This window comes from Cydia fagiglandana, chromosome 20 (genome assembly GCF_963556715.1).
Source record: "Cydia fagiglandana chromosome 20, ilCydFagi1.1, whole genome shotgun sequence".
In the NCBI taxonomy this organism is placed as follows: Eukaryota; Metazoa; Arthropoda; class Insecta; order Lepidoptera; family Tortricidae; genus Cydia; species Cydia fagiglandana.
Window position 1 is genome coordinate 10238938 of NC_085951.1, and position 144179 is coordinate 10383116.

General features: G+C 38.2%; 10 protein-coding genes across 14 annotated transcripts; 4 read left to right on the forward strand and 6 right to left on the reverse strand.

The window, feature by feature from the left end:
* Nucleotides 1–2523: 2523 nt before the first annotated feature.
* On the reverse strand, nucleotides 2524–3818 carry LOC134674734 (lysosomal acid lipase/cholesteryl ester hydrolase-like). Its single transcript, XM_063532860.1, has one exon. The coding sequence runs from the start codon at nucleotides 3789–3791 to the stop codon at nucleotides 2529–2531; it is 1263 nt and encodes a 420-aa protein (XP_063388930.1). The 5' UTR covers nucleotides 3792–3818; the 3' UTR covers nucleotides 2524–2528.
* A 3449-nt stretch (nucleotides 3819–7267) lies between these two features.
* On the reverse strand, nucleotides 7268–21007 carry LOC134674801 (luciferin 4-monooxygenase-like). Its single transcript, XM_063532941.1, has 10 exons — nucleotides 20852–21007; nucleotides 18739–18946; nucleotides 17902–18097; nucleotides 17040–17162; nucleotides 16399–16573; nucleotides 15464–15601; nucleotides 10351–10491; nucleotides 9268–9498; nucleotides 8381–8543; nucleotides 7268–7471 (listed from the first exon to the last, which is right to left on the reverse strand). The coding sequence occupies exons 1-10, from the start codon at nucleotides 21005–21007 to the stop codon at nucleotides 7314–7316; spliced, it is 1689 nt and encodes a 562-aa protein (XP_063389011.1). The 3' UTR covers nucleotides 7268–7313.
* A 4358-nt stretch (nucleotides 21008–25365) lies between these two features.
* On the forward strand, nucleotides 25366–39145 carry LOC134674431 (luciferin 4-monooxygenase-like). Of its 2 annotated transcripts, none has more exons than XM_063532501.1 (11): nucleotides 25366–25438; nucleotides 29963–30119; nucleotides 33242–33449; nucleotides 33611–33806; nucleotides 34052–34174; nucleotides 34270–34444; nucleotides 34944–35084; nucleotides 35173–35304; nucleotides 36044–36274; nucleotides 38694–38856; nucleotides 38958–39145. In XM_063532501.1, the coding sequence occupies exons 2-11, from the start codon at nucleotides 29964–29966 to the stop codon at nucleotides 39083–39085; spliced, it is 1653 nt and encodes a 550-aa protein (XP_063388571.1). In that variant the 5' UTR covers nucleotides 25366–25438; nucleotide 29963; the 3' UTR covers nucleotides 39086–39145. The 2 variants fall into 2 exon arrangements, with proteins under 2 accessions (XP_063388571.1, XP_063388570.1); XM_063532500.1 differs by lacking the exons at nucleotides 38694–38856; nucleotides 38958–39145 and adding exons at nucleotides 36617–36779; nucleotides 36881–37037.
* A 315-nt stretch (nucleotides 39146–39460) lies between these two features.
* LOC134674430 (uncharacterized) lies at nucleotides 39461–51674 on the reverse strand. Of its 4 annotated transcripts, none has more exons than XM_063532497.1 (7): nucleotides 51242–51674; nucleotides 50652–50766; nucleotides 47300–49870; nucleotides 44332–47224; nucleotides 41446–41561; nucleotides 40636–40787; nucleotides 39461–39684 (listed from the first exon to the last, which is right to left on the reverse strand). In XM_063532497.1, exons 1-7 carry the CDS (start codon nucleotides 51554–51556, stop codon nucleotides 39616–39618), a joined length of 6231 nt encoding a protein of 2076 aa, XP_063388567.1. In that variant the 5' UTR covers nucleotides 51557–51674; the 3' UTR covers nucleotides 39461–39615. The 4 variants fall into 4 exon arrangements, 3 of the variants coding, with proteins under 3 accessions (XP_063388567.1, XP_063388568.1, XP_063388566.1); XM_063532498.1 differs by having other exon boundaries at nucleotides 44332–44606; nucleotides 44784–49870; XM_063532496.1 differs by having other exon boundaries at nucleotides 44332–49870.
* Nucleotides 51675–54836: 3162 nt separating this feature from the next.
* On the forward strand, nucleotides 54837–59500 carry LOC134674779 (trafficking protein particle complex subunit 3). The gene is made up of 4 exons (XM_063532911.1): nucleotides 54837–55002; nucleotides 55078–55283; nucleotides 57453–57651; nucleotides 58172–59500. Exons 1-4 carry the CDS (start codon nucleotides 54964–54966, stop codon nucleotides 58256–58258), a joined length of 531 nt encoding a protein of 176 aa, XP_063388981.1. The 5' UTR covers nucleotides 54837–54963; the 3' UTR covers nucleotides 58259–59500.
* A 2624-nt stretch (nucleotides 59501–62124) lies between these two features.
* Nucleotides 62125–63723, reverse strand: LOC134674777 (adenosine deaminase 2-like). The gene has a single exon (XM_063532908.1). The coding sequence runs from the start codon at nucleotides 63655–63657 to the stop codon at nucleotides 62149–62151; it is 1509 nt and encodes a 502-aa protein (XP_063388978.1). The 5' UTR covers nucleotides 63658–63723; the 3' UTR covers nucleotides 62125–62148.
* Nucleotides 63724–70310: 6587 nt separating this feature from the next.
* Nucleotides 70311–71871, forward strand: LOC134674432 (adenosine deaminase 2-like). Its single transcript, XM_063532502.1, has one exon. The coding sequence runs from the start codon at nucleotides 70349–70351 to the stop codon at nucleotides 71858–71860; it is 1512 nt and encodes a 503-aa protein (XP_063388572.1). The 5' UTR covers nucleotides 70311–70348; the 3' UTR covers nucleotides 71861–71871.
* Nucleotides 71872–79482: 7611 nt separating this feature from the next.
* On the forward strand, nucleotides 79483–81117 carry LOC134674451 (adenosine deaminase 2-like). The gene has a single exon (XM_063532523.1). The coding sequence runs from the start codon at nucleotides 79583–79585 to the stop codon at nucleotides 81092–81094; it is 1512 nt and encodes a 503-aa protein (XP_063388593.1). The 5' UTR covers nucleotides 79483–79582; the 3' UTR covers nucleotides 81095–81117.
* A 5911-nt stretch (nucleotides 81118–87028) lies between these two features.
* LOC134674316 (adenosine deaminase 2-like) lies at nucleotides 87029–89353 on the reverse strand. Its single transcript, XM_063532341.1, has one exon. The coding sequence runs from the start codon at nucleotides 89198–89200 to the stop codon at nucleotides 87653–87655; it is 1548 nt and encodes a 515-aa protein (XP_063388411.1). The 5' UTR covers nucleotides 89201–89353; the 3' UTR covers nucleotides 87029–87652.
* A 36930-nt stretch (nucleotides 89354–126283) lies between these two features.
* On the reverse strand, nucleotides 126284–139258 carry LOC134674826 (uncharacterized). The gene is made up of 3 exons (XM_063532977.1): nucleotides 138209–139258; nucleotides 134045–137750; nucleotides 126284–126679 (listed from the first exon to the last, which is right to left on the reverse strand). Exons 2-3 carry the CDS (start codon nucleotides 137741–137743, stop codon nucleotides 126284–126286), a joined length of 4095 nt encoding a protein of 1364 aa, XP_063389047.1. The 5' UTR covers nucleotides 137744–137750; nucleotides 138209–139258.
* Between the last annotated feature and the right edge of the window lie 4921 nt (nucleotides 139259–144179).

Sequence of the window (144179 nt, forward strand, 5' to 3'; positions counted from 1 at the left end):
AGTTTTTTTTATAGAAATAACTAAAAGTAAACTACACGCAAAATATAACCAACACGTACCTATATCATTATCACGCGTATGTTTTACACGAGTCGTGTATTTTTACTACCCGTATATTTTCATGTATCTTTGATTATTTCGCCTTGTATCCGTCTGACTGTCGTTTTTGTCACATAAGTTTACATAGTCTTTCATGTTGATATCATGTTTCACATACATCGCTGTTTTATGCATGGAGTAAATAAGTATAATTTCCACAGTGTTGACGAATTTGTAGTTACATTCATTGAAAATATTGCCACAAAACTGTTTCTAATAAACTGTAAGCCATTTTTCTTAGTTTCTTAAATAATAAAATTGCCATAAGCAACCATATACATACTTCGTCTTTGACTTGGCGGCAGAGGCAGCAAGTTATTTAAAATCAATTCTGCTTACGCTGCCAATACCAACACCTACGATTACAATTAATATTAATTTCATTATTTCGTCGGAACTCATATTAAAGTCAAAAAATCAACAACGCACCATAAATCCAATAAAACAGAATGAATATTTTTCAACTTTACCTCCATAACAATTTAAAAAAAATAGCGTAGTTACGCGTGTTTGAGTAGACCTTTTTACCGCTAACGTTTAGATGAAATATTTTAAATGTTTTTATTTGTGTAGTTAAATTTATAATTTAAAATTATAGAACGTATTATTTATTAAGTTCGTGATGATTTTATACAAATAAAAGTGCAAATTATAGCAAACATTGTTTTTTGTTTTTTTTATAGGCGTAGTGGCAGAGTGTCATTACGAACCATAAAGCAAATACTGCCTCTAGTTTTTTTTAATGGATGAATGCCACGATGCTGTGTCACAAATATCTGTGAAATGAAAATTAAAAAAGAGGACTTTGCCGGCCTAGGCCTGCAAGATGTGTATGAAATTCCATTAACGACCTTTTGTCCTAGCCGCACCTGAAACGTCATACTTCGCAGCCTATTATAAGGAACATAACATCAATATTTCATTGCATGTTTGAGAAAAATATATTTTTATAATGAGTCTGATCTGATTCTAATTACATACATTAATTAATAAATACCAGGTATTATAATTTTATTACAAAATGAAATGTAAATAGATACAGAAATTTACAAACTTATAACTAGGTAAATATAAAAATTAAGGGTATTATATGCTATTAGGCCATAGGTACCCGGCTAAATGTACCTAGCACGCTGCTGGCGTTTCCCCTTTGCACGGCTAGCGAAATACGCTGGATTAAAAATGCGCCGGACCTGGGGTCGCCACTTTTCTCTCGTATATATCTTAGCAAACGTTGTGCTATGTTGGCGAACAGTTTTCATAATAATTGTGACACAAAATATTTGCATGTCATGCCGAATATTCGGTATTCGGCCGAGAGGGGCCGAATATTCGGTATTCGGTATTCGGCCAAATTCACTATTCGGGGCATCTCAGTATTTAACCATGTTATAATTTTTAATTTTTATGCATTCAGCGGTAGGTACAGGATCGCAATTCGTGAATTTAAAGAGCAAGTACTTGCATATAGGTAATCGTAGCTAAAAAGTCAACAAGTTAAATGTAAGTTCCTACAGATACACAGTAGACAGTATCTACTAGATACCTACATCATTCATAAGTTTAATCTTAAGTTATTTCGTTCTACAAAACGGTAGGTGGAAAACACAGAAAACCGCGTTAAGTTATATAACAACGAAATTACGAAAGAGAGCATTGAATACCTATTTAAAATTTCAAGTTTGGGCCAGGCTATGTCAGCCGTGCCCGCCATCATAGGTAATCATAACTACAAATCGTTATGTACATAACTTTGCATGAAAATCTATTTCAGGCGTAGGTATTAAAATACATAAATTTATTAATTTTGTACATGATTTGCCTTGAGCTTATAGGACGATAGTGGACGATAACTTCGTAGCGCAAGCGATTGTCAACTTGACTTGGCCGGCTGGATAGCTGTGTGTTTTTTGGCCTTTTTTTTTACTTTTGGAAAATTTTAAAAGAACCTCACAACCTTAGACGTAAAACGCCAGTTATTATGAAAAGAAAGACTGATGCCCTCTCCTACGTATATACGTTACACGTGGCTGGCTTGGCTGCAACTTTATTAGCCGGTCATAAAAGGGCTCACGATAGACCTCGTCAATAATGTATTTAGGGTCGCCGTACGCTGCCTACGAAGCAGGAGGTCCCGGGTTCAAATACTTCAAATCAAATCACCATCATCTCGTACCCACAACAAGCCTTACTGAGGTGCTTGATCGATTTGTGTCAGATGCTCCCTTATATAAGTACCTACTACATTTTTTCTCGAAGAACGATATCGAAGACTGTGTCAATAAAATACGTACTGAAAATGTTAATACAGGGAAGGTGAATACAAATATACTAGCAAATCTGAAAATAATATATTAGGTAATCATTTAGGTAGTTTGTAGGTTAGGTACACACATTTAGCACACATACCTAAGTTTATCACTGTCAAACTAATCATAATTCTGAAGAAGGCTAAAGATAGATGGAAATATATATTTAACCGCTTCTCCACTTAGAACGAAATCGATGTGATTTGTTTCTGCAATCACCTCCAAATGTACCACATTCGGCAAATTCTCTTGCAATAATTTCAGATTATTTACTAGAATAAGTGTATCATTCTTTCCAGCCATCAGGGCTACATTTGCTGTTACTTTGCTCAAGTCATAATCTGGTGGATTTAAAGACCCGTATTTACTCAAATTTTCAAGAACGCCATAGTCAAACTGGCTAAATTTCTTACGCAAATAAAGCTGATCGAAATGCTTTAAACATTTTCTTGAGAACCCACTGGGAGCGTGACCAAATAATGTTCGTAAGAAGCTTAACTCGAAGCCTTCTGGATTATACCCGAAGAAAGGAAAAATTACACCTTTGACGCACACTTCGTAGCTGATAATACCTTTAGTACAAATTGTTTGAATCAGGGTGAGAAGCGCACCGCGATCCTTACATAGTTCCTCAATTCCAAGCGTTTCAAGAAGTTGTAAGAGTAAGGGACCAGCGCCAGCGATTACTTTGAACAGAGTCGGCATATTAAAGAAGTATACACCAGGTGCTAATGCAAGAAACAATTTTACCTTCTCATTGTATTCTGGTCTCAGTGACGTGAGGGCGAAAAATTGTGATGCTCCTTGAGAATGCCCGATAGCCAAAATCTTCTCCTCGCCGGTTTGATTGAGAACAAAATCTATTGTAGCGGCGAGGTCGTAGTAGCCCATCTTGTCAAAACTGAAATCCCAGAATTTCTTGTCCTTGTCAGGGTCCAGTTCACTGTGACGTCTGCTGAACTTCGTACCTCTATTGTTGAGGAGCCATACGTCGTATCCTTTATCCGCAAGAGCAATGCCTAATGAGCCATGTCCTCTGATGACGTAAAGATCTGCATCACCTCCGAGTCCATGGGTCAAAAGAACTGAAGATATATTCCCAGGGATGTGAAAAACCTTGAGAAGGTATCCGTCTTCAGTGGCAACTTCGTATTGTTCGGCAGTATGTCCATATTTAGTCACTAGTTGTATAAAGTTAAGTTTTCCGTCTTCAGAGAGTGTGAGATCAGTAATCTCTGACAAAAGTAAGTTAATATCGGACTCGGATGCACAGTATGATAACTGTATAATCGCTGCTATCAAGAAAATTGCCGTCTTCATGATTTGAGACTTTCTTTTAGAATGTAACCGTCTGATTCTGCCGTATGTTTTATACGGTGACATGACGCGATGCCTTTATTTGCCAAAGGGTTAACATGTTCAATGCGGGTGCCGAGAAATTCGCATATTCAACAAGTAAGTAGGTAAGTAAGATCTATATATTTTTCGATCAATTTTGTGAAGAAATAACTTAGCGCAAAGAGGTATTGACAAATTCCAGTTAGGTTCTTAGCTCGATTCCCGCCAATTGTGTGATCAATCTTGCATTTTAGTAAAAAATGGGGTAAAAACTAAGGAAATAGAAAATTGTTCTAATCGACTGTAATTTTAATCTACAATAGGAAAATTGAGATTAGGAGTTCAGAATCTTTGCAGCTACGAGATTTTTATTTTATAGTATATATTTATCGTTTTAGCGGCACTTAGAAATTAGGTAAACTTCCTAATGCCCGACATGCTAATATTCTCGGTGGAAAGTGAGAAACTCTATTTTAATTTTAGTTGACCCTTATAAATTATTAGTGACCCCCCCAGCTTCTCAGTAGCACCACATCTGTTAATTCAATATGTAACAATGGAAAAATTTTGCGTGTCAAAAATAGCACACCACTTGTGTAATTAGCTTCATTTGAGATATTATGAATGTTTTTTCATCACACATGCTATTATGTCATTATTCATTAATTCATACGAACCATGTAAGTGAAAAGTTTTTTTTTAATCTTTATTTAAAGAGCTTAGTCACTTTTGTGACGATGTCGCTCTGTAAGTACGTATACAAAATTAAATGTAACATTATCTTCTACGTAATCCTAACGCTTGTTGCTGGTTTATATACACATTTTGCATCCAAAAGTAAAATACTTTGTTTAAAGTCAAGGTAAAATAGACTTTCACTTATAAAATACCGACATTTATTATTTGATATTTTTGTTTAATACTACCCAGTAAGTTATTATAATTACCTAAACATATTATTTAGTACTAGATACCTATTAGAAAACCAAAACTTCAACGTAGGATTTAATTCAAATTAGTATTGTTTTCAATCTGACTCCACAAAACATGCATAGCTTAGACTTAGAGTGTGGTAGTCATAGGTTAACAAAAACTTGAACACATTTTAGCATTTTTTTTTATGTCTCATAATTAATTATGTATCTCATACAAAACCTATTTAAATGTTAAAGTTGGCATTGTTAAGAACAGTGAAAATACTACCTAAAATAAATTGAAAAACAATTTATTAATCATGCAGAAACTTAGTACTTATTAGGATTCTGGGATCACCAATTAGTTTCTTCAAGGGTCCGGTTTTCGAAATAAAATGACCATAAAATTTTACGTTATCTCTATTGTTTACTTTAGGTGTCCTTATTATTTATTATTACAATAGTATTATCATTGTCCAGCTAATTATATTTCTGTAAAAGCCTGAAGATTGACGGAAATAGATACTTAGATGCCTCTCCACTTAGAACGAAATCATTGTGTGTCGTGGCTTCAATTACCTCAAAATGTACCACATTAGGTAACTTCGTTTTTAATACTTTTGCATTCTGTACCAGAGAAAGGGTATCAAGCTTTCCAGCCATCACGGCTACATCTGTTGTTACTTTGCTCAAAGCATAATCTGGTGGATTCGAACGCCCATATTTAACCAAATTTCCATTAACACCATAGTCGAACTGGGCAAATTTCTTACGCAAATAAAGCTGATCGTAATGCTCCAAACATTTTCTTGAGAACCCGCTGGGAAGATGACCAAATAAGGTACCTAAGAAACATAACTCGAAGCCTGCTGGGTTATACCCGACCAAATGAAAAATTGCACCTTTGACGCACACTTCGTAGCTGATAATACCTTTGGTACAAATTGTTTTAATCAGGGTGAGAAGTGCACCGCGATCCCTACAAAGTTCCTCAATTCCATGCGTTTTTCCGAGCTCTAAGAGTAAAGGACCAGCAGTAGCGATTACTTGGAACAGAGTCGGCATATTAAAGAAGTATGCACCAGGTGCTAATGCAAGAAACAATTTTATCTTCTCATTGTATTCTGGTCTCAGCGACGTCAGTGCTAAAAATTGTGAGGCTCCTTGAGAATGCCCGATAGCCAACATTTTCTCCTCGCCGGTTTGATCGAGAACAAAATCTATGGTAGCGGCGAGGTCGTAATAGCCCATCTCGTGGAAACTGAAATCCCAGAATTCCTTATCCTTGTCAGGGTCCAGATTAATGTGACGTCTGCTGAACTTCGTACCTCTGTTGTTGAGAAGCCACACGTTGTAGGTATCCTTCATCCGCAAGAGCAATGCCTAATGAGTCATGTCCTCTGATGACGTAAGGGTCCGCATCAGATACGAGTCCATGAGCCAATAGTATTGAAGATCTATTTCCAGCGATGTGAAAAACCTTGAGGAGGTATCCGTCTTTAGTGGCAACTTCGTATTGTTTGGCTGTGTGTCCATATTTAGTCACTAGTTGTGTAAAATTAAGCTTCCCGTCTTCAGAGAGTGTAAGTTTGGAAATCTCTGACAGAAGTAATTCAATATCGGGTTCGGAAGCACTGTGTGATAGCTGTATAATCGCTGCTATCAAGAAAATTGTAGACTTCATCATTGAGTCTTTCTTCTCGAATAGAACTGTCTATTAACTCTGATGCCTTATGTTTTATACCGTGACATAACGGCGCTTTTATATGACTAATATGACAATGCTTACAACCAAGTTTGCAACTTTAAATTTAAATCTATAACATTAATGTTAGCAATGCTAGCAGCATTGCTAACATTACCTGAAAAAATACCGATAGGAAATAATGAATTAACTTATTATAAATAATTTATAAAAATGCATATTCGTTATTAATAAAAACTTCAAGTACCTAAGTAGGTATGCTTCAAATCCGCATTTAAAAACTCACTGTTTTTTTAATCTAAATATATATTTTATTTATACATTATTTTTAATAAATATTTTTATTTTTAAATTAATATTTTTAAAAACCGTAAACCGTACCGTTTTTTGTAAATAACGTATTTAATAATGCATGCACTTTTATCAGAAACATAAACATAACTACAGTTGGATTGATGTCCAAATAATATGTTGCTTAATTCCTATTCGGACCTCCTAAAAAAATAATTATACCTACCTACATTACATTACATGGTCTGATCGCGATCGCATTTCCGTATATAAACGAATATACTTACTGTTATTATTATGTAACAAAATCATTTGCCAAATTACTGACCTTGATTTTAACGAGTTATTAATGAGTTCAAAGTTTTTATGAAAAATAAATTGGCCCCTTGTACGAAGTTCTAAAAATGCAACGCATCCAACAACATGCACTACATTTGCAGCGTGGACTAATGCGAAAGCGAATGTTTTGTTATTTCTTGATCCGCTATCATTTTCAAGGTCATATGTAGCGTGAACTAAGGCGAAAGCGAATGATTTGTTATTTCTTGATCCGCTATAATTTTCAAGGTCATATGTAGCGTGAACTAAGGTGAAAGCGAATGATTTGTTATTTCTTGATTCGCTATCATTTTCAAGGTCATCTGTAGCATGAACTAACTAATGCGAAAGAGAATGGTTTGTTATTTCTCGATCCGCCGTCATTTTCAAGGCAATCTCCTTGAGTTTTCTTCGGTGAATTTTTGTGGTTGCTGTTTGTGGAATCGTGTCCAAGAATATCACGCCTCCCCTTAGCTGTTTCGAGTCCGATAACTTTTCTGTAACATACATCCCACATTTAGTAAGTAAGCTATTTATTGTTGTTTTGATTAAAATATATTTATCAAAAACTACGCATGTATAACAAATTGAACAAATGGAAAAGAATTTGCCATTTCTTGTGTGGTCACTCTACGGTTACTGAGTGCAGGCGAGTCGAACGCTATAGAACCAGTCTAAAATGTATCATCGAGATGCGTAACAAAGGCGCGTTATCGGAGAGCGCACCTACACTGGTTTTTTGAGTGTTGGACTAGCCCGCGCTCAGGTGCCAATTCAACTCTTTTTTGCAAGTAGTGGCGTAGAGAATATAACCAACGGAGACGCCATGTCTATAATTTTCGCTACAAAATAGTCTGCCGTTTTTTGCGGGGGAGGGGCACATCAAATGTGTACGTAACGTAAACAGCCATGTCAGATAAACGTCAGGCCATACATGTGGTTGACATGTGGTTGACTATTGACGGCCTATTTTCGACAGAGGGGAACGCCTGTTAATGACAGCTCCGTTTGGTTATATTCTCTAAGGGCGCATCGGTTTTACTTAACAAAATACAAATGAAATTAGCCGTTCAGGGCCAGCTACAAATCGAACAACTATAGTACAATCAATGACTTTTTGGAACCTTAGTAAGCAACGCTAAGTCGCTAACTCATTGGATAATTAAAACTCATCCTCACTTGTTTTTGCTCGCGATCCGGAGGCCAATCGACTTACATTTTGATGTCAAATTAAAATCATAATTGTATCTTTTGTTAGCATTTACCCGTCAGGCCAATTCGAACTTACCTACAGTGACATCAGAATGATATTTGAATCATGTTATTCAGTTATCGTGCGTCATGACGAGCGCATGTTGGTACTTGTTGTAATGTAAATGAGTGTTGTTGTACTTCAGTTCCTTTACCTTTGACCAACTGTTTGATCTCCTCGGCACTGACGTCATGCCCGGGCCGCCGCACCACGCAAGCGACCGGTAAGTCCCCGCGCTTGTCCGGTATACTGGTCACGGCCACGTGCAATACCCCCGGGTGTTGACAGATGGTAGCCTCCAGTTCTAGTGGCGAGATCTATGACAAGAACGATTGGGTTGTAGGTACTTACTTAGACTAACTGCCGTATTCGAACTTCAAGATATTCACAAGAGACGACACGTACTAGATCCATTCTAGATACGTTATAGTTTAGATATCAACTAGTTCTCTTTTGCAGCGCAATTCGGGCAACTAATGTCACTTTTACGTTAGATAGTGTAAGATATCTATTAGATGTGAATTGGATCTCTAAGTCATATCCTGTGGAAATCGTTCAAGAGTTGCGCAAATGTCAAATTTGACAGATTAGATCTTAAACATATCGTTATCGTATCTTTGTGATGTCTAAAAGATAACTAATAGATGTCTATTTCAAAATCCGAATGACGGTTAGACGTTACTGAAACACGACTTAAGTACAAGTTAAAATAAAATTGCCTATAAACAAAAACTATGAGATATGGTGTTTACAGTGGCACTGATAGACTTTGGCACTGCCAAGTTGGAGCGGATTTAGATGGACTCTACGGCTAAAACTACTCGGTTGTGACCGTGTGCATAGGCATCACCTATTGTGGTGAGAGCACAAAGTCGGTCCTGAGCCTTGGACGTCATATGTTAGGTACATACTGAGTAGGTAGATATAAAAAAAATATTGTGTCAGCAAAAATATTAAGTAAGTCAGCAAAATTTTCAGAAATCGTGGGATAAGGTGGGATCACATAACATGGAAGAAGAAAGAGGTGATGAGTTTCCTTACCTGATGGTTCATATACTTCAGCAGCATTTTAATTCGTTCTACATAGAAGAAGTTGTAGTTTTCATCCCTGTATACCAAATCGCCTGTCTTGAACCAACCATCTTTGGTGAACGCCTCTGCCGTTGCCTCTGGGTTTTTATAGTAGCCTTTAACAATTCCAGGACCTTTCAGCCATAATTCTCCATTTTTGTTGGCATCGCTTATGTCTTCTTGGGTATGGACATCTATCAACTGAAAATTGAAAGGTGGAATGTTCGATGTGGATTTCGTATTTCTTATAACAGGGACTACATTAATGATTACAATAATAATTCATAATTTAATTGTGATAGATGTAACTACCCTGTTGACATCTTGCCTATTTGGCCCTCAGGGATCCAGGATACTAAGGTGCGCGAGCCAAGAGTAGCTAGATCAGTGCCCCGAACGTGGTAGTCCCGCGTAGCATTATTCCCGATCGCATTTTTCCCCACTCGCGTTAGTTCCGCGTAGCATTATTCCCGGTCGCATTTTTCCCCACTTTTCATGGACGTCACACTAAATTAATAGGTTAGGTAGGTTAGGTTCGTTAGGTAGCTTCAGACGCCCAGAAATAGAAAGCGGGGCTCCGTCTAACTAAGTTGTGTTGTGAATTAATGCTACGCGGAACGCGGAACTAACGCTAGTGGGGAAAAATGTGACCGGGAATAATGCTACTCGGAACTAACGCTAGTGGGGAAAAATGCGATCGGGAATAATGCCACGCGGAACTAACGCGTTTGGGGCACTGATCTAGCTACTCCGAGCCAATACCTACGACCTTCGAAAATGAGCAAATTCCATATAATTCACCGTCGAAAAGGAGTAAAGGACTGCCGTGGCCCTCAGATCAAATAGTTTGGAGACCCCTTATTGCCAAATCAGGTAGTGTTGAACCAAGAAAAGTCTGCAACGATTTTGATAGCACACGCAGTGCAAGTGTTATTTTAAACGTCAATCTTCTATGACATTATGACGTATAAATAACACTTTCACTGCGTATGCTATCAAAATCATTGCAGAATTATCTTAGTCTAACTCTAAGGCCTAAGGGAATAGGCTTACTCTGTACTGCCAGCACCCCATGGGTTTTCCAACGGTGCCAAGGGTAGGATCTCTGTCAGTCGTCGCGTCGTTTACAAACACTATTGTTGTTATCTCGCTGATTCCATACGCGATCAACACTTCTGTGTTTGGTGTTACTTTCTGAAACAAGATGAAATGCCCATTACAGTCTTGTTTAGTAAGTATGAAATTATACCGTTAGCGATTTAAGGATAACTACGCTAGACAGGGCAGTGCCGGGCCGAGGCATCTGACATGTCATTTCTATGACGGCTGATAGGTGGTCACGTGGCGTGTTCATAGAAAACGAAGCTCCGGAAGCTCCGGGCCGGTCATGGCCCGGTCTAACGTGAGTCATCCTTTAGTAGGACCGTACCGTATTATTAATTATATGGGATAGGCCAAATACTTTTAAGCACAATGTGGAGCATACTACTTATGAGGGAAGACCAATATTTTTCTACAAGCTGTTTTTAACATTTAACACTTGCGTCTGTACCTACACATACTCCTCTTACAGAAGGTCGATAGAGCAGAAGCAGTGATTCTTTTGTCTTCTTCTTCTTCACTCCTGTCGAGCAGTGGATGCCCAGAAAGCAGCGCTTTTGCCTTAAAGATTCCACCAGTGTGCGGCATTGTGCGACACAAGCATATTCAGTACAAAACTGTAGGCCTAGCACATGATTGGCGCGACAGTATGTCACCGCGAGATAGACTACCCGTCTTTTTTTTTATAACTGTATTATTGTTATGACATCTATATTTCAAAAATTGAAAGAATCCAAAAAAAGTTTATTCGTTTTCTGAGATTTAAATTCAAAATTCCAAAACAAAGTTATAATCAGCATTGTGCCAAACTTCATCTTCTACCTCTCTACATCCGGCGTAATATATCTGACGTAATTTATATTATGAAAATTGCTCAGAACTATGTAGACTGTCCTGATCTATTAGCGAAATTGATGCTCTCAGTCCCCTCACGCATATCTTGTCGCACCAAAAAAAACGTTCAATATTCCCTTTGTTCGTAGTAAATACAGGAAAAACTCCTTTCTTCTAAGAGCTTCTAGGTCTTTCAATCAGCTCTGCAAACATCATGATTTCATCGATCTGTTCTGTGATAGCTTTAGTTCTATACGCAAACTAATGAGCCAAGACTTCTCCCACTGTTAACACTTATGTACCTATTTCCATGTTTTTTTTTAATTATAACTATTTCTCTTTTGTTCTTCTCGTTCACTGTGTAAATCTATTCTCCCTGTCAAGCATGATAAGCAAAATATAATTGTAAGTAAGTATTATTTATTAAATTTGTAAGTTCGCACGCTCTATAGGTTATAGGTTATAGGTTTTCGCGGGCTTGGTTTCCGCAACTCGACGTCATAGTATTGCGCCTATTTTGCGTGATGGGTTGGCGGCACTATTCCTGCCAACCCAGCTCTACCAAGAAGCCTAGCAGACCCTTGACGTTGCCGACGACTTCTGGGAGAGACCCCGGTGAGCCGAGGTGTTGTGCCCGGTATTTTGCCACCCCTGGGCATTCAAGAATGACGTGGGCGGCTGTCTCCTCTGCCTCCATGCATGCTCTGCAGAGGGGGCTATCTGTAACACGTATGGTTAGTAGGTGTTTGTTAAATGAGGCGTGTCCAGTTATTGCCCCAGCTATAAGCCGGAGCTGTGGTCTCTTCAGCTGTCGAAGCCTCCGCGACAGATTGGGGTTGAGTGTCGGGAGGGCTTCCTTCGCCTGCCTGCAGGTGCCTAGGTTAGACCAGTATTGTTGGTGTTTTACCTTGGTGTTGTGTCGCAGCGTGTTCCGGAGCCAGGCATATGGCAGAGGTAGGATTGGCTCAGGTCCTGCCACCTTCAGTTCCGAGCCACCTCTCGCCAAGATGTCGGCTGCATCGTTACCTCGTGAGTTGCTGTGTCCTTTAATCCACTGCAGAGTTACACCATTGGTGGTACATATAGTGCGTCAAGCAAATCTTGTCAGTAGCAATGTAAAGCAAACTAAAGTAGGGCAACACTCAAAGAGTAGTATTGCGCTAAGAAAAGCAGCAATGTACAATGTACATCGAACCAAAACTTTTTTTTCCGCTGAGCGCGCCTTGTCACGTACGTCAATTCAAATTGTCACTCGCGGATTCTCTATTGAAAATGTTTGAAATGGTTATTAATTACGTATGGACGGACAATTTAAAAGCGGTGTGTGATGTTTATAAAAATGATTAACTAATTTGAAGATCTCAAAATAAAATTGTAAATGGACTATGCCGTTAAACAAGAATGTATGAATAAAATCATTGCTTCAGCAGGTAGATGTCATACTGGATTTTCATATTTTATTAGATTTCTCAGTTGGCACTGTAGGAATTATTGTAGGCACCTTAGCATTAATTAAGCACAGTCTTATTTAATATATTGGTATTTAATGGTGACACAGCAGAAATATCTCTTGAAATAGAATCGATTCAGAATGTAAACATTGTAAACCATTTGTAAACAAACAAGATGATGGCTGTCATTCGCGATCCACATTCCACAGATAAAACACAGAAGACACGCAATTTTCGAATTATTCGAACACAGTGTTGCTAACCCGCGATTTTTCAAATTTGCCGCCGTTTGCTACTGACAAGATTTGCTTGACCCAGTATACCTCTGACAGAGCTTTGTGACATTCGTAGATTAGCCCTGAAGTGAAAGTATAACTTTGTAGAGCTTGTAGTACTGATCGACTATCAGAGAGTATGCGGATGGGGTAGTCCATTACTTCCCTTGAGACGATTGCGTGTGCTGCCATTATAATGCCCATACATTCCGCCTGGAAGACTGTGTTATGGGCACCAAGTGGTGTCGAGATGTGTATGTTTAGGTCCTCTGAGAAAACCCCAGCGCCAGTGCCTGACCTTGTTTTTGATCCGTCCGTGAAGATTCTCAGCTCCCTTGGGTTGAGTCCTTCATGGGGTTCTTCGTGTAGTTGTATTTTGTATTTCTTGTCGAAGACGTACTGCTTGGGTATCCTGTCAGTCACCGCTTCTATAAGCGGTTCCTTACCTATGGCCTCGTAGAGGATTTCGGTGTGTGGCACCCTAGGCAGTCTCCAGAGATTAGATTTTTTGAGACGTACCGCCGCAGCCAGCGCTTCTTGTTGTATAAAGAGGTGCAGCGGCGGGAGGCCCAGTAAGGCTTCCAGGGCCGCGGTTGGTGTTGTCCTCATGCAGCCCGTTGTCGCCATACAGGCTAACCTCTGGAGTCGTTGTAGTCTAGCCTCCACTGTGGATAGTTTGGTGCGTGGCCACCATACTATCGCACCGTAGCTTATTATTGGTCTTATCACTGCCTGGTACAGCCATAGAGTTAGCCTGGGAGTTAATCCCCAGGTTCTACCCACCATTCTACGACACTGCCAGAACGCGACTGTAGCTTTATCAATTTTGCCATTTAGGTGATTACTCCAATTCAGTTTGTTGTCAAGTATTACCCCTAGATACTTTACCTCTGAAGATAGTTGGAGTTCTGTATTGAACAGTTTGGGAAGGTGGTAGTTTCCCAAATTGCGTTTGTTGGTGAACATTACCAGCTCCGTCTTGCGGGGATTGACTGTGAGTTCGTTGTTGACGCACCAGCGCTCCACGATGGCTAGTGCAGAGCGGGTGACATCGCATACCGTACCTGAGTGGTTGCCGCTCGTTAGTATCACTATGTCGTCAGCATAGCCGATTGTGTAGTAGTGATTGTTGTTTAATGTTGTTATGAGGTCGTTCACCACTAGGTTCCATAGAAGTGGCGATAGAACTCCCCCTTGGGGGCATCCCTTCGCCACTAGTGCCTGCTGTGTCTCGCCTGTCCCAAGTTTTATGACCCTCTGGCTCAACATGTTGTTTATCCATTTGGTCATAACTGCATTCGCACCGTGTCTTACCAGTGCTGCTGCAATGCTGCTGAACCTAGTCCTGTCGAAGGCTCCTTCTATGTCTATAAAGGTTCCTAAGCACATGGACCTGTTTTTAATAGCTACTTCAATTTTGCTTACCACTGCATGAAGCGCCGATTCTGTAGACTTGCCAGGGCTGTAGGCATGTTGGTTGGGATGCAGGGGCACGTTACTCAGCACCCTCTCCCTCAGATGCCTATCGCACAACCTCTCCAAGGTTTTAAGCATGAAGGAGGTCAGGCTTATGGGCCTGAAGGATTTGGGATCCGAGTAATCGCTTTTACCTGGTTTCGGTATGAAGATGACTTTGACCTCTCTCCACCGTTTCGGCACGTACCTGTGAGCCAGACAGGCGCGCAGAACGGTGGTCAGCTTCAAAGTGAGATTCCTCCCGCCCCATTTGAGTAGCGCAGGAAAGATCCCGTCCATTCCTGGAGATTTGAAGGAGTCAAAACTGTTTATGGCCCACTGCGTGCGCTGCGGGCTGATTACCTCATGTGTTTGCTGCCACTCGTCCTCCGACGGAGTGGTCTCCTCCTCCTCCCAACTTACTGGGTGCGATATCACGCAGTCCGGGAAGTGTGTTTGCACTAGGACCCGTTCCGCCTCCTCCGGTGAGTTGGTGAGAGAGTTGTCAGGCTTACGTAGGGATCCCAAGGTTAAGGTTGAGTTGTTGGAGAGAACCTTCCTTACCCTGTTAGCCTGCGTGGTGGTCTCAATGTCTGTACAGAATTTGCGCCAGGAGCTTGTGCTTCTGTACCTGAGACGTTTCTTGTACTTGGCCTTGGTGGACTTGTAGTTATCCCAGTCCTCGTCAGTGCCAGTGTTCATAGCTCTGTTTAGTTGTCTCCTCATCTTGCCCCTAAGTCTCTCCAGCTCGGGTCCCCACCAGTTGTTCTTCCTTCCACTTCTTGTTGGCACGCTCTATACTTTATACAGTTTCTACCTGTGGAAACTTGTTATTGGCTTACTGTTTCTATGTTATTACCTAACTTGTTACTTACGCTGTAAGTTTTCCTAATAAATAAAATAAAATAAAAAATAAAATTAATTAAAGACGGACGGGTAGTCTCTCTCGCGACGACATACTGTCGCGCCAATCATGTGCTAGCCCGGCTGGTCGAATCCCGCCTTAATAGTGATGTGGCGCACAAACTTTTCGGTTCTTACGATCTTTACCTTAACCTCTCTGACGAGCTCCGCTGACACTTTCGCTCCTCCCGTCATGATGGTCTCAATACAGCTGAAATCGCACTGTTCTACTTCTGGTGTCAGCAACGTGGTCATAAACATTGGACTAAATATAGCAAAGGTTGGCTGCAACAACGTAGGTTTATAATGGTTTTACACAGCAATTATCGATGCCCACTTCTCTGATATGGGTAAACACACAATTCGGAGTCATAGAGCATTTTTTAGGGTTCCGTACCCAAAGGGTAAAACGGGACCCTATTACTAAGACTTCGCTGTCCGTCCGTCCGTCCGTCCGCCCGTCCGTCCGTCCGTCTGTCACCAGGCTGTATCTCACGAACCGTGATAGCTAGACAGTTGAAATTTTCACAGATTATGTATTTCTGTTGCCGCTATAACAACAAATACTAAAAACAGAATAAAATAAAGATTTAAATGGGGCTCCCATACAACAAACGTGATTTTTGACCAAAGTTAAGCAACGTCGGGCGGGGTCAGTACTTGGATGGGTGACCGTTTTTTTTTGCTTTTTTTTGTTTTTTTTTTTGCATTGTGGTGCGGAACCCTTCGTGCGCGAGTCCGACTCGCACTTGCCCGGTTTTTTTCTGATTGAAGCCTTATGCGTATAAGGGTGTCCGCTAGCTGGCGTGGATGCACGGAGCGGGCGCACGCGCGCTGGTGACATTGTAGGTAAGTATGTAGGTAAAATCCGTCGCGCGCGTCCGAGCCAGTTAGTCGCTCATACTTAAGCGTCCAAGGGATTTTAGCAGGTCACTCGCATATTATAATGGCATTTATTAAATACGGACACCACACCGGTCGCCCCGCTGGACTGGCGCTGGTTGCCATGCGCTGGTTGCTGGTCCACTCAGCTATGGTTTGGAAAAAAATTGCAAGTATGTTCAGTATTTCATCGGGCATACCTTATAAGTGTTGATAAGATCATATGTGTGTTGCTGCGTCAAAGATTGGGACGATTGCAGCCTGGTAAAACGCATTACAGGAGACATGAGAATCATCACTTGCGCCGTCAACCATTGCAATGGAGATGCTATCAATGCCATCTTAATTGGAGTTGGGAACTTGGTGTACCGAGTCCTAAAAATATAACATACTAATAGGTAACAAGTAGTGAGTTACGTAAATTACATAAATAAGTCGACATAGCCGGTGTGGCCTAGCGGTAAGAGCGTGCGACTTGCAATCCGGAGGTTGCGGGTTCAAACCCCGGCTCGTCGGTACCAATGAGTTTTTCGGAACTTAATGTACGAAATATCATTTTGATATTTACCAGGCGTTGTTCGGTGAAGGAAAAAATCGTAATGAAACCGGACTAATCCCAATAAGGCCTAGTTTCCCCTCTGGGTTGGAAGGTCAGATGGCAGTCGCTTTCGTGCCTACGTCAATTCTACGCTTTCGTGACTAGTGCCTACGTCAATTCTTGGGATTAGTTGTCAAGCGGACCCCAGGCTCCCATGAGCCGTGGCAAAATGCCGGGATAGCGCGTGAAAGAAGAAGAAGAAGAGCCGGTGTGGCCTGGCCTTTAAGTGCTAAAAGTACTGACCATAGGTACGGTCCCGTGACAGCGAGATTCTTATGAGTTGCTGCAGCACTTTTGGGTAATCCGGTGGTCCCGCTGGTAGCGATCAGGATAGCGATCGTATCTTCAGGATCGAAGTCCGTTGGCCTATGAAAACAATACCGTACAACCTCCCAACTATAGTCCAATACTGCAACTATGGTCCACAAGTTCAAAAGGAAATTAAATGTCAATACTAATGTATTTTTGGTTTACTCTGAGTTTTTTCTTCCATTTATATACCAACCATTACCTCACCTTAGAATATTTACAAGTCACAGTAAAAGACATACCTACCTGAACGAAAACATACAGTAAAGTAATTTGGAACCATAGTTGGGAGCTTTGGACTATTAGTTAGACTATTAGTTGAGCGATTTGTTAACTTGCCAGTCAGGAACACTCTGCCGTATCAAACTTCAAGATATTCACAAGAGACGACACGTACTAGATCCATTCTAGATACGTTATAGTTTGGTTATAGTTTAGATATCAACTAGTTCTCTTTTGCAGCGCATTTCGGGCAACCAATGTCACTTTTACGTTAGATAGAGTAAGATATCTATTAGATGTGAATTGGATCTCTACGTCATATCATGTGGAAATCGTTCAAGAGTATCTCCAGCATCGCGCAAATGTCAAATTTGTCAGGTTAGATCTTAAACATATCGTTATCGTATCTTGGTGATGTCTAAAAGATATCTAATAGATGTCTATTTCAAAATCCAAATCGGGCCCAATGACACAGTTGGCTAATACAGTTATTCATTTGCATTTATTTATAAGTTACTGTTTTCTTAAAACATTTTGTACTTGTGATAACATCAATGGTAATCAAATAACTCACTTGAACTTTTCAACAGAACTTTGACCTCCATATTTCTCCAAAAATTCGATGAAACTGCAAGAACCACCTTTATCGAAGGTGACTATAAATGTATCCAACTCGATTTTTTTTACAGCTTGCTGCACATCTTGGGCCCGGTCACTCTGGCAGAACACCAGTTTAGGTCTGGATACTTTAAAGTTGCCTTGGAGTTCGTCTGGGAAAAGTGTTATTTGTTATTTATTTAATATTTTTTCGATATCATGGTTTATCGGCCTAGTCCATACTAACAATAAGCCAAAAATAATAACTTGGAAAATATTTGAGTCCATCTCACAATGCAATTACCGGGATCGAACCTGCCCAGGGCCACTATTAACTTCGAACCACCTACCAACAACACTAACAAGGCCAGGGTCGGCAAAATTGTGAATAGAGAAATTTAGAAGAGCCATCTATAGTAGAAATCATCAGTTTTAGCTATGTCAAAGAGCCATAGAAGTTGATGTGACTGGTCTAAACCCTGATGTAAGTTTTTGTATGATTGTTTTTACCGCATACGAAGCCATATATGGCCGATATGATATTTAACTCTATTGACAGCTATTAAAGTTCAAATTTCAACAAATATTTTTTATTATATGCAGTAAGGGGTTAAAGAGCCGCATGCAGCTCACCAGAAGCGGTATCATGGTCGCATTTGTATCATCTGTCGTGCCATGCGTCACATTCGCACTTACATATTTGTTAGAACGTGACATGATAATGATAAAGTGAAGTGAAGTGACAAATGATAAAGAGCAGACCATATTAGCCCTACAAGTTAGGGTAAAGTGGCAGTAAATTGGCAATACTCACTAACACCCAAGGTCATGTCAATAGGAGACACAATGACTCCCAGGTAGAGCGCCGCGTAGAACGGTATGGCCAGGTCGATGTGGTTCGGAGCCATGAGGGTGATGACGTCACCGCGCCGAAGACCTAGGCTCTTGAGGGCGATGGCGCAGCGAACTGTCCTCTCGAGGACTGAACCATTGGTTTCTGATACGCCGGTCGCACCGTCTAACTACATTAAACCTTTATTAATGCTTAAGAGCTTGTTACACCTTCCTTTTGGTGCATTATCTATGAAAAGGGACCTTATTGTCGATGGCGCTTACGCCGCACAGCGTCGCGCGGCATTGTATTTATATCGGAGCATCGCTCCTGATGGCGTAAGCGCCATCGGCAATAAGGTCCCATTTCATAGAATACGTTACATTTAATTACTGACAAGAGGGACGCCGCTATACGTGGGAAACGATAGGATATAACGATAACGATAGGATAGGCCTGTCAAAATACCACTAAAAATTACCACTAGGGGTGACGATTTTAATTTTTTTTGTAATTCCATAATAATTGAGATATATTTTTTTCTTTTTTTTTCCTCCAGCAGTCATGAGCAGGTCCATCTTCTGATGCCAGCTTATCGTTGAATTTTGGGACACGAGCCGCCATAAGGTACCTTTTGCAGTGGAACGTCACACATCTTTACTATTTCATATCTAGTGAGTCTCTAATTCATTTCCCGAATCGAGCCGTAAATCTGTATCGTGTTATGACTTGAATTTATTTGATTGCAAGCAAAACAAATGAACTCTTAATGAACGTCATCAAACATTATTATGATATCTATTTTCCTATAAAAAACATTTAGTAAAAAATACTATAAGTCTGTGGGTCAACGAAGCTGATAAAACTTTACGTAAAAAATAAAAATAAACTGGTTTTATCATCGCACTCGCAACCTGACAGCACTGAGTCACGCACCGATCGGCCGATGCTGCAAAGATTAGAATCTGACTACGTACTGGACAACGTTGAGACAAGTAAGTACGTAGTAGTTTTATTAACAACCTTATATCGAATAGTAATAGCAAAGAGAATAGATAGTATAGGGCTATTGCCAAAGTAAATTTTGTAGTCACGATACATTTACTGCCATCTATCGACACACGATTAAAACTTAAAATGAAAATTCAAAATGTCGAAATTAATAAAAATATGTTTACGGATAAATTATTTTTAATTTTTATTGTTCCATACTGACCCATGTTCTTTCACGAATATGTGTTAAAATTGTTAAATATCAAACGGTGTCGTCAACGTTCTCTAGCCGAGAATAGGCCAAGGGTGTGTGCGCCATCTATTCGAGAATGACTTTTTCTTAATTTCCGAGGCACGTTTTTTTCTTAGACTTTATTTATCATATACGGAGTTATATATATGTATATCTGGTAATAGTGATAACATGTGTAGAACTGCCGGCCTAGCCAAGGTTACAATCGCTATCGCTTCGACAACGAAAAGCATGATGTCTCTCTATCACTCTTCCATATTAGTGCGACAGTGACAGTTGCGTTTCGATCGCTACGGAGCGTTAGCGATTGGCATCTTGGCTACGCGGCCTGTATGGCGGGTAATATCGCCAGAGATGGGCAAAAATAAGAAATGCAAGGCAGGTGCGATCGATGTAGGATGTGTTAGGCTGGGTTTAGTGTCACGCGGACTGTCCGTGCGGATCGCTCCGCACCGGACCAACATGTATTAAGTTCAGGGAGCGTTACAGAGTAAAGCTGACGGGTCCGCGCGGACAGCTTTCTCATACAATTTGGAGTGCGAAGTGACATCCGTGATGGGCAATAACTTGTTTCTGATTTTAGTAAACGATATTACAACCGCTTGTCTCTACCCCGAGTATGTGATGTTCGCCGATGACAATGACACCTGCGGCAGCATGGTTGCATTTTTATCGCCTGGCACGTTCTAACAAGTATAACTAAGTACGAAAGTGACGGGCATAGTAACAGTTGATAAAAATTGAACCATGCTACGCCTGCTGCATCATAGTCAACGCCGATAATTTCGACTAAGTCAACCGTAATTAAATCTACTGACTGAATTCCTTTTTTTGTAAATATAAAATTACCTGCAAAACGAAATCCGGGTCATCATTCAGGCTTTGCAAAAGGATTTTCCCGAGATGGTGTATGTCGGAAGGTTTCCCCGACTCCGCGACCACCCTGGACGTTAGCTCGCCCATGAACCAGTGCACGGAGTCGTTCACTCTTCTTGACGGATACATTCTGCACGCAAAGGGTTAATATTACTCTTTATACGTGTCTGATAAGCCCTTAAAGCAAGTACGAGTATATAACCAAAAGCCCCCTCTATACGTGCATGTGGAATTAAGGCCCCTCGCCGACTTGAGTTGTTGGCGTTGGGGCTGCTTATGCTTAATGACATAGGCATGGCAACAATTTAGTATGGATCTTTTTTTGCATTTTATATAAATTTTACTATTTTATGTGGCAGTATAGGTAAAATCCGTCCCACGCGTCCGCGCTAATTAGCGTTGCTCGTAGGTAGGTACAATGCATGCATCCGTTCAAATCAGCGAAGGGCCATAGCGGTTGTGAAAGAACATTTGCAATGCGAGGAAATTAAAGATGGCCACTGACGAGCCTTCCTACAGTCCAAATAGTGTAGCTGCAATCCAAAATCGGTCTGTGAATGTCAAAAACGTACAATGTTTAATATTAAGATGCCGTCCATTTGGATGAATCCATTGTAACGGCATCCATTTGGAAGGCTCGTCAGTGGCCTGCTTTAGAATAAAACACGACCCCCTCCGGCGTCTTTTACATACCTTTAAAAACTTTCTTTGGCTTTAAAACTCTCGCTGGAGCTCGCCTTTTATTCACAGCCCTCGTGTGTTTGTCTTACACTTATTGTAGGATTATTTTTTAGGGTTCTGTAAGTACTTGACAGCTTGATCATTCAAATTATCTCAAGATAATTCACGAGACGTGAACAGGGCACAGTAAGTGTCAATGGATCTTTCACCGTCGTATTTAAGTAAAATAACGACAAGGTTTTCCTGTTTTTAACATTTTTTCTAAGGACAAATTTAATTAAATATAATCATGGTCACCCTACAACATCTAATTAATAATGATAAAGCATTTTTTTTAACTGTTACAGGACTTTGATTATGAAGAAATTAATTGTCATAATTTAAGTGCAATACGATGTTTCATTGCTGCCCCCTACAGTTCATGCACGTTCCCTAATAGTGTTAGTCATGCTCACGTCTCCAGTCTCGGATATGACGACGACCGTTCTTGTCTACGTGACAGCGTGATAAAACGGTAAGTATCCGTCACTTTCAATCGCGCTCTGTTAAAAAGTGATGGATAATTTGTCACGGGGATAAAACCATCCATAATAGGGCTACTGAACTAGACAGTTGACATTTTATGAGTGTGATAAAAAATGTCCAATTTAATTTTCAGGTTTTATTTTTCAAGATAAATAGTACAGTAGGCTCTATCACGTGGCCAAAAATATTTTTTTAAAGAAACCGGTTAAGAGGATGTTCACGTACAGTTCGGTTTCCGTAGCTACCCCTCCGTCAAAATAGATTTAAAAAAAACTCAACAACGGCTTAACCGATCGAATTCGCTATAGATTTTCTTGAAATTCTATACTTAGTATAGTACTAAGCTTTTTGGACCCATGATTCCAAAGTTAAAGAGGGGGGGAAACACATTTTTTTTACGAGTTTGTTGGCGTAACTGATATACATATATAGGTACATGTCGAATTTCAGTTTTCTATTAGCACTAACGATCTCGGAGCAAAGCCGCGGGTGGACAGACAGACAGACAGACAAACATGGCGAAACTATAAGGTTTCCTAGTTGACTACGGAACCCAACAAAAATGTTCTGCAAAATGGTCTCAAGATAAAATTGTGTTGATACTACGGAACTCTCGGGGCGTGAGACCGTCTCGCACTTGGCCGGTTTTCTATTAGGTAAATTAAATACTGGCGTGTGTTGTTATCTTATCATAGCAAACTCAGTATTATCTATATCACCGCGACTTAATTTTTAATTTGTTCACTAAACATTTATCTTCAAACAGTTGATAACAATAGTCCGTTTTTTATCAGATTAGAAATTTCATAACTTCAAAAGTAGTGGTAACTTTTTCCTCCTTCATTAAATCGGAGTTACTATGCACTGAATTATAGTGACGTTTACATAATTATTTTACCGCAAGTTTAGATATCTTAGTAACCCTACCATTTCGGAAGAAAACGTTAGTTAAAATATAGTCCATCTTTTTAGCATTAGAAAGAACTTCGCAGAAGTTCGCTTGTGGTTCTAAGTCTGGTACTTTTAGCGGTAACAATTTGAAGTAAATTATATGTTTGACCATGCTACATCTAATGCTAAAAAAACGAACTAGTCTGTGCGGAAAGAGAAGAGTCGTGACATGTAGGTATAGTTCGTAGGTTTCAAACAGAACCCGAGCTAATCCTATTGTCTATTGTTAAATAAAACCGCTCGTGCCACGTGCCACCACCACCTGCATAAAAACCTGCGTACTTCGGTTACTGAGTGCCGGCGAGTCGAACGCTACAGAACCAGTCTAAAATGTGTCATCGAGATGCGTAGCAAAGGCGTGTTATCGGAGAGCGCAACTACACTGGTTTTTTGAGCGTTGGACTAGCCTGCGCTCAGGTGCCAAATAGAATAAGTATGACCCTTTTTCGCAGGTAAGTAGCACGTGCGGTTTTACTTAACAATAGACAATAGGATTAGCCGCCGGGCTCAGTTACGAAGCTACGAACTACATATATGCATACATCCCATGGGATCCAATATATTCTACGATTCTTCTCTTTCCGCACAGACTCTATCACAAATTTTGAGGTTAGAAAATTTCTAATCTTAAAAAAGCGGGATACGCGGGATATATAAAGGTTGTCTAGAAGAGATTTCTCATCTTAAGCGATAAATTTGCCTGTCTAGATAACTAGAACAAGAAGGCAATCAATTGTTTTTCCTGAAGCTATATTTTTTACTGAGTTGTGCAATAAACAGTATTCGATCTGGTCTTTTTTATGCCACGTGGTTGGCAAACAAGGATACGGCTCGCCTGATGATTAGCAGTCACCGTAGCCTATGGACGCCTGCACCTCCAGATATGTTACAGGAGCATTTCATGAAATTATCTACCGTTGTCCCGTACAAACGCGAAGTTTCTGAAGATTTAAAGGTATAAGAGTTTCCTTTTCTATGACAAATGGTCAAAAATATGCACAGAAAAATAATCGCCTGCTTTAAATGCCGAGAAAAAAGTCGCAACACAGGAAATACAATGCGTTTGTACGGGACAGCCCGTGGAATGCTCCTACAATAGTTACATGCGCGTTGCCGACCCTTTAAAAACCTGTAGGTACACTCCTTTTTCCCATACTGTAGTCCCTCGGGAAACCCTCGGCAACTCATTCCACAGCTGTAGCGTACGAGGTAGGGAATGAATGGAATTACCGGTTGCAGTACTGTATTAGTAGGTATGGAAAACCAGTAGGGAGCACCTAGTCCGCGGGAGGAAATTCCTCTTAAGCCGCCTTTTCGTCGGCGAAGGGACGTACAGTCCCTATGGACAACAAAACAGAATGACACTACAAAAAAATGCAATCAACCAAATAACGCTGACCGTTTTATAGAATCATTAACGAAAGTAATTTAAATAATAGCGGCTTTAACGTATTAAGTAGTAGTCATTAAGGGCCGGTGGCACCTGTCAGTAACTGTAATACAATGTAGAATGAAGAGCTCTTCAAACCAGTCAAATATTATCAGAATCTAACGAAAACAATCATTAATAATGTAAAAATCTGCCCACTACACTTTGGAAACACTTAAGAAACTTACTATCGGTACACTTAAAAAAGCACTGATTAACATGAATTAATGTAAAATATAACTAGTATATTAACATGTAAACACTAACTGTAACAAAACAATATAATTTTACATATAGGTAATTAAGGCTAAGCTTAGTTAAAATAATCTCCAAATATAGAGATTGTAACTGAGATAGGTTGTAAAACTAACCTATGAATTGAAAATAAACAGATATTTTTTTTATTAATAGGGTCAAACAGATCACTGTGTTACGTTCTTTCCTGTAGACATACACAAGAGTTAAGGGCTATAAAGATTAATTTTCTTATTTAACCCTTATCCACGTAAAAAGGTCCTCCTTTTATTTACAGAACTATGATAAGAGAGAGAGGAGAGAAAACTAGCGTGTTCGCGCGAACTGTACATTTTTCTCTCCTGTGGGCAATAGTTAACAGCTTGTGGGCATGTAAGTAATGATTTTATCATAGTTCTGTAACTAAAAGGAGGACCTTTTTACGTGGGTAAGGGTTAAATAAGAAAATTAACCTTTATAGCCCTTAACTCTTGTGTATGTCTACAGGAAAGAACGTAACACAGTGATCTGTTTGACCCAATAATGTAATAATCGGCCCTACAACGTTTCCTACGTAGACATCTATGTTAAGCAGGTCGATTGGATAAGTAACCGGCCCTTAGAACACATTAAAATTAGTAGCACAGTTATAAACGAGAAAAGTCGGTATGACTAGTATACTGGGCGTGAGTGGGAAATGATGATTCGCAGTCGTTTTCCGAACATTCTACCGGATTAAGGTGTTTTTCTTTTTTTTTATAAATATATTTAAAAATACAAAAGAAATTCGGCACAATTTTTAAGTTATTTAGAACGGCGAAGTGGTTTTTCAACGTGTGGTTTATTCTGCGAGAAGTGGTGTGGTGGTTTTACTCTAGGGCTCTTTCAAAAGTCCATATTTAGGTTTTAAGTAGGCAGGTTAAGCCGGAAAAAAGGGTAATTAGAATGAAACGAAACATAATTATGGTGGATCATGTGAAACTTGCGACTAGAGTTTAAGTATAACCCCTAAGGCAGAAGGGCCTTCACAAACTCGCGCCACGATCTTCAGCAACCTACCTCATTCTTGACTGAACGTCCCAAAGAGTGTAGGTAGGTAGGTTCAGGACGCCCAGAGGGGCTGCCGCGAAAAACGAAATTCGCAAATTGCGGGGATCTTTCTCTTTTACTCCAATGAAGGCGTAATAAGAGTGGCAGAGAAAGATGCCCGCAATTTGCGAACTTAGATTTTCGCGGTTATAGCCCAGAGCCACGGCTAGTGTCCGGCGGTTTCCTACCGAAGGCGATGGTTGCATGATTCGTTTCCCCTCATCGAATCGTATGTATCGCTATCCCAGGTATCGCTGGTGCGACATGGTGGAGGCGGATCTGGTGCGAACTTTCAGTCAACTACAATATATGCGAGAGATCGCACAGGACTGAGAAAAGTGGCGCTTAGTGAGGATGTTAAGTGCAAACACCTTTTTTTTCTTGATTAAAGCATGAAACTTGGCACAGTTGTTCCTTATATCAAATAAAGCCGATTTCGATCGGTAGCCCGAAGGAGCCCCCCCTCTGGGGCCCGAGAGGGGGGGTCAAAGTACCGCTCCGCCCGGCTTCATTCTTAAAATTCTAACAGGCCCTGTTAAGCTAATAGGTCATATTTGGTATCAATTTCGGATAAATCAATAACGTAGAATTCATTTCTGATATAAAAAAATTGCAATTTGTAGAAAAAAAATTAAAAAAAATTAAAAAATCTAATTTTTCAAGTGTAATATTTATTTTTTATTTAGTATCAAAATTAAACTGCCTGGTTTTTCTACATATAAAAAATATGAAAATAAAGCCTATTTAATGCAGATTTTAAAAACGTAACTTGTCCTTACCTTTATTAAAAGAAAATTGCATAAAAAAAATCTTATATCGTCTCGCGCGGTGAATATCTTTTTACCGACATCGGCATCGTTATGGACAACATCCGAAGTACACACTCTGGAGACCGATTAAATGTATTGTTTGTTGTTGTAGATCCTTTATAGATCCTATTATAAAGATAGAAAAGTGTACAAATACTATTTTTTATGTGTCGTTCAGTAAAAAAAGGGACCTAGGAATAAATTATCATAGAGCCTCGCGTTTGTATAGAAGCATACTCGTATTTAATTAGTGTAAACCACTCCATGGACTCCATGGTCGCTATTCTCAATGAATAAGAAGTAAACTGTAAGTATTATTAAATATTTTTATTACATTATACCACACTTTAATTTTGCGACTTGTGTATTAAAAAAACAATTCCTTCCCCCGGCACATGAATGCGTACATTTCATCATTAACGTATATAATATATGTCAGTTTAAACCATATTCTGGCCACAGCAGGGTTGTCAGAACAGTTTGGAAACAGTCATCTGCTCCTTGCTTCCATTCCCAAGAAGACAGACTGAGCAAGTTTAAAGAGGAACTAACGTCTGCCCCCAAGCCCCAAACATATAATTCTATCCTGATAAGGCTGCTTCTGTTTCAATAGTCTATTCAAGTAAAGAATTATTTCAGGCATTTTTTTTATTATTTAGCAACGGCTTTATCAGTAAGGTATTCACTTTACAAGGCTATTTCACATATCATCATATGAAGTTATAATAAACTTTTGGCGAATGTTATTTATTAGATTTACTGATATTGCTCTATCCTGTAGGAGCTTGAATCCTTGTATCGGCTAAGCTAAAAAGGGTCTATGCTTAGATCTCACTTTTATACACCATATATTAAATGGGGAACCCGGTTCAAATCCTAGAAGTAGAAGGCATATATTTGTGTTTATCGTGAAAGCTTGTTCCTGAATTACCTATGGATGTTTTGAGTGTATTTATCAAATACATATTATCATATATATATATATATCATCTAGTCTTATTATCACAAGTCTTATTGAGCTTACAGTATTACAAGGTCGATCGAGAGAATGCTTGGAATACGAGTAAGACTCCTGGTGTTTCAGAGCCCGATAGATATATATAACTTATAACCACTGATATTTTAGTGAAACTCATTTCTTTAGCACTAGGTAAATCATTTTGAGACACTGTGTTGACAAAACTTCGAAGAGTTATAAGTCCTTATTTATGCCATCGCGAAATTGTGTAGAGAAACATGTTATAAGTAATGTTCCTCGTGAGATTCCGAATACTCCAAGAACCATGAAGAGTCCGATTCATTTCATATGATGGCCCTAGTTGCAGATGCTGTAAAACAGTCATTGCAAGGTATTGATAAGCACAGTAGACATAGACGATGTAGTTATAGCAGCTAGACTAGATTCATGCGTACGAATATTTCCCCAACTACAGGATTTGTGGGCTCACGTTGACACAGTGGAAAACTCAATTATATCACATGTCACTCCATTGCATCCACAATAGGCCAGGGAATTCTATTTTTAAGCCAATAAAATTATCTATTCTGTAAGCTACTTAAATAAACTCTTTTATTTACCCTAAAAGAGTTGAAGTCTTACCCCTGTTTCGAGCATTCAGCTGAAAGGGTAGAAAAAGTGAGTTCGAAACATGGAACCTGTTCAGAGTTCAGCCATGCTACTACAAGGATCCAAGCTCTTACAAGATGGAGCAATAGCGGTGGCTAAAAGCATTCCCCTAAAATACTAAAATGAGATATTATATGTTCGGTAATAAGTGCAATATTGAAGAAGACAAGTTACACCGGGATATTGAAATGAAGAGTTGTATAATGTTATACCTGTTCAAAAGGGAGCCGTATAAATGCCTCATTACGCGCAGTGTACCGTGTGGTTGATGTTTGGGATCAGACATTAGTTCGTCGTCAAACTTGCTCAGTCCGTCTTCTTGGGAATGGAAGCAAGGAGCAGATGACTGTTTCCAAACTGTTCTGACAACCCTGCTGTGGCCAGAATATGGTTGAAACTGACATATATACGTGAATTATGAAATGTATCCATTCATGTGTCGGGGGAAGGAATTGCATTAATACACAAGACGCAACATTAAAGTGTGGTATAATGTAATAAGTAAGCAGATTAAATAATACTTATAGTTTACTTCTTATTAATAGGGAATATTACGCAAAACTCTGCGTAGGTAGCGCCACTACCACTATCTGTCAATCACTAACAATCTGGGGGTCTGCCGCGAAACAAGAAAATCGAAGTTTCGTTGTCTAATCCCTCTATCACTCTTGCATATTCGATAAAGAGGCAGATAACTTAATTTCGATTTTCGCTTTTACCGATAGGCCCTGGTTAACAAACCGCCTTGATGCATCAATGTCATATTTTATTGTCTGTGAAAACTTGTCAAAAAACAGTTTAAGGTACAGTATGTATAAGTTAGTTTATGAATTTACTAGAGTCGGTAGTGCTGCACTTTGGCGGCAGAACATTGCAGTAATATCCCCTATTGAGAACAGCGACCATGGAGTCCATGGAGTGGTTGGCACTAACTAAATACCTACGAGTATGTTTCTATACAAACGCGAGGCTCTGTGATAATTTTTTCCAAGGTCCCTTTTTTCACTGAACGACACATAAGAAAATATTTGTACGCTTTTCTATCTTTATCTATCTACAACAATAAACAATACTTTTAATCGGTCTCCAGAGTGTGTACTTCGGATGTTGTCTATATCGATTCCGATGTCGGTAAAAAGATATTCACCGGCGCGAGACGATATAAGTTTTTTTTTATGCAATTTCCTCTTAATGAAGATATGTAAAAGTTATGTTTTTAAAATCTGCATTAAATAGGCTTTATCATAATATTTTTTCAATGTAGAAAAACCAGGCAGAGTAATTCTGACAATAAATAAGAAACAAAAATTAAACTTGAAAAATTAGATATTTTGAGTTTTTTTTTATTTTTTTCTACAAATTGCTAATTTTTTATACCAGAAATGAATTCTACGTTATTGATTTATCCGAAATTGATACCAAATATGACCTATTAGCTAAACGGGGCCTGTTAGAATTTTAAGAATGAAGCCGGGCGAGCGGTACTTTGACCCCCCCCCTCTCCGGCCCCAGAGGGGGGGCTCCTTCGGGCTACCGATCGAAATCGGCTTGGTTTGATATAAGGAACAACTGTGCCAAGTTTCATGCTTTAATCAAGAAAAAAAAGGTTCGACCTTTTTTTGTCACTTAGAACCCTAGCTACGCTGTCTTGTCTCTCATTTTGGACCGCTGAGCTAACGGAGTGAGTGAATAGTACCTATGTCCCATCCATCTCCAATAGAACAGTAATTTGTCCACAGAATGTATCCGTCAAGAAGAGTGAACGACTCCGTGCACTGGTTCATGTGCGAGCTGACGTCCAGGGTGGTCGCGGAGTCGGGGACACCCTCCGATGTACACCATCTCGGGAAAATCCTTCTGCGGAGCCTGAAGGATTATCCGGACTTCGTTTTACAGGTGAGAAGAATACACGCGCCCACATCCATGACACCCAACGCATCACACCCGCTCGGAATGTTTTCTTTATTTTTTGAAATTAGCGCCAGTGTTCATAATTCGCTTTTTAACCTCTAGTGTAGTCTTAATGCAAATTTGGAATTCTTCCTATTCGCGATTCTCATACAATATGGATTCCACACAACTGCAGTTTACTACATTCGTGATTCCATATGTGACGTCCCACGGGTAAAGGTACCTTATGGCGGTTGGCGCTTACGCTATTATTAACGCCGCTCAAATATTATTGCGGCGCTATGAGACGTAAGCGCCGGCCGCCATAAGGTACCTTTTTCCGTGGAAAGTCACATAAAGGCGTCATTTTAACTTAACGCAATGGGATTTTCCCTATTCGTGATTCAATTTATTTCTTTTTTGGGTTACAAAACACTTAAACAAAATTCAATATCTCTTCTGAATCATCTTCGTGCATTGGTCGCCATATTACATTCCCACTGTTAAATTGCACTAACCAGGCCCAGTCTTAGTCAAAGTGCGTTTCCAATTGGTTTCCGGCAATTTGCGTACATCAATAAGTATAACTGGAACTCCGAACTCCGACTGATAGTCTCTCTGGACTATAATTTTATTTTCATACGTTTGTCCGCATTTGTTGATGATTGTTTTTGATTCTCAGATAGAAGCCATGGTAATTTTGGTCTAAATCATCAATATTCTCATGCTACAAAAAAATATAATAACAAAAAAACTTAATCATGCACACAGTGCAGAACGCTGCGCGCTAAAATTAGACAGCGATCGTGTTTACCTTTAAACTTGTTTTGTATGCTTTTATAATCCTACCGGCAAATTGTAACTTTTATGGTTTTTTGATTGCATTAAGTAATGTTTACGCTTACTACTTCACTAGCTTATTAAGTAATATTATTTTTTAAGCATATATTAAGTATCATAGCTCAGTTATGCCTGTTGTTTTCTTTTCTCAACTAAATGGATTATTCTTGTTCTTTTGAGAAAAATAAAGATCTTAAAACCGAAACCGAAAATGTGATATTTTTATATCGACTAGTTTGAGGATATTGATGATTTTGACCAAAAAGTCCATGGTTGCTATCTGAGAATCAAAAACAATCATCATTTTCGACAAAGTGCACGGCACTTATATTCCAAACCAGTCATGAATTTCGAAACCGGCACCCCCTATGTACCTAAATACGTTAGTTAGTAGATACTGTGTATAAGAATATTATTTTGTCTGTCACGACACGTGTCTGGCATGCTTACCTAATGTCTGTAGATAGAAACGGCCCTTTAAAAAAACGGTAAATAAGCTTCATTGGCTATATGACATTCAGATATGCACGATCCCAATTCTATGTTGACCATAAAAATTTGACGAGTTTCCAAATGCACATACTTAATACGGTTGCTAATGCTAAGCGCGACATTTTTTCGAGTTTTCATCAGTTATCTTGTGAAATGTTACGAGTAAGTGTGTCAACGCATCTAAATTAAATCGACAAGATGGACTTTCTAGGAGTCGTTGACATCAAAATTTTTAAATAGATGTTTTGCTAAAGCTGCATAACCTGAGTGTCAGAGCGGCTACCGTGAAAACCGAAATTCGCAAATTGCGGGGATCTTTCTCTTTTACTGCAATGAAGGCGTAATTAGAGTGACTGAGAAATATCCCCGCAATTTGCGAACTTCGATTTTCGCGGTTATAGCCCAGGCCTCATCGCGAGCGTACAACGGCGCGTCCGTTGCGTCTGATAAGTAGTCTTTGCGTAAAGAGTCGTGGAATGTATGGGGCCCAATACATTCCACGACTCTTCTCTTTCCGAACAGACTCTAGGGTCCAAGGGATTTAAAACAGCGTGGCGTGCACACTTGCACAGAGGCGGCTTGCATAGGTGTGCGTTTATCAACGTGATTGCCATGCAATTTGCATCCACACAGTACCTAGGACATGGATTCCCATGGTATTCACCTGGGCCTAGGGAGTGCTCCCGGTACTGAGTTTGTATGGTAAGAACCGGGAATTCCCGGTTCCGGTACTGTATTTGTATAGAAAACCAGTACCGGGAGCACTCCCTACCTGGGCCCAATTCAAAATGTAAATTTTAAAGGCAACATTATTTAAGTAACAACTCGACAATACCATAACTGCGCCATGGCACTATTATAGAGCTGGACTAAGCTTAATCTACAGCTTGTACAGTGACAGAGTATGGAGATGCCACCACAGGCCGTCAAAGTTCTATAGATACCTATCTATATGATACAGGGTGGAAAGATAAGTCGGGCCCTGGAGGGAAACTACCTTAAATCCTTAAGCTGGCTCATTTTACTTAAAGGAGACATTCTTTATTTTTAAAAAGATACAAAACTGCATTCAAATTTCAAAGATTTTCTAAAACTCACTTGCCTCGCCCGGGACTCGACCCGGGACCAACTAAAAATTCAAAAAAATAAAAACTCGCAATTTTATTCTACTAGTCGATACAGTTCATGTTAATGATAATATTTCTCCAAGAAACATTAGGTCTTACACTCGTCTGTCGTACAAAATATCCATAAAATCTAATATTTAGTACTCAAGATTTTTTTAGACAAGCCAAATTGAAGAAAAACCGGGCAAGTGCGAGTCGGACTCGCGCACGAAGGGTTCCGTACCATAATGCAAAAAAAAACAAAAATAAGCAAAAAAAAACGGTCACCCATCCAAGTACTGACCACTCCCGACGTTGCTTAACTTTGGTCAAAAATCACGTTTGTTGTATGGGAGCCCCATTTAAATCTTTATTTTATTCTGTTTTTAGTATTTGTTGTTATAGCGGCAACAGAAATACATCATCTGTGAAAATTTCAACTGTCTAGCTATCACGGTTCGTGAGATACAGCCTGGTGACAGACGGACGGACGGACAGACGGACAGCGAAGTCTTAGTAATAGGATCCCGTTTTACCCTTTGGGTACGGAACCCTAAAAAAAGAAAAATTCTTTGAATGCAGTTTTGTTTCTTTTTAAAAATAAAGGAAAATGAGCCAGCTTAAGGATTTAAGGTAGTTTCCCTCCCTTATCTTTCCACACTGTATATTAATTGTCCAAGTTTCCTTTAGATAGACGGGGCGACGGGTGAATCTGAAACCAATGGTTCAGTCCTCGAGAGGACAGTTCGCTGCGCCATCGCCCTCAAGAGCCTGGGTCTTCGACGCGGTGACGTCATCACCCTCATGGCTCCGAACCACATCGACCTAGCCATACCATTCTACGCGGCGCTCTACCTGGGAGTCATTGTGTCACCTATTGACAGGACTTTGGGTGTTGGTGAGTATCCTGGATATGGTGGTTGCACTGTTGTTGTCCAGTGTGTCATGTAGTGCCAATCCCGTACTCCGGGCCTCGGCTAACATTGATGTTTTTATACAGCAATTGACCTCTTCTCACTGTATTGAATAAGGTAATAAAGTCCCGAATATTTTTTTTAGATGAACTCCAAAGAACTTTGGAAGTGACCAGACCCAAGGTGATCTTCTGCCAAAGTGACCGAGCCCCAGATGTGCAGCAAGCTCTGAACAGAATCGAGTCGGATGCCTCCATAGTCACCTTTGATACAGGCGACCGGCTTAGCTTCCCTGAATTCTTGGGGAAGTATGGGGGTAAAAGCCCTGTTGACGAGTTCAAGTAAGTTTCTATAAAAAATACCTGCCTAAGTATTTATATAAATATCAAAAGTCCAAATAAAATACGGTCTGAAGATAACTAGGGACAGATTTATAACAGTAAGTGAGACCCATTGCTCGTAGAAGCGGCAGAGAGGGCTCTGACAGAAAAGTTCTTAAGTATCTGACCATTCTGACCGCATATTGGATACAATTGGACGATGTGATTAGAATCAAGCTACGTTACTGAAAACTGTCTGTTTGTAGGCCAACAGATTTCGACCCAGAAGACACCATTGCCCTCCTATTAGCCACCAGCGGATCTACCGGACTGCCAAAAAGTGCTGCTGCCACTCATAAGAATTTAGCAACCACAGCACCATACGATTGGTAACCACTATGAAACAGTCAAGTTTCATTCAAGATATCAGAATATTTTAGTTAGAAATTTTTGAATTCGGTTCTAATTTGACTTTTTTGTCTAGGATCCGACACACGAAGTTCCCAAGCCCTACCAAGATGATATTCATCATATCACCCCTACAATGGCTCACTGCGATAGCAATGTTCCTGACGTCTCCGATCATGCGAATTACCCGACTGCAGTCATCGCAGACTTTAACGCAGAAGCACACTTATGAGCTTATCAACAATTATAAGGTACCTACTTAAAGGGGTCCACTGATGATTACCAGTTCGCCGGACGATGTCAGCCTGTGAGTTGTTCGGAACTGTCACCTTTTGCGTTTACCTAACTGATAGGCTGATATCGTCCGGCGAACTGATACTCTGTGGCCCCCTTTAGAGTGTACGCTCGAGCAGCGACGTCATTATAAACAAATGCAAATATAATATGTATGGGGCCTCAATGCACTCTGTTCAAATACCTGCACGCCCCGCCGAAAGCGCTGCTGGTCACACGCCACAGAAATAGATATGTAGTATTTTAAGCCCCTTCTTGGAGGATATACACTACCACTATGTAGCTGGTGTTCTCACGTGACCTCAATGTGCGCGGAGGTTCACCTCCAAGATCGGCTATGTCAGCCATATTCGGGCGCACAAGCGCCGAGTTAACTAGGAGTCGAAGTGGTCGCCATGGTCGAAATCGGCCGGAAGGATCATCATATTATTTGACCTTAACTACATTTTATTGCAGCCAACCTTCAAGATAGTGAGTCCGACATTTCTGACCACGCTTATAACACCGGAGGGTTTGAAAGAGTGCGACTTCAGCTGTTTTGAGACCATCGTTATAGGAGGCAGCGCTGTTACAGCTGACCTGATACAGGAGATTAAGGTACGAGTAGGTACTAACTGACCGACCCTCTAATGTGACCATCGATGAACCTACAGAGGAGCCATTACAGGATCTTACATTGTTTTAGAGAAAAGCGCCGCGCACAGAGGTGCTGAACGGGTATGGAATGAGCGAGGTCACGTCTTTGGTGTTTATAAATGAAGGTTTGGACCCCGGCTCTGCCACCGTTGGGAAGCCTATGGGCTGTTTGCAGTATAGGGTATGTTGATAAATCCACATACTTTATTATAATAGGTACCTGGCATAAGTGTTTAGAACAATCACATGTCATGTACAGTCGCCATCAGATATATCGGAGCGGCCGAGGTGCTCAAAAATATCTGAACACGTACTCTGACGCCTTGACAATAAAGGCGTGTTCAAATATTGGTGAGCTCCTTTGGCCGCTCCGATATACCTATCTGATGGCGACTGTACATACATGTTACTAAAACGTGCTTAAAACCTATAAGATGACTCGAGATACTACCCTAGCAGTAGACACTAGTAGACCCTAGTACCTAGGTATGAGTAATAGGTACTCATAGGCGCTTCCATACTCTAGTCTAGTACGAGAGAGCGCTGCTAATTTTAGTTGTAGTTGCAGAAGTAACTAAGCGGGCAAGGTGTTCAAAATGACCTTTACAGGCTCTTATTCCTTGTGTTCAGTGCATTGTTCCTGACACCTCGCCCTCTTAGAAGTAACTAAGCGGGCAAGGTGTTCAAAATGAGCTTTACAGGCTCTTATTCCTTATGTGTTCAGTGCATTGTTCCTGACACCTCGCCCTCTTAGCAACTTCTGCTGCTGACTGCACCTAAGTGATTGGTTTGAAAGTAGTATAAAGGAGAACGCCTATAGGCTACATAGTGGTCACTCACGCACGGCTTACGGTCTTCTTAAACGCTTCATACGAGTATGAGGAGGTCAACTCTCTTGTTTAAAAAAAATCCTATTACAGTTGATAGAGGTGGAGACTCATGAGGACATCTATGATCCATACAAGAACGGAGAGCTATGGGTCAAAGGCCCTGGTATAATAAGGGAGTACTACAGAAACCCTGAAGCGACAGCAGATGCGTTCGCCGAAGACCGTTGGTTCAAGACAGGAGACATGTTCTACAGGGATGATAATTATAACTTTTTCTATGTGGAACGAATTAAACTACTGCTTAAGTATATGAATCATCAAGTAAGTAACTAACCTACCTGTCCCAACAAAAACATTTCATGTAGTGTTGCCAAAACTGTCAAGCGCATAAAACTTTTAACTCTAAAAATTATCAAATCTCCTAGTACCTACCTTGCTTAGCCTTTTAACTCTATAAGACATACCTCTGTCATATCATAACACTATATCTTGTTCAATCAAAGGGTACCTTTATGACTTGGCCTTTGCCGGAGTATGTTAAACGCTTTCCTTGCATAGATTACGTGATCAGCTTTTTTCAACTCTCTTCTCCAGGTCTGTCCCTTTGGGTATGCACCCTAGGATAAAATGTACATTAAATACTTACTTTGTTCCGGTTAACAGATCTCCCCAGTAGAACTAGAGAGAACGATCCGACGGCACCCGGGAGTTCTAGACGTGGCCGTGACCGGTATACCGGACAAGCGCGGGGACTTACCGGTCGCTTGCGTGGTGCGGCGGCCAGGGCATGACGTCAGTGCCGAGGAGATCAAACAGCTGGTCAAAGGTGAGAACAATTTGCCTTCTCTCAGGGATCTTAGACATGGCCGTAACCGGTATACCCACGCTATACCATAAGTTGTCTGCTTACATTTTTGTTGTTTTCAGAAAATTTGGCAGAAACAAAACAACTAAGGGGAGGCGTGATATTCCTGGACGCAATACCACAAACTGCATCCACGAAGATCCATCGGAGAAAACTCAAGGAGATTGCTATACAAATGATATCAAATTAAAAATGTATAATACCCGCTAAAACGGCGGGAAGAAGTTGATAACTGGCGGGAAAAAAAATTATGAAATTTGAACCTTTGAAAATAATAGTACTATATACAGAAGGTTCACTCTCTAACAAAACGCGTCTATTACGACAGATATGACCAAGCAAAGCAAGCGCGAGCAGGCGTCCATTCCGTAGCGGTGCGCGGCAATTACTATGGTTAGACACCAAAATTAGTGTGGGGCGCATGTACTTGTAGCGACGCGACAAAATCGCGGAGTGAGCCACACCTGACCTTATGTAATTCTATAATAAGTTCAAATTTCTTCAATTATACATCTCGAGTTCAACTTCTTAAATTCGGAATTTAAGATATAATTCAAATGCAAGAGTATCATGGAATAAATTTATTTCATAAACATCAAAGATATAACCAATCTAACACGTTGTATAAAATACACGCCATAAAAACGTCAAATATATATTAATGTCGGCTTTAGTAGAATCATTGAAATATAGCAACAATCTTACTTTGTATGTGTCAAATTTTCACAACTTGGCTGTAGTTCGATATGTTTACATCACCGCTCAGTGCTTTCTTTTGCAGATTCTGAAATAAAGATATTTAAAAATACAATATACAGTGACATAACATAAATAAATATAAGATTACAAGTATCAGTTTCTGTTTTATTTCATGTTTGACAAATAATTAAGGGCCACCCCACATCTAGCGTCTTTCGAGCGTCGGCGTCTGGTCAGCGCTATGGAAAATGACGTCGCTGCGCAGTTGCGTCGACGTTGCGTCGACGTTGTGTCGAGCAGCGGCCATAGAGTTAAGAGTTCCCAGCAAGCTTGAGCAAATTTCACCTTCCCATACAAACGGAGTTTCGTACTCATTTTAACACTACGTGTTGGATTGTAATGAAACTTTGCACATACAATGGCATGAGGTATATCTAGTCCTGTAATTAGTTTATATAGCTCCAGTTTATAAAACAAACAAAATAGAGCAAAAACAAGTTTTTTTTATGAAAAACTCAAATGTATTTTTTAACTATGGTATCTGAAGCTACATAAACTGATTACAGGACTAGATATACCTTATCCCATTGTAAGTACAAAGTTTCAGAGCAAACTAGCTAGTTGTTTTAAAATGAGAGCGTAACTACTTTTGTTTGGAGAACCGAGCTTGCTGGGGGCACTTAAGTCCGCCATTTTTAACCCCCAACCACAGAATAAACAATAGTACTAGGTACAGAAGACTCACTCTCAAACAAAATGCGTCTGTTACGATCAGGACAGATATGACCGCTAGGTGGCGACAGCGCCACGCGCGGCTTATGGCTAGCCACCAAAATTGGTGTGGAACGGATGTACTTTTAGCTACCTGTAGCAAAGCGACGAAATCGCGCAGTGAGCCACGACTGCCCCAACCCCGACTATTGTGATTTTTTAATACTGAAGCGAAACGAGTATTTTAAACGACTACACGTTCATGCAGCATGAACTTTATTACTTGCAAAATATTTACCTTTTTAAAAACCTTTATGACTTGGCCTTTACCAGAGTATGTTAAACGCTTTCCTTGCATAGATTACGTGATCAGCTTTTTTCAACTCTCTTCTCCAGGTCTGTCCCTTTGGGTATGCACCCTAGGATAAAATGTACATTAAATACTTACTTTGTTCTGGTTAACAGATCTCCCCAGTAGAACTAGAGAGAACAATCCGACGGCACCCGGGAGTTCTAGACGTAGCCGTGACCGGTATACCGGACAAGCGCGGGGACTTACCGGTCGCTTGCGTGGTGCGGCGGCCTGGGCATGACGTCAGTGCCGAGGAGATCAAACAGCTGGTCAAAGGTGAGAACAATTTGCCTTCTCTCAGGGATGTTAGACATGGCCGTGACCGGTATACCCACGCTATACCATAAGTTGTCTGCTTACATTGTTGTTGTTTTCAGAAAATTTGGCAGAAACAAAACAACTAAGGGGAGGCGTGATATTCCTGGACGCAATACCACAAACTGCATCCACAAAGATCCATCGGAGAAAACTCAAGGAGATTGCTATACAAATGATATCACATTAAAAATGTATAATACCTAAAACGGCGGGAAAAAGTTGATAACTGGCGGGAAAAAAAATTAAGAAATTTGAACCTTTGAAAATAATAGTACTATATACAGAAGGTTCACTCTCTAACAAAACGCGTCTATTACGACAAATATGACCAAGCAAAGCAAGCGCGAGCAGGCGTCCATTCCGTAGCGGTGCGCGGCAACTACTATGGCTAGACACCAAAATTGGTGTGGGCCGCATGTACTTGTAGTGACGCGACGAAATCGCGGAGTGAGCCACACCTGACCTTATGTAATTCTATTTTAAGTTCAAATTTCTTCAATTATACATCTCGAGTTATCAACTTCTTAAATTCGGAATTTAAGATATAATTCAAATGCAAGAGTATCATGGAATAAATTTATTTCATAAACATCAAAGATATAACCAATCTAACACCTTGTATAAAATACGCGCCATAAAAACGTCAAATATATATTAATGTCCGCTTTAGTAGAATCATTGAAATAATAATATAGCAACAATCTTACTTTGTATGTGTCAAATTTTCACAACTTGGCTGTAGTTCGATATGTTTACATCACCGCTCAGTGCTTTCTTTTGCAGATTCTGAAATAAAGATATATAAACATACAATATACAGTGACATAACATAAATAAATATAAGATTACAAGTATAAGTTTCTGTTTTATTTCATGTTTGACAAATAATTAAGGGCCACCCCACATCTAGCGTCTTTCGAGCGTCGGCGTCTACAACTCTATGGCCGCTGCTCGACACAACGTCGACGCAACTGCGCAGCGACGTCATTTTCCATAGCGCTGACCAGACGCCGACGCTCGAAAGACGCTAGATGTGGGGTGACCCTAAGAGTTCCCAGCAAGCTTGAGCAAATTTCACCTTCCCATACAAACGGAGTTTCGTACTCATTTTAACACTACGTGTTGGATTGTAATGAAACTTTGCACATACAATGGCATGAGGTATATCTAGTCCTGTAATTAGTTTATATAGCTCCAGTTTATAAAACAAACAAAATAGAGCAAAAACAAGTAATTTTATGAAAAACTTAAATTAGCTGTATTTTTTTAACTATGGTATCTGAAGCTACATAAACTAGATATACCTTATCCCATTGTAAGTACAAAGTTTCACAGCAAACTAGCTAGTTGTTTTAAAATGAGAGCGTAACTACGTTAGTTTGGAGAACTGAGCTTGCTGGGGGCACTTAAGTCCGCCATTTGTAACCCTCAACCACGGAATAAACAATAGTACTAGGTACAGAAGACTCACTCTCAAACAAAACGCGTCTGTTACGATCAGGACAGATATGGCCGCTAGGTGGCGACAGCGCCACGCGCGGCTTATGGCTAGCCGCCAAAATTGGTGTGGAACGGATGTACTTTGTACTGTACCTGTAGCAAAGCGACGAAATCGCGCAGTGAGCCACGACTGCCCCAACCCCGACTATTGTGATTTTTTAATACTGAAGCGAAACGAGTGTTTTAAACGACTACACGTTCATGCAGCATGAACTTTATTACTTGCAAAATATTTACCTTTTTAAAAATATTCGCCATCAGCAAATTAGTTTTCTTAATATTCTCCTTTTTAGCCTCTTCTTTCTTTTGCACTACTTCAGGCAGCGATTTGTATATCTTCTCAGAATGTTTTTTCATTTCTCTTTCGGTCATAATTTTTTGTTGCAGTGCTGAAGGATATACACATCAAATTATTAACACTTCCAACGTTACTTAAAGCATCAAAATGAATAAAGTTTGTGCGGAAAGAGAAAAATCGTCGAATGTATGGGGTCCAATAGATTCCACGACTCTTCTCTTGCCGAAAAGACTTTAACTTTAAAACAAAACTCAGAAGATAACATTAAACGTGTTTTAAAGGCGGTTGGCCATAATTTCAAGTTACCGGATTTTGTTGTGATCTGATTCAAAGATCTTTATTAATGATCTGCTAAAACGACGTGTAAGTATTTCTTATTACACAGCTTTATATAAATAAATCAAGGCATCGATGTACAATTATTGATGAAATACGTAGTATTTTGGTCTATAAATTATAAAATATCCGTTATCACATGTATGTCAACAGCAAATATCAAATGTCAAAAAAAAAACTTAGAGCGTACTTATGCGGCGTAGAAGAAGCAGATGGATGTATGGATGTTTGCATCATGTATTGCTTGTAGAAGCTCTGTAGCTCTCTCAACAATTTTCTACATATTTATGCCGGACTTCATGTCAAAATTATTTTAATATCAAAAAAGTAGATATGGACTCTATGACCTTGAAATAAGGTTTGCAAATTGTCAGCAAACCATGGTAAAATATTAGTAAATAAGTTTAACTTACGTCGTTTACGTCTTGAGCCAAGTTGCTTCGCTAGATATATTAACTCTTCATCATTCAATGTTGGCAAGGACCCCAGTCCCACCAATTGTTCTCGCAGTTCTGAGCGTTCCTTGGCTCTGCAAAATATACAGATTATAATTAATTTATAGCATTTCATCATATTGAAGAGAACATTCAACAAGATGGCTCTTACCTAACGCTATTTTTGAAATACTTTTACAGATGGTTCACTGAAGTATCTTTTTTATTTCGTAAGATTTTTTAATAGCCATAAACAGTTTTGTGGCATTTTCGAAAGTAAAAAGCATAATGGTAGAGATAGACCAAGCTAAGTACGCAGCGATTTTGTCCCAGATGATGTAAGCTTTATTTAAACGTCAACAATCAGTCAACGAAAATCTGCTGGAATGTCTATAAAGACGTTTCTCAACTCTCATTTACCGTCAAATTGGAGTCTTTTTAGGGTTCCGTACCCAAAGGGTAAAACGGGACCCTATTACTAAGACTTCGCTGTCCGTCCGTCCGTCTGACACCAGACTGTATCTCACGAACCGTGATAGCTAGATAGTTGAAATTTTCACAGATGATGTATTTCTGTTGCCGCTATAACAACAAATACTAAAAACAGAATAAAATAAAGATTTAAATGGGGCTCCCATACAACAAACGTGATTTTTGACCAAAGTTAAGCAACGTCGGGAGGGGTCAGTACTTGGATGGGTGACCGTTTTTTTTTTTTGCTTTTTTTTGTTTTTTTTTTTTTGCATTATGGTACGGAACCCTTCGTGCGCGAGTCCGACTCGCACTTGCCCGGTTTTTTTAAATACTGAAGCAACAAAGTGACATGCTTATTTCAATATTAAGCACAATAATATGTTGATAGAATCATATATATAAAATTGAAAAACCAGAACGGGATAAAAAACGAGAGAAGAAGCGAGATGGCGCCTTACAAATTTCTAAAAAAGTTTTTGACACGTTTCTCGAATACGACGCACGTATGATAAGAAAAAACTGTTCCAATCTATTATCTAAATATGAGAATATAACTAGAACATAAAATTTATCGCTTTCGATGCGTATTTAATTTACAATAAGCAAATGAAATTTTCAAAATAACTTTATTCGGCCATCTCTCGGCAACTCTCGGTTGCTTTCGTTTGGCGGGGCTACAGATTAGACCAAAAAATCCCTAAGTTAAAGTAAACTAAATTATGTTTGTCATATTGGTATACAGGTATTTCTGAGTTTTTTTACATGAAGTAAAATAAAAAGTGCTGTCAACCTCAACCTTAGTCTACAGAGCCCATACGAGTGATTTATGTCATATATGACTTATCATTCTTATCAATCAAAGTAATTACTATATTATTGTTATCAATTTGTATTTTGTTGTTTTAAATTTATTTTTGAGTTATATTATTCAGATCGACTTTCACGGCTTCGGCAAACATTGCCATTCGTCCGGGGAACGGGCTAAGAATGCTGAGATGGGCCAAAAATACAAAGTTGATAGTAAGTTATGTAGGTAGATTAAAGTGCATGTTCAGATATTATTGAGCGACCTGATAAAAATAAGCAAATATACAGTCAACAGTCAGCCAAATATCGTAATATAATTTTGTTGCCATAGAAATAAGGATGTGGTCCGATATAGTGGCGAAATATTGAGAGACAAAAGCGGCTAAATTCAGTGGTGGCTCGGACACTTAGAGAGAATGGGAGAGGATCGTGCCGTGAAGAGAGCGCAGGTACTTGGGACAACAAAATGGGAGACGCCCGAGTGGACGTCCTAGGTACCGCTGAAACGACGTAGTTGCTCAAGACCTGCTCAACCTCGGCCATGGCGACTGGCGAGAGCTATCGCAAGACCGAGAGGACTAGACTACCTATGTTTGTATGAAAAGGCGATTTAAGGGCGGTGGTCGTCCATATTCGTCTTAAGGCGAAAATTAATCTAATGAACGTTTTTGCAACTAGGCTTCTAAGAACAAATAATAATTTTATCTTGAAACAAGTTTTAAATAAATACGTGTAGATGATAAAATACAATCTTGCCTTTTATCAAATCACATAATTTTTTGACAAATTTGCGAATTGAGTTATCCAAATAACGGCTACAAATAAGAAATCCCTATCACAGTTTTAAACCATGGCAGGGTTGAATACATAATAATGTCGGTATTTAACTAAACATAAGACGAACTCTTTATTTCATTTACGCGAGCGGAGCTGCGGGCCCGTCTAGTACAATATAATAAGTTAATAAGGAAAATAAGGTGCGAACTTACCAATACCTGTTACACAATTTCAAGCCCTCTAAAACAGAATCTTTATTTTTAATCACTGTTAAATTTCTATTTATGTAAATGGGATCAATAAATACTAACCAAAGGGTTATTAATAGTAGAAGAGGTACAGAGTTTAAGTTTAAATCGTGCCTTGAATTTTGCAGCTTACGTACCTAGATGTCACTGCACGCTTCGTACAGTTTGCGGTAACGCTGGTCTCAAAAAAATTACGTTTGATGATTCATGTACCACAATACAGTACTGGCGTATTACACCATCTAGTTTAGCTCTCAAACTCGGGGACATGATTTATCCTTAGACTTGACACCTATTCTATAATCAATTACTCTTTGAATCTAACTAATGTACTACTGTAATACATTATATTATTTTCAAAACTAGGTGCACGGAATTATGGAATCAAATACCTTCACAATACGTGCCTTTTTGTCTGGTGCAACCCGTGCAATTTGGGGTATGAACTATGACCATATTCATTCGAGGGGTGACAGGCTGGATTTCATTTCTGAAGTAAGAAATATTGGTAAGTTCTTGGGCTATTTACAATTTCAAAATACAGTACTCATGAACTTACCTAGACTCGCTTGTCATCCTGATGCAGTTTTGACGGGTTTCGCATCTGTCCACAAAGTCAGGACGATTTTTCTCCAAGTAATCCCTGACAGTACACGCATTTGCTATTTTGACGTCATCCGTACTAGAAATTCCGCACTCATTGGGCCAGCTTTGAGACCTGCCCTTAGGTTCAAAGCGTGTATCACAATAGGGCAATTTCTGTTCTATTTTAGAACAAGCTTCTTTGAAAGGCACGTTCGCTTGCTTGTATTTGGGGACTCTCACTATAACATTCTGCAATGGGCGATATCGTTCAAAAACTGCTTCCTCACTTATTAAACTATCTGACGTTTGAACAATTAAATTGTATGCGACACATTTCTTTTTAATGTTTTCCGTGGATTTACTTCTATGATATCTGCATCTATGGTGCCTGTGGGACTTTTCACGTCTACAATGATCGCAACTTACCGTTGTTGTGCTGGACGCTTGACATTTCTTACAAGCTTTGCAACGCTTTTGATATTTCTCGCATTCCTTCTTAATCTTATGTACAAGTTTAGACGTAGGAGAGTCAGTAGAACAACACGGTGGGTCTGTAGAAATCGCTATATCTGAAGAATCGTCACAGTGATGAGAGTATAAAGATTTTACTCGTCTTACGGTAGACTGCACGCATTTATTAACAAATTTCTTTGCGTCTTGTCTTTTGGTCCTTTCTCTGTCACACGTACCAGTTTTATGACTGCATTCCTTACATTCTGAAGTACCAACGCAGCCGCAGCTTCTATCGCACGTGGTTCGTAGTTTTTTGGGCGAGTTACATCTGCTTCGTTGTTTAGGCTTTGATAAATCTTCGCGCTCTGATAAACTACTATACATGCAACGTTTGTCAATGACTTCTGGTTTTCGAGGTGAAGTGCTTCTACTTTGTTTTTTAAACTGAGATTCTTTGATTTCAGATCTACATTTTAGAGGCTGGGATTCAACACATTCGTTGCAGTCTGATAACCCATCACATCCACACCCTTTGTCGCAAGTTTCCGTTTTCCTTGGTGAAGTGCATCTCTCTTGTTTTTTAGGCTTCACGGATACTTTTCTACATTTTCCAATCCCATATCTTGGGGATCGAGATTCAACACATTCGCTGCACTCTGATGAGTCATCACATCCACACCCTCTGTCACAGGTTTCTGTTTTCCTAGGGGATGTACATCTATCTACTTTTCTAGGTTTTCTGGATTCTTTTCCACATTCTCCAGTTGGTGACTTTGGAGAATGGCAATCAACACAGTCATTGCACTCTGGTGAAATATCACATCCACAACTTTTATCGCGGGTTCTCTTTGTTTTCTTTGGTGAACCGCATCGTGCTTGAGTATTTTTAGGTTTTTCCGACTCTCTGCGTGGGCTTTTTCGTTTTGGAGAAAGGGGCTCCATACAATCCTTACATTCCGAGGAACCATCGCAACCGCAACCTTTATCGCAAGTAGTTTTTGTTACCCTTGGTGAACTGCCCCTAGATTCCTGTGTATTACGTCTCGCAGATTCTATGTCACCTCTGCTGCCACCATGTTTATGAGAGTCAGGATCTTCACAATCTTTGCATTCTGAGGAGCCATCACACCCACATCCTATATCGCAAGTTTTTACATCATTTGGTGGAATGCCACTTTCTTTTGTGGATTTTAAAGAATCATATGCACAAGATTTCTTATCCTCAGATTTGTGTGTAGCCTCTTCTAATCTATAGGGGTCTTGAGCAGAATTATTTGGTTCGACTACTGTAGAGCAGGACGCACTTTTTTGGCTTGCTTCAATTTTTAAATTCCCTCCTGACCTCGGAGATATTCCACCACCGTTACCCGAATCAGTTTTCATAGATTGACCCATGCAGTCATTGCATTCAGAGGTACCATCACATCCACATCCTTTGTCGCAGGTAAACTTGACGGTTGCTTGCTCCATTTTTGGGTTGGCGACTCCGCTTGCCTCGCTAAAACGTCTACTTTGTCTACTCCCGCGACTTGAACAATCTGTTTTAATATTTCTCTCATATGTGTTGCTTTTTTGCGGATATACATTAGCGGCTAAAACCGGGATGGTACCACTTCTTTCCGTTTTTCTCTCTGCATCTTTAAGGAAATCGTTAGCAATCTCATACTGGGAACTTTTTTGCTTTGAACACTGAACTCCTTTAGAGCTTTGTGAAAACTCTTGTTCCCCATCACCACTGTCATCAGTATCCAAAAGATAACTTAATGCAGTTATGATTTCTTTAAAACATTTCTTCTTACTATGCTTGTCGGTATCCCTTTTCGAATACCGTTTAGTAATATCCTTAATCGTTTCTAAAATAAGATCTTTGGGGTTTCCATCGTCAGTGAGAGTATCGTAGGCCTTTTGCTCCTTTAACTTCTGCCTCTCCGCTGAATATTTATTTTTAGAAGTATTAAAGCTATGGAATCTTTCTCCAGTACTGGATTTTGAGCTTTCGGACACACTATTTTGACTGGGTGTGCTTTTAATTGATTGTGGTTGCGATCTGCAATCACCCATCGACTTTGATTGCTTATTTGATGTAAAATCTTGATTTGTTTGTGTCCTAAGATAAGGACGAGTTTCTTTGTCCATGGTGAAGTTTTCTGTTTGCACACCGGAACTTGCTCCAAGATTCCCCATATCAGTGTTAGAGCGTAAGAGAGGTTTCTTTTCATTGATTTGAACCTTCTTCGGATAAGTACTGCGGCCAGCAATCCCGGAATCAGATAAAATACCAAAATTTTTCTTTCTCTGTATCTCATCTTCTTTTTCAGTATTATAATTGCTACGTACCGGGTCTCGAGGTGATAAACATTTTTCTTGGTTTGTTTGGCTTGGCATATCGGCTTGCAAAGGTTCAGAATGTTCATCTGAAATAGACACACCTTTTAGACTGGGGTTTCTTTTATCTGTGGTAATTTCTCTATCAAGCGTAAGTTCATTACCCGGCATTTCTTTGTGTACTTGTTCTTTTAGTGCCTTTCCACCTATGCTCAGTTTTAGCATCATATTAGTTCCTTGTATAGGAATTACTATATTATCTGCAATATTTTCAGGCTGATTTGTAAATGTTTCGTGACAACCAACACAACTTTGAATAACAGTCTTTTCTACAGGTTTCTGACCTATCAAAGGTGCCATTTGGTTTAAATCTTCAATAAGATTATCTTGTTCTCCTCTATCATTGCGATGTATGTTGTCCTTCGAAGATTTGCAGGTATATGAATAGCAGTCTTTTTCAGTTGAACATTGGCATTCTGAACCAGTCTTGGAAACTTTTTTATATAGCTCGTTAATCAGTTTGACACATTCTGCACTATCTATGACATTTAAGTCTGACTCTGAGGGGTCTGAAATATTCGGATGCACACTAAGTTTAGTTTGTAAACATCTTGTGCAAGATACGGGTTTATATTTTTTTGGATGTTTACTACAAGAGACAGTATTTATATCATCTTTTGATGATGAACTAGCAGAATGTCCACACAATTGTCGATTAGTTACACAGCTTTTAGATATAGGTACTGGCTTTGAGATAGGGCACTTATATACCTCAACTTCATCAGGTCTGTGGTGACAAGTTTGTGTATTTTCCGTGCACAAGCAAACATATTTTTCTTCTTCAGCGAATTTAGGTGGAAAATATGAGTTTGGTTTATCATGAACATTTATATTTACTTGAACTGAGCTGTCTGTCACAGCAGGTCTATTGCAAGATCCAGCTACATTTCTTTGATGTTTATTAGGTTCTTCTCTTGGTGAATTCACATTGTTTTTCTGCATTCTAATTTTAGCATTACAAGTCCGGTCTTGCATATCAGAATTGCCAGAAGACAAAGTAAATACAGAATGACTTCTTTGTTTTCTGGGTACTCTTTGTCTAACAATGTCGAAATTTGAACTCCCTCCTTCTAATATACTTGCATCACCTGAACCATCATCATAGTTGTTTCTAGTTAAATCTTTAATTAGGTCCTTTAAATTACTATTCTTGTTGATATCAAGACGCGCCGGTACTTTTTTCACAGGTTCTGTTCTAACAAGTTTCTGTCTCAAAAACAATTCTTTGTCTCGCAAGTGCTGTTTATATGCCTCCTCTTTTTTAAGAGCACTAATATATTTTTTATAAAGTTCTTGTGACGATGTTAGAGTGAATACTGTATCAGAGGATGTTACATCTTTTGCTGAATTATTAGATAGGTCAGTTTCGGTAGTAGTTGATGACACTATTTTGGATAAATAAGTTGTCACAAGTTTGTCACTTTCCACTACAGATGGCAAATTAGGTGCGCTTTGCGAAGTGGAAGCTACATTTCGAGGATCAAACTTACTTGATCTAAGTATTGATTTTTTGGGTTTTGAATGTACCACTTTTCCTTCAGTGTTATCTGCTTCTGAAGTACTGGTTGTTGGAGTTTTCTTACTAGTTAAACTCAAAACAGATAAAAATTCAGGTGTAGCTTCACCCTCCCCATAGTTTGATTTTAGAAGTCTATGAATTATATCTGTCACAAGCTTCTTTTTTAAGTTAGAATCATATTTATCTTTCAATGTTGATTTGAGAACATTTAAAGTGTTATCAAGGTCTTTGCTGAAAGAATATTTTGATTCTTTGCTTGAATCAGTAGTGTGAACTGCGCTTGATTCAAGGCTTGATTTGTTGCCCACATTATTATTGGTATTGTTAGACCTGTTTGTATCTTGCTTTCTTAATTGATTTTGATTATACATGTGTCCTGGCATGTATTCAAAACTTTCAGCTTCTGATACTTGTTCACCACTTTTGTCTTTCTCAGCTATGACTTGTTTTCTTCTAATAAGTTTCTGTTTACTTTTCAGTTTTGTTTTTGATTTCCTAATTTTCTTCCGTCTTTGCTTGCGTCGCAATGTGTTTAAGCATATAAGAATCGGAATTTGAGGTGCAGAAGTAGTAGCGTTTTCTAAACAATCATTAGAACTTTTGACTTTTTCTTTCAATCTCAATAAAGATGTTTGTATTTCTTTATCAAACTTTACATCTGTGTTCATTTCAGTGTCAACTTTTTTTTCTGGTGAAATAGAAATATCTTTTTTCACATTGTCAATAGTCATGCCGCCATCTTTTTGTAAATTAACAGAAAATTGTTTTGTCAAATTAACATTGATTGGTTGAACATTTTCCATATTATGTGGTACATTTACTTCAACTAAATCTACATCTTTTCTTGAAATTGATATTGTTTTCTTTCCCAGTCCTTTTTTGGTTTTCGGATTACTGTCATTTGGGTCTACTGGAGTGGAATGGGCAGTAGGTATTCCTAAGTCACTACTTTGTTTATAGTCAAGTGTAAAGTGTTGTTTTTGTGCCAGAACTTCTCTTTCAAGAGTGCTTAGACTAGAAGCAGATGTTTTCTTGTCGCTTTCATTGCCATAGCCCACATCTGCCAAAGAATCCCACTCTAGCTTCCGCTGTGAGGTTATACTACTTGTTGGTGATAATGGCTTGTTTATGGAGGTGTCTAATGTTGCATCAGCAGCTGAAATTGATAATTAGATATTTGAGCTAGAAACGACAATATGTTAAGCCCTGGTGTGACAGAATGCCAATTTGGAAACAATGTCAACTTAGAAAATTAAATATTTGACACAATATTATTATCCAAACAACTCTAATATTTAATATGCCTCTTATTGGGTCAAGACTATCAGGTTTCAAACATATTTATATTGATTTTATTTTATTGAATTCAAATAATAATACAATATGCAAACTCAATTTATATAAGTAAGTAAGGAACACTCTATTCAAGCAAATTAATAGTGTATAGGCAACCCCACCACCATACATAAGGTGGGGACTGATGGGAATGACTCATGAGAGTACACCTATTCCCACACATATGAAAAACAGGGAAAAGTGGGAATACAATTTCATTGACATTGGGATTAAAGTCACCTTGATAAATTGTAGAAATAACTGTTACAGTCTGCAATAAAAGCATATTGGAATAGTTATTTACCATACAAGTGCAGAAAACAGGAAATTCGAAACGAATGGCGAGATAAATTAAAACATGACCGAAGGAGTGTTGTAAATCGACACGAATTGAGAATCACCTATTCGCACATGTACGGTACAACATTTTGCAGTACATATTGCTCTTAAAACTTTTGACATACATTCGCACGGAAAGTGCTCTGGACAAATGCAGGAAAATAGGACCATATGTACTAGAAATGTCATTTTTGTGTAATAGTTTTTTGTTTTTATCACATGTTTATAAATTACATTAATAAGCGTGAAAAATATCTACTTACATTTTTGTGAATGATTGTCATCAACAGATTCATCTCCAGAAGGTGAAACGGCTGGTAAGACATCAGTGATGATCGGTGGGGACTCCGACTCATCATTTGATGGTGATACCCGTCTCTGAAATTTTATGACATTTTTTATTATTTTATTATTTGTAAGGCCGGCAGGCAGTTGAAATAAAAAATGTATTAAATATCGGAAGGAAGTCACTAACACTGCCTTATTTGTGCTAGAAAAGTCTCTATGTCTACTTATAAGGGTTAACATAGCAGTTTAAACATACAATTGTATGCATAATACGCAGTACTATGGCGAATAACAGAAAATATGAGCCCCCATATGGAGAAAATAGGTAACTATGGTGTGTTAGTGATTAATAAGTTGTCTACTGACAATATTAACTCAAATAAGACTAAAACAACAGCACAATGTAAATGTACAGTCGCCATAATATATATCGGAGCGGCCAAGGCGCTCACTAATATCTGAACACGCCTCTATTGTCAAGGCGCTAGAGCGTGTTCAGATGTTTTTGAGCACCTCGGCCGCTCCGATATATATTATGGCGACTGTACATGCAATTATTACTTACCTCCGTTTCAGACCTCTCTGGAATGGAGCATTTAATCGAAATCCTGCAAATTTCGTTTGAAGATTCACTCTTCTTTTCACCCGAGTCTGACGTATCACTTTGTTCTTTCATTCTTCGCCAAAATAAGCTCCTCGGATCCCTGATATCACTCTGTGCCGTTGTTAAAGAAAAATACTGCTCCAAATCCCTTTTCCTTCCAAATTTTTTATAATAGTCAAGAACCACTGAGTTCACGGCTGATCGTGGTCTTTCATCCGAATCGTTCAACAATTTTGATAAATCTGCGTTACTTGCACTAGCAGCTTCATCTTCCATTATTTCAATAAATGCTTTCGGAAATGTCGTCCAGAACAAATTTTAACAAACAACCAAACCATCGCAATTTACTCGTAAACGGTTTCCCAAAACATTTTTAAAAACTTGACGTCTTCGTTCTTCGATAAACAAAACAATGCAAGCTTGTTTCAATGTTGCCAGGATATTTGTAAAGAAATCTCAAAATTTCAATAACACAAAAGTACAGTCAGCCACAATAGTTAAGGATAAAACCACGCCACGCTTCAAAGGATCTAAAATTCTGTAATAGCTTTACAAAAAAATCTCTTTATTTAAAACAGTGTGAGACGGATCATTTTGAAAGCGAACTGTGATGTTACTATATTTAACATCTTTATTTGTGAAAGTAATAGAAGGTGGCAGATACCTTTAGCACATTGTTTAATCTACTACTATTGATCCTGGCCTTGAAAAGTAAAAAGAAGTTAAACACAATAAGTACACCCACTTTGTGTGTTTCTATATAGGCATGATATTAGAAACGAGGTTTGTCGTTAACCTAGTATAGTTAGACCCTCGGAGTAATTAACAATGGAGCCGCCATTAACAGGCGTTCCCCTCTGTCGAAAATAGGCGGCCAATGGTCAACCATATGTATGGACTGACGTTTATCTGACATGACGTACCTATACATTTGATGTGCCCCTCCCCCGCAAAAAACGGCAGACTATTTTGTACCGAAAATTTTAGACATGGCGTCTCCGTTGTTAATTACTCCGAGAGTTAGACCATTTGAACTTTGCAGCGCAATAATTTGACAGCGAATTAAAAAACCGGGCAAGTGCGAGTCGGACTCGCGCACGAAGGGTTCCGTACCATAAAGCAAAAAAAAACGGAAAAAAATGCAAAAAGACAACGGTCACCCATCCAAGTACCGACCACGCCCGACGTTGCTTAACTTTGGTCAAAAATCACGTTTGCTGTATGGGAGCCCCACTTAAATCTTTATTTTATTCTGTTTTTAGTATTTGTTGTTATAGCGGCAACAGAAATACATCATCTGTGAAAATTTCAACTGTCTAGCTATCACGGTTCGTGAGATACAGCCTGGTAACGGACAGACGGACAGCGAAGTCTTAGTAATAGGGTCCCGTTTTACCCTTTGGGTACTGAACCCTAAAAACTATATATGGCAATGTTTTTAAACGTCATTCTCTATGGTGTGTGTTTGTCAGTGGTTTGTCAAAATCGTTTAAATATATGTTGTGTTTTGTGATTTTGTGATTAACGAGGAAAACATGGCGAAACCTTACAAAACCGGCGTGCGGGAGTTATTTTTCCGCATGAAGAATAATTTTACACTAGTAAAAAATCAGCACGAGGCGATTCAAGCTCAAAAACGGCAATGTTTACAAAATTTGTAGTTGATGACGGGTAAGTGGAATGAAACATCTTAATATTTGCACCATATGTAGATCATATAATATTGGTTTGGACTAAGGTTTCACAGCAAATTGAACACACCTAATAGGTATAGGCATAGGTACTTAGTAAGTACCTATGCCTATGGTACTTACCTTATGAACTTCCTCTAACATTTCGAAAAACTCATTGGTATAGCTGCATTTCGAGCTCGAATCTACAACCTCCATGCTTATGCTTACGGCATGGGTACCTACTAGCTCAAGCTTAAATTTATTTTGAATGTATGTTTATTGTTTTTATAGTTTGTTTCGTTTTTCCGAAAACCGAAGTTCGCAAGTTGGAGACAATTTCTCTGTCAATATAAATTAGGCCTTAATGGGAGTAAAAGAGAAAGATACCCGCAATTTGCGAACTTTGGTATTTGCGGTAGGCCCTTTTGTACCTATTTACCGCTAGGCCGTGGCGGATATTACAAAAGCTCAATTATTTTGATGAATCCAAATGTCACATTATCCCAATATTATTTATCAACATTAGTATATGTATACATATTAATAGTGACATCTATTGTTGGAATTAAATTTATTTGGAATGGACCCGGGTATGTCCTTAAACTACGTCCAGGACCCGGGTATGTCCTTAAACCACGTCCAAGACCACCGCAGGACGGGCAGCAGCGTCCCTCAAATTCGGTGTACTCGACTGCGATCGCCAACCCGCCTGCCAAGCGTGGAGATTATGACATTCACCCCCCCAAAAAAGTGGGAGGCCTATGTTCAGCAGTGGACGTCTTATGGCTGAGATGATGAACCATAATGCACAGCTTAAAGCCCCATTCACACGAGAGGAGAGCTTTTTCTACGCGCGTTAATAAAGCGCTTGAATCAGTCTACAGTGTCCACACGCTAAATTCGATTTAACGACCAACGCTTAAAGTCGAAAATCCAACAACGCTTGATAAAAAGCGCCTTTTTTCACGAGCGTTGAAAAATCTCTCGTGCGAATGGGGCCTAAAATTTTCATAAACGGTAAATATGGTAGAAATTTCACAAGTATCAAGACTTTTTAATCCATTTTCTGGGGTGTTGTCACATGCTAATTTCTAAAAGCTACTTTTTAATTTGCGCTGCAGACTATTTGTGGTGTGATATAGTCATATCAATATTTACTTTTTATTTATTTTGTAGTATTTATATTTTATGTAGTATGTAGTGTATTTATTATAAAAAGTCTTGACACCTGGAAAATGGAAAAAGTTTATGTGGCGAGAAGTTGTTTTTATTTATTTTTGCAAAATTGTCTCAATGTCTCGTTCTAAATTATAGACGGTCAAGCAAATCTTGTCAGTAGAAAAAGGCGCGAAATTCAAATTTTCTATGGGACGATAATCCTTCGCGCCTACATTTTTCAAATTTGCCGCCTTTTTCTACTGACAAGATCTGCTTGACGCAGTATATTCTGAAATAGTTAGGTATCCACCACTATTCTTAACATCCTTAAATGAAGAGGGCGCCGACTGCAAATGTTCATATTTGTCATTTTCTGTACATTGTAAATAATCTTCTGTCTCACTTTCTCATCGTATATGTATCATATTTAATTTTAAAAAGCGCTTTCTACCTGTAATTGCTTTTACCAGCTATGCCGATTCCTGACGTGCGACGTACAACGTGGTGACGCCGTTTTTCCGCGTTGCACATGATTTTAAAAGGAACTAATGAGTAAAAATTTATATGCCAAAATGGGTAAAATTTATAAGTTGGTCACACTACATTGGGGTTGCCATGTACATTGTCTTGAAGCTGTTTAAGTATTACTTTTAAACGCTAATAAAATGTTAACTATTTTAATCTGGTCACACTAGAAATACCGTAAATTGACAGTGACAGATAATTTGACATATGGGCGGCTGTTTTAGATTTTCCGAATTTTCTCATTTCGATTAAAATAAAAATATTTAAGACGTACATTGGATTACGAATACTTCTCAAATAAATTCAAATACTAAAGCAGCGCTAAAAATGTCTCGTCAGACCTCTAGACTGGACGCTAAGAAAGTTGTAAGTATCATTAGCCGTTCATTGCGTTCCGTTGTCGTGGCTTGCAAACATTAATATTTTTGTTTAAATTTTCAGAATTCAGAACTGTTGACGCTCACCTACGGCGCTCTGGTGTCTCAGATGTTGAAGGAGATTGATAATACAGATGATGTGAATAAGCAGCTTGAGAGAATCGGGTATAATATGGGTGTGCGTCTTATTGAAGACTTCTTGGCCCGAACTACGTCCACCCGCTGTCTGGAGATGAGGGAGACTGCTGATAAAATTCAGCAGGCATTTAGGTAATTTAACCTACCTGCCTAGTTGTTACCTAGCTTTTAACTGTATTTCATTTTCTGTGTATTTTTAACCGTATTGTGCAGAATAAAGAATATTTACTTAAGTACGTAACCTGGTTGAGGCTGTCACAGAACAGTGACAATAAATAGGTTTAAAATGAGGAAGCCCTTAGGGGTCATCCATTAATTACATCACACGTTTAGGGGGAGGGAGGGGGTCAAGAAAATGTGACATATTGTGACATGGGGGAGGGGGGAGACACAAACTTTGTGACGTCACTTTAACTTCATCAGTAACCGAAAATTTATTTAAATTATTTTATTCCCTGTACAATTAAATAACGTTTTTATTTGTTTAATTTTCTTTCCTAAGCAGTTTTGGGTTGTAAAATTACTAATATTTATATCGTCAACAATATTTTGAAAAAATATTAACCCTTTACCTACGGGCTATTTAATCGCTCCGTCACCGCCCAATACGGGCATGTTTTGGCGAGAGTCAGCGGTTAGGCATAATTTCACTTACTTGTAACTTTTGATGTATTACAGCTACACACTTGAAACTTCACACACACAATAAGTATAATGTGCTTAATCAATAACTAATCACTTGGAGTAATAATATTCACTATTTTTTCTGCTATCAAGCAATGTACCAGTCACTGAGAAATTGAAGATTTTTAAGTTACTACTCGCGGATCTCACAAGTTTACGTTTAAAATCATTAGTTTATAATATACTTAACACAAATAAACACTTAAATAACGATAATTATGAAATTAATGCATAAAAATCAATCACAAAAAACGTTGCACGAAAACAATTTGCCACTTTTGGAAAATAGTGATGTGCGTCTATCGACACATTTGTCGATATACCTATCGATAACCTAGTAAATGTAGAACAGAAATTTAAGAAGTTAGGATTGTGGTGAAATTATTTTTAGGTACAATAGTACCTAATAATGATTTCATAACATGTTAAATTCCAACATTTGAACCAAAAACGGTAAAAAACACTAAAAATAACACTCCAAACACTCCCACGCCGTACTCTCATATCGACAACAAGTTGATGAAATTTGAAAACAACACTATTGTCCGCCATATTGAATTCAATTATTAGCACCTCTGTAGTACGGGTGTCAACTCCAGTTGCCAGCAAAAAAGCGGTAATTTTAAAATTATGTTTATGTCAGAGCCATCTACCGAAATATTATGATATTTTTTTCTTTGTATCTATACTAATCACAGTGCATAATGTGACCACTATTACCAAGCCACAAGGTCTCGATTTGTTTAAAAAAAATGTTGAACATGACCATTACTTCGATCAACTATAGTTGACACCCGTACTGCAGCGGTGTTGCCTTACTGGCAACTCTGGTTGACACCCGTAGGTAAAGGGTTAATAATACTTACTTAATTCGATTTGGCGATTTCGTAGAAAAAATGTGACGTCACACTAGGGGGGGGAGGGGTTTGCCAAATGTGACCAAGTGTGACAAGGAGGGGGGAGGGGTTAAAAAACCTAGAAATTCGTGTGACGTAATTAATGGATGACCCCTTACTCAGTAGTGAGCAAGGATAGGCTGATTTCTTGGTGTTGTATAGTCACAAAAAACAAGATGCTAGCTGAAATTTGGAGAGTAAGGTTTTACTACCTTATAGATTGTGCGTAGGGTTGCCAACTTTTTTTTGGTGGAATATAGTATTTTCCAGAATAAGGCATCAAAAATATAGTACATTTCAAAAAAAACATAGCACTTTTAGATAAAATACTAAACATGGGTGTAATTTACGTTTAATCGAAAATATAGTATTTTAGCGTACTATATATTTTTCCAAATATATATAGTACAGAGAGCCAAAATATAGTACAATACTATATAATATAGTACGGTTGTCAACCCTAATGAGTGGTGAGATAGTCTTGGGTAATTTTCCTCCCTATTTTCTTGCAGAAACCATAACTTCTATAGTTCATAGTCATGTTTTTAGGGTTCTGTACCTCAAAAGAAAAAAAATAGAACCCTCATAGGATCACTTGTGGCTACTTACCCCCTTGTTATTGCTATCTTATCTCTGGGACAACGCGCATTTTTGATTTTTTATATGTTTCCCAGATATTTTAATATTTAATGACAAACCTATATATGTTTCAATATTCCAGGTTATACCTAAACATGCAGCCAACAGTGACCAGCTGGAGTAGTTCCGGGGATGAGTTCTCGCTGGTCTGGGACCAGTGTCCGCTGAGCGAGTGGGTGGAGATGCCCAACAACGGCCTTAAGTACTGCATGCTGATACCGGGGGCTATTCGGGGCGCGTTGCAAATGGTGCAGCTGGAAGTGCAGTGCTGGTTTGTTCAGGTAAATATGTGTATACTGCCCTGCTAAGCCAAAGAGCGTTATCTCAAAAGAAAATTCATTGCTAACTTATACTTTAGTTTCTATTACTGAGAATTCCATTTTGAAAATCATTTGTTTTTGAGATAGCGCTATTCGGCTTAGGAGGGCAGTATATTACTCTTTAATAATAAGTAACTTACCTAGATACTTACTGCTGCATATTGTTGCTCAACAGAAATAAGCAGGGCATACAAGGGTAATTTTTTTATATCCTTAGTATTGCTTTGACCTCTACCTCCTACCTACCTACCTACCTACCTACCTCCGATGTGAATCACTGTTAATGGAAAAGAGTCAATTTTAAAATGATAAAAGATCAATTTTATTTCGCAATGGCGTTTTTCAAAAACGCGTTTCTGGCCTGAATTAGCTATGAATCATTGTCATTTTAACTTATGTATGTATTTGTAAGGAAGGGATTCAAATTTGTCTGCCAAGTGTATAAAAAAACAAAATGATTTTAGAAATTTATCATTTCCAGGATCAACTGAAAGGTGATCCCGTGACCGAGCTCCGGGTCAAATACATCAAGAGGCTAGAAGACGCCGTGCCAGCTGGAGAGGACTAAACATGGACTGTTAGTTATTTTATTATTGTTTATATTATACTCAAGCGGCTAGTTAAGATTGCACTTTGTCCGCTTACTGGTTATCAATCACACATACACTTTTAGTAATCTTCCAGCAAAGAGTCTATTCCCATATTATATAACGGCACTTTCAACCCCTCTCTGGCGGTCTAGCATAAGTTCGCGAGTCCATACTTGAAGTCGCGCTAGACGTATGGAGTCGCGCGCGAGAACGCAACTCATGCTAGACCAACTGGTGTTGTAATGGTAATTGCTTACCATCAGGCGAATTGCCTGCTTGTTTCTTCTCTCATAAAAAAAAAACCCGGATTTTTCATGAAAAATTATATTACCAATATTACCATTATCATTATACCAACACACGACTTGGTGAAAATATGAACTTTCGTGCGTGTTTTCTCACACCCACCAAAGACGGCGCCACAATTATGCACGAAGCGAATAGTACTTCTTTGTTGGCAGCAAGTTCTGTAAAAAACTACAAGATGGCGCTATATCAAACAAGTTTGCACGCCATCTATTGACGGATAGCTGCCGACGGTAACATTAAAATGATGGGTTTACTTTGTTTATGAATTGTGATGCAAACATGAGCATATGAAGAGCACATCTAATCTGTTAAATAATAATAAAAGTACCAACACTAAAGATTTTCCAAACATATTTATAAATTAATAAAAACAACCTCAGGAGTTTGTTTTTAGTCAGGGGGCCGATTTTTGATATTTGACCACTCGATTTCGTGTATTTCGTTAAATGATATCTCCACTACTAGGCGTTTAAGTTCTACTTATAGAATTGAAATCGAGTGGTCAATACCACTAGATTCCAAATTTCGATCGCTCGTATTTCAAAAATTAGCATTTCGCCGTTTTCCGCTGATTTTCGAGTGACGAAATCGGCCGATCGAAATACAAAAATCGGGCCCCAGGACTCATATGATTGTGCTGTTCTGAAAAGATCTTTAGTAGGTACCTACTCATTTTATTTGCTAAATTGAAGATTGAAAACTAATCATAAATTAGTGGTTTTCCGGCTTAAATAAAAAAAAATTAAAAAAACTTACAGTTTTTAAGTTTATTTTTTTTGGAATTAACTAAGGCACCTTCAATATATTAAGTGCAAAGCTTTGAATAGTGTAGTCATTTTGTAGTTATTTTGTAGTCATTTTTTGTATTCTGTATATAAGTTAAAATGCTAGTTTAAATGAGAATAAAATATACGCAATATTTATAAATACATATCTTTAATTATACATCATATATGTATTACCTACATAGATGTCTTTTTTACTGCTTAAACTGCTGGGACAAGTGTAAAATAGCGTATAACCTATGCGGGAAATCTTATTAAGGTGGAAGAAAGCAGTTTTTGGAAAATCGTGGCCACATCTGGCGTCTTTCGAGCCTCGGCGTCTACAATTCTATGGCCGCTGCTCGACGCAACTGCGCAGCGACGTCATTTTCCATAGCGCTGACCAGACGCCGACGCTCGAGGGACGCTAGATGTGGGGTGGCTCTTCTAAGGGCTTCGTCTATCTGTCCGTCCGCGGCTTTGATTCGTGATCGTTAGTGCTATAGAGCTGAAATTTAAATTAGTTTATGCTGGTTCGACTATATAACATTTCATTATCATCATCAGCATAACTAAAGAGCTTTGCTCTTGTCGGTGGAGTAAACGCCAATAATTTCCTTCGTGTGCCAGTCTTTTAATTTCTTACGACGCATATAACATTTATATACATAAAATAATAAAATAGAGGGCGGCACTGTCCTCAGTGGCCCATTTAACCCCGCCCTATATACCGCTAACGTCAGACAGTACAGTAAAGCTACGTGAAGTGAAGTAGGTATAATAAGTACGCCTTGTACTTCACTGCTATAGGCTCGACAGCCTGGGATTATGACTGCGCGACTGTTCTAGAGCACTTTATACGAGTGCACTCGCTGCTAACGAACTCATTGTGATGCATCTGTTTTATGTCTGTGACAGAATAGATAGGCGTGATCTGGGAGATGTGTCTGTGTCCGTGTGAAGGTCCTTGTGAAGGCTGTCATTGGTTTTCACATTGTCCTATCCGATACCGGATGTAGGATCCTACAACCCCGTAATCAGACCGCAGGCAGGCGTGGCTCACTCCGCGATTTCGTCGCTTTGCTACAGGTAGCTACAAGTACATCCGTTACACCCCAATTTTGGTGGCTAGCAATAAGCCCCGCGTGGCGCTGTCGCCACCTATTAGCCTAGCGGCCATGTCTGTCCTGATCGTAACAGACGCGTTTTGTTAGATAGTGAGTCTTCTGTACCTAGTATTATGTACTATTATTTATTCTGTGCCGCAGGGGCGCGCCCGGGCCCCGTCTTTAGAGGTCACGCACACTACAATAAACATTATGCCTATACATACACACACAAACAAATATCGGTCTGACAGCTGACTGAATTTATCGGAAGGGCCTTTCCGATATCGGATGTCGGAAGGCGCCTAATGACAAAAACATGCAGGAGAGTGCCATTGGTATTGTCTGCCTTTTTTGCGTTATTTATCGTTTTTTAGTAATAATGTTTTATTAAATGCATATATAAATACAGAGAAACATATATCTTATATTTTACTTCCTTCCGACATCCGATATCGGATCGGTCAATGTGAAAACGCTCTTATTAGGCGGGAGGTAATTGTTTAACCGAAGCGGTAGCGAAGGTCTCCGCTTCAGCTTGGACAAAAAAGCTTTGATGTCCGGACGTATATACGTAAATAATCTGATAACCTAACCGTATATACGTAATTAATCAGTGCGAGCGAGATGGACTGCGATCGATTTACGCAGTCGCTAACGTACTTAAATCTCAAATGCCAACTCGTGGTAGCCGTGCAGTCCTCAGTGGTACTGGTAAAGTCACCACACGGGATTGTTATGCCATTTAGGGTTCTTGCTAAATTGGAAATTCTATAGCGTAAGTATTGAGCAACCAATTTAGCTAGGACCCTAAATGGGACGACAGTCGCGGAGCGTGATGGACTGATGGTACCTAAAGTAGGTAATTGTTATGAAATATTCAAAAAGAGTTTGAGAATATACACGTGACTAGCCCCGTGAGGGATGCGTTCATAAAGTTAACTTTTAGGTAAATACTAACCACGCGAAACATATTATGCTATACTGTTCCTGTATTAAGTACCCCGTAAGAAAACTATTGTTACATACTAATGTTTTGTTTTATATGTCAATTTCAAAATTTAAATATTAGATAATCTTAATACCATTCCAATTAGCTGACCAAGGGCGGGTTTAAATTCAGCAAGCTGTACCCGCACCCTTTTCATTACTTACACAATTTGTTGCATAATGTTTAGATTAAATACTTACCTACTTACTCCATATACCTAAGATGGACTAATTACCTACCTAACTATTATATATTATACCTAAGAACTGATGTAAAAAGTAATGAAATAAATGCATTTGTATTTGTATTTTGAAATTATTTATGTAGGTATACATACCGCGTATAGTAATAGAACAATAACAGGAAAACCATTACATGTATTTTTATGCTGCGACACACCTTTTGAGTACCTACCTACCTAGTTCGAATGTTCTAGGATTGCTAGGTAATTGATGAGTAATATAATACTTACAGTTCTAATAATTATAATAAAATATATTTCCTACTGATAGTTTTCATAAAGTTTGTGACAATTGTCACGTACGTCTTATAGGTCTCATTACACGTTTTTTTTGTATATTTTGAATAAGATTATCTAACTTAAAATTTCATTTACATATTTAGTTTCCATGAAACAGGAATTGGTTTGGTTGGGGTGTTAAAAAAAACTTAAGTGTCCGATATTAGTAATAATATTTTTAATTATACGAGCTACACTGAAAATTATTAACAAAATCGTTCCATTTCCCGTTAAACTTTTCAAACGCCTTCGTTTTGGCGTCTCCTTCCAGCGCACTATACTTCAAAGAGTTCAAAGCCAATTGTTTCAACAGTCTCAAATCTGACGTCTTACTGGCCACTCCCATAAAGGCTACATAAAAGTCGTCAGACAGCGGGTCTGCCTCCCAAGCTCCAGGGTCATCACTGGATATGACCACTGGCAGGCCATGAGCGAAGAAAGACGCCAGAGGATGGTTACGCACGTCTTGCACCAATGACAACACAGCATTTGAGATCACGTTCACTTCCAAACCGATGTCACGTTTCAATACCTCCTCAATTAAAAGAGGGTGTTTCGGCAAAGCGTAAGCATGACCTATCCGCTTCGCCCCCAATAAAATAGCGTCTACTAGATTTTCATCCGTCGATGTGCCATACCAATCTGTTTCGCCAGCGTGAAAGAAATACGTCAACTGACCCGCTGCCGCTGTTAACTGTGGCACAAAATCTAGCAACGGTTTCCCTAAATCCTCTTGTCCGACTAAATCGAAACCAGCGAAGAAATCTAGCACTTCTGCTTTGACCCTTTTCGCGATTTGCAAGTAAGTTGCCAAGGCGTTTGTATCCACGTTTCTGGGCGGAGCGTATATCACTTTTGCACCGATAAAATCTGGGTGATCTTTCACAAATCTATTGGCGATTTTCTTGTACGCTTTAGCGGTGACGACAGGGTCATAGGTCGTCCCATCTAACTCATATAGAGGCGGTAGTATGGTTCTAACTTCTACATACATGATGTTATCTTCTCTGAATCTTTTTAGTACGTCGTAAAAGTATTGTTCCCATACAGGTCGGTAGGTTACCATCGGGAATATAGTGTTAAAATAATTCATGAAGGCAGTCCATGTATTTTTGATACACGGATAAACGTGAGCTGGGTCGTCTACTACCATTGTGAAGTGTTTCCTTAGCTCAGCGTCGAATTTCCCGACATTATTAGACATCCTTCTTACATCACGCATTAGTTTCCAATTACAATTAGTATCCGGTATTTTATTTGAAAACTTCAATAACACCTTGTTGTTATCATTATCAAAACAAAAGTAAAGTCCGTCCATGTAGGTTATGTTTAGCAAATAATCTGGTCCCAACAATCCAACATCATGCAAATGCAATGCCGCGCCTTTCGGTACATCCTTGATGATTTTGTAGACTTTTGAATTACTTATCCCGTCCTTATACTTAAAGAAATGGTAAGAGAAGTTGAAGTATTCTGGGTGTTCGAAAGCGTAGTCGATTTCGTCGTTTTTGTGTTTCATTAGGCAGTTGTTTACTTTAGTTTCTTCTTGTGTGAGGTTGATGTTACCTCCGAGCGTGAGTTTGTCTTCATCGTGGAGTATCTGAGCACGCTTGGTCTTGTAATCACTGTTACATTCGGTAGGGTATTTATGAACGAGTAGTATAGTGATCAGAGTAAGAGCCCGCATGTCGAGGTCGCGCTGCCAGCGCGCACGGATCGGCACTGAGTTTCTTACGAACAATGACCCTACTTGTATCAATAACCGAACGTTATTGTATTCAGTTTGCTATTTAATACGTGCTCGTTCTGTAATGTAGATTGTTTAGTCATAACATAATTTGATGCTTAGCCAAGTTTACAATGCGAGGACATACGAAAATTACATTTGTCAGTTGTTGTGTGAATGATTCAATACAATGAGATTATTTTATTTTACATATGTATGAGAAACGTAACCATCCGGAGGTATTATTTTTTAAAGACATCCTGCCGAACGATGTCACTTATAAAAAATTGTCTTTAGGGTTCCGTGCCTCAAAACTTCAAAAGGAAAAAACGGAACCCTCATAGAATTACTTTGTTGTCCGTCCGTCTGTCTGTCAAGACCGTTTATCTCGGGAACTACTACACTACGGGAACTATGGAGGTATCGAGTTGAAATTAAAAAGTATTAAAACCATATACTCGGGTCTACAGTCTCTTGAAGCTGTGAAAAAACAAACTTCTAACGTAAAATAGGGATACGGCCGTTTATGCCGCATAAAACGTCTTTTTCGACACTCTCAAGGGAATCAAAATTGATAGGGTACTTCCCGTTGACCTAGAACTATGAAATTTGGCTAGTAATATCGTCTTACACTACAAATACAAGGAGACATCTGAAAACTGTAACTTTGTAAAAAAATAAAAAAAAAAACGAAGGCTGCAAAAGTATCTGACACGATCTTATAATATGTGTATAGAGCCATAAGAGCGTGTCACATATTTTGCGGCATTCGAAGAGTAACATATTATTGCAGGTGACTGTATACATACACGTTAGGTACCTTTAATGCACTTATTCTCTTACAATACAGTCAGCAGCAGAAGATGCTAAGCGGGCTAGGTGTTCAAAATGATCTTGTCGCAACTTTATTGTTAAGTGAATATTAAGAGCGCGTCAAGCTAATTTTGAACACCTCGCCCGCTTAGCTGAGCAACTTCTGCTGCTGACTGTACCAACATAGTTGTGTTGGTCACTTAGACCTCATTTTCAGCCAACTTTACCTAAGTACCACTAAACGATAACATCCTGCAATTTTTCCAGTTACACGAAAAAAAAGCCGCTCCCATACAATTGAAGTTACGCTCTCATTTTGAAACGACATGCTTAAATTGCATAAAACTGGACAGGAATATTCATAAAACATAAATATCTGTCTGATTTTTTTTGGATGTAAAGAATTGTAACACAAAGGATAACGAGAGATTAATTTTATGCCCGCGGCTACGTTTATTCTTTATTCAAGTATAGTCGCACCAATAAAAGTCTGCATCAGCGGATATGATAGCCCACGCAGCGTAAGTGTTATTTATACGTCATAATTTCATAGAAATTTGACGTTTAAAATGACACTTGCACTGCGCGGGCTATCAAAATCGCTGCAGACTTTTTACGGTTTGACTCTATAGTTCGTTTTTTTTAGCATTAGAAATTAGGTAAACAATCTTGATGTGTCTTTTAATTGAAAAACACATTTTATAAATAAGTAACGGCTATGTAACAATTATGAATGTCATACGATCTTTTATAGTCTTCTGTAATACTTATTGCAAGTAATAATTATTGATTTTTAAAAAGCGTTTTTCAATTAAAAGACATGTTAAGATCGCTTACCTTCTTTCAAGTTCTTTCTAATGCTAAAAAAAACGAACTATATAAGTTTACAGCTACTTATGCCAAGACACTTAATACCTACTGTTAATACATACCATACTATACATATATAGTCAGTATCATAAACATAGGTACACTTTTCGAACTATCTCTAGGATCTTAAATATGTAACAGTTAACGTACCTACATTATTTATTATTATGCATTACACGTTTACACATATGACTCACGATTAACTATGTAATAATCATTGCTCACTAAATATGTGTTGTTTGCATTTTTACGTGCTAAAAAATGTAAACCTACCGTAATATCGCGAAATAAACGAAAACATATGCAAAAATACTTATTGTTAGTCAAGAAAGATTCCAACAACTTTTTATATAATTTACCGTTTCGTTTATGAAAAAAGAATGTCACGACATACTGGTGTTTATTAATTATGAAAATAAAATAAACCATAGATAAGTAGGTATATTTACTATGAAATAAATGCTAATGAATCCTATTACCTACGTACCTACCTATCCGTTTGTAAAAGGAACAACAAAAAGTTGACCTAAATCGTAAACAGACTAAAACATCTATAGAACATTGTTATTGGAATTCAGTTATAACGGGTGTGTCTTGTAACATGAGCAAAAAATTTAACTGTAGGCTGTAGTCTGCGAACTGACCAACATTTGTTCAGCAACTTTTAAAAATGCATAAACTTTGTGTTCAGATTTTTAGCACACTTTAAAGTTTATTCTAAGACGTAAAGCGTGACAATGACAAGCAACGTCAATTACACTGATGATAGCGTACATTGAAGAGAATATTAACCCTCCCATAGAAAATGGACCAGCCAAAATGTATAAAATAGCCAAATTTTTTTCGCGATTCCGTGGTTGGTCCCATAGTAAAAGTCGCTCAGTATAATCCCAAAACTGCCCTGGCAACGGGAATGTAGTTATTATGTAGCCAACCTGTAAATAAAATAAATATGTTACGTCTTGAAATTACACGTGCGACGTGCGAAATATAAGTAAGTTGATGAGTATAATAAAATAACTAAATTGATGAGTAATACATACTTACCCAGGCTTTATCATCAATCACCGCTACAGATCTAAGCATTTGATATGCTTTGCCACTTCAAAAGGTAAAAACCTAATCCATCTTAATGCAGGTACATGTATCTACAGACAACACACAAGCACTTGACATTATTACACGAAGCAATCAGAAGATTAAAGTGCAGTTGACACTGCAATACTCATCTCGACTCATACGTGACACCCTATGCAGCCATATTTTTTAACGAATACCTACAGGCGGGGCGGTACGATGGAGTGGCACTTGTCTTGTGCTTACCCCAACCCTTTGCATAAAATCAGCATGGCGGAGTTCTTTGCATTTCTTTTTTTTTAAGTTTCTTCAATGCTTTGAAAGTGAACCCTTTTGAGCTCACCGCGGTTGTAATTTACACCAGGACTAAGTGTTTTAACGAACGTTTAGGTACCTCTGGTACACTACAAAAGCCCGTATTTAGTTTCCTTTCCTTTTTCATGTGATTTCTTAGGTGTACTTACAGCTCTTTAATTTAAAATATTCGCTCTATAGACATTCTTCATTTATAAATAAATTGACGACCAGTCTGGCCTAGTGGGTAGTGACCCTGCTTGTGAAGCCGATGGTCCTGGGTTCTAATCCCAGTAAGGGCATTGATTTATGTGTGATGACACAGATATTTGTTCCTGAGTCATGGTTGTTTTCTATGTATTTAAATATTTATATATTATGTATATCGTTGTCTCAGTAGGTACCCACAACACAGGCCTTCTTGAGCTTACTGAGGGAGTTAGTCAATCTGTGTAAGAATGTCCTATAATATTTATTTATTAAATAAATATTTGACAAGCTTTATTATTTTATAATCTTAATTTCACTCTAGTAATATGAAGAAAAACGTTCACTGTTTTCGCAAAAATACCCTTAAATTACAATTTTTTTATAATAATTTTTAAAAGTTGCTGAACAAATGTTGGTCAGTTTGATGAGTACAGCCTACAGTTTAATTTATTGCTCCTGTTACAGAAAACACACTGTATAGTCGTTGTCGATAATTTGATGATAATAGGCTGTAGATATATTACTCCGGAGGTCAGTACGATATGCGTCTGACGTCATTTGACATGTTTAGTCTTTATATCAATAAATTGCAAGATAAGAGAGTATGTTACCCACTTCTATTTATTTAGTAGTAGTAGTAGTATCCAGACAAAACATCCTCCAGACTTAGCATAGTCGCGCTACCCCCTCTGCCACGCATACGGTAATTTTACTCCATGTTCGAGTCGAAAGTGTCTTTGTGTGACGTCCGTGTCTTTGAACGGACCAATCACGGCACGGGATTTCGCTCACCTCGTCCCGCACACCCCCGCATTTTCGACATCATCGGTTGCATGAAATAATTGCTCTAAACTCGGTCTAGAGGATTCCTAGTCTATGTAGTAGTAGTAATCACTTTATTGTAAACAAAACAGGTTTACAAAACTAAATTACAAAGATGTACAAAGGCGAACTTATCCCAATAAGCGATCTCTTCCAGCTCACTTTCGAGTAGATGAGAGGTAAACTCCAGAAACTTATTTATTTATTTAAACTTTATTGCACAAAAGAAAACTTATCGTACAAAAGGCGGACTTAATGCCAAAAAGCATTGTCTACCAGTCAACCTTAAGGCAAAGCAGAGAGATTGTGGGGAGTGCTACTAGAGTCTAAGTCTGTTCGGAAAGAGAAGATTCGTGGTATGTATTGGGCCCCATACGCTAGGACAGAGTTACGATGTCTCAAACATACTTACTTCTAGATAGAGGCGTGTACAGATGTTTCTGAGCGCCTTGACCGCTCCGATATATCTGTTGCCGACTGTACCTACCGAATACATCAACAAATGCCCGTGGAGCCTTATCACGCTGCATTAAGGTTTATTTTAATTGTTATTTATATGGTTGATATATATTAATCGTCAACTCTGCTATAGACGATACTATCAGAAATAATAATTAGATCACCTACTTTAAGCTAAAAATATTACATGTATCGTAACAGTAAAGTTATTCACATGTAAAATACAAATTGATAATTATTATCGTTGTAGATATTCGTGTTTTAATGATAACATAACTTGCCGGCATCGTAAAAACAATTGACAACAAAAATTCATAAATGTATTGCGTATAATTTATGTCCTAGTTTTTAGGGTTCCGTACCCAAAGGGTAAAACGGGACCCTATTACTAAGACTTCGCTGTCCGTCCGTCCGTCCGTCCGTCTGTCCGTCTGTCTGTCACCGGGCTGTATCTCACGAACCGTGATAGCTAGACAGTTGAAATTTTCACAGATGATGTATTTCTGTTGCCGCTATAACAACAAATACTAAAAACAGAATAAAATAAAGATTTAAGTGGGGCTCCCATACAGCAAACGTGATTTTTGACCAAAGTTAAGCAACGTCGGGCGTGGTCAGTACTTGGATGGGTGACCGTTTTCTTTTTGCATTTTTTCCTTTTTTTATTTTTTGCTTCATGGTACGGAACCCTTCGTGCGCGAGTCCGACTCGCACTTGCCCGGTTTTTTTACGATAACTCAACCCTGGTCTAGCATGAGTTGCGTTAAGGTACCTTTAAAAACGGTGTTGACCGGTCTTTAAAGGTACCCGACCGTTAAAGTAGCATTTCGGTACCGATATCAATACATACTTAAGAGCCAACAGGAGTGGTCATTTCTCCATACAAACGTACTCGACTGTTTCCTCCGTGGGTTTTGATGCTAGAGCAATGATTTTTTCAACACAGATTAATATTGTCAATATATCTGTATCGGACTGTTTTGCTGTTTTTGATATTTTTGTTTTTAAGGCGCTAGAGCCCTTCAAAAATGTCCAAAATGGCCTCATTGACTATGCCGCAATGAGAGGCGTAGTATTCAAAACTGATATCAATTAGCCAAAAAAGCAAAACGGTCCGACACAGATAATTTCATAATCATTTAGATTTCCAAATTTGGTTACGCTTGGTTAAGTTTTGGAGGAGGAAACAGTCGAGTACGAAACCTCGATTTTTGAGATTTTTACGCAGGATTTTTCGCCTTGTCCTTATCGCACTAGTTTTAGGAGCCGCTTCCGTTAGCGAGACGGGTATATTTACCTAAAATATTTAAAACTCAGCTCCTGTTTCGTCTTAAGGTATCCAAACAAGCTTCCGTCCAATCGGTACCTTTAAATACGATTTTGACCGGGTATCCGACCGATAAAGTAGTAGTAGGAGTCCATACATCTAGCGCGACTTCAAGTATGGACTCGCGCGCAGATCGCAACGCATGCTAGACCGCGGTAACAGAAATAGATTACCCGCATAAGAGGGGGTGTAAAACCAGGTAATTAGAAGGGAACAATTATTGTGACGGGTAATATTTCCATCTAGCAGGTCTCAATAAATCTTAAAACTAAAATTTTGATTAAAACTTTACTGGTTAGATCCCTCAGCTATTAAATTATACTGCTATGATATGCAATTATGCAGGTTACCGATATACTTACCTACAACTGAATATAGTTACATATATGAAATTTAGTTTTATAAGATTTTTATTGGTGTCTTGCAAATATAGTCTAATTTCCGTGTGATATTTTTCATGAGTTCATGAGATTTGTCCTTGATTAAAACATGTAAAAATGAAATATAAAACTATAATTTAGCGTTATCCCCGACTTAAGATAAAGGGATAAAATGTCAGAAATATAATTAGTATTTTATCAGTTGTTATCTCACAGTACCTATATTTTAAGGTGCCATAGTTATAAGGTTTTGATTAATGTCAACGGCGCGATAGCAGTACGAGCCGTGTCGGTGCGGGCGAGCTACCTTCAAACACACTTCGTATCGAACTACGAGAAAACAACCTTGATCTCGATTTTATAAAGTTGAGTGAACTGTCGTTGACATTATTTACCAGCCATGTGGGTGATGTGGGCGCTTGTCGGCTGTTTACTATTCGCACCTGCAGTGATATCGAATAAACTCCAAAGAGTGCAAGATGAAAGAAACTATCTTTTAAATAAAGAACTTAACATGATGGTGGGAAGTGACATTGTTTTAAGTGATAGTGAACTAGTTGCTAATGAAACTATTATGGCCCTTAAACTACACGAATTGGATAACGGATTTAAAAATCCTGAGTTCTTTCACTGTTCGAAACACTTTTTTGAATACAAGGATGCTGTCAAGGAAACGCCTTTGTACAAAATTATACAGAAGATGCCGAAAGGAGCGGTTTTACATGCCCACGATACTGGATTACTGGGCCCAGACCATGTTTTGAATTATACATACTGGGACGACTTACACATTTGTTACGAAGATGATACCGTAAAATTTCTGTTCTCAAGTGATACACCCACTTCTCCGTGTGGCAACCAATGGCAATTGCTCAAAAACGTCAGATATTCATCTGGCAACGTTGAAAAGTTTGATGATGAACTTAGGAAACATTTCACTATCGTTATTGACAAGCCTCTAGATGTTTATACTGACATTAATAAAGTGTGGTCGAAATTCCAAAATTATTTTATTAGTACCAGTGGGTTGCTGTACTATAAACCGCTTTGGGAGCAATACTTCTATGATACTTTGAAAGCATTCAGAGAAGATAACGTCATGTATATTGAAATGAGAAGTGTTTTGCCAGAGTTGTACGATTTAGATGGTAACACTTATGATGCCGTCGCGACGGCGGAGATATACAAAAAAGTGCTCGACGAGTTTGTGCGTGACTATCCAGATTTTTTCGGAGTTAGATTAATCTATGCGCCATTAAAAATGGGAAACTCGGATACAGTTAAAGAGTATATTCGAACAGCGAAAGTCATAAAAAAGAAATTACCTGGTTTCTTTGCTGGTTTTGATCTGGTTGGCCAAGAAGATATAGCTCCGGCTCTAATAAATTATTTGCCCGAGTTAGTTGATGCTGCTGATGAGTTAGATTATTTCCTCCATGCTGGTGAGACTAATTGGCAAGGTTTAAGCGATGAGAACATTTTTGATGCTGTAGCTCTAAAGACAAAACGTATAGGTCACGGTTACGCTATAGCTAAGCATCCTATTCTGAAAGAAGAAGTCAAGAAAAGAGGAATAGCGCTGGAAGTCAATGTTGTGTCTAACCATGTTTTGAAATTGGTTGAAGATGTGAGGAATCATCCTTTAGCGACGTTCCTCGCTGAGGGTATGCCTGTAGTTTTGTCCAGCGATGACCCAGGAGTGTGGGAGGCCGACCCTATGTCTCACGACTTCTATTTGACTTTCTTAGGGGTGGCCAGCCGTCGAGCTGACTTAAGACTGTTGAAAAAGCTTGCTTTAAATTCTTTGTATTATAGCACATATCCTGATAAAGAGAAGATTGTATTCGAGTTTGAAAAACGGTGGACGAAGTTTATTGGAAACGGACAATTTCTTCAAGCAATTGGTTCTTAATTCTGAAATATTAGAGAGGTAATGATATGATTGCGGCTGATATCGACTGGGTGACTAAAATGTATAATAAGTATGTAGTCTAAATCTACCGTTGGTATGTTTGTATGATAGTGTGGAGAATAGAAATGTTTTTTGTAATATGAAAATTATGTCAAATGTTTACACATCACATCTCACAAACATCTCTTCAAGCCAATGTTCCAATAATATAAGGTATTATATTATACGCTTTTCTCTGAGTCACTGACAGTAAGGTAGTGTAAATATATTTTTGGAAAGTTGGCTTGTACACGTACTTGTGAATTCGACCGTACACTGGAGTTCAAAAAAACGGTTAACTTTGAAAAATCTTGTTGCTTATGTATACCATTCAGGTGTTACTTGGTCTGATCTGAAGTGAGTAAATAATTCATTTTAAAATATTTTTTAAATGTACTTAACTACTTATATAACAAGGTTTGATCAAAACTGTGTTTAAATTATTGTCAATTTATTTAAGTAGGTATAGATAAAGTAATTATGTGAATACAAATTATTTAAAAAAAACTAAACATGTACCTACTTATTTACCTTACCTACATACCTAACGTTCATTTATGCTGTGCAGAGAATTATAATTCGAATAGGTAGGTATAGCGAAAATATACGGGTATTTTTTTATATGGGTGTTTGTGTATAATTAAGGCCCACTTGCACCATTCCACTAACCCGGGATTAAACCGTTAACCTAGTGTTAAATTGTACTGGTAACCATGGAAACCCCAGGTTTAACCGGTTAATCCCGGGTTACTGGAATGGTGCAAGGGGCCTAAAGGTATTAAGTATAAGTTTAATAAGTCATGTCAATAACTATTGCTTAGCACTCGTGGATAAAGATATAAATTAGTTACACCGTATAATTATGTGAATATTAACGCTGAAAGAACGTTAATTTATAACATTTTACGACAATTCATACAAAAGATATACCACATACTGATACAATCTCAATATGTGCCTAGTGTACCTACGCAAATGTGGTATTAATAACGAGGTGGCCTAATATGCTACTGCTGATAATTATCAATTTTGATATGATACGACTTTTATACTCGTTTTACTATCATTTCGGCCTGATTTGAACTTGAAAATACGTCAAATATTGACATTTGAGACAAAGAAAAGTCTGCAGCGATTTTGATAGCCACGCAGTGCAAGTGTTATTTATACGTACGTCATTATTTCATAGAAGTTTGACGTTTAAAATAACGCTTGCACTGCGTGTGCTATCAAAATCATTGCAGAGTTTTCTTGGTCCAACTCTAGTTTCTTTCGCGTTCTCGCGTCTCACTGTCACGTTTTTAAATTTTAGAATAGTACGACTACCATCAGTTTGGCATTGACATTTATAAACGCTATCGTGAACGTAATTTACTTTTCACCTCGGCAGCTCGAACAAGGGTACTTTGCTTCTTAAAAACAGTGAGCAAAATGCGATTTTGCTCACTGAGTCATTTTGACTCACTCAGTGAGCAAAATCGCATTTTGCTCACTGATTGAGACAAAATGAGTGAGCAAAATCGCATTTTGCTCACTGAGTGAGATAAAATGTCATTCAAGTGACCTTTATAGTCAAATGTCATTTCAACATGCGGGGTCTAATACAAGTTCGATATACTTGGGTTCTTTTATCTATGTCCCTCTAGGTATGTTCTCACTGCTTAGGGTGAAAATTTTTGTGTACTACACGAGATCAAAGTTATTTACATCTCGTGCGCTTTTGAATCCCTTACTACGCTCAAGATTCTAAATTAGATTCACTCGCTACGCTCGTAGATCTATTATAGAATCTTTCGCTTGCACGGGACTCAAAATAAGCACTCGAAGAAATATCAAACTTTGATCTCTTGTTGTACAAATAACTATTCTATGCATCTCGTTCGTACTGACATATTAGTGCTAAAGAGATATACAGGGTGATGCAGGAGACGTGAGCAGGACTAGCACTGCGCATTTCGTAAATTATAAGCAACTGTTTCGTATCAGTATTAGTGAGGATAGCGTTAATTTTCTAGTCATGTTGAAAAAAAAAGTTATTAATTTATTTACGACATGCATGGTCACCCTACAATTGGAATACTAAACTACCGATATTCTGTGTCAAATTGAATGTCATCACGGTCTGGTTACTTTTGAAAACTCGTATCTCACTCAAGTTTGACAGTTTATTTTCTTCGTAATCATAATGCTGTCATTACGGTTAAAGAGGTTTTATGTTTATTAATTGGGTCTTGTAGGGTGACCATGATTGTAGAGAATTAAATTTGCCCTCGCCAAAAAGTTAAAAATAGGAAAAAGTGTGAATGTTTCACCTAAATACGACGGTGATCGATCAATTATCAGTTACTGAGTGTGCAGGATTAGTCCTGCTCACGTCTCATGAATCACCCTGTATAGAAAGTAAATTACGTTCACAATAGCGTTTATGTCAATGCCAAACTGATGGTAGTCGTATAGGTATGTATTGATGTAGTAACATAGTTCGTAGTTGAAGACTAACATTATTTAACATACATAAACTCGATTTCATTATTCGTATTGTCTGTCTGTCCCATTGTTTCCGCCAGTAATTGGGAGAGCATGTTCGCGCCCAAGTGGGCAGCATGGTTCAGGATGTACAATGTATTGTTTTACTCTGCTACAATGCCAGGAGAGACATTCAAACTTAACAAGTCAATCAAGTTGGATTTGATATTGATTTGACTTCACAATGACATGTCGTATATGAAAACAATACACTCTTTTTTGGGCAGTCGTGTAACAAATTGAAGTTATATTTATCAAAGGGTAACTTAAGTCTTGTGTTGTTGTGTTGGTCTTTACACTCTTTACAGTCATCGCAGCCGGTGTAGGCTGTAGATTACCTCCTCAAAATACCTTCTTTAGTCGCTGCAACTATCATTTGCAAAGATGCTGTGGCCAATGATGATGATGAACTTAAGTAGCTAATAAACTAAATAATTCTCCTTGAAAATCTTATAACTAATGACTGTGTTAAATAATTTGCCATTTACCAAATAAATAGGTATAGTGATTAGGTAGGTACGAGGGTTGCACTGAAAATGTCGGGAATAGAGAAATCTGTCGCATCTAGACAGTCAATCTTTATTTTAATGCATACTTAAACTCAAACTGACCACGCATATAAATTTTCTTTTGAAAGTAATCATTCTGTAATGCACACGGCTCATAATCCCAAAGTCCTTTTTGTATGGCGATTTTGGGGCCTTAGTGGTTTTGTATGAAATTCGTGGAGTAGCCAACGGAATTGAAGTTTTTTTTAAATGTATATATATATAAAAGATTTTTTTACTGTTGTCATATGAATATTTAGGAATGTCGAAATCTGCCGATATGCAACTTTTTTGGCAATCTTTTTAATTAACAGCACAAATGCGATTTTAATTTTTGACGTCGCTTTGGAATGACATGCTTCTTTAAGATCACCCATGGGATAAAATGAAAGTGACTTTCATATTTATTTTTAACTGCAAACGAGCGTACGATGAACTCTAGTTCATAAAAAAATAACAGAAGCCCATTGTAACTTTTATTTATTCGCTGAGGGTATATTGAAAACCGTTTAAAAATATGATCCGAAAAATCACTTGGCCAAAAATTCAAATAATGTTCGACATACAATTTTCAAATTGCCAGTAATTCTTAAATACAAATGACAACCAAATGGAATATACCTTAAAAGTTTTATAAAGAGTTACATTTTTATAAATTATATGCCTCTTTCTATTATGTTATTTCTAAGTGTCCCATTCCCGAATCTTTCAGTGCGACCCTCGTACCTATACATTATTTTTCTATTTTACGTAGAGATGCCACGAATATTCGGCAACTATTCGGTATTCGGCCTTTTCGGCCACTTTGCCGAATATTCGGTATTCGGCCGAATGTTGCCTATTATTCGGCCGAATACCGAATACCTGTTGCACCTACCTAAAAAGAAAAATCACACAAAATAATTACCAAAAACTAGGTATTTTTAATATTTAAAATGTATTCTTGGAAAGTAGTTAAATACACAGGCATATTTTTGAGAATTTGTTTGATTACAAAATATTTTATTTTTATGATGGGTCTAATTTGATTGACTAACTACATACATTAATTCTGTTCAACGTAAAAATATAACTTAGCAAATGTTGTGCTTTGTTGGCGAACACTTTTCATGTGACTCAAAATGTTCGCATGTCATGCCGAATATTCGGTCGCCGAATATTCGGTATTCGGCCGAGAGAGGAGCCGAATATTCGGTATTCGGCCAAATTCACTATTCGGGGCATCTCTAATTTTACGTATCGTAGGCTATTTCCGAAAAGTTTTAATATATACTAAATACCTACTATTATTCCTAATCGTAAATATTTTACGTAACCTAAATATTTTCCCCTTAAAAACCCAAAATACCCAACACTATCCCGTCGACAGCTCTAAAACAAGAAACACAATCTTTAATGAACTAATTAGTGCACTCGGATCATTATGTCGTCACGGCTCACAATAAATAACTTAATTTCCCCGCTGAAAATCAAAGTTGGAGTCGTTCGAAAACCGACCGGAGTTGCGACGTTTCGGTCCGTCACGTCACCGACACGGCTCATCCGACGTTTCGATCCGTCACGTCACCGTCACGGCTCATGGGATAGTCACGCGACGCGATGCGTTTCTGAGCGGCGCCTGGGCTAAGGGTGAACTATTAGATGATTAGTGACGCTTCAGGAATAGGTGTCGACATTAGTGCGGGTATTACTGGAGCATTGAAACTTCAGAAGAGATGATTTAATCCGGATCTTTTCTTAAATGTCGTCTTTTCCTAATGTCCAGTTGTGTCCAGCCTCTATGCGTCGTCAAGGGTAAATCCGGAGCTATTTTGATTTTGTGGATGACCAGATGGACGGCTTTGAATCTGTCTGAATCGTCTCAAGCGTCATTCTACCAGTGTTTCTGCCATTTTATTATTAAAATGCACTTTATGACGAGATGCTAATAGGAGAAAAACGGATTGACCGAGCTGCGTTCAAAAAAGTGCATTACTGATGTTGAAGCTAAAGCTGAAATGGGAGTGGGCCGGCAAAGTTTGCCGCATATTCACCCACAAAATAGCGATGGTGGGCAAGGACCAGGCGGAGATGGCGGGATGACTTGGACGTATGTCTCAACGGCTGGCCAAAGATACCGTGACGGAGAAATAGCAAAGGGACCTTTACCCAGAAGTAGGACGCCATAGTCCGTGGCGCTCACGACAAAAAAGTGTGATATACGACAAATGATGATGATGGAATTTCCTTTTGCAGAGTTGCTGCTTTTGACTCACAGATTGATTTAGGAAGGGGAGCCAACCGGATTTTTGATGCAAAATTTTGACTTAAGGGGGGGTGCCCCCCGAAATTTGTAAAAAATAAAGTTTTGCAATGTGGTCAAGTTTGGTATCATTTTCGTGTAACTCAAGGATGCTAAATTCGATTCTGATATTTTATTTATATGGTTTCATATAAATAATTTCAAAAAACCTGAAAAATAAAAATTTTCAATTTTATTTTTCGATTGCTTCGATATTTTTTGCTCGGTCGGATTCTACTCACTAGTGCCACTATTACGAATATAATTAATCCATATCTTTAAATTGCTTGAGGCGGCTCTTCAGACAAACTTTTTTTGTGACAGATCCAGCGTGAATGTTCACAGTCGCGTATCATTTACTCAGTTTCTTATCAAAACGTCTTATCTCCTCCGCTGCTCCCGTCTCAATTTCGACCTTATAATTGGTAGTAGAAGGTTGTCTTCTGAATATCTAGTGTAGAAATAAGTCTTTTTGAAAGGTCACTCACCATTTCTTCCAGGCGGTGCTGTTAATTGATGGTGTTAATGTGCCGTAATGTTACAGATAGCTAGGACACTCGTTCAAATTTTAATTTAATACTACGTTACTGATTTAAAACGGTTTATATCCCGTTTATAACTCTTTGTAGCGTTCGGGGTCAACGGGAGACTAAGGAACCTCACTATTTGGTATACTTACTAGCTTCTACTCGCGACTTTATCTGCGTAGAATGATGCATACCCCGGCCGGCGAGAGCAAAAATGCGTCTGCTCCTAGTGCTTAATTAAATATCGACTATTCTATCGACATATGGATGTCGATAGAATAGTCGACTTTTAATTAAGCACAATTTTTTTTTAAACTGAGCCATTAGTATTTGTTATTTATTTCAACTTGATACCTCCACGCGTTTCTAAGAATAACCCTAAAACAATTTTCTATCAACATAAAATTATTATTATTATAAAGTTATTCACAATAAGTATCAGAATGTGTTGAAGAAGAACGTTGGCATTTTAACTTTAAACAATTTAAATAAATTGATATCTGGCAGAGAAGTGGAACTACCTAATACAGAACAAATTCATAATCACTATGAATTATTTCGTTTTGCTCCGATTACTACAGTAGATTTAGAACGGTCCTTTAGTTGGATGAAATGGATTTTATCGGCAAGGCGAAGGAGTTAAGGCGCTAGAGCCCTTCAAAAATGTCCAAAATGGCCTCATTGACTATGCCGCAATGAGAGGCGTAGTATTCAAAACTGATATCAATTAGCCAAAAAAGCAAAACGGTCCGACACAGATAATTTCATAATCATTTAGATTTCCAAATTTGGTTACGCTTGGTTAAGTTTTGGAGGAGGAAACAGTCGAGTACGAAACCTCGATTTTTGAGATTTTTACGCAGGATTTTTCGCCTTGTCCTTATCGCACTAGTTTTAGGAGCCGCTTCCGTTAGCGAGACGGGTATATTTACCTAAAATATTTAAAACTCAGCTCCTGTTTCGTCTTAAGGTATCCAAACAAGCTTCCGTCCAATCGGTACCTTTAAATACGATTTTGACCGGGTATCCGACCGATAAAGTAGTAGTAGGAGTCCATACATCTAGCGCGACTTCAAGTATGGACTCGCCCGCAGATCGCAACGCATGCTAGACCGCGGTAACAGAAATAGATTACCCGCATAAGAGGGGGTGTAAAACCAGGTAATTAGAAGGGAACAATTATTGTGACGGGTAATATTTCCATCTAGCAGGTCTCAATAAATATTAAAACTAAAATTTTGATTAAAACTTTACTGGTTAGATCCCTCAGCTATTAAATTATACTGCTATGACATGCAATTATGCAGGTTACCGATATACTTACCTACAACTGAATATAGTTACATATATGAAATTTAGTTTTATAAGATTTTTATTGGTGTCTTGCAAATATAGTCTAATTTCCGTGTGATATTTTTCATGAGTTCATGAGATTTGCCCTTGATTAAAACTTGTAAAAATTAAATATAAAACTATAATTTAGCGTTATCCCCGACTTAAGATAAAGGGATAAAAGGTCAGAAATATAATTAGTATTTTATCAGTTCATAATCATAATCATAATCATAATCATTTATTCGATGCTATGATCATATTTATTCAGTTGTTATCTCACAGTACCTATATTTTAAGGTGCCATAGTTATAAGGTTTTGATTAATGTCAACGGCGCGATAGCAGTACGAGCCGTGTCGGTGCGGGCGAGCTACCTTCAAACACACTTCGTATCGAACTACGAGAAAACAACCTTGATCTCGATCTTATAAAGTTGAGTGAACTGTCGTTGACATTATTTACCAGCCATGTGGGTGATGTGGGCGCTTGTCGGCTGTTTACTATTCGCACCTGCAGTGATATCGAATAAACTCCAAAGAGTGCAAGATGAAAGAAACTATCTTTTAAATAAAGAACTTAACATGATGGTGGGAAGTGACATTGTTTTAAGTGATAGTGAACTAGTTGCTAATGAAACTATTATGGCCCTTAAACTACACGAATTGGATAACGGATTTAAAAATCCTCAGTTCTTTCACTGTTCGAAACACTTTTTTGAATACAAGGATGCTGTCAAGGAAACGCCTTTGTACAAAATTATACAGAAGATGCCGAAAGGAGCGGTTTTACATGCCCACGATACTGGATTACTGGGCCCAGACCATGTTTTGAATTATACATACTGGGACGACTTACACATTTGTTACGAAGATGATACCGTAAAATTTCTGTTCTCAAGTGATACACCCACTTCTCCGTGTGGCAACCAATGGCAATTGCTCAAAAACGTCAGATATTCATCTGGCAACGTTGAAAAGTTTGATGATGAACTTAGGAAACATTTCACTATCGTTATTGACAAGCCTCTAGATGTTTATACTGACATTAATAAAGTGTGGTCGAAATTCCAAAATTATTTCATTAGTACCAGTGGGTTGCTGTACTATAAACCGCTTTGGGAGCAATACTTCTATGATACTTTGAAAGCATTCAGAGAAGATAACGTCATGTATATTGAAATGAGAAGTGTTTTGCCCGAATTGTACGATTTAGACGGTAACACTTATGATGCCGTCGCGACGGCGGAGATATACAAAAAAGTGCTAGACGAGTTTGTGCGTGACTATCCAGATTTTTTCGGAGTTAGATTAATCTATGCGCCATTAAAAATGGGAAACTCGGATACAGTTAAAGAGTATATTCGAACAGCGAAAGTCATAAAAAAGAAATTACCGGGTTTCTTTGCTGGTTTTGATTTGGTTGGCCAAGAAGATATAGCTCCGGCTCTAATAAATTATTTGCCCGAGTTAGTTGATGCTGCTGACGAGTTAGATTATTTCCTCCATGCTGGTGAGACTAATTGGCAAGGTTTAAGTGATGAGAACATTTTTGATGCTGTAGCCCTAAAGACAAAACGTATAGGTCACGGTTACGCTATAGCTAAGCATCCTATTCTGAAAGAAGAAGTCAAGAAAATAGGAATAGCGCTAGAAGTTAACGTTGTGTCCAACCATGTTTTGAAATTGGTTGAAGATGTGAGGAATCATCCTTTAGCGACGTTCCTCGCTGAGGGTATGCCTGTAGTTTTGTCCAGCGATGACCCAGGAGTATGGGAGGCCGACCCTATGTCTCACGACTTCTATTTGACTTTCTTAGGGGTGGCCAGCCGTCGAGCTGACTTAAGACTGTTGAAAAAGCTCGCTTTAAATTCTTTGTATTATAGCACATATCCTGATAAAGAGAAGATTGTATTCGAGTTTGAAAAACGGTGGACGAAGTTTATTGGAAACGGAGAATTTCTTCAAGCAATTGGTTCTTAATTCTGAAATATTAGAGAGGTAATGATATGATTGCGGCTGATATCGACTGGGTGACTAAAATGTATAATAAGTATGTAGTCTAAATCTAACGTTGGTATGTTTGTATGATAGTGTGGAGAATAGAAATGTTTTTTTTAATATGAAAATTATGTCAAATGTTTACACATCACATCTCACAAACATCTCTTCAAGCCAATGTTCCAATAATATAAGGTATTATATTATATGCTTTTCTCTGAGTCACTGACAGTAAGGTAGTGTAAATATATTTTTGGAAAGTTGGCTTGTACACGTACTTGTGAATTCGACCGTACACTGGAGTTCAAAAAAACGGTTAACTTTGAAAAATCTTGTTGCTTATGTATACCATTCAGGTGTTACTTGGTCTGATCTGAAGTGAGTAAATAATTCATTTTAAAATATTTTTTAAATGTACTTAACTACTTATATAACAACGTTTAAATTATTGACAATTTAATTAAGTAGGTATAGATAAAGTAATTATGTGAATACAAATTATTAAAAAAAACTAACTACACATGTACCTACTTATTTACCAACATTTTTGTTTTTTTGTTTAGCCTGGTTAAGTGTCCCACTGCTGGGCAAAGGCTTCCCCTCGCTTCCTCCACTCAACCCTGTCTTTTGAAGTTTCCCGCCAATCCGGACAAAATACGTCCAAGTCGTGTCGCCATCTCCTTTTCGGTCTGCCCAGAAACACGGAACTGCGCTCCAGAACTAGAGTTGTAGATGTAGGTGTCAAGACCGCTAAGCTTAAGTGGGACTGGGTTGGACATGTCTGCCGCATGCACACTGAAAGGTGGGCCAAAATGGTTACGGAGTGGGAACCACGGAACACCATAGATGGTGCTAGCCGGAGTGCAGGCATTTACCTACATACCTAATGTAAATTTTTGCTGCGCAGAGAATTATAATTTGAATAGGTATAGCGAAAATATACGGGTTTTTTTTATATGGGTAGGTATTTGTGTATTATTAAGGCCCACTTGCACCATTCCACTAACCCGGGATTAAGCGGTTAAACCGTTAACCTAGTGTCAAATTGTATGGGTAACCATGGAAACCCCAGGTTTAACTGGTTAATCCCGGGTTAGTGTAATGGTGCAAGTGGACCTAAAAGTACAGTGAAACCTGGTTAATTGGCACCTGGATAAATGGAAAACCTCAATAATTGCAACCAAAAGTCCGGTCCCGGTCCCTTGAGACCAAAAGGCCTCTATAATTGAAATTTTGGAACCTCTATAATTGCAATTTAGATTTTAGTGCTTTTCGTAATTTTGCCTCTGTAATTGACCACATCGCAACTAAGACCTCTATAATTGACACTGTGTTAAAAAAATCCGTTATTTCTGCTCTTTTTTTACCTCTATTATTGAAACGAGTCTTACTTATTACCTCTGTAATTGAAATAATGTATTTGCAGACAGCAGAAACAATATTATAATAGCAATGATCATTTTATTTATGTCTTCATCCAGAATGCTATTTATTTATTGGGTATCTATCACAGCCTGTAGTAGGTGAAATAGTTTTGTTAAAACCAAAAACAAAGTATGCTTTTTACATTCTAATAAAACTTTCTTCTACAATTCAATGGAATTTTTTAAACCCACATGATTAATAAGAAAATAATGTTGTAATTAATGTAGTGTAAAAGTGCAAATATTGACAGAAGCTATATATAGCTTTTTTATAGACTAGAAACCCAGAACGTAAGCGTGTCTACTTTCAATGGTTATTTGCACCTCTATAAAAGAAATTTGTCAGATACGCAACCTCTATTAATGAAAACCTCTATTTCATTAATAGAGGTTGCGTACCTCTATTAATGAAAACCTCTATAATTGACACAACGATTTTTTGAACCTCGTTAATTGACACGACCTGCTTAAATGAAAAACCTGGTTAATTGACAAAAAATGGCCGGTCCCTTGAGATTGCAATTATCCAGGTTCCACTGTATTAGGTAGATAAGTTTAATAAGTCATGTCATTAACTCATTGATTAGCAGTAGCACTCGTGGATAAAGATATAAATTAGTTACACCGTATAATTATGTGAATATTAACGCTGAAAGAACGTTAGTTTATAACATTTTACGACAATTCATACAAAAGATATACCACATACTGATACAATCTCAATATGTGCCTAGTGTACCTACGCAAATGTGGTATTAATAACGAGGTGGCCTAATATGCTACTGCTGATAATTATCAATTTTGATATGATACGACTTTTACCTATCGTTTCGGCCTGATTTGAACTTGAAAATACGTCAAATAAATGCTAGAGACAAAGAAAAGTCTGCAGCGATTTTGATAGCCACGCAGTGCAAGTGTTATTTATACGTACGTCATTATTTCATAGAAGTTTGACGTTTAAAATAACACTTGCCCTGCGTGTGCTATCAAAATCGTTGCAGAGTTTTCTTGGTCCAACTCTAGTTTCCTTCGCGTTCTCGCGTCTCACTGTCACGTTTTTAAATTTTAGAATAGTACGACTACCATCAGTTTGGCATTGACATAAACGCTATCGTGAACGTAATTTACTTTCTATGCATCTAGTTCGTACTGACATATTAGTGCTAAAGAGATATATAGAAAGTAAATTACGTTCACGATAGCGTTTATGTCAATGCCAAACTGATGGTAGTCGTATAGGTATGTATTGATGTAGTAACGTAGTTCGTAGTTGAAGACTAACATTATTTCGCATACATAAACTCGATTTCATTATTCGTATTGTCTGTCTGTCCCATTGTTTCCGCCAGTAATTGGGAGAGCATGTTCGCGCCCAAGTGGGCAACATGGTTCGGGATGTACAATGTATTGTTTTACTTTGCTACAATGCCAGAACAGGCATTCAAACTTAACAAGTCAATCAAGTTGGATTTGATATTGATTTGATTTCACTTGTCGTATATGGACAATACACTCTTTTTTGGGCAGTCGTGTAACAAATTGAAGTTATATTTATCAAAGGGTAACTTAAGTCTTGTGTTGTTGTGTTGGTCTTTACACTCTTTACAGTCATCGCAGCCGGTGTAGGCTGTGGACTACCTCCTCAAAATGCCTTCTTTAGTCGCTGCAACTATCATCTGCAAAGATGCTGTGGCCAATGATGATGATGAACTTAAGTCGCTAATAAACCAAATAATTCTTCTTGAAAATCTTAGAACTAATGACTGTGTTAAATAATTTGCCATTTACCAAATAAATAGGTAAGTACCTATAGTGATTATATAGTAAGCTAGGTATACGTTATTTTTCTATTTTACGTATAGCAGGCTATTGTTGACAGGGATTTAAACGTAAATATTTTACGCAACCTTAAATATTTTCCCCTTAAAAACCCGAAATACCCAACACTATCCCGTCGACAGCTCTAAAACAAGAAACACAATCTTTAATGAACCAATTAGTGCACTCAGATCATTATGTCGTCACGGCTCACAATAAATAACTTAATTTCTCCGCTGAAAATCAAAGTATGAAGACGTTCGAAAACCGACCGGAGTTGCGACGTTTCGTTCCGTCACGTCACCGACACGGCTCATCCGACGTTTCGATCCGTCACGTCACCGTCACGGCTCATGGGATAGTCACGCGACGCGATGCGTTTCTGAGCGGCGCCTGGGCTAAGGGTGAACTATTACTTGATTAGTGACGCCACAGAAGAAATAATAGTACTACCGTGCAGAAAGGACACTTCCTACTAACCCGAAGTTTGATAGCGATTCAGGGTCGAATCATACTATCCCTTTCTAATATATGGCACTCTCCCTTTCGGCTATTTAGGGTTGTCAAAATTCAAGTCATTATCTTATTTGTGGTCGTGCATGCACAAGGAAGTCAAGTGGTGCCAACCCTAATAAGTTAAATGCTCGGAGCAATGCTGAGCCGAACGGAGCCGAGTTCCACCGAAGTCAGGAGTGTCTCCCCACTGGTGACGCTTCGGGAATAGGTGTTGACATTAGTGCGGGTATTACTGGAGCATTGAAACTTCAGAAGAGATGATTTAATCCGGATCTTTTCTTAAATGTCGTCTTTTCCTAATGTCCAGTTGTGTCCAGCCTCTATGCGTCGTCAAGGGTAAATCCGGAGCTATTTTGATTTTGTGGATGACCAGATGGACGGCTTTGAATCTGTCTGAATCGTCTCAAGCGTCATTCTACCAGTGTTTCTGCCATTTTATTATTAAAATGCACTTTATGACGAGATGCTAATAGGAGAAAAACGGATTGACCGAGCTGCGTTCAAAAAAGTGCATTACTGATGTTGAAGCTAAAGCTGAAATGGGAGTGGGCCGGCAAAGTTTGCCGCATATTCACCCACAAAATAGCGATGGTGGGCAAGGACCAGGCGGAGATGGCGGGATGACTTGGACGTATGTCTCAACGGCTGGCCAAAGATACCGTGACGGAGAAATAGCAAAGGGACCTTTACCCAGAAGTAGGACGCCATAGTCCGTGGCGCTCACGACAAAAAAGTGTGATATACGACAAATGATGATGATGGAATTTCCTTTTGCAGAGTTGCTGCTTTTGACTCACAGATTGATTTAGGAAGGGGAGCCAACCGGATTTTTGATGCAAAATTTTGACTTAAGGGGGGGTGCCCCCCGAAATTTGTAAAAAATAAAGTTTTGCAATGTGGTCAAGTTTGGTATCATTTTCGTGTAACTCAAGGATGCTAAATTCGATTCTGATATTTTATTTATATGGTTTCATATAAATAATTTCAAAAAACCTGAAAAATAAAAATTTTCAATTTTTTTTTTCGATTGCTTCGATATTTTTTGCTCGGTCTGATTCTACTCACTAGAGTCACTATTACGAATATAATTAATCCATATCTTTAAATTGCTTGAGGCGGCTCTTCAGACAAACTTTTTTTGTGACAGATCCAGCGTGAATGTTCACAGTCGCGTATCATTTACTCAGTTTCTTATCAAAACGCCTTATATCCTCCGCTGCTCCCGTTTTAATTTCGACCTTATAATTAGTAGTAGAAGGTTGTCTTCTGAATATCTAGTGTAAGAGACATAAGTCTTTTTGAAAGGTCACTCACCATTTCTTCCAGGCGGTGCTGTTAATTGATGGCGCTAATAGGCCGTAATGTTACAGATAGCTAGGACACTCGTTCAAATTTTAATTTAATACTACGTTACTGATTTAAAACGGTTTATATCCCGTTTATAACTCTTTACAGCGTTCGGTGTCAACAGGAGACTACGGCTCGATTCGGGAAATGAATAAGAGATGCACTAGATATGAAATAGTAAAATTATGTGACGTTCCATGACAAAAGGTAGGTACCTTATGGCGGCTGGCGCTTGCGTCGCATAGCGCCGAAATACTGGAGCGACGTTAATAATCGTAAGCGCCAACCGCCATAAGGTACCTTTATCCGTGGGACGTCACATATCTTTACTATATCGTAATAGTTAATCTCTAATTCACTTTCCGAATCGCGCCGTAAGGAACATCACTATTTAGTATACTTACTAGCTTTTACTCGCGCCTGTCGCGACTTTATCTGCGTAGAATGATGATTGATGAAATGATGATGAGTGACTGCGCCAGCAAGCAGTACCTATACCTACTGCTCAAGGACGCAGCGTTGGTCACACAAGAGAGCCATGAAAAACTATAGGTAGGTACTTATACCTAGTAGGTACTAGGTACTTATGTCCTTTTTCGGGACTGAAAGTTTTTTCATATTAAATGAAGGAGAAGGAGAAGGTGACAGACGGAGAGACAGAGTGGCTGCCGCATTTATAATAATAGGATCTACGATTGTTTGCCACCGTTATTCGACTTATGTGTCCGCTAATTAAGCCATTCACACACGAACGTCGCACCGGCCAGCTGTCTTAACGACATGTTATCCAATTCCATGCTTTGACTGGCGTGAAAAGGTCATAGGTTATTTTTACTCCGTGATATCGCAGTGATACGGTGAACGAGATTGGTGTGATGTTGCTACTATTTATGTATTTCTCATTTGCATAAACGAAATAAGCTAATAACTAATGAAGAAAATAAAATATCTTATTTTGTTCATAGTTTTTATAAAATACTTCGTTTGCCTACTTGTTTATTACATATATGTAATAACGTAATATTTATTTACAGATAATTTTACTATAATTGTTAAGATGGCTGTAAAAATTATTTATGAAATAATGCACTAATATTCTAAACTATTTATAAAACATGAGCATACCTATGTATGTACATAATACTTAATTATCAATTCATGATAGTATGATAAAAGGTCCATCATCTACCTATGTAGTTCCTTACATAGTATTGCACTTGTGCCCTTCATTGTATAGATAGACTTGGAGTTTTGTAATTTGTAATATACCTTGCTAAGTAAAGCACATACAAGACAGTCCTAAAAAACTGGGATATTAGTTAAATCTATAATACCGCAAATAAATACAATGAGTGCATCTATTACCTATAAAATAAATATATTCTTCAGTCCATAAACTTCACTATTTCTTCTTTTCTAACGAGGGTATTAATCACAATTTTAATAATACATCACTATCAGCTATAACACCATCAATGAACTCGTTCCATTTCTTCTCAAATGCTTTAAATAACTTCGTTTTCCCCTTGTCATCTAAAGCACTGTACCTTATAGAGTTGATCGCCAGTTGCTTAAGCATCCTCAAGTCGGCGTGTTTACTGGCGATGGCCACAAAGGCCACATAGAAGTCGTCGGACAGGGGCTTCGCGCCCCATACGCCGGGGTCATCGCTCGAGAGGACCACAGGAAGACCTAGCGCCAAGTACGTCGCCAGAGGATGGTTCCTCAGGTCCTGGACTAAGGATAAGACAGAGTTCGATATCACATTCACTTCTATAGCTATGTCATTACGGTGGACCGCTTTAATAAGCGCTGGGTGCTTCATCAGCGCATACCCGTGTCCTATCCTTTTAGATCCAAGCAATATCGCATCAAAAAGATTCTCGTCCGTTGGAGTCCCATACCAGTTGGTTTCACCGCCGTGGAAGTAATAATTTACCTCATCCTTGGCTTCTAATAGGGCTGGTAAGAAATTTCTTAAAGGTTTACCCAAATCCTCTTGGCCTACAAGATCGAAACCTGCGAATATGTTTGGCATGGCCTTCTTTAACTGACGAGCCAAGTTTAAAGATTCTCGCACTTGTTCTACACTCGCTGAACGGGCTCTGGTAACGATAATCTTTATGCCGATAAAACCTGGGTTCTCTTTTATGAATTTGTCCGTAACTTCCTTATAAAGAGTCGCTAAATATAGTTTATCATGCTGAGTGCCATCTAGTTCGTACAAGCTGGATAAACCGCTGCGCACTTCAATATACATTACATTGTCATTGTAAAAGTCCTGTAAAGCTTGGTAAAACATTTTTTCTCTGACAGGCCTATAGTTTATCAAAGATTTGATCGTGTAATATACTTTGTTGAACTGTTTCCATGCTTCGTTCACATTTGTATTAAATCCCATATGGTCTTCGGTGCCTAAAGTGAAGTGTTCCTTTAATTTTGCGTCGAATTGGGCTACGTCATCGGATGCGTGTCTGAGTGTGCTCAGGAGATTCCATTTAACCGGGCAAGGTCGCAGCGGCTCGGCGTCGGAGAAGTGTAATTTTAAATCATCTTCTGTGAGACAAGCGTATAAGTGGTCTTCATACGTCAACTTCACCATGTAATCCGCGTCGAGCATCAAGGAACTGTGCACATGCAACGCCGCCCCTTTCGGCATCCGTCGCATCAATTGATACACTTTAGAGTGCTTCATATCGTCTTTATACGTGAAATAAGGTCTAGAAAAGTTGAAAAACTGCGGGTTATCAAACGAGTTGTCCAGTTCTTTCTCTTTCAAGCGCATGAGGATATCGTTGACCGCTTTTTCTTTTTCTGTGAGATGCAGTTTGCCTCCGACAGATTCGTTGATTTCCATTTCTAGTAAATCTGCTCTGTTGTGCGTGTATTCGTTGATCGGTATGTCGTCGTCGATGGCTCTCGCGCGGGACGGATCCGCGGAAAGCAAACACAAAACATTCGTAATCACAATAAGCCGCATGTTGTTGTTTTTTTCGCGGGACACCGGGATTGACTCCGTCTTGACTCGACGCCTCGAGTGCGATTACTGTGGTCAGAGTGTTGACGTCCATTCGTTTATATAGGTATCTAGTAAGTTTTATTTTTTCGCGGCAAATAGCTTTTACACAGAGGGGAATAAAAAATTCAAGGCAATAATGGTGGAGTTACGCAAAGAAACTCGAGACTGAAGGATCGCTATTAAAGTACTCTGCGTTTATCAATGTTACTTTACTTCTACAGTTTTTTCTCGCTGTTGGTAAATTATGAGGTCGGTCATTGAACGTGTGGGTTTGAGTTTTATTGATAGATTGGCGTTTTATGTGAGCGATATATTTAGGTGTATAGGTCAATGTCCAGATACATGTATTAAAAATACCGTTATATCGATAAGACGTAAGATCAATCTTCGAGTAAAATGTGAAATGGTACCTAGTTGGTACGTTTTGGCTGCAACACATGATTTGAATGACATTAATATTGGAAAAAGATTGTGTACACACCTACTTTTTTATATACCACGTCGGTGGCAAGCAAGCACACGGCCCGCCTATGGACATTTTGACTGCTGATTCAATACAAAAAATGCCTGTCTGTGAAAAAAAATCGACACAATTCTAAGATATTAAGGTAATCTCCCGGCTTCATCATCAATTCATCGGACGTCGAAACCGCCTTTTCATACAAACATAGTCCCCATTTCCTCTCTGGATGTTGTCATTATTGAAAATGTTTTGACACAACTTCATGTAATCAACCACAGCTATGCCTTGTTTTATTGTTTTCGAATTTTTGTTTATTACACTTATAAGAGTTAGGAGCATTAAAAAATTGTACATCTATAAAATTCGTTTTTCGCTTCTACTTACTCAACTCTCATAATAATCATAAAATCTATAAAACCGGCCAAGTGCGAGTCGGACCCTCGCACGAAGGGTTCCGTACCATTACGCTTAAAGCTGCAAAAACAAAAATCACAGCCTGGTGACAGACAGACGGACAGTGGAGTGATGGAGTCTTAGTAATAGGGTCCCGTTTTTACCCTTTGGGTACGGAACCCTAAAAAAGTCGAGCTACGGTCAATATACATCAAATTGTGTAAACATACATACTTTCTACAGTTTTAATATCCAGAGCCAAAACCCTCTCGCGCATGAGAGGAGGCCTGTGCTCAGCAGTGGGACGTAAATAGGCTGAAATGATGATGATGAATATCCAGAGAGGAAAATGAGGACTACGTTTGTATGGAGAACAGATCATTCCCTTTCCTCTTAATGTACTTAATATTACATTCTTAACAGAGTTACATAACTTATTTCATCATTACTGTTTCTCTGTATTAGCTTTATTATAGGAAAATATTAGTCTAAATAAATCGTAAACATCAACTGAAGTGATGACTCATCTCTGTATCCTAGCTGAGGGCCTACCGCGAACCACGTTCAACGTGTAGCTTCTCTGTCGCGCTTGTAAATTAGTGCTAATACTTAGTAGGAGATCCCACATATGGTCGACCTTCACCAATCTGTCTGACGGATGAAACTATAAAAATATGAAAGAAAATATGTTCCAGAACATAAATAAATAGGGTTGCCTAAAGAAATATGGTCATTTTTGATGTATAATTCAAGCGTCAGACAGAATGAGTGCAATTATCGATATAAAATCACCTCTTTAAACAAGGCAACCACATAATAGTGACCGGAAAAAGATAGGCAACCTAGACGATTTATGTTGTACAAGTTGTATTCTTTCTATTGAAACTTATTTCGTTCGTCAGACAAATCAGTGAAACTTGCGGAATTTTTTTTTTCAAAAATTCATAAAAATTGCCTTGACCATATTTCTTTAGGCAACCCTATTTATTTATGTTCTGGAACATATTTTCTTTCATATTTTCATAGTTTCATCCGTCAAACAGATTGGTGAAGGTCGACCATATACCTATGTGGGATCTTAGACCATAAGTGTGACAGGGAGGCAACACGTCGAACGTGGTTCGCGGTAGGCCCTTTGGTTTGTTCTTGCACGATATACCTTGGACAATTTAATCAGATTGGCGAAAAATTGTCTCCGTCTGGACACGCGTTAATCTAATTATTTCCGACCGGTTTCTTGAAATTGTTTTGTCACTTGTTGATTGTTTATTTTGCTTTCTCGTAACTTTAACCTGAAAAATAATGTGATGCCGCGAAATAGAATAAAATGCACTACTATGATCATACCCAGTCACATGATTGATATTTTTCAGTGACCTCTATTATTATTATAAAATAAGGGTGACAGCTAAAGCAGTGTGTCGAGAGATGGAAATAAGTTTTTGGCAAAAATTTCATTTTTGGTACAAGCTTTTATCGCTGACTGTACTTTTCTTACGACAGACAACTAATACTCATCGAGACAATTCTAAAAACCCCAAACACAATTAGGTTGCGTTGTTTCATCACAGAGTTCCTATGGCCACCTCCTGTCTCCATCATCAGAACAGCTCGATGGTACCATAATATTGCATTGTCATCGGATTTATACATGCATGCAAAATTTCAGCTCAATCGGAAACCAGGAAGTGAATCAAATTTAACTTGCAAGATTTGATTACAGACCGACAAACAGGCAACGGTCAGGTGAAAGTTAATTAAGTCTTGTAAAAAGTAAGGACTGTATCGTTTATTATAAATACAGATAAAACCTGGTCTAACTGTTGACGTGTGTATTATTTTGTATTACTATGTTCTTAAGGTATAATCTGGGGGTATTTTTAAGACATATCTGATATAAGAATGTTTTACATTTATTTTATTTTAGGGACTTTATGATGATTTTAATACCTTCTAGCAAATGTAATTCGGACAAGCCTATCGAGCTTAATTTGAGACTATTTCACCGATTCCTTAGTACGATTTAAAGAAACAAAAGGTTAATATGCTGCCAAAATATGCCATCTAAGTGTCCTTTTCATGATTGCTCAATTGAACATCCACAGAATAAATGTGGTGTATTTTATCTTTACATGAAAACGACTTTTTATGCAACATTTTGGATTCCCGTCAATTTCTGACGCCAGGGAAATGACGGAAACAGCTAAAAGAATCTACCGAAATCCAAAGCCTAACGGACATTCATGGCGTTGAACCATGGCTAGAACAGGTCGATAGAAACGCTCCATGATGGTTATATTGTATACCAAAGTCGGGGTTGTCGTAAGTAACATGCCATATTTTCAAAAAGGCCACCAAGCACAGATCCAAAACTTTTTTTCCAACTAAAAGAAATGATTAGACTATGCCCAGATGTTTCGCTTTACGAATCATATGTAATTGCTGTTTACATAGTACGATTTTTTTTGTGTAATACTTATCTTGTTCGCAAACCGTAAATTTTCTTGTAGTATTTGTCCGAAATCGTTGTAGTTACTCGGGAGGATTGGGTAAATATTGTCCAAACCATATGCTTTACGTGATCTCCCAGGACGAAATGTTACTTATTATTAAAGCACTAATTAAACTATATGTGTAATTTTTTAATAAAAACATAATACCAGAAAAAACGGCTAAGTAAAGTTGTATTTATAATAAACGATACAGTAGATTTTCCACGATTTGTTAGAACACGAGGTTATATACCGAGTTAATTACGTACATTAATCATATTGCTTATACGTTTTCAGCGAATCAGTAACTGATAAGATATGTAACGAGAATAGAACGTCAAAGGTTGCTAACGGCGATAAAGTATGACATGAACAGTATAATTCCTGGAACGTAGGACAGACATTACGTTCCTAGAATGTTCTCATATTTTCGAAAGAAATAAACACTATATATTGCGTCAATTTTGATACATCTATAGACATAATTATCTCTTTTTGTTCAGTTTTTCAAGAATGCGTAGACTTTTGACGCGTAGTCTGATCCGTTGCTTTTGATATTGACTGTTGATTCCTTCGAGCAACACCGGCTTCCGAAGGTTGATTCGGTCAAATTGTGTTTTTTGAAAAACAAATGATAGCCAGCATTCAATTAATGTAGTATGATACCTTTGGGTATGGTGCTTTACGCCCACTAGTGTCCCATCCCCTCCCCCTGACGCACCCCCCCTTTTAGCATAAAATATGTCCCGGTTGACAGTTTTTTTTTTTTTTGAGAAAAGCACCATATTCAAAGGTATCATACCACACTCATATAATGCTGGGTATAATTTGTTTGTCTTCCCCATACATTAAAACACAACTTGACCGAATCATGTGTCTACGAGAATTACAGCACATTCCACGAAAATATCAATACAGGTGTCTGGTAAGACTAAACTGTATACCTATCTCTTTTAGATTCGGTCTCATATCGCACTTGAATTAATCAGTAGCATTAATCAAGAAAAGTAGAATGCCACCCAATTATCACCCGCTTATCACTTGGCCGAGGAATTCGGTTTTACGCCTCTCTGGGGCATTCTACATTTCGCTTGACAACACGTCCTTACTATTCTATCAGTTATAAATGTTATAATAAAATGTAGGTATGTATATAATCTGCAGAGTTCTGTAAATATTACGAGTATATGGGCGCTTTTGAACACGACAATTCGCGCGCGACTCCATACATATATCTGCGGTCGATCGTAAGATCAGGCAGATCGTAATGTTCCTGTCTATTGTTTTGAGGATAGTCACATTAAACCAATATATAGGTAAGATAGGTTCCTTAGGTTGCTTCAGATGCCCGAAGGGCAAACTGCCCAGAAATAGGACTTCCGCGTAGCGAGGCTCTGTGGACTAGGGAACGAGTCAATGATTTTCACATTTCACGATATGCCTAGGAATTTCACGATATGCTTGATCTTACGATCGGCCGCCGACACATATGTATAACCCGACTTCAAGTATGGAGTCACGCGGGAGAACGCAATCATGTTAGCCGGTCAACTTTATACTGTATCTGATTACATTTTAATTAAGACATGACATAATTTGACACAGATACAGTATCAAAGATTTCTTCAGGCTTGTATACCTACTTTATTGCATTGTAATAAGGTGTAAATTCGCTACAATCTTTGACTTCGTTCGTATAATGCTTGTGGAAAAACTTATAACGCCTGCGCGTGTTTCATAGCAAAGCAATTTTAACAATATTTTGCTCGCTTAGCACGGCTGCTATGTTACGACTAACATGAATAGGTACAGTCCCTATCAGATATATCGGAGCGGCCAAGGTGTTCACAATATCTGAACAACCCTGCCCTGTTAATACAGGCGTGTTCAGTTATTTATGAGCGCCTTAGCCGCTCCGATATAACTCATGGCGACTTTACACAGTTCTGTATTTATTTTGTAGTACATATTTACTCTCTCTCCAACTACTAAACAATATTCAATCTTGCTATGCTACGTAGGTCACTCGATAAGTTTTGAGACACCTATAGAAAAACTATTCGAGATATTAGGACTATTCATTTTAGATTTTTTCAAAATACTCTCTATCATCCTCTATACAAAGTCACAGAATAAATAATAGTACTAGGTACAGAAGACTCACTCTCTAACAAAACGCGTCTGTTACAATCAGCACAGATATGGCCGCTAGGTGGCGACTGCGCCACGCGCGGCTTATGGCTTTCGAACGGAACGAACGAACGGATCGAACGGTCGAACGGATGTACTTTTAGCTACCTGTAGCAAAGCGACGAAATCGCGGAGTGAGCCACTGCTGACAAAGTTATATTCGTCTAAAGTGTCTACACCAACTTTGAAAACATTTTTGCCAGTCTTGATCCGATATGGCAGAATCGCATGTTAGAGCAGTAAACGCGGGATTTAACGACAGCAGAGCTTCCTCACTCCAAGATGTCGATGTAGGATGATATTAACTCTCCCCGAACTAACCCCTAGAATCTTTTCAATGTCCGTACCTATATGTAATTCGTGGGTCTTCTCGGACCAACATTTCAGTAGTAGAGACGTTTTTTACCCGACTACGGCAACGCAAAAGGAGGGTTATGATTTTGACCGGTATGTATGTGGGTATGTAGGTATGTAAGTATGTTCATCTGTTCCCTCATAACTTCTAAAGTACTTATTATAATTAGTTCATTATTCTATCGTCTTTATCTTTTAAAGATTGCGGAGACCGCCGCCGTCGGTGACAGTAACTAAATACGTTCAAAAGTTATACTATTCGCCGGCAGATGTCGCGCGTTATCGTGTTTGAATATTGCCTATAGTTAGTGCTGCCATCTAAAATCGAATAGAAGCACTAAACTTCCTAAAGTTATACAGTGTAAATTAATAGTTTTTAAAAAAAGGGAAATCTGAGGGCAAGAGTCGACTCAGTATAAACTATGCAAAAACTACCAGATTATTACTAATTGATTTATATTTTGTCTAGAGTTAGTTATTTTACCAAAATTGTTCCGAGCCTATTTGTAAAGTAGATTGATATAGTCAGACTCAATCGTAGATAATGAAATAACGAGCCAAAAGTTTCTGCCACTCTGGAATACTTTTCCAAATTGTTAAGAGGAAAGGGGGCGGACGTTTCTCCATACAAACGTAGTCCCCATTTTCCTCTCTAGATATTGAAATTATTATTATTTTTACATTATTTGACGTATGTTTACCATAATACCATAACTATGCCCCTTACGTTATTTTATTTTTATTTTTTGATTATTGTAAAAATTTGGTGCGAATACAGATTAGGAACATATAATTTTTTAAGTACTCTAACTCTTATAATAACTAAAATTTCGATAAAAACCGGGCAAGTGCGAGTCGGACTCGCGCACGAAGGGTTCCGTACCATAATGCAAAAAAAAAACAAAAAAAAAGCAATAAAAAAACGGTCACCCATCCAAATACTGACCACTCCCGACGTTGCTTAACTTTGTCAAAAATCACGTTTGTTGTATGGGAGCCCCCTTTAAATCTTTATTTTATTCTGTTTTTAGTATTTGTTGTTATAGCGGCAACAGAAATACATCATCTGTGAAAATTTCGACTGTCTAGCTATCACGGTTCGTGAGATACAGCCTGGTGACAGACGGACGGACGGACGGACGGACGGACGGACAGCGAAGTCTTAGTAATAGGGTCCCGTTTTACCCTTTGGGTACGGAACCCTAAAAACTAACCGTAGGGGCATAGCTGTGGTTAATATATAACTAGAGGGCGGAGTACCGGTGGCAAATTTCACACAAAAGGTATGGAGTCGTTTTTATAATTATTATTTTAGGCTTGAATAATAAAATTATTCATTTACCTAATGTACTTAGTATGGTACCTACTCGTAAATTGGAAGTAAGTACTTAACATTTATTTTCATAAATCGATTTCAGGAGCACCTAAATGTTATGTCGTAAATGTTTTGGGTTATTTTTCAATTTCTTTTAACAAAGTCACCATTCATCGATATAATATTTTTTACCATATGCAACCTTTCTTTTCAAAAAGTTACTAATTTACAAATTTATGAGACATTTAGAAACTAATTATTTGACATTGTCAATTTAGACAGCTGCTTTACATCTCTATTATCTGAATTATTATTGCGTCGGCTAAATATTTAAAACCGAAAAATATCAAGATGAATAAGCCATGTGAATCAACAATTCTGCGGATGATAGAACCGTACGAAAATCTTATATATAATGAAGAAGAATGTAGCATTCACTGTATTTCTTGCTCAGTGGATTTAAAGCAGTTGAAAAAATATAATGTCGAAAAATTATTATTATGCATTATAGATATTAACAACATATTACATCATATTTTTATGCTCGTAAGATAATTTCTATAAGTTCCTAAAAGTTATTATGCAAAATTAATTATTTATTCGTTATTTATTTAATCATAAGAATACTTAGGCGACTCCATACATTTAGTGTGAAATTTGCCACCGGTACTCCGCCCTCTATATATAACACATTGTGTCAAAATATTTTCAAAAATGTTAATATCCAGAGTGAAAAATGAAGACTACGTTTGTATGAAAAGACGATTTTGCGCGGGTCCTCCACTTTCGTCTAAGCAATTCAAATATGAGAAGTATAGATACTTTTGACGCGTAGTCTGATCCGCTACTTTTGGTGCTGACTGTACCTACCTAGTCAACCGTTTAGATTACTTCTTAAACGTGTAGGTACCTATGTAATTATTTTTACAGTACATAATGATGCTACTTTGTCGCCCTAGGGCGGGATTAAGGACAAAAAAAATAAAATAAAGAGCAATATGTACTGTAAAACGTTGTACAATACTCGAGCGAAAAGGTAATTCGCAACTCGTGTCGATTTAAAGATAAGATAAAGATAAAGATAAAAAATAGTTTATTCAAGTAGGCATATTACAATGCGCTTATGAACGTCAAATAAACCTTTACCGGCTCCAACCGTACACCTCTGCCCCGAGAAGATTTAAATCCCCCCTCAATTGGAGGAGGGTATCCCAATATGGGACCGGCAACAAACTCGGCGGGACACATCTTTTCAAAACATTATTACATCTTATAATTAACATGCATTACGAGTAATTAAGAAAAATACAATTTAAATTACTATAGAATTCATGCAATTATACTCAGTGAGTACATAACTTTATAGAATTTGATATAAAAAATAAACATATATGTACATGAAATCACAAATACGTAGCTCTTTCAGAAAACATATCAAATCTTACAAAAGGAAAAGAAATTAAAATCAATAAAAGAAATGAGAATACATATTATATGAATCTGACTGATTGTTATGAGATGCTTTCATACAATTTGATGTGCTTTCTTACCTGAGCTGAGTCACCTTTAACTCTACACATAATACAATATTTTTAATTACTACTTGTCGTTATTACAGTTTCTGGTTTGGACCATGCATGTTTGTCTGTCAAGTAGTCCTCGACTCTGTAATAAGCCTTCAACATCAATGACTTTTTTAAGTAATTCTTAAGAGCTGGAAAGGGTAATCTTAAAGCATCCTCAGGTAACTTGTTATAAAAATGAATGCATTGCCCAACGAATGACTTCTGTACTTTACGAACACGAAACTTTCTGATAGCAAGCTTATTTTTATTTCTAGTATTATAGTTATGGACATCAGAATTCTTAGTGAAGGAGTCTAGATTCTTAACAACATAAATAATACTATCATATATGTATTGGGAAGCTACAGTTAAAATATTAATTTCTTTAAAAAGATCTCTTAATGATTCACGCACCCTTAAATTATATATAGAACGAATGGCTCTCTTTTGTAAGACAAATATAGTCTGTATGTCAGCTGCTTTGCCCCAAACCAGAATACCATATGACATTACACTATGAAAATAACTATAATAAACAAGGCGAGCTGTCTCAACATTAGTCAATTGTCTAATTCTCCTCACAGCGTAAGCGGCCGAACTTAATTTGTTTGCTAGTGTTCTTATATGAGGACTCCATTGTAGATTTTTGTCCAATGTTAAACCAAGAAACAGTGCTTTATCTACCATATCTAAGCATTCATTATTCAAAAGTATCTTAGTATCGACTGGTTTAACATTCGGCAAAGAAAATCGAATGCATTTAGTTTTCTTAGCATTAAGAAGCAAATTGTTCATAGTAAACCAGTTTAGTACATTAACGAGTGTGCTGTTAATTACACTGTAATCGGTAGATTTACGATCAACCTTAAAAAGTAATGATGTGTCATCAGCAAAAAGAACAATTTCACAAAGATTTTCTACTACACATGGCAAATCATTTATATAAACCAAAAACAGGAATGGACCCAAAATAGAACCTTGTGGCACTCCTAATTGGACTACAGTACCGCTAGACCGGGTTTTGTTTACAACAACTGTTTGTGTTCTGTTGCTAAGGTAAGAAGACATAAAGTTTAGGGCATTTACTGACAGACCATAGTGTTCTAATTTCAAAATGAGCACACTCCCTTCGGCCGTGTTTAATTTATCGCCACTCGTTGCGAATTTCCTACTATTCGCACTTGTATCGTACGTAATCTACTAACTATATTTGTACAAAATCAATTCTGCTAAGCCGTAATCAGAACAAAAACTCCAAATCCAACTGCAAAATGTACGATCCCCATTCATTCACTGGCCCCCCACAATCATTCGGTCAATTTGACAATTGTATGCCCCTGTTTTGGTAATGCCTGCCCGGACCAAACAAATTCGTCTAAGTGGTTTGGACCCCAAAATTTTCAATTGAATAATGGTATGGTATCTGCGTCGTTAATATCAGGGAAGTGCAGAGGAAGTGATACTACGATCATATTTGGTAAGTACCTAATAGGGTAATTCGCCAGTAACTGGCCACTTTTAGTAGGTATAACTGGCCGCCCTAAACTAAAAATGAATTTTCTTCGCCTATAAGTAAATAGAATTCATTTTAGTATACTCGGAAGGTGGCCAGTTATTGAAAGCTGGCCAGTTATTGAAACCTTATACTAAAATCAATTCTGTTTATAGGTGAATAGAATTCAATTTTAGTTTAGGGCGACCAATTACTAAAAGTGGCCAGTTACTGACGAATTACTTTATAAGGACATATTTCCCCTATCGTCGGTTTAAAAAATTCCTAACGGTAGTTTTTCATTAGGGCAATTCGCCAGTAACTGGCCACTCTAAACTAAAAATGAATTATATTTAGAATTCATTTTAGTATTAAGGTTTCTATTACTGGCCAGCCCTCAATAACTATCCACCTTATTTATACTAAAATTCTGTTTAAAGATGAATAGAATTCATTTTTAATTTACGGTGGCCAGTTACTGGCGAATTACTTATGTATCTACTAGATTTTTTTTTCTACATTTTATGTGTGGTAGGGTAGAACATGGAGATAATATATATTTACATAAAATATTTTACATTTGATATATACCATTTATTTTACCTCTTATGTTTTTTAAATTAAATAATATATATTTTAATTCGTCATGAAAAGAGCTCATCATAGAGATAGAGCTGAATACACATTTGGAAAAGTATCAACATAAGAGAAACATCCAAACTAGCACCCGCGGGTCTTACGGCTCGATTCGGAAAATGAATTAGATTTCTACTAGACTTCAACGAGTTACGATATGGATAATTTAAAGATATTTGTAAGATAGATATGTCAAATTTGACGTTTCCGCGATTCTGGAGGTCCTCTTGAACGATTTCGACAAGTTATGACTTAGATATCCAAGTCACATCTAGTCGATATCTAATGTAGATCTAGTTGATCTCTAAATCGTCTCTAGATCTTGTGATTATCTCGAAATCCGAATAGGCCTGTTAACGTTATACCAGTTAAATAACCAAACATCTTCAGAAGACAATCACCGCATTACCGACTCAATTCTGACCCTTTTAGCTATACCTTATAGCATGTAAACATTGGAGGCACGGAAGTGGGGGCACAAAGGAGGCCGCTCTTTGATGTTACCGCCACCTGTGGGCTACCGAAGGAAATTAATGACGGGTATTGCGGCCGTATTCCCAACGGTTGTTGACAGAACCAGTGAAATGAGACCTGTAGCAAAGACATATGTAACTTCGTATAAGACGAATAAAGTCTAAGGAAAAAACGTGCCTCGGAAATCAAGAAAAAAACATTCTCGGATAGATGCCGCACACACCTTTAGCCTATGTTCGGCTTTTTTGATAATTTTATACGTTTTCATGTTGAGTTTTGGTCGTGTGTCGATAGATGGCAGTAAATTTATTGTGACTACAAAATTTACTATGACAGGACCCCTCTATACTATCTATTCTTTTTGCCTGTAAGTACCCGTCCACTCACAGTACCCCCCGTACCGGGTCTGTCAGTACAGCACCCGTAGTCACGGACAGTGTCAAAACTGACACATACGCTAACGTCTACGTAATTTACTTTTCATCACACTTGCTCGGAAAAGATGTATTTACACGTAGGGCTTGCGGGCGGGAAATTGAAATTTTCGCCCTAGGGCGGAAAAAATCTTTTCCGAGCAAGTGTGATGAAAAACACTTATTTACACGTAGGGCTTGCGGGCGGGAAATTGAAATTTTCGCCCTAGGGCGGAAAAGTGTTTTATACAGAAGTTTGTTTTTATTAATTCTCCTTTTTTTCCTTACAAGTGTGATGAAAAACATTGTGTGTGCCACGGGCGGTAAAGAAATTCCGAACTCGTGAACATTTTAAGCCCTCGCTTCGCGTCGGGCTTAAAATTGACACTCGTTCGTAATTTCTTATTTCCCGCCCTTAATACACAATGTACTATTATATACATCTCGCTCGCACTAATATGCGAGTACGAGCGAGGTGCATAGAAAGTATGTTACGATCTCGATAGCGTTTATTTCAGTGCCAAACTGGGTGTATGATAGCCACACAGAAGGCTGTGAGGATATAGCTGGGCCATTTTATTTAAAGTTGTCCCCCACTTTTTTTTTTCAAAATTGGGAAATTTTATGATATTTCTACTCAGAATCATGAGCTCTTTTGATCCTAATAGGAGAAAAAAAGTGTTCCAAGATTTCCATACATTTTTCGATCTTTATCCATTCCGAAACCGCCATACAAAGTCTATGAAAAAATGGTAACGGAATGGGGAAAAAGCCATGGGACACTTTTTTTCTTCTATTAGGATAGAAAGAGCTCGTGATTCTGAGTAGAAATAACAAAAAATCCAAATTTAAAAAAAAAAAGTCTGGGGGACAACTTTAAATAAAATGGCCCAGCTACTTATACATAAACGTAAAGTAAACGTATTTAGCAGTTCAAAAACAAATAAACGAGCAAATTCTTTTATATTTATTTATATATTTCGGGGATCTCGGAAACGGCTCTAACGATTTAGATGAAATTTGCTGTATGGGGGTTTTCGGGGGCGAACAATCTGGGAAAACGCGCATGATTGAGTTTTTATATGTTTTCCGAGCAAAGCTCTGTCTCCCAGATATTTTAAATTTATGTAAGGTAACATAATCGTTACTTTTGATTTTAAAATATAAAAAAACCGTTTCTTTTTTTAAAATCCAATCCAAGCTCATGCTGGATTACGTAGTTCAAAATTTTTATATTGGTTTCACTCTGGCGAACGCTCGCTTGGTACACAGGAATGGCAAGTATTGTCCATGACTACATTAACACAATTAACTAACTATTAATATACCTTATTACTTTTCAATAAGGATTATGAATGGGCAGTCAACTGCGTCAACGATGGAACTGGCTACTACACATTTCCCTGACCATGACTGGACCTTATTTTCTTCACAGTAAGGTTTATAGTCAGTTATTATCGTCAACGGTATGGTAACAAAAAGTGGTGCCGATCGATCGCTCGATGACGATGAAAATGTATTGTTGTATTGGCCTTAATTTACGTTTACTCGCTAATTAAGAGTTGTCAAGGATGCTGTGCTCGTTTTATCTGTTTTTGAGTTAAGTGTCTGTGGCTAAGAACTTGCTTGTAAAAACTAGTGTCACGTCAAATCATGGGATTGGTTGTCAAGCGGACCCCAGGCTCCCATGAGCCGTGGCAAAATGCCGGGATAAAGGCCTGTGCACACCGGCTGCGTGTACGTGACGTGCACGTGCGGCGTTGTAGTATACAGATCCTTATGAGAGATGGCACACCGCTTGCGTGACGTGTGCGGCTCCAACATTTCAACACAAGCCTTCTTGAGCTTACAGTGGGGCTTAGTCAATTTGTGTAAAGATGTCCTATAATATTGATTTATTTATTATTTATTTTTATTTTAGCGCACGCAGTCTCTTGTGGTGGTCTGGCGATGGCGATAATATAACTGAATCTCAAGTAATATCTCAAGTATCCACTTACTCGCAAAATGATTGTTTCTTAAGCCCCCCAACTATTTCTGGTCCAAAGGTCCCAGCTATGGTCCAAATTAAACTCTCAAATATTTGAATTTTGGAAGTATTTCTAATATTTTTGTAAAAGGAAAAAAAATACCACAAGTAGTCCATCCACTGGGCCTGTGTAGACCTATGCCATGTGGCTCATACCGTAACACCAAGCTGAGCCATTTAGCGGAACTGTTAATCTTGTGTAATTATTTTTAGTTAGTTTTAACGTTACATATATTATTGCGCTAATATTTTTCTTTCTATTTATGAATAAACCGGACAAGTGCGAGTCGGACTCGCCCACCGAGGGTTCCGTACTTTTAAGTATTTATTGTTATAGCGGCAACAAATCATCTGTGAAAATTACAACTGTCTAGCTATCACGGTTCATGAGAGCCTGTTGGGCTGGTGACAGACAGAAGGACAGTGGATCTTAGTAATAGGGTCCCGTTTTTACCCTGTGGGTACGGAACCCTCAAAAACGCCTTGTTTTCAAGATGCACCTAAACCGCGTAGGATGCGGACCGTTAGCCACCATATGGCAGGCAAAATGGTCGAAAACCGCAATTTGAACGCATGCGCGCTCGCGCCAATTACTAATTACCTCGCATTGTTGGAAAAAGTTTCTTGTTATGGTTAGGGTACGGTGGGAAGAAAGAGAACCGCAATTCGTTCAATAAAAAAAAACTGATTTGCAAGACCGAAGGTACTATATAAGTGTAAGGTGTATTCGGGTAATACCGAATGTCGGATAATTCCGAAATTCAGATGAAAATCACCCTAAACTAAAAATTAATTCTATTCTCCCATAAATAGAGTTAGTTTTAGTATATGGTGGCCAATTACGGCAATTACTAACAGTGGCCAGTTACTGGCGAATACCCCTAAAAAATTAAAGATTTTCCAAAAACTTAAATTACAATTATCACGGAACCCTTCTCGCCCAGGGTCCCAGGGTCCTTATATTTATTGTAATATTAAGTTCGCGTGTCAGCCAGGATTTTTTGTGTTCCCCGACCTAAGGGCGTTTTTTACGGGCCCGTAGGGTGATTATTGTGTATTAGTAATCAAATTAGCCTGGCGGATGTACACACTCGTATGGTTCCTGTCGATAATTTTATGCGACCTTCGCACAAGGTGGTGTCATAATTTGGATGCCATTATTTGTCATTCCGATATTACTTTTTTAGGAAATCTAACGATATGTGAATTCACAAGAATTTTGCTTTCGAGGCATTGAATTATGATTGAATTGATATGGGTTTTGTTTGGCTTAATAATATATTTCATAAAATATATAGGATTCAAATTAATTTCTTAATTTTTTAACAAGCAGAAATATCTGCGAACGATGCTATTGGCCGTGAGTTCAAGTCTCATCCAAGGAAGTAATTTTTTTTTAAATTTATTCTGAGTTTATAAAACTCAGAATAAATTATATACAGTAATTTTATACATTTCGTGTTTGCGTTAAATCCGGTAGTTCAGATTTTTTGCAGATGTGTTTATGATGTTGGCCCAATGAATAATACAAGTTTGTGACTTCGAGCGCCGAACGCAACTTTGTCAAATATCGAAAAACCCGCGAAAATTTCGGTTTTCTTTTAGATTTGGGCGATTATAACCCTAAAGGACTAGTTTTTGATAGTGCCTTCTCAGGACGTTTTTAAAGTGAACTAAATTTGCTACAATACGAGACTAGAATTGTCTCTGTACATCTAGTAGTTTCCGAAATATAACCTTTCAAAATTTATAATTTTTTGAAATTGTATTTGTAGGTAAGTGCAGTGAGTAGGTATGCACTTTGGTCTCAGGCGATGCAGCTTGGCATGATTGTTCCTAAGGTCAAACAAAGCTGATTTGGCCAGGTAGCTTGAGATCGTACCGTGCCTACCCCCCGATTTCGATCAGGTCACGTCTTACGTCTTACGAATCTTACGGTCATGTGACCTGTCGCGAGTTTAACATTTTTTCCCCATCACAAAAAGTGCACAGCGCCGCTAAAGAAGTTTTCACGTCAAAAAATGTAATACCACAGATAATACCTACTTTTTTCCTGGACTAATAGCTCTTTATCAACAATAACATAATCACACCTTGATTGAACCCCAAGACGTACAATAAGAAAGATCGCGACATTTGCGACGACGTCAAACCATAATTTACCTGACCTATTAATTCCAATAACAGAATTAGGACAAAAAGGAACAATACAAATGACAATAATTGTCAACAACTGCTGCACGGAGACAGTTGGGGAGGTTTTTATGTTAATTTATAGAAATTATCTGCGACATTATTTTTTAAGGACATTGTAGTGGTGTTCACATTGTTTGTAGTTTTTACTGAACTACACACAACGTAAAGAGAGACCGAAGCCCTCTTACGCGTATACATACAACGCGTCTGGCCAACTCTATTGTAAAGCCGACCGCTGACTAACAGCGCCGGACGGTATCGGCCTGTCATTTGTTCGGAACTGTAAAATTTTTGTTCTAACTGACAGGCCGATACCGTCCGGCGGTCTGTTAATCAGTGGGCCCCTTTACGCGTATACATACAACGCGTCTCGCCAACTCTATTGTAACTGCAGAAGAGTCTTTAAGACCAAGTTCGGCCTGGCCAGCCACATTTGGGCCCATAACAGACGTAATCCGTAATTGTTGTGGTCGCCGTCATCGAAGTCGATGTGGAGGACTATAGTATAAAAAGTTTTTACTGAACCCCGGTGTAATTCTATGTTGTAAGTAGGTTGTGTATGCTTACAAAATAATGAGCTAGACGGCTAAACCATTAGGTGCCTATTTCACCAACTTGACAATTGGCATCTGACATGATTGGAAATTGTCAGAATTTCCTGTACATTCCTAGCTGGGTCGGTAAGTAATAATAAGAGCATATTGTGTCAATGTTTACTTGTTAGACTAGAGTTAGACCAAGAAAAGTCTGCAGAGATTTTGACAGGAACCACACCCAGTGCAGGTGTTATTTTAAACGTCAAACTTCTATGAAATTATGACGTAAACACTGCCACAGAACTATTATATAATCTGTGCTGCCACTGCGCGTACTATCAAAATCTCTGTGGTCTTTTTTGGTCTAACTCTAGTAGTTTTTTCGAACTGTCAATACGATTTTGCTACTATGGAATTTATATGAAACACTAGCATGTGACGTCACAATCAAATTACAGGACCTACTCTTTATAGTTTTATACGGGTTTTAAAATAGAAATTGTGTCTAAAAATAACTGCTGTATAAGTTTCTCTATTAATATTCTATTAAATATTATTAATATTTTCATGCATGGTGTAAAATAATTTATTTTAAATAAAGTCAGATAACCTGTTCTCACGGTGAAAAGGTATAAAATGGGTCAAAATAAAACTTTCGACGTACTTACCTATATTATTACGTCATAAACAAACCTGTATGATTATCTTGAAGACCTATGTTATTACACTTATTACCGTATCATGTAAATGTAGGTAATGACACTAATAACATGAATGATATTGATGATTTTGACAGCAGTTGACAAGTTGACAATTGACATAAGTATGTACCTGCGCTAAAATCAGTTCAAAGACGCCGACAAATGTATTGACATGATGACAATGAGTGATGATAATAAGGTAAAAGTGAGGAGTCTGATGAAAATTAAATGCATCATTTGTAAATCACGATACACCGCTACGTACAGTTGCATTGAATTAGGTATCCGTCAGTAACCGTCAAAACTATTTTAATGTATGTAATTTTTATTAGAATAGGTACCTAAGTAGAAACAATGTCCGATATTTACACAAAAATAATAAATAAAAGAGATATGCGTTTGCACTGCAAATAGATATAAAATTACGAACTTTCTTTATTAATTAATTAATTACCTATACTTCAAGGTCTTTATTTGTTATCATGATTTAGAAATTGAAGGGATGTTTACAAAAACAACACAACTGACTACATTGGTTGACACCTGAAACGATTAACATATAATATTCTTAAAAAAGTGTCAACCGCTCTAAGCAGTTATGTTGTTTTTGTAAACATCCCTTCAATTGCTTGCTATCGATATCAATAATACTTGAGTCTATATTTAATTACTCACTACCACTGGTACGTTTTTGCTCCCTAAAAATACATAAAATTCACAAATATTAAGCCGACTGTACTTACTTATTGTTAATACAAACAATATAAGCGACAGATTGCAAACGGGGGCTTCCGCGGATTGATTTCTTACAACTTTACCATTTAAACTCAAAACATAACGAAGTCTTATTTTTGAAAGCTGAAGGTTGAAATTAGCGTGATATAGCCGTAAATGTAAATTGGCCAAAAGGAGATGCGTTTGTAAATCATCGAAAAAGCCTAAAATTGTGGTTTTCTTTTGTAACTTGCGGTTTTTACGAGAGAGTACATGCAGTGTATTGATGCAGACAGTGCGTCCACAAAGTGTATTGCACTTTATGAGCTTGGATTATATACTGTAATATAGTGTGTCTATTGAATATTTTCGTTCTTTCGTTTCACTTAAATTTTCATGTCATTTCAATTAACAGTCTAATACACTCGGTTCGGTAGAATCAAAGGATTAAGAAAGAGACTTCCGCTAATATTATTAGTTACAACTTGTTATGCAATCGGCCCCTGGTTGTGCTAACAGACCCATCAACGCAAAATCGAAATCCAAAAACCGGGCAAGTGCGAGTCGGACTCGCGCACGAAGGGTTCCGTACCATAATGCAAAAAAAAAAACAAAAAAAAAAGCAAAAAAAGAAACGGTTACCCATCCAAGTACTGACCACTCCCGACGTTGCTTAACTTTGGTCAAAAATCACGTTTGTTGTATGGGAGCCCCATTTAAATCTTTATTTTATTCTGTTTTTACGTTTTTAGTATTTGTTGTTATAGCGGCAACAGAAATACATCATCTGTGAAAATTTCAATTCACGGTTCGTGAGATACAGCCTGGTGACAGACGGACGGACGGACGGACGGACGGACGGACGGACGGACAGCGAAGTCTTAGTAATAGGGTCCCGTTTTACCCTTTGGGTACGGAACCCTAAAAAATCCACCACGTTCCATTCCACCAACAATTTGCACTGAATATTGAAATCGCAAATCAAGTTTTTACAACTAATGAAGGCAACATAAATTGGCAAAAGCTCTCAATGACAGCCGAATTTCGGAAATCGAATACGCCCGGACCGCTTTACTCGTGCAGACACAAACCATCTTATTTCCTTAGTGATAAAGTTGAAAATAGGTTTGTAGATGTGGGGAAAGGAGTTGGTACGGCTTATTAAATACGCGGTGATTCTGGCTCGAAATTACATTTGGTAACCGATATGCTCGTTACGGCATCATTCGATTGCTCGGAACGCGGCAGGATTCAAAAAATACGTGAACAGGAGCGTCAAATATTGAACGCGGACGGTTGGTGTTCTTTATTCAAAAGCTGAAAGTGGCAAAAAGGTTTATTGGGTGATTTTTATGTTTTACAAATTTACACTGATTATGGGGTAGGTTTTACAAAAACAGCCCTAAAGAAACCCTGACGGCCCTGAAGAAACTGTCATATGTATGCGTTTGTTAAGGGACCCACTGATTAACAGTCCGCCGAACGGTATCGGCCTGTCAGTTGTTCGTAACTGTCAAAATTTTGTTCTAACTGACAGGCCGATACCGTCTGCGGAATGTTAATCAGTGGGCCCCTTAACAAGTTTAAGGGCCAGTTGCACCAACCACATTTGACAGACTGATCAACGTCAGCCAGCGCGCCCCGGGCCTTTACTATGAAACCTTTCATACATAAAAATTTAGCGAACTCTTTAACGATACGAACAGTTTGGTGCAACCGACCCTAAGTATGGGACCGTCATCAAAATTCCTATGATGATAAGACCCTTAGGTATATCATAGTGCTACCACCAATTGGTTTTTTCAAACTTTACTTACCCGAAATGTCAACAGTCTTTATTGCATTATTTTTATTATTTATAATGTAAGTAGGTACTTATTAATTATTAAACTACGCAATTTAACGGTTTAGTTATTTCTCAAAAATGAAGAAATAATGAAAATATGAAAAAAAAATCTATAAAAATAATTCAGATAAGACCAACACACTACTTACAACCGGAATCGGAAACGCAAATCATATTGTGAGGACAACAACACAATCGTCCGAAAAACATGCTAAAACTATCTTTGAAAACCAATTCAATTCTGTATCTAATGTCATGACACTAAGGTATAAAATTGAATGATTTTCTAAATATAGTTATTACAATGCTACAGAGTATGCTGCTCTCCTAAACTACATGGTACTATCTCAAAAACAAATGAGTTATAAATGGAATTCTACACTCACTTACTGCAATTGGGTGGTTTTTACTACGAAAGTAAATGTCTCTTGTGTCATTTTGGGTAGTAGAAAAGAATATGATATAGAAGTTGATAAATCGGGAGATAAGGACGATTGCTACCGTAACCACGAGGTTATTAACTAAATGTGGCCTTGGTTTGATGGTCTATAAAGTACCCAGTATGATATAGACGCCGTAGAAGAATACACTAGTCAAGTGACATCAATATATAAAAAACAATAGTTGAAAATTCTGATTTAAATTTCGCATTTTTTACACTTTATTATTTACTTTTAAAGGGATTTAACCTTCGACGTTTCGAGGATGGCATTCTAGGGTCAAACTTGTCACTGAAATATGTAACTGTAATATCTTAATTATGTATTTAAATACCAATTAATTTATAGAGTTTATTTATTAATAAGACACTATAACTACATGTAGGTACATGGACGCCATTATTGGCATAGACAAGCTGCCATAGAGACAGTAAACATAAAGGGGTGTAGAGACACCACAGTAACTGATCATGCTATAAGACATACATACGGATAAGACTACATGATAAGATCCTGACCGAATTTTTAATCATCTTTTATATCGAGAAAGTTTTTTCTGCTCTATCTCTATACATCACAACCGACAATAGAAACCACAATTTTTGACCACCATCTACCCACATATTATGCAAGGTTAATATGGATAGGTGTAAGTACTTATTTCAAAAACATTACCTTCTTTCATCACTCGGTTAAAAACCGACCCCTTCCAGCATATCTACGTCCCAGCAGTAGATAATTCGCAAACATTCGGCCCAAACAGCAAACCCAATAAGGGTTGATTACAATCAGTGGGATTAGATATGGAGCGTGACTCGAATGTTGCATCGCGTATGACAGTGATTGTAGTGTTACTAGTGTTGGCGTTTCGGACAATATCGGACAACGTCTGCAAAGATCATCTCTCTTCTGACCGAAGATAAGACAGAGGTTTCTGAGTATTTCTGGCTGAAGGGTGTAGTGTAGTATTTCGGAGGATCCGGGGCAAACTGCCGAATCCGACACTAGATCAGATTCAACGGAGCCACGCCGTTTCGACGCCTAAATAGTGATTTGTTATTCAAGTTTATAAAAATGCATATACATACCTATAAGTTAGTCTGTAAGGTATTTGTAATGTTCAGATATTACATACCTATCAATAGTATCAATGTCAGATAATGGCGGCCAAATATTTGATTTAAAAATATACTGCCCCTAGAGAGGGGTTGATTGGAATCAGTGTCGGATTAAATATCGGAAGTACGTGAGTCGAATGTGGTTCTATACAGCTACCACCAGTTTGACACTGACATAATAATAAAAATTGCATATACACTTTTTTTCCAAATCTAACGAAAGAATACGACAGCTAAAAAAACGCACGGTTCGATTTGCTGCCATTGCCATTTCATTTACTTCTAGATTCTTCTTCATTCGAATGAAAATTTCTAAATCAAGTATACTAGCTAAAATTACGTTTTAATTAACAGTACCCTAGTTGGAGTACCTAGTACGTTATTTATACCAGAAGCAGTTCAGTAAATAGGGCGATGTGGTAGCGTGGCCGGCAGCATTGTAAATGACTTAGGATACTGTTGAACTAAATCATAAACAGCGCGACGACGCCATAGCATGTTCCTAATATATTATTTACGACACAAGTGAGAAAAATATGAAATTCGCACCTGCATACCTATTCGCATGTTTATCGTACGTTCACCGAGAAAAAAATCGTTTAAAGCAATTGAAATTGCATTAACGTATAATGCTTTAAACAGTTCCATATGAGCCTATCGAACCAAGCAGTACGGTTTCCTGTTCGTACGTTACGTACGTACATTAGTTGATATTGTATATAGAAGTTAATCTTATGAAATCACTTTAATGTGTCTTCGCTTAAGTGGCTCATGTGGTGTTGCTTATGTCCATGGGCGACGATGACCGCTTCCCATCAGGCGGCTCGTCTGCTCGTTTGCTGACTATTACATTAAAAAAAAATAGATCATATTTTATTCAGTGTTTTACAGTACATATGTCCCTTTAAACTTTCGACGTAGTTACGTAATGTGCTTATTATAGCACCGGTGTCATTATGTAGTACCAGATGTACTGTAAAAGCTGTTAGCTAGACGGTACTGAGAGGGGTTTCTAGACATGAAAATAACTTCGCGCTCTTTAACGATAAAAGCGCCTGTTGACTGATATTATCTTTAATCATAATCAATCGTTTTTAGGGTTCCGTGCCCAAAGGGTAAAACGGGACCCTATTACTAAGACTTCACTGTCCGTCCGTCCGTCCGTCCGTCCGTCCGTCTGTCACCAGGCTGTATCTCACGAACCGTGATAGCTAGACAGTTGAAATTTTCACAGATGATGTATTTCTGTTGCCGCTATAACAACAAATACTAAAAACAGAATAAAATAAAGATTTAAATGGGGCTCCCATACAACAAACGTGATTTTTGACCAAAGTTAAGCAACGTCGGGAGGGGTCAGTACTTGGATGGGTGACCGTTTTCTTTTTGCTTTTTTTGTTTTTTTTTTTTGCATTATGGTACGGACCCTTCGTGCGCGAGTCCGACTCGCACTTGCCCGGTTTTTTTCTTTCAGCTGTAAATTTTACTGAGGTTTGCTAATGACGACTGTTGTACTGTCTACCTTAGTATGTCTTTTTCAGTTACTTTTGAATGCATTTTGCAGTCCATTTCCGTGTTTTGGCGGCTCACATTGTTAAATTCCTTACAAAAAGTTGCTGGTCATATCATGGCTGCCACCTTGAGCGAAGGATAATCATAAAGTAAATATTTCTTCATAAGTAAAAGGTTTGCATAAGTAAAGGTAAAAATACAGTTGCAACTAGTTGGTCAAGACCATGGTATAATAATATACTCCGCCTGGTACTCTCTTCCCGTCTTTTCTAGGTCACCTGACTGACATAAACCTACTTCATCACGCGACGGCGCTATATGATAATATGCGATAGCGCTATATATAGCGGCCATGTTATTGTGACGTAGGCTTGTGTCACTCTGGGAAGAGAAGACCATGTTTTATTAGACTATGGTTAAGACGATGCTTATTACCTACACAATTTTGCATTAAAACTGCAGATTGTAAAGTGTACTTTACAATGTCGTCACTCAAGGCAAATGTGAGTACGGGTTTTGAAGTACTTACCTATCGGTCGACTCGATCAGACCTGCCTGCAAATGGCGCAGGATAGGAGTGCCTGGAAGAAAGTGGTATTAAGCGTTGGTAATCACGACCCTCAGCAATGAGGATACGACTGGAAAGAAGAAGATCGGTCGGGTTTTGCAGTCTTCAGTTTTTGGCGATCCACTAATTAAAATCTCTATAGAAATTGGTCGGCCATGCTAGCCCCCTCGACCGAAGGATATCATAAACTTCATAACTGGAGGGTTTATGACCGACGTGGCGGGCTTATAAACGCCAGCCGTCAGCTAAATTACTCGCTAATAAATACGTACACGGAGATTTTAAACGATGCTGAAATTAAACAGTTTCCAACTTATGTTTTTACCGGCAGTTTGGGAAATGGAAAGATGAGAATATAGGTATTTTATACTAGTTAATTTTCAGATGTATTTTTAATTATCTACATATTTGCTGAATACGGGGTTTACAATGGTGTACCGTAGAATTATAAAACTTTGCTCTTTAACATAACTTTGAAAGAAAGTGTATCTGTAACTACATAGGTACACTAAGTACTTTTACCTAAGTTATATATATCGCTTTTACAGAACTGGGTATTAGAACTGGAACAAATATTTGTGGTAACACACACAAATAAATTGCCTTAGGGGAAACTTGCCTAATTCGTATCCCTTAAGAGAAAATGCTAATTTCTTGGAAATACAACTAATAAAAAAAAATCAAATAGTATTTAAAGAATCTTTATTTAATAACAAACCAACAAAAGTTACAAGTTAAACTTAAAACTCTACAACTTCTGAGAAATAAAAGTTAAGTTACGATACGGAAAAGGTACGATTAAGGCCTAATTGTCCCTAAAACGTATAGTGCAGTGGCCGGCTGCATGAAACAAACCTCATCAAAAAATAGAATATACCTACCCTGTAGAGGTACCTGACATTTAGTAGCTTCCAACGCACTTGGTCGGCCTAGGCTTAACCTGGCAGATTTTGTACAAATGGCAAAAACGTTGGACAAAAATTCATCAAAAAAAACCTCATCGAAAAATAGAATGAAACTTGTATGGTAGGATACCTGACCTTGAGGACAGTAAAAAAAAAGTGGTCGGCCTCACCTTAGCCTGGCAGTTTTTGCAGTCCGACCAGATTTATTGGGTCACGTGAGAGCTACAATTTACCTCATCGAAAAATAGAATGAAATAAACGGATTATAATAGCTAAAATAAGCCTGTTGACGTATGTCTTGGTCGGCCTCACCTTAACCTGGCAGTTTTTGCAGTCCGGCCAAATTTATAAAAAAATCATCATAAAATTTTTATCGAAAAATCGTATGAATTTTGTATGGTACGATAGTTGCCTTTGAGGACAGTAAAAAAAACGTGGTCGGCCAAATCCTGTGTTGGCAGGTTCCTGTGTCCGACCAATTTTGTGGTACCACGTGAGAGCTACAGCTACAATTTACGTCATCGAAAAATAGAATGAAACAAACGGATTATAAGAGCTAAAATAAGCCTGTTGACGTATGTCTTGGTCGGCCTCACCTTAATCTGGCAGTTTTTGCAGTCCGACCAAATTTATAAAAAAATCATCAAATTTTTTTTATCGAAAAATCGTATGAAACTTGTATGGTACGATAGCTGCCTTTGAGGAGAGTAAAAAAAAGTGGTCGGCCAAATCCTGTGTTGGCAGGTTCCTGTGTCCGACCAATTTTGTGGTACAGTCACCTGCAAAAACATGTTACTCTTTGAAGGCCGCAAAAATATCTGACACGATCTTATTTGTAGAGCCATAAGAGCGTGTCACATATTTTTGCCGCCTTCGAAGAGTAACATGTTATTGCAGGTGACTGTACCACGTGAGAGCTTTACCTCATCGAAAAATAGAATGAAACAAACGGATTATAATAGCTAAAATAAGCCTGTTGACTTTGGTCGGCCTCACCTTAACCTGGCAGTTTTTGCAGTCCGACCAAATTTATAAAAAAATAATCAAAATTTTTTTTATAGAAAAATCGTATGAAACTTGTATGGTACGATTTGCCTTTGAGGACAGTAAAAAAAAGTGGTAGGCCAAATCCTGTGTTGGCAGGTTCCTGTGTCCGACCAATTTTGTGATTTTTTTATAAATTTGGTCGGACTGCAAAAACTGCCAGGTTAAGGTGAGGCCGACCAAGACATACGTCAACAGGCTTATTTTAGCTATTATAATCCGTTTATTTCATTCTATTTTTCGATGAGGTAAATTGTAGCTCTCACGTGACCCAATAAATCTGGTCGGACTGCAAAAACTGCCAGGCTAAGGTGAGGCCGCCCACTTTTTTTTTACTGTCCTCAAGGTCAGGTATCCTACCATACAAGTTTCATTCTATTTTTCGATGAGGTTTTTTTTTTATGAATTTTTGTCCAACGTTTTTGCCATTTGTACAAAATCTGCCAGGTTATGCCTAGGCCGACCAAGTGCGTTGGAAGCTACTAAATGTCAGGTACCTCTACAGGGTAGGTATATTCTATTTTTTGATGAGGTTTGTTTCATGCAGCCGGCCACCGGACTAGTACTCGTATATTCCTATATCGTACTACGTACCTATCGTACGTACTGTCTCCATGTCAAACTATGAGATGTTATAATTAGTACTTGTCGGTCTTATAATCACATCAATTGACATAAGTAATATTATGTAATTATAACTATTATAATTGAGTCACTAATCTGAATAATTTGTCCACTTCTGTTCAATCATCTCAAATATAGAACGAACATTTTAATTATCTATAGCAGATCTTACTGTATTTTAATAAAACTCTTTGCAGTCATCACAAATAAAATTATGAGTATTTTTGTTAATCCCAACACATAGTTCGTGAATCCAGGTTTCACAATATGTGCTTTGTATCATGTCTTCTAAAGTACGAAATAAGACAAAGTGTTCAGTACGAATAATTAAGGCACATGATAACTAACGATTTTAATTTTGCCGCGTATAAAAATGGCTGACGGGCTGGCGTCTGTCGTCCATTATTTGAAACCGTAAAAGAGTATATAAAAATTAAGCATAAAACTTCTAAATGTACATATCTCGACATGTGCGGAATTGAAAATCTTACGTATCAACCAAAAAAATTACCCGAAAAGAGCAATATTACTAACTTTTTGAATATTTTTATGTAGAAGGGCAGCGTGGAGTTGTTGTACGGGTGACGAGACATGGCAAACTAGAAGTTCCATTTTGTAGCACTGGCATCGCTACTGCAGTTTCACAACTCGAGATCTTGATAGGGTACGTTTTAGGTACGATTAAGGAAAGTTTCCCCTGCCAGGTTAAAACCCGAGACCTCCTGCTTAGAGGCTTGTCACTACCGACTAGGCTAGGAGGCCGTTATACTTCACTGTATTTACTTTAAATAAGTATTACCTACTATTAAACTTTATAATATCTTCTACAGCAAGTAGAAAATACATTAAATCACTTTACCGTTGATGTCTTCATAACTTTGTGAACGGTAAAGTGATTTAATGTATTTTCCACTATGTCTTCATAACTCCAAGATTACTGAGATTGCCAACACTCAATAGCACACAGGAAATACATCGATTGAGACATGTGTTAGTTATACAGTAAATAAATGCTTTTCTAAACTAAGAATTGGCAGTTTTTCCACATCTAAGGTATTCTGTCTCCGCAATTGCCTTTTCTACTTCTCTGTCCTCCGCTATGCTTGCTCCAAGCTTTTTACACGCTTATAACATTTCTAGACTAGCTTAGCTTTTCGCAAGTTTATCAATAATAGTCCTTATACTGTGGACAAAAAGTCGACACGTACACGCAAGCGGAACATGGCAAAAAGTAATTTACTTGTTCCAAGAACTTGTGCTTCGAAGTGGGCGGGCCTTAGCGGGAACATGCCACTAAAAAAACAATTATATTCGCCCCTGGTATTGCAAAAACGACACTATACCCTTTGGTGTACGATGCATAACGACCGCAGCAGCTTATTGGTGTACCACAAGGTGTTACATAGGTTGTTATGTGCTATAGTTTATATATTAAGTGCAAGAATGACGAAAGAACTAGCGCATGCCAAAGGAGGTGTGTTAGCGAGTGCGTGATCATAGCAACATGGAAAATATGTTAAAAACATGCCTTTTATGTTAGCTGTTAATTAGCTTAACACGCGAAAACATATGATTTATTATGCAAACAGTGACACTGGGACAGGAAATGTTCACTTAGTAATCTGTTAAATAAATACTTTACAAGTTTTACAGCATGTTAAGTACGTAACGAGGTATTAGAGAAACTGGCCTTTACCGTGGCCCTTTTTATAAGGCCAATTGTAGGTAAGTGATTATGAAGAGGCATTTCAAGGATAAATGTGTCGCTCAACTTTAAACTCAGATAAATCTATTCGAAACTCTTAGGAAATATATACCCTATACCTTTTCTTAATATAAAAATCGCAAAATCTGACAGTTGGATTTATCCGAGTTTGAAGTTAAGCGACTCAAATACACAGTTCCATGTATTCGGAGCCGTAAAGCTGTAACTTCGTTAAACACAGGATGCTGAAAAATGCCGCTTTCAGCACGGTAATGATCTCTATATATTTACCTAATCCTTATGCGTTGTATAAGTCAAACATGTCCTTATAACATAATTTATTTATTTATTTATTAGTCAAATAAGTAACACAGCATTACAGTAAAACCAAGGCACTGTGAAACTACAAAATAAAATACAATAAGTACAAAGAAACTACAAATAAAAAATCAAAGACAAATTAAACATTAGATTTAATGACAACGAGACTAAATTGTAATATGTATTAACCAGTTTTGATTGAAAACTGCTCTGGTTTTAAGTATATTAATGTTCGCTAAACATACAAACTGAATAAAAAACATATAACGGATATAATATTAAAATTAAAGTTAAAGCTAGAAATAAAATAAAAATACAAACTATAAAATATACTTACCTACAAAAAAGCCAAACTATAAAAAGAACACTTAAATAAACTTCCGATTTATACTAAACATACATAGGGGTCAACTCTACCGTGCCTACTGAACTCGGCTCGCTGTACATATACTAGCAATAAAGACATATATATCAACATATCTAATAGATCATATTTATTGCTTATTAAATCCTAAACCCCATTTTATTCTTGAAAATCAGCTCCATATAAGCACTTGTGGCCTTTAGTGTCAATAACTTCGCCTTATATACTTCACACATGGGTAGACCATGTATGTATTTAGCCTCGCATAGCACAGCTATAATTACTCGTACCGCCTGTTGGTATTCGTGTACAGTCACCTGCAATAATATGTTACACAACGAAGGCAGCAAAAATATCTGACACGATCTTATTTGTAGACCCATAAGAGCGTGTCACATATTTTTGCGGCGTTCGAAGTGTACAACGGGCGTATATAGTAGAAGAGCCGGCCGCAAATTTTCTAACCGACTTGATACCACGATGAAATGCACAATGGTTTCCCATAAAAGTGATGCTAAGTCCGAATTCGATAGTCTGCCACGGCGGAACTTGCCGAAAGTACGAAAAAGAAGGCCACTTCCGGTGCGAAAAAAGGGGGCTGATTTAACCCATCTGATACCGAAATAATAGTTATGGCAGCAGTTAGAAATTTACATGTAGACACATAAAAGCGAAGTCTGCCAGTATTTTTTTTGCCGGAAGTGCTTGGCAGACGCTCTCAAAGGTGGCCAGCGGGACCCCTAATTTAACCCATCTGATACCACCATGAAACCAATTCCAGTCGGTAGGTATGAACCCTCATGTCAGGAATATATAAGTCTGCCAAGGCTTTTCCTGCCGAAACACCTTGGCAGACGAGATTATGTAAGCAAGGTCGGCATCGGTTACCCTACACTAACCCATCTGATACCACCATGAAACCAATTCCAGTCGGTAGGTACGAACCCCCATTTTAGGAATATATAAGTCTGCCAAGGTTTTTCTTGCCGAAACACCTTGGCAGACGAGATTATAAACAAGATGACCATCGGTTACCGTACACTAACCCATCTGATACCGCCATGAAACCAATTCCAGTCGGTAGGTATGAACCCTCATTTCAGGAATATATAAGTCTGCCAAGGCTTTTCCTGCCGTAACACCATGGCAGACGAGATTATGTAAGCAAGGTCGGCATCGGTTACCCTACACTAACCCATCTGATACCACCATGAAACCAATTCCAGTTGGTAGGTATGAACCCCCATTTTAGAAATATATAAGTCTGCCAAGGTTTTTCCTGCCGAAACACCTTGGCAGACGAGATTATAAGCAAGATGACCATCGGTTACCGTACAGTAACCCATCTGATACCACCATGAAACCAATTCTAGTCGGTAGGTACGAACCCTCATTTCAGGAATTTATAAGTCTGCCAAGGCCTTTCCTGCCGAAACACCTTGACAGACGAGATTATGTAAGCAGTATCCACATACGAGGGATCCGTATTTTGGGATTATACAGATTACGGACATTATTAATAGCTGTAGGCTTATTTATTACTTTATGCTTATACATATTTGTATATTATTATGTTATTAATAAAATATATTTATAATTTATTAAACCTAAACTTAATACATTGGGAATTCATTACCTGCTTACGGCAGTAGTAGGGATAAGTGGGTCAGTTCTGGCTCACTGAGCCAGGCCAACAGTCCCTCCCCCTTTTTTCCCTTGTTGAGGCCCTGCAACCTTGCCTTGAACCCAAACTAATGTCATTGTAGCTCGAATCTAACCTAAACTATTTTTATTGCTTTTAGAATATTTCAATTATCTACTTTTGCAAAGTTAAAGGTTGAAATCTCTATTTCGCAAAATGGAATTTTAATGTGACTTTAATGTATGTGCAGTCTACTTAGTAATTGGGTTTAAAGATATAAAAACACACATTTTATTTCCTATCCTAAGTATCCTATCCTAAGTTTATTCAAATAATATTCTGAACATATATAGTAATTAGACTGGTCATATTTTTCATAAAATCGATTTCGACTGGCAAAGCATATAACTTTTTGGCAACCGGATTTTTTAACCTAATTAGACCCCGCTGAATCCGAATTTGTCGGTTGCTTGATCGAAATCTTGACCGGAAGTGAGATATTTGACATTAAAGGTCCCTTTTTTTCGTTTTTCGTAAATAACTCTTAAACGGTGGTACATAGCAAAAAATGTTCTATTACATAAGTATTCTGCATAAAATTGCCTACAAGAAAGATTCAGTACAATTTTTCGCTAGGATCTATATTCAAAGAGATTTTAACTCGGGAAATTTAATTATAATCACTTCTAAGGTCCCGTTTTTTAGGTTTTCGTAAATAACTCATAAACGGTGGCGAATATCAAAAAATGTTGTTAGACGTTAATAATCTACACAAAATTTTTAACAAAAAAGATTCAGTATACTTTTCGCAGGGATCAATATTTAAAAAGATAATAAAGAGGGAAAGTTAATTATAATAAATTCTAAGGTTCCTTGTTTTTATTTTTTCGTTAATAATTTGAAAAGTAAAAAATCTTATACATAAATAATAAACGTAAAATTTCCTACAAGAAACATGCAGTACACTTTTCGCTAGGATCAATATTTAAAAAGACAAAGCAGCGGGTAAGTTAATTATACTCAATTTTAAAGTCCCTTTTTAGTTTTTTGTAAATAACTCGTAAACGGTGTCCCATAGCGAAATAGGTTTTGAAGAATAAATTATCTACATAAAATTTCCTCCAAAAAACATCTAGAACACTTTTCTCTAGGATCAATATTTCAAGCGATATTAAAGGAAGAAAGTTAATTACAATCAGTTCACAGGTCACAATTTTTTAGTTTTTCGTAAATAACTCGTAAACGGTGGCCCGTTGCAAAACAATATTCTACATAAATATTAAACATAAAAGTGTCCACAAAAAAGGTTCTGTACACTTTTTCGCTACGATCAATATTTAAAGAGGTATTAAAGGGGGTAAGTTAATTATAATCAATTTCCAGGTCCCTATTTTTAGGATTTCGCAAATAAATAAATAAATAAATAAATAAATATTATAGGACATTTTTACACAAATTGACTAAGCCCCACGGTAAGCTCAAGAAGGCTTGTGTTGTGGGTACTCAGACAACGATATATATACAATATATAAATACTTAAATACATAGAAAACAACCATGACTCAGGAACAAATATCTGTATCATCATACAAATAAATGCCCTTACCAGGATTCGAACCCGGGACCATCGGCTTCATAGGCAGGGTCACTACCCACTAGGCCAGACCGGTCGTCAAATGACTCGTAAAATAAGGCTCATAGCAAAATAAGTTCTTAATGTTCTTGTAAATAAATAATCGATATAAAATTTTCTACGAAAGACATATGGAACACTTTTCTCTTTTTAGGGTTCCGTACCTCAAAATGAATAAAAACCGGCCAAGCGCCAGTCGGACTCGCGTTGCAAGGGTTCCGTACATTACCCAATTTTTAACAGTGAATTGCCTTTAAAAAACCTGTAGGGATCGGTTCAAAAACTAAGTAATGTCCGACTCGCGCTTGACTGCATAATTCAAATAGGTTTTCCTGTCATCTATAGATTCTATTCTGTATATCTTTTCAAAATTTTAGACCCAGTAGTATCGGAGATAAAGCCCCCTTCCCCAAAATAAAACATTAAAATACAAAAAAATACCCCCCCCCCTTTATCTCCGAAACTACTGGGTCTAAATTTTGAAAATAAAATTAAAATAAAATAGTTCTTTACCTATATAGACGTAAACCTAAAAATAGGAACCTGGAAATTGATTATAATTAACTTACCCCCTTTAATACCTCTTTAAATATTGATCGTAGCGAAAAAGTGTACAGAACCTTTTTTGTGGACAATTTTATGTTTAATATTTATGTAGAATATTGTTTTGCAACGGGCCACCGTTTACGAGTTATTTACGAAAAACTAAAAAATTGTGACCTGTGAACTGATTGTAATTAACTTTCTTCCTTTAATATCGCTTGAAATATTGATCCTAGAGAAAAGTGTTCTAGATGTTTTTTGGAGGAAATTTTATGTAGATAATTTATTCTTCAAAACCTATTTCGCTATGGGACACCGTTTACGAGTTATTTACAAAAAACTAAAAAGGGACTTTAAAATTGAGTATAATTAACTTACCCGCTGCTTTGTCTTTTTAAATATTGATCCTAGCGAAAAGTGTACTGCATGTTTCTTGTAGGAAATTTTACGTTTATTATTTATGTATAAGATTTTTTACTTTTCAAAAACAAGGAACCTTAGAATTTAGTATAATTAATTTTCCCTCTTTATTATCTTTTTAAATATTGATCCCTGCAAAAAGTGTACTGAATCTTTTTTGTTCAAAATTTTGTGTAGATTATTAACGTCTAACAACATTTTTTGATATTGGCCACCGTTTATGAGTTATTTACGATAACCTAAAAAACGGGACCTTAGAAGTGATTATAATTAAATTTCCCGCGTTAAAATCTCTTTTAATATTGATCCTAGCGAAAAATTGTACTGAATCTTTCTTGTAGGCAATTTTATGCATATTACTTATGTAATAGAACATTTTTTGCTATACACCACCGTTTAAGAGTTATTTACGAAAAACGAAAAAAACGGACCTTTAATGTCAAATATCTCACTTCCGGTCAAAATTTCGATCGAGCAACCGGATCGGATTCAGCGGGGGTCTAATTAGGTTAAAAAACCCGGTTTCCAAAAAGTAATATGATTTGCCAGTCGCATCAAGAAGGAGAGCGATTTTGAATTTTTTTGTCTAGTATAAATATCATTACTTATTCTGTGTACAGTGGAGAAAACGAATGAAATCATGCAATTTGATTTTGCTATTTTTAAATAAAGAGTAACTAAACAGTATTTTCCACAGTTGTTGGTAATGATACCATCTCTTACAATTTCTCTTCATGAACATTTTATGATACCTAACTTCCAGTTTTCGCCCGAATTAATCAAAAAATTCACCAACTCCATTTACACCAACCAAATAGAAAACGGGTCCGTGTCCGAATTCGCGATCTCGAGTCCGGGTCCGCGTCCGGGTCCAGGTTCAGGTAGAAGTCGAATTCAAAATCTTGCTTGTTTTGCCAGTGGGGTAACTTGCTTAACAATCAATTAGAAAAAGACAAGACGTCGAGGAGTTCCGTTCTGATCACCATCAGTAATACCACTTCATCAAATGCCACTGTTCTTAATGTAAATCCTTGTTTGTCTGATGAAAATATTTCGTTACGCTGCCACCAAATGTTGGAACGATATCCCCCCTCCTGTGCGTGAGGCAAAGAGTATCCAACAGTTCAAATCTAGACTTAAAAAGTTGTACATGAATAATCAAAAAGAGTTTGAGAATATACACGTGACCAGCCCCGTGAGGGATGCGTTCATAAAGTTAACTTTTAGGTAAATACTAACCACACGAAACATATGCTATTAAATACTGTTTCTGTATTAAATACCCCGTAAGGAAACTATTGTCAAATACTAATGTTTTGTTTTTTATGTGAATTTCATAATTTAAATATTATGTAATCTTAATACCATTCCAATTAGCTGACCAAGGGCGGGTTTAAATTCAGCAAGCTGTACCCGCACCTTTTTCATTACTTACACAATTTGTTGCACAATGTTTAGATTAATACTTACCTACTTACTCCTTATACCTAAGATGGACTAATTACCTACCTAACCCTTATACACTATACCTAAGAACTTATGTAAAAAGTAATGAAATAAACGCATTTGTATTTGTATTTGTATATTTGTAAAATACAAGAGTCACTATACAATGCCATTAAGATTTGTAGAGTTCCCTCGATTCCTTATGGATCCCATCATCAGAACTTGAGCTTCACGAAAATATGACTTAAAAATCTAACGTGCTTAACAAACATAACGAAGAGGACAAATCCCCAAACATGAGCTATGCGTCGTTGAAGAGTTCCATTCTGATCATCATCAGCAGTTTCACTTCATCAAATGTCACAATTCTGAATGTAAATGCTTGGTTTGTTTAAAATCCACCAGTATCACTATATGTTAGGGTGGTTCAAAAAACATTTTTTTTTCCTAAGGGGCACCCCCTTATTTTGTTACACTTATTATGTTGATAAATTGAGATTATAGTTGAGATAAATTAAGAAACTTGGTGTATAAGTTTCTTAATTTATCTCAACTATACTTCGTTTTTTTTAGCATTAGAAATTAGGTAAACAATCTTGATGTGTCTTTTAATTGAAAAACACATTTTAAAAATAAGTTACGGCAAATATGTAACAATTATTAATCTAGTACGATCATTTATATTCGTCTGCTTTCATAAGTAATAGTTTTTGAATTTTGAAAAGCGTTTTTCAATTAAAAGATATGCTAAGATCGCTTACTTTCTTGCAAGTTCTTTCTAATGCTAAAAAAACGAACTATACAATAGTGATGGGTAGGACATCAATTTTAAATGAGTTTGTATGAGTACCTCATTTTCTAAAATGAGGTGTTACAATGTCTTACTTCAAATGAGGTGAGGTACTAGCATATTTTTAGCGTCGACTATTCTATTAATCCAACGGGCCAACGGTGCAAAAATATTTAATAAATATACATATTTATGTATTCATCACTTCCTTTGTAAATTAATAAATAATAATAATTAAGGAGTGCAATTCTGGAGGTAGAAGGTAAGAATAGAACTTATAGGAGAAAGATCCCACATAGTAACTTAATTTGCTGCTTTTATGAAACTTGTTCTAATTTAGCTCTTTTTAGTGTTCCGTACAAAACTTTGTTTACGGAACACTTATGGGATCACTTCGGTCTTGCAAATCAGTTAAATACGTTTTTCTCAGAGACCGTTTGACATAGATACCTAAAATTTGGAACAGTTATAGCAATTACCACCACTCATATTGTAAATAAGTCAAAACTGCTTATTTCTTATTAAAGGGGGAAATTTAGGGGGTTGAGAGGGGTAGGCTGAAACTTTTTTCATTTGTAAGAATCGTGTGGGGTACCATTAGAAAGCTTGCAAAAAATTGAGTCGATGGACTGATTTTGACTTCATTTTAGACTGCAATAGTTTCGTCAAAAAATGCATTTAAAGTTGCAAGTTTTCATACAAAAATTTTCACCTCTGTACTGGCGATTTTCGCGAAAACTATAGCTAACAGGCAGCTGACCAGTCAATACCCAACTTAAAGAAGCATGGAGACGGCGGGAAAATTATCAGCTTAACTTTATCTTTATTAGTTTTTCAACTGCAGCTTGACCTTTGGTTGCTTAGAGCTAGCTAACTGATGCTTACACTGGTCAAGTCATATTAGGCGAGAAACATCCTTAGTTAAAACTTTGGCATTGAAATTTATGACTTATGTCTTTGACACAAAGTTTAATTCTGCTTGCTTATTTTTGTGGGATATTTAATTTTATCTCAATAGCCTACTATAAGTATGAGAGAGATCTACAAAATACGACCTTATTATTTTGCAAATAAGTTTCAATTTCGAACGGGCTTTCCAACCAATGGACTAGGCATCTCAAAAATCTGAAAAATACAAATTAAGAATTCCGTTCTTGACTGTCGTTGTGTTTTTTTTTCCACAATAGGACACATAGAGTTAGTAAGGCGTATAGAGATAATAAAGTCATTTAATATTTATGAACAGCTTTGGCCTCATGTATAGATTTTATGGGTGCGTATCGATGGCTATAAACATTTTTATTATAATATCAGTTGCAATAACGCTTATTTAGTATAATGATTAAATGATATAACAACATTTAGTATATTAGTAGTAGTAGTAGTAGTAATCACTTTATTGTACACAACACAGGTTTACAAAAATAAATTACAGTAATGGAAGTACAAAGGCGAACTTATCCCTATAAGGGAAGGGTATATTTTCATATGATATAAGTTATCATTTTATATAAAGATTAATTGATCTAATAACATTTAGCATAACATTCTTGAAGTATAATGCATATTTCCTATACTGAATTTATGATATAAAGTTATTTCATCTAAAGTAGAATTGTTGATATAATGTATTAGATATTTATAATTCCACATTTACTATTACACACTACAAAAAACGATACTATTTCTACGTATACTGAACTACTATTTATAACTAGGTAGGTAAGGTTAAGAACTGCGACCCCTACACAAAACCAACCGCTACCAGAATACTAGGTTAGGTTAGGTTAAGAACTGTGACCCCCCGCGGGTTGCTCACCTTGTCGTGGTGGAGGGGCTTAGTAATCGTGGCTTGGTCACCCACGGTGAAGCGAAGCGGCAACCAGGGCCGGCCTGTTTGACGGTCGGGCTGGCCCGAGGAGGACGCTCCAAGTGGGCTTGTTAAGCCCGCTTGTGACGCGTTGGAGGTGGACCGTCGAGGAAGAGGAGTGTCGGTATTGCGGTGAGCCGTTCTCCCTATCCTCGGCGGCCGAGGTGGGATCGCAGGGGAAGAGGCGTGATGGTATTACGATCGCCACTCGCCCTATCCCCTGCGAACTTGGCGGTGCCGTTCCGCTGTAGCGGCGTTGGTGGGGCTGCAGAGGAAGAGGAGTGTCGGTGTTACGATGTGCCGTTCTCCCTGTCCTCTGCAGCCGAATTGTGGTTTTGCGACAGACCCATAGACCTGATCTGTCGCCGGGCACCGGAGAACTTTCTGGCGCCCGTAGCTTCCTTGTGGCGGGCTCGGGGGGGTCCGCTACAGTGCAGAACGGAGGCGGAGGAGGAAGGCGCGTCGAACCATCTGGCGCGCCTAGCGTGAAGGGCCTTCGGGCATTTGCGAAGGAGCCGCTCGTGGGCGGCTGCCGCCGGTGGGGTCGCGGATGAGTACGCAAGCGTCCCCGTAACCCCACCAATAGGGCGGCCAGGCGGTATATGGGGGGTTTTTAGTGGGTATACCGTGGGCCTCATTAGCCTAGACGGGAGTCCCACATAACCACTCGGGTCACCCCCCGCACCCTACACAAAACCAACCGCTACCAGAATACTAGGTTAGATTAGGTTAAGAACTGCGACCCCTACACAAAACCAACCGCTACCAGAATACTAGGTTAGGTTAGGTTAAGAACTGCGACCCCTACACTAAACGAACCGCTACCAGAAAAGTAGGTTAGGTTAGGTTAGACACAGACATTACATCCATTAATCTGCGTTAAACATTTACATCTGTCGTCATAAAAATACCTATGATATTATACCGAATAATGCTTATATAATAATAGTTGTATAATAAATGAACATTATATCACATGATCGTTATAATAAATGAGTGTTATATCAAAAGACAATTATACGAAATGATATGAAACATTTTAATAATATACCAAAGATATATTATACAAAATGAGTTATTATATTTTCTGGAATTATATTAAATGTTGTTATATCTACAGAAAATATATTAATTATTTTTATATCGATCATTACACACCCAGATTTTATTGAGAGTATCTGATTCGTCGAAACAATATACACAATATTCCTTTTCATTAAGTACCATTACATTTCTGTATTAATTGTATAATTATAATATCTATTAATTATATTCAGTACTTATGTATATTTTTGAACGGATCGGTGAGCAACAAGATTCAGGGCTATAACCGCGAAAATAGAAGTTCGCAAATTGCGAGCATTTTTCTCTGTCACTCTAATTACGCCTTCATTGGAGTAAAAGAGAAAGATCCCCGCAAATTGCGAATTTCGGTTTTCGCGGTAGCCCTTCAGTACTGTGACGAGAAAATAATTTTGGAAGACATTAATAGTATATGACAGTTAAATATCACAGTTTTTAGAAACAAAGGTAAAATTGACGGAATATTTAAATTAAGCCGATCTTGTTTTTTAGCAGTTCTAAATAATATTAAAGTCTATATATATGGCATAGAACTAGAAACAAAATCAAATAAAAAATAATAATGAGTTCTAAATTCAAATTGAAGGAGTATACATTTAAGGTATTATAGGCCAAGCGCGCGCCACGATATTAATTTTTGCAACACGATTTTAGAATCGCGCTGTAATATATCGCAGAAAATTCACTGCGCGCACTGCGATGAAAAAGTCGACAATTTGTTCATTCTCAACATGGATTTCGTACCAGTCGCTTGTCATGAAACGTGTCTTTAATATGCGATTGCTGTATGACTTTGAGCATTTATAACACAAAGGTGATCCCCGTCTATTTCCATAATTAAATGGTCAACATCTAGCGTCTCATTTTGAGACTCCATTGGAGATGCAGGTGCCGAGATGTTGGGGTTTGGAGAGCGAAATGCCGACTGAGGTCCGGCCGGGGTGCGATTTTATTATCATAGTGCGCGCGGGGCCATACAACTCCGCGTGCTGCAATTCACTTTGCGACAATCGCGTCGCGAACAATCGCGGAAAAATGTAACAAATCACAATTTTAAAATCGCTGCGATTTTTTTGTCGCATATGCGCGCACTAACATATAAACACATACGTTGCATTTCTGCAACAAAATTATCGCAGGACAAAAAATCGTGGTGCGCGCTTGGCCTTACTCTAAATTATTATAATACATCAAGCATTCGCAGGAGGTCAGTTCTAAACACAGGTAATTAATACAAGTGTCTAAATGCGAAGGCTGGAGGCCGAGCTCCGCGTAGGGCCGAAGGCCTGAAGCCTGCAAGATGTCAGTGGTTAAACACAGAACTGACAGCCTGGACGCTTCGGGCCTTCGGCCTTCGCATTTAGATACTTATACTATTGTTCTGTGTTTAAGTACTAACATCCTGGACGCTTCGGGCCTTCGGCCCTACGCGGAGCTCGGCCTTCGGCTTTCGCATTTAGACACTTGTACTATTGTTCTGTGTTAAAGCACTGACATCCTGGACGCTTCGGGCCTTCGGGCTACGCGGAGGTCGGCCTTTGGCCTTCACATTTAGACACTTGTACTATTGCTCTGTGCTAAAGCGATGACATTTTGCTAAAGCTTGGCCTTCGGCCTTCGCACTTAGACACTTTGTACTATTGTTCTGTGTGTGTACCTAGTTGAATACGGTATCCTACAAACAGGCAAACAACCTCTGTAAAATGTAACGATGCGAGCGGTACGGCTACCATCAGTTTGGCATTGACATAAACGCTACCGTGGGCGTGAACGTAATTTACTTTCTATGCATCTCGCTCGTACTGATATATTAGTGCGAAAGAGATATACCTATAGGAAGTAAATTACGTTCACGATATCGTTTATGTCAATACCAAACTGATGGTAGCCGTACGGAACACTAAATGCCTCGAGCTATCTCGGACTTGGCCAAATTATTATTTATTGTTAGATTGTTTTGTCCTCCTCCTTGCTACTTGATATAGTTTTAAGTATAATAATCACTAGCGAGAGCTACCCGCTCCGGCTTCGCACGGGTTAACAAATTATACATACACCTAAACCTTCCTGAAGAATCACTCTATTGATAGGTGAAAACCGCATGAAAATCCGTCCAGTAGTTTTTGAGTTTATCGCGAACATACAAACAAACACACATACGGACAGACGCGGCGGGGGACTTTGTTTCATAATATGTAGTGATATATTTCATAACCATAAAACTACCACATTTTTAACAAACTAAGGAGAACAAATTCAATATTTTCACAAGTAATTATTATATAGAAATGACTAACTTACCACTTCAGATAATTTAACAGTAATATCATCAATATGATATTAAACAAAGCACCATTCGCTCCGGACGCCGCCGGCTACATTTACATTTCATTTTTTCATGCAAAAGGCACCAAGGAAGATCCGCGGGTAAATTTAATGGCGAAAACGATGTCCATATTTTGTTATTTTGGTATAATTATAAGAATTATCACTAGGTATTAGGTATTAGAGAACTAAAATTAGCTACAACGACGTACGAACGAACAAAATAAATAAAAATATGTCACAATCATAATTTGTCAGTCCGAAGTCGTTTACAAATAATGTTAATAAAAAGTATTGCAAATTCAAATCGTTATAATTTACATCTACATGTTTATTTTACCTATGCCAATTATACTTACTTTTTATTTAATAAACTTGAAACTTATTGAAATGATCATATATTGTGTACGCTACAGTATTATATTTCAATAATATTTTAGTCACTAAAGGATTACTGTTTATAAGCAAGCTTCGTAAATGCCTGTCTGGTATACAGAGTGCGTACCGCGATCCATGTTCGTCATGTTGCCTCCCTGTCACACTTACGTAGGAATTTACAAGTGCAACAGAGAAGCAACTTTTCTTCATTTGAGACATTTTGAGTTTTGTATGTCGGCGAGCAGGCGAGCACCTAGCGCCTCGTGCCATCCAGGGACTCTTTTGCAAGTTGTGAGGAGCGTTGAGTTTTTGAGGTTCGCGAGTGAATTTGAAAGAATAAGAGTTTTTTTTGAAATTTGAAGTGTGTGAATGATTTGTGTGGCAAGAGGTGTTTGTGATGCGCGCGAGTAAATGAGTAAAATGAATAGAGGAGTGAAGTAAGACATTTTTGAGTTGAGTGGTACAAATGAGGTGCCTCGCGAGTGAGCGACTCAACACTACTATACGAGGTGGTGCTTAACCACGTTGAAATTTTGTATGTTGTTTGAAACCCAACAAAAAGTACCGTACTACAAGTACTCACCTGCGCCTGTTCTCGAGAATGGTCGTGCCACGCTCTATTGGGATCGATCTATCATCACTGACAGGACTATTGTAGCCAATAAGCCTGATATTGTGATAATAGATCGATCGCAACGTCGGGCCATGCTCGTTGACATCACCATCCCCCATGATGAGAATCTCGTGAAGGCCGAGAAGGACAAGTCCAGTAAGTACCTAGACTTGGCTCACGAGATAACCGCCATGTGGGATGTTGATTCGACGATCATTGTCCCGATAGTCGTTTCAGTGAACGGTTTAATAGCGAAGAGTCTCGACCAACATCTCGAGAGACTCTCGCTAGGTGGTTGGATCAAGGGACAGATGCAGAAGGCGGTGATCTTGGACACGGCGCGGATAGTACGTCGGTTCCTCTCTCTGCAGCCCTGACCACCGGTAGCTTGGGCCTTGCCCCGCTGCTGGCGGCACCCTAGGTTAGGTTTTTTATAATGTGTTTATATGTATTTTTATTGTTTTGTAAGTGTTTTTATATTTTACTTTTATATTCATATTATAAAAATACCTAACCTAAGACGATAAATAAATAAAGAGAAAAAAATAGTAACTTATTTATTTTTTTGATTTCATACAATTTGAAAAATTTCAATGTGTTTGAGCACCCCCTTGTAGTTAAGATTGCAAGATGCTTGGCGTATTTTGTCAACATAATAAGTGTAACAAAATGAGGGGGTGCCGCTTCTTCTAGCTAGAGTTTGAATTTTTCCCATACAAACGTGAACCACCCTTACAAGATTTGAAGAGTGCCCTCGATTCCTCATAAATCTCACCATCAGAACTGGGTTTTGACAAAGACGGAACCAATCTGTATGTATATACTTACAAGTTACAACTCAACTAAAAAAATAATTTTCAAAATCGATCCCAAAATGACGGAGATATCAAACATTAAAAAACCGAATTAATACCTCCTTTTTAGGGTTCCGTAGCCAAATGGCAAAAAACGGAACCCTTATAGATTTGTCATGTCTGTCTGTCTGTCCGTCCGTATGTCACAGCCACTTTTTTCCGAAACTATAAGAACTGTTGAAACTTGGTAAGTAGATGTATTCTGTGAACCGCATTAAGATTTCAACACAAAAATAGAAAAAAAAACAATAAATTTTGGGGGTCCCCCATACTTAGAACTGAAACTTAAAATGTCTTTTTCATTAAACCCATACGTGTGGGGTATCTATGGATAGGTCTTCAAAAATGATACAATACAATACAATACTTTTTATTGCACGCCTCACATACACTTAGTTTACAATAAATGGACAATAACATAAAAAAACCGGGCAAGTGCGAGTCGGACTTGCGCACGAAGGATTCCGTACCATAATGCAAAAAAAAAACAAAAAAAAAAGCAAAAAAAAAACGGTCACCCATCCAAGTACTGACCCCTCCCGACGTTGCTTAACTTTGGTCAAAAATCACGTTTGTTGTATGGGAGCCCCATTTAAATCTTTATTTTATTCTGTATTTACTATTTGTTGTTATAGCGGCAACAGAAATACATCATCTGTGAAAATTTCAACTCTCTAGCTATCTCGGTTCGTGAGATACAGCCTGGTGACAGACGGACGGACGGACGGACGGACAGCGAAGTCTTAGTAATAGGGTCCCGTTTTACCCTTTGGGTACGGAACCCTAAAAAGACAATAAAGGTAACAACAGGCGGTCTTATCGCTTATGATATTGAGGTTTCTAATATCATTTATTTCTAAACTGAATAGTTTGCGCGAGAGACACTTCCAAAGTGGTAAAATGTGTGCACCCTCCCCTCCCCCTTTAACTTCTAAAATAAATTTAACTTCGCACTGAATGATGACATCGTACGGGGCTTAAAGCCCCCGTAACGCAGTGAACGTGTTAAAGTCACATTAAAATTCCATTTTTCGAAATAGAGATTTCAACATTTAACTTTGCAAAAGTAGATAATTGAAATATTCTAAAAGCAATAAAAATAAAATAGGTTAGATTCGAGCTACAATGACATTAGTTTGGGTTCAAGGCAAGGTTGCAGGGCCTCAACAAGGGAAAAAAGGGGGAGGGACTGTTGGCCTGGCTCAGTGAGCCAGAACTGACCCACTTATCCCTACTACTGCCGTAAGCAGGTAATGAATTCCCAATGTATTAAGTTTAGGTTTAATAAATTATAAATATATTTTATTAATAACATAATAATATACAAATATGTATAAGCATAAAGTAATAAATAAGCCTACAGCTATTAATAATGTCCGTAATCTGTATAATCCCAAAATACGGATCCCTCGTATGTGGATGCTGCTTACATAATCTCGTCTGTCAAGGTGTTTCGGCAGGAAAGGCCTTGGCAGACTTATAAATTCCTGAAATGAGGGTTCATACCTACCGACTAGAATTGGTTTCATGGTGGTATCAGATGGGTTACTGTACGGTAACCGATGGTCATCTTGCTTATAATCTCGTCTGCCAAGGTGTTTCGGCAGGAAAAACCTTGGCAGACTTATATATTTCTAAAATGGGGGTTCATACCTACCAACTGGAATTGGTTTCATGGTGGTATCAGATGGGTTAGTGTAGGGTAACCGATGCCGACCTTGCTTACATAATCTCGTCTGCCATGGTGTTACGGCAGGAAAAGCCTTGGCAGACTTATATATTCCTGAAATGAGGGTTCATACCTACCGACTGGAATTGGTTTCATGGCGGTATCAGATGGGTTAGTGTACGGTAACCGATGGTCATCTTGTTTATAATCTCGTCTGCCAACGTGTTTCGGCAGGAAAAACCTTGGCAGACTTATATATTCCTAAAATGGGGGTTCGTACCTACCGACTGGAATTGGTTTCATGGTGGTATCAGATGGGTTAGTGTAGGGTAACCGATGCCGACTGTTAAGGGGATTATTTTACTTCGATATTTAAAAATTATGTGGACTGTATTCAAACGAAATACGAGACGAGATACGAAACGATATACCGTGGAACTTAGGACAGGCTAGGTCAATTGGTAAAAGCACTCACCTTGCTGAGCTGTAGATGACGGTGCAGCTCTCGGTGGAGGCTGGCGCAGGCTTCTCAGACCTTCGGCTCGTCTAGACTTACCTCGAATCCGAGTTACCTGGACCAGCGTGGACACCGAAACGGAGCAGGAGCAGTGCTTCTTCAACTGATTAGCCTTCCACAATGAGTACACACAGTTTACAGACGAAATTGAATCTTTTAGATGAACCGAGACGATAATATTCGAAAATAATAACTAGCGCAGCGAGATGCGCCCGACATGTTACATTTGCGATACGAGAAGGGAAGGGAATATATTTTTTTTTTTAAAGTTTGAACGATAATGTTGCCAGGCGAAATTATTTTAAGACTACAATCCTTAACATTTTCCGCCCACCAAAATACAACGTATTTTCCACAAGTTTGTACTGTTATTGTCAACTGAGGATAAAATAGAATCGATATGGCTCAGGGTTTATTTTCCTATTACTATATATTTTTTACTTTAATCTAAATCTACGATAAAATTAATACTTATGACTATATGATAGTGAATTAACACTAGTTTTGCAAAGGTAAGGGACACAGTTTAACTATCGGACGTTTAAGTTCGCCCGATTCTGTGCGAACTGTGACAACTCGACAAATCCCGTCACTTCCTGGATGGAGTTGTACCACCCGGCCAATTTTCCACTTCATGGGGCTACATTGCTCATTGACAATGAGCACGAGCGTCCCGACGACAATGTTTTTCTGACCATCGAACCATTTGTGGCGTTGCTGCAATGTGTGCAAATATTCGAGGTGCCACTTGCGCCAGAAATCTTGATGGATCTTTTGTAATAATTTCCATCTCTGAAGTGGACCTAATTTCGCATCTACCATGTTGCTTTCAGGCAATATGGTGAGCGGCTCCAAAGTAAGGAAATGTCCGGGGGTCAAAACTGACAGGTCGTTTGGGTCCGAGCTGACAGGGGACAAAGGCCGTGAGTTCAGCATCGCCTCAATTTGGGTCAAAATGGTATAGAATTCCTCAAATGTAAGGCGCTGAGAGCTCACGACGCGAGCGAGATGTGTCTTTACTGACTTTACACCAGCCTCGGCTAACCCCGAAAAATGTGGGCTGCCGGGCGGGTTAAAAACGAAATTTATTTGTTCTGCACGTGAAGCCTTGGCCATGACTTCTTGGAGCATATTGGATGCGCCAATAAAGTTTCTACCCTGATCCGAGATCAGCCTAGAGCACCGGCCGCGGCGCGAAATGAAACGGCGCAGAGCTGCGAGATATGCCTCGGTGGTGAGCTCTGAGGCCAGCTCAAGATGTACTGCTTTGGTGACAGTGCATACGAAAACGCAAATATACGATTTAAATGTGCGTAGACCACGGCCCCGGCCCAAACAAGTATCAAAGGGACCAGCGTAATCTACTGCCGCTGACGAAAATGGTTTAATTTGATTAATTCGAAACGATGGTAAGTTGCCCATTATTGGAGGAGATGCCACTTTAGGCCGAGCGCGAAAACATTTCATACAAGATGAAATAACCGAATTTATAGCCCTTCTTGCCGATAGAACCCAAAATTCTTGGGCTACTAAATTTTGCAATGTTTGCAATCCAGGGTGCATAAACCGGTGATGGTAGTCCTCAATGATCAGCGTAGTCAACCTATGATCACGAGGCAATAATAGTGGATGTTTCACATCGAACGACAAGTCTCCTTTAGAAAGGCGACCGCCCACCCTTAGCATTCCACGCTCATCCACAAACGGCGCCAGTTTCCGCATGGGCTTCGATAGAGAGTGGGGTGACTTATCTGTCAACAAGCACCGCAATTCTGAAGCGAAAGCTCGCTCCTGGACATGTTTCACGAGAAAGTGAAGAACTTTCGTAATTTCTTCAGACGACAAGTTCGGATCTGTGATTTTCGACAATGATTTTTGCAAGTTATGCATGAACCGAAAACAATAAGCGAAAATACGCAATATGCGTTGTAAAGACGAGGATCTGCTCATAATGTTGTCAATCAACGATATATTAGAGTCTGTGACCAAACTGTAGATTTTTTGCTCGTTCGAAGCAGCTTGATCTGAAAGGATCTCAGATTGCGGCCAAGATTCTTGAGGATTAGACAGCCAAGTAGGCCCCGCCCACCATAGCGTATTCTGGATTAAATCAGCAGGTAACAAACCGCGGGAGCCGCAATCCGCTGGATTATCCGAACCAGACACGTGGTGCCAATTTTCAGGGGGGACGTTTTCTTGTATGTGCGCAACCCTATTAGCCACAAAAGTTTTCCACTTTGATGGACACGAACGAATCCAAGTCAGCGCGACAGTAGAATCTGACCAAGCGTGGATATCATCAAAAGTGTGAAAATCTTTTAGAGCTTCTGTAAACGAGACAATCAAATCCGACAACAAGACAGCAGTTAACAGGTCACATCTCGGGATAGAACATTTACGAAGTGGGGCCACCTTCGTTTTAGCGCAACAAAGACGCACGACAACGGATCCGTCATTTTGAACGACACGACAATAAATGACAGCACAGTAACCCTTCTCCGAGGCGTCACAGTACCCGTGAAGCTGTAACGATACGAAAGATACAACCATTCTACGGGGAATGGACAACGAGCTCATTTCCGCCAATTGCGATTTGAATTTACGCCATTCTTGAGCGATAGCGATAGGAACCTCGCTGTCCCAATCGACACCAGAAACCCATAGAAGTTGAATTAAATATTTTGCGAAAAACACGACAGGCGATAATAGACCCAGAGGATCAAAAATACGAGCGATGTCCGAGAGGATCGATCGCTTCGTACAACGACAATCATTCAAGGAGGTCTTGAATGTGAAAGTATCTTCCTTGGGAAGCCACGACAAACCGAGAATTTTTAACGATAACGATAAATCATGGACGTTTTCGACATTGTGAAGTTGATCTTTAAACGACAAGGGAGGATCAACTTCCACCATGTGACCACAACTAAGGTAGTCATCCATGAAATTGACATAATCTGTCCGAAACTGAGGATTCAATTTGAATTTCCTCTCTAAATTTAAGAGACGCTTGAGAGCTATCTCACGAGAATTTGAAAACCTGGGTTTATCCTGAGGGTCGACATAAGTTAATGGTACTACCATCCTACCCTCGGGAGTGCGACAATATGAAGTTTCCATTTGGTTTTCACACGACATTTCTGATTTCGACAAAACGATATTTTTGGGAGGATCTACACTTTCCAGTTCCCAGAAGCGCTTGATATTATTGTCTAATGATAGACTCGACACGAGATAGCACCTCTGAGTATCACCTTCTGAACCTTTATGACAACGAGAACGAGAAGTGTTAACGTTTATAGGGCACTCACCCATCACCAACCAGCCGAAAACAGTGCGGACAGCTATGGGCTCATCTGCGTTGCCCTTGACAACGCCAGATTGTAGTGCAGCAGCGAAAAGGTTGACGTTAACCAACATGTCTATTGGCCCAGATTTGTGGAAAGACGGATCAGCAAGATCTAAATCCTTCAGATGCCTCCAAGAAGACACATTCAGTGGTTCTGGTGGCATATCATGGCAGATCTTGGGAAGCACGAACGCTTCAAACGAAAATTTGCATGAGGAGTCCCCATTCGAAGGAACTATCTCACAATCGACAATTCCAAAAGTGTCAGTCGACGACAGACCAACACCGTTCACCGTTGGTGAATTATTTCTAATTGGTATTCCAAGTTTTTGAGCGCACTTCAATGTTACAAAGTTACAAGCCGAGGCATTGTCCATCAGCATTCGAATTGGTACAAAATTATTAAATTTATTTTTTATCATCACAATAGCTGTCGAGAACAAACTTGGTGCATTTGCATTATGCACAGCCAATGCCACTTGGGTCGGCGGAGCTGTTGGTTCCAACTCCTTATCCTTTTCGAAATGCAATAATGTGTGGTGTCTGCGCTTGCAGATGCCACAAGTCACCGATGATTTACAATTTTTAACCGAGTGTGATGGCCTACAACAAAGTATGCAAAGTCTCCTCTCCTTAACCTGAGCAAACCTTTCCAATGGCTGCAGTTCCAAAAATTTAGTACAGTTATCCAATTTGTGTCCCGGTGCGGAACACATAGCACAGTTGCTCACTGGCGGCACAAGGAGAGCAGGCTTAGCCTTATTCGACACTGGCTTACTATACACTGGTTTACTAGATAATGTTAACGACTTACCAACGCTGTTCTCTAATGCCTGGCTCCGCTTTTCAATAAACGAAATTAATTCCTCATAACTGGGAATTTCTGTGTTTGATTCAAGTTGCAACTCAAAAGCTTCCTTACTACTAACATCTAATTTTGACCAAAGTGCATGGAATAACATAAAGTTCCTGTCAGGCAATTGATACTTTGATAAAATTTCTAAGTTTTCCTTAAAGGTTCGACAAACTCTAACTAATTCCGATGCAGTCTTGGACTTCGCCGCCTCACAATTTAATATTTTTTCATAAAATATACTGGCAATCACCCTTTTTTTCTCAAAATGTAATTTTAGTGTGTTATAGGCCATTAAATAATTTTCATCACATAATGGGTAATTTTTAATTAAGTCGAAAGCATGGCCGGTAACACTCGACAACAAATAGTGCAGTTTTTCTACTGCCGGGATATTTTTACTGTGAATCAGCGAGTCAAAGATCTGGATGAACGACACCCAATTCTCAATTTTCGAATCGAAAGGAACTATATTAATTTTAGGTAATTTAACACTCGAACTTGAACCGCAACTGTCACTTTTATTTAACACTTCAGGTTTTATTTCTGCTAAACGTATTTTTATGGATTTTACCATTTGTTCGAACTGTGATGATATTTCTAATTCACTTGACCTATCACCAGCTGGAATCGCCGAAAGCAATTCAATTTGAAAGGCATGAAATTCACTTTCAAGTTTAATTACATCTTGTGAACAATAACCTTGCAGATCGGAACTCTTTATATACTCCATCCGCACGAACGCATAATCCCGACCTACACGGCTCTTGTCGAAACTTTCGGACAAATCCCCACCAAGTGTCATGTTTATTTTGTAAAAATATGTATATTGAATCACTAAAACAACAACAAAACTATTTGATTCGATAACACTGATATGATAGGTTATGTTATGATTTTCAATTGACACTTGTCAAAAATGACAGCTAAAAGTTGCGTTCAGAAACGTAATAAATTCGACACACAATTTTAGTCTATGAACTAAACGCTCGATAGTTTAACTAACGGAAAAACGCCCAAGCCAAGTGTTTCAATCTTACCCTCCAATGTTTTTATGATTTTACAATGAACAATTTATTGACGAAAATTGATATTTAAAGCGAAAATAACCACGGTCACCTTACAAGTTATCCGGATCGTGGGACCAAAAAATGTTAAGGGGATTATTTTACTTCGATATTTAAAAATTATGTGGACTGTATTCAAACGAAATACGAGACGAGATACGAAACGATATACCGTGGAACTTAGGACAGGCTAGGTCAATTGGTAAAAGCACTCACCTTGCTGAGCTGTAGATGACGGTGCAGCTCTCGGTGGAGGCTGGCGCAGGCTTCTCAGACCTTCGGCTCGTCTAGACTTACCTCGAATCCGAGTTACCTGGACCAGCGTGGACACCGAAACGGAGCAGGAGCAGTGCTTCTTCAACTGATTAGCCTTCCACAATGAGTACACACAGTTTACAGACGAAATTGAATCTTTTAGATGAACCGAGACGATAATATTCGAAAATAATAACTAGCGCAGCGAGATGCGCCCGACATGTTACATTTGCGATACGAGAAGGGAAGGGAATATATTTTTTTTTTAAAGTTTGAACGATAATGTTGCCAGGCGAAATTATTTTAAGACTACAATCCTTAACACCGACCTTGCTTACATAATCTCGTCTGCCAAGGTGTTTCGGCAGGAAAAGCCTTGGCAGACTTATATATTCCTGACATGAGGGTTCATACCTACCGACTGGAATTGGTTTCATGGTGGTATCAGATGGGTTAAATTAGGGGTCCCGCTGGCCACCTTTGAGAGCGTCTGCCAAGCACTTCCGGCAAAAAAAATACTGGCAGACTTCGCTTTTATGTGTCTACATGTAAATTTCTAACTGCTGCCATAACTATTATTTCGGTATCAGATGGGTTAAATCAGCCCCCTTTTTTCGCACCGGAAGTGGCCTTCTTTTTCGTACTTTCGGCAAGTTCCGCCGTGGCAGACTATCGAATTCGGACTTAGCATCACTTTTATGGGAAACCATTGTGCATTTCATCGTGGTATCAAGTCGGTTAGAAAATTTGCGGCCGGCTCTTCTACCAATAGTATAGGTACATTGTATACAACTTCATGATGTATGCATTCTAGCTGGTGTATTATGGATGGCTTTATCCATCTTTATCCACGGGATTAAATAACTGTCACTTTTTAACACCATGGGATAGAAAGTGACCGATACCGTTTTATCACGCTGTCACGTAGACAAGAACGACCATCATATCCGTACAGTATACTTTAGATTATGAAGTTTTGTTAGGTACATTTAACATTATTATAGTATTATTAAATGGAAAAGTGTGAAGTTGCGTGTAACGTGGGATCATATTTGAAGAACTGCTATAACCATTTTCGGTTTAGGTCCTTGTATTTTTTGAAACCGATCCGAATTGAGTTTGATCAGTACTGAATCAGACCCTGTATACCTACTTGAAATAAAACTAAAAACTACGTAAGTATAAGGTATAAACCAAAACTATATTTTATCATGAACAGATGAGATATGAATGCGGATTTAATTTTGTTGAAATCATTTCGGAAATCTGCCACAGAGCACCCTGTACCTATGTATCAGAAAGCCCAGAAATAGCAATAGCATTGCCAACGTCAGCAACTGGATCAGTCTAAATCCACCTTTATGTAGTAGAATGTGGTCCGAGGTGGGTCAAATATGTGCTTTAAATAACGCCAAAGTAAATTCTATCAATTAGGTAATTCGCTGCTTCGCCATGACTTCGTGTTTTTACGTCGTTAACATTTTTCTAATTTACAGTGATTAAGAATAATTAGAATCACCTTTTGTTTTTTTGTACATTAAAAGTTGAGTCTTCTTCAGCTTGAGAAATTAAATTATGGTATTATGTTTACAATGCTGTAATGTTGAAAAGAGGCACTAGGTACGAGTACCTACATGTTTGCGAGTTTTTTCGCCATTGCTAAGCATCTACAACATCGTTCGCATTTTTACATTTCAGTGTCTAGACACTACTATGTACTTGTTTGCAACTGACAATATAAAAGACTTTTTTTTCGTTTATTTTGCCGTATTAATATTTATATAAATGCATAATACATCGATGCGAGACAAGTGGAACAAGTTGACCACAAAAATTTACGAAAATGCTTCCTAGTTTTCATCTTAAAATAGGTAGTGACATTACATTACTATTTTCAGTGATGAAAATGAAGATCTATATAATATCAAAATTCAAATAAATAGAACAAAGGAATGTCAATATGATTTACGTCATTCTAACCGATAGTGTTTAAACTGCAAAATTTAGGTATCTGTTGAGAGCTAGTAAAAAGCACTTCGGCAATGTAAATACGTACTTAACACGTTCGCGGACGCGGATTGCATAGCATCCGTTTTTGCACTACTCCTGGTGACGCGTATGCTATAGCATCCGTTATTCGTTTTAAATTTCTGCGTTGAAATGCTTATCAATCCGCTTTACCACAGTATAATATTATTCACCAACTTTTCCTCTACCAGTCACCAGAATCAAAGTTTGCATACTGCCATATTACATAGTTTTATCGAAGTTAAAAATTATCCTGTGACGTCTCCAATTGGGCCCCCCTTTCTGTGACGCACCTGTTATAGCATTCGTCTTTGTATGGGAGCTCCCTTAGTAGCCCGGCAGGTGCGTCTGGGAGTAGACACATGAAATTTGGGTGATTTTCGTGCGCGATAGCGATTTTGACGGATTTTTATAAAATCGTAATTAATGTTTTTCTTACAATTTCTTTAAGTTTTTCAATGTGTTTTAATAAACGAACATATTTACTAGTGGTTTATTGTGCTACAATCAAATTTTGATAACGGTGAATGTGAAAAAGTGAGGCATGAATGTGTATACCTATCATTCAAGTAATTACGTTACTAGTCATAGTTTTGATGATATAATTGTGAATTATAAGCCTGCTGGCGCTCGATGATCACCTCTTACAAGGTAAGACCGTTTGTGACAAGTATTGTGGCATAATTCTTGTATATTTCACGCCTTATGTTTGGTGCAGATGCATCCGAAAAAGAATATAAAGTAGGGTGAATCATCGCTTGACAGGAAAAGTGGTGGACGGTTTACGTCCAGAACTTAAAGCGGCGGTGACTTACAGGGAACTCAAAAAGTGTAATACGGTAGAGATTGACGATTTTGAAAGTGGTGGTGGCGTAAATGCTGCGTATACCTTGGACAGCTGGAAGAAAAAACCTCTCTCTTTTATGAGAGCTCAACCGGCTCCAGTCGGCTCTCTGCAACATGCCATGAGTGGGCATTTAGATTCTTCAGACATATTATGCGGTCTCCAACGCATGATGTGTAGTATCACATAATTTTAGGTCCAATGAATGACGAACGTGCTTGGGATGGGGCATGTATGAAAAGGACATAATATTACAATGATAAGAAATGGGGGAACGAAACAGAAGTAGAAAAATGTTTGAAGACTGTCAGCAATGAGTCTTTAGAGCAAAAATCTCGCCTCTAGGAAGTCAGAAGTCTCAGCCATTAAGTCCATCAAGTACGATGAATGAATGCTATAACATGCAATGTCATATAAGATCACATCTTGAGCACGTCATGTGACGGAGATGCTTATGCATCCGAATTGTATAGCATTTGTTGTCACATAGCGTATAAAAAATATACTTCATATTGACGCGGATTGCATAGCATCCGCCTTGCATAGCATTACGCGTCATATACAAACCTAAAAGATATATTTGTAGTGACAGGTATGCTATAACAGTCGCAATATTTCCATACAAAATTTAGGTGTCCAAATGGTGTGACTGAGCGTCCGCGAACGTGTTAATAATTAAATCGTCCACATCTCCTATACTTACTTTCTTCAGTCACAAATATAAACTATGTAAACATGTAAATATCTTGCATCTGAAACATCTGCAATTTACTAAAGCGTACAGATTTTGAATATCGGATTACAGCGTATTATAAAAAATCGGCCAAGAGCGAGTCGGAATTGCGCACGGAAGTTTTCGTAGGTATCATGATCATCACACAATTTGAAATATTGTTCGGATTTTGTGTTTATTTTGCCTACCTAATACCCGTTTTTTAACCGGGTTTACTTATCTAACCAGTAGCTTACCTGTTATAGTCGCACCAATAAAAGTCTGCAGCGGATTTGATAGCCCACGCAGTGTAAGTGTTATGTATACGTCATAATTTCATAGAAGTTCGACGTTTAAAATGACACTTGCACTGCGTGGGCTAACAAAATCGCTGCAGAATTTTTACGGTCTAACTTCATATATAGTTAGACCGTAAAAATGCTGTATAATAGTTTTGATCTTAAATAGGTACTTAGTGACATTACTATTTTCGGTGACGAAAATGAAGATCTAAATAATATCAAAATTCAACTACATCTCTAACTATATATGATTTTGATATGTTTTATGTAATCACACAAAGATTGTTTGGGTTTTCTAGAGAAACAGCGGATACAAACAAGGAACGTTAAAAACGCTGAAAAAGTCATGTTCCATCGTAGGTACGGGTAGTTTTTTATCAACCTATAACTATTGAAACGATAGCCCGATGACAAACAGACAGCAGAGGCTTAGTATAGTACATATAGGCTTTATAACAGGGTTCCGTTTTGTCACCCCTTCGGAAACGGAACCCTAAAAACAGACACCTAGTCTGGAGGTGGTTTGAATTATTCAGCAGTGACACTTGGGCGAAGAGCGGGGGTGTCTGGCTTTGTTTACCACAGAACTTATTTACCTTATATTGTATGGAGCAGGACGCTGCAGTATACCCTAGGTACCTAAATATATTGTTCGACTAAGGTATAATAATATGTTTAAAGTTTTAAACTGCCAACCAACGAGGTGGTGAAGTGAAGACAATGATTTATTATACAAGGTATGTTATTGGCGTTCCAAAATTGAAGCGCTTACCTTCCGCTTGTGACAAATTGTACAAGTTGCCTTCAGTCGCACCTGGGTAAGTGAGAAATGTATACGAGAGCTACACTACGCTACAGCCCGATATGTCAACCAATACGTACAGTCAGTGCAATAATATGTTACACAACGAAGACCGCAATAAATATGTGACACGATCTTATTTGTAGAGCTATAAGAGCGTGTCACATTTTGCGGCCTTCGAAGTGTAACATATTATTGCAGGTGACTGTACCTACCGATAAACTGGCTGGAATATCGCCCATAGCGTGAAAAAGATTGAAAAGAAAGGTGACGAGTTCATGTATCCCTCTTTTATCCTATTTCTAAAGAATCCCTTTCCAAGCACGTAAGTCATTTCTCTAAAGCGTCGTCGTGTGAAAAGTAAAACAAATACCTAAACCGCAATTCTCTTTAAATGTAGTAAGCACTTTAAGTTTGAACCGTCGGCATTCAAAATAGGTATAAAATTTAAACCTTATGTTAAAGGAATAAGGTGGAAAGCTGTTCATATATTTTTGACGTGTACCCTATGGTTTTTAGTTTATAGGATCTTCCT

Bases quoted from the DNA above. Each gene is read 5' to 3' on its own strand.
- LOC134674734 (XM_063532860.1), bottom strand. From the start codon at position 3,791: ATGTCACCGTATAAAACATACGGCAGAATCAGACGGTTACATTCTAAA.
- LOC134674801 (XM_063532941.1), bottom strand. From the start codon at position 21,007: ATGTATCCGTCAAGAAGAGTGAACGACTCCGTGCACTGGTTCATGGGC. The intron at 18,947-20,851 runs GTAATTTTATAT...GGTTTAATGTAG, and splicing joins ACCCGGATTTCGTTTTGCAG to TTAGACGGTGCGACCGGCGT. The intron at 16,574-17,039 runs GTCAGTACTTTT...TTATATTTTTAG, and splicing joins GTCACGGGACCGTACCTATG to GACTCGGTACACCAAGTTCC.
- LOC134674431 (XM_063532501.1), top strand. From the start codon at position 29,964: ATGTATCCGTCAAGAAGAGTGAACGACTCCGTGCACTGGTTCATGTGC. The intron at 33,450-33,610 runs GTGAGTATCCTG...TATTTTTTTTAG, and splicing joins TGACAGGACTTTGGGTGTTG to ATGAACTCCAAAGAACTTTG. The intron at 34,175-34,269 runs GTAACCACTATG...TTTTTTGTCTAG, and splicing joins ACCACAGCACCATACGATTG to GATCCGACACACGAAGTTCC.
- LOC134674430 (XM_063532496.1), bottom strand. From the start codon at position 51,556: ATGGAAGATGAAGCTGCTAGTGCAAGTAACGCAGATTTATCAAAATTG. The intron at 49,871-50,651 runs GTAAGTAGATAT...TATCAATTTCAG, and splicing joins TGACAATCATTCACAAAAAT to CTGCTGATGCAACATTAGAC. The intron at 40,788-41,445 runs GTAAGTTAAACT...TATATCCTTCAG, and splicing joins TGGCTCAAGACGTAAACGAC to CACTGCAACAAAAAATTATG.
- LOC134674779 (XM_063532911.1), top strand. From the start codon at position 54,964: ATGTCTCGTCAGACCTCTAGACTGGACGCTAAGAAAGTT. The intron at 55,003-55,077 runs GTAAGTATCATT...TTAAATTTTCAG, and splicing joins GACTGGACGCTAAGAAAGTT to AATTCAGAACTGTTGACGCT. The intron at 57,652-58,171 runs GTAAATATGTGT...TATCATTTCCAG, and splicing joins TGCAGTGCTGGTTTGTTCAG to GATCAACTGAAAGGTGATCC.
- LOC134674777 (XM_063532908.1), bottom strand. From the start codon at position 63,657: ATGCGGGCTCTTACTCTGATCACTATACTACTCGTTCATAAATACCCT.
- LOC134674432 (XM_063532502.1), top strand. From the start codon at position 70,349: ATGTGGGTGATGTGGGCGCTTGTCGGCTGTTTACTATTCGCACCTGCA.
- LOC134674451 (XM_063532523.1), top strand. From the start codon at position 79,583: ATGTGGGTGATGTGGGCGCTTGTCGGCTGTTTACTATTCGCACCTGCA.
- LOC134674316 (XM_063532341.1), bottom strand. From the start codon at position 89,200: ATGCGGCTTATTGTGATTACGAATGTTTTGTGTTTGCTTTCCGCGGAT.
- LOC134674826 (XM_063532977.1), bottom strand. From the start codon at position 137,743: ATGTTATTCCATGCACTTTGGTCAAAATTAGATGTTAGTAGTAAGGAA. The intron at 126,680-134,044 runs GTACAACTCCAT...GGTTTTGTGTAG, and splicing joins AGTGGAAAATTGGCCGGGTG to GGTGCGGGGGGTGACCCGAG.